The following is a 111,494-nucleotide window of genomic DNA, read 5'->3' on the forward strand; positions in this document are numbered from 1 at the left end:
GGACCCCGGTCTCCGGCTCTGTGCTGCTGCTCTAGGTGAGGACGCCCGCATCCTGGGAACTGTCCCTGAGCCCCTCCCACAGCGCCACCCCCCATCCCTCCTAGAGGTCCTACTGTCCTCTGCAATGAAACACGTGCAAAGCTGGGCTCAGTCTCCTCTGCCCCCTCCTCTCCCGCCCTGGGCGGTGTGGTCTGGGTTCAGAGGAGGGTGGGATTTGGGGCAGCCGAGCCTAGAAGGAGAAAATTAAAGGTGAGAGGAAGGGCACACACCGGGGCGGGAAGAAGAGAGACACGAGGTGTTCAGATGCTTGTGACTCAGGAAGCTTGGCTGCGGCAGCATCGCATCGTGAGGAGAAGGAAGGGGGAGCAGCTTTTGGGGGGGATGGGGGCGAGGGAGCGGTGGGGAGAGGAGGGAGGGAGGGGGAGGGGAGGGGGTGAATGGGGAGGGGGAGGGGAGAGAGGGGAGTGGTGGGAGGGAGGGGAGGGAAGGGCTGAAGTGGGGAGAGGAGGGGTGGCCGGCCTGGTAGCTGGGCCAGGTTGGAGGAGGTCTGAGGCTCAGCTGAGGCGCTGGGGGGGTGACCACGTGTGTCCCCGCCTCCCGTCCCTTCCTTGCGTCCTGGCCGCCTGAGGACTAGATGAAGATTTCAGGATGGGGGAGGGTAGCGGGGGAGGGGGGAGGGGAGAGGGGGGAGGGGAGGAGGGGAGGGGAGGAGGAGGGGGGAGAGGTGAGGAGGAGGGGGGAGAGGGGAGGAGGAGGGGGGGGAGGGGAGGAGGAGGGAGTGCGGACTCCCAGCCCCGCCCGCGAGGAAGCGCTGGTTCTAAGACGGGCATAAAGTACTTTCTCGAAGAACGCGCTGTGCGAGTGGAAAGGAGCAAACCGGCGCTCCCACGCGGCCGCCCGCGCCCCGGGGCTGCAGGCAGCGAAGGGGGCTGAGGCCGCGCCGAGGCCGAGCCGGGCTGGGGAAGCCGGTCCCGCAGGGCCCTGCTTGCTCTTCATCAATGTGGCTGCTTATTACGTTGTGCTGGTTCCAAGGAGTCTCTGTAAACATTAGCGTCAGGATTGCTTTGTGTGCCCCGCTCCCCCGGCCGCCTTAACGCACACAAACATGCCAAGCGGCTCCTTTAAACACAGGCGGAGAAAATCCGCTCTGGAGGAGCCCGCGGCTGACAGCTTAGGGGGATCGTATAAAAGCAGATTCTGGTGACATAGGTTGAACCCAGGCTAACTCGGCACGGGGAGAGTTGAGGGGGATGGTGCCCAGAGTGGAGGCGCTTGTGGGCAGGGCCTCCTCCTGGACCGCCGTGCTGGCTGCCCGAGACCCTTCCAACTTCTCTAGATGATTCTGAAACCTTCCTGGTTTCAGCTGCAAATTAGGCCAGGCTGTTTCCAGGTCTCTGGATGACGTGCAAGCCCAGCTGCTGGGCAGCCCCCGGCCCTGTCTTGGGGAACTTGCCCACCTCCCAAGCCCTGCTGGCCGCCTTCTGGGCCTCAGCTGAGTTGGCCAAGGGTGAGTGGGCTTCTGACCCAAGAGGAATCCCTACGGCGGCCTGCAAAAGGCCCGGCACGGAGAGCCTTGACAGTGAGGAGAGCCCTGGGCCCATCAGCTTCCTGGTTTCTGGAATCCACCGGGCAGGAGCTAAAGGTCAAGCTAAAGGCATCATGGGCTGGTGGAGCAGGGGCCACGGTGGTCCCAGGCCCATCAGAGTGCTGTGAGTGGGGTGATGGGATGACCAGAGAAGGATGGGGGGTGCAGGGTAAGGAAGCCAGCACTGCGGACAGCGATGGGGGGACGGGACAGAGGTGACCTGACCTGTGGCAGACACCCCCCAAGTCCAGTTCCGGTGAAGCCAAGGCCCAGCCCAGCACAGGTCCTGGCCTTGGGCTTCAGAAGAGCCTATTGACATAGAACCTCTATGACAATAAACTCCACCCCCTGACTTGAGGGCCCTGAGAGAGCCTCCACCCCTTGGGGAAAGAAAATAAGTAAAGCCCACGTACCTAAATCAGCTTCTTCCAAGTAGGTTGTTTAAATGCAGAATGGAACGGGGTCAGTCAAGATCAGAGCCCCGGCACCTGACACTCCTGTGCGTGCGTATTCACCGGCCAAGCCGATCTCAGCTCCTGCAGCTCTTACCCTCACACGCCTACCAGCACCCCCTGAGTGGTTTTTCTTAACTCTCAGGTGAAACCCAATTCTACTCCAAGCCTTGAAAGGTTCATCAAGCGCCTACTGTGTGCAGGGCACTGGGCGGGGCCTGTGAGGGCTGCATGGGTGATGGAGCTATGGTGCTAACCTTCCCTCGGGAGAAGCGCAGGAAGGAGGTTGCAGGGGACACAGGCAGCCGGGGGTCCCTGAAGGCTGTGTTCGCGATCACGGCACATTATCACTGACAGTTCTCTGATCTCTGGAAACAGACTGTATAAGAACCCTGTGGTGCAGAGTGGAAAGGGGAACAGGGGAAGAGTAACATTACAGTAGAAAAACTTGACAGATGCTTCCTTGGCCAAACAACCAAGGTCCACATCAACAGGGATAAATCATGTTGAGAGTGTGGACCTTTGGATGTAATGAAAATGGAATTTACCTCTACAGCCTTCTTCCCCAAACCCATCCTCCCTCTCTAATCATGAGGAAAACATCAGGCCAATTCTGATAGGAGAGCATCCTACAGTATGCCTGATGAATTCCTCAAAACTGTCAAGGTCATCAACAGCAAGGAAAGTCTGAGAAACTGTCAGAGCCAAGAGGAGCCTGAGGAGATGTGACAACTCAACGCAATGTGGAATCCTGGATGGGATTTTTCATTTTTTTTTTTAAGGTAGTTTTTATTTTAAAATTTTATTTATTTTTTGGCTGCATTGGGTCTTCCTTGCTGTGCGCAGGCTTCCTCTAGTTGCAGCAAGCCGGAGCTACTCTTTGTTGTGGTGGGCGGGCTTCTCATCGTGGTGGCTTCTCTTGTTGCAGAGCACGGGCTCTAGGTGCATGGGCTTCAGCAGTTGCAGCACGTGGGCTCAGTAGTTGTGGCTCGCGGGCTCTAGAGCGCAGGCTCAGTAGTTGTGGTGCATGGGCTTAGTTGCTCCACGGCATGTGGGATCTTCCTGGACCAGGGATCGAACCCATGTCCCCTACATTGGCAGGCGGATTCTTAATCACTGTGCCAACAGAAAGTGAATATTAGGTAAAAACTTCAGAAATCTGAATAATCTACAGTCATCAGTTAATAATAAGGTATCAATATCGGTTCATTATTTGTAAGAAATGTACCACATTAATGTTAGATTTTATTAATAGGGAAATGGTGCAGGGCTTATAGGAACTCTATACTTTCTGCTCAGCATTTCTATAGATCTAAAACTGTTCTAAAAAATAAAGTCTATTAAAAAGAACCCTGCAGGAATGAGGTTTGGGATGGCCAGTCTGTGAACCAGGATCTCTGCTGTCCAGGCATTTTGGTGAGCTATTCAGTGTCTTTTAATAAAGCCCTTTTCTGCTTAAAGTAGCTGCAGTGGGAGTTTGGTTGTTTGCAACCAACAACCTAGAATAATACACACGTTTACCTACTTACGGCATTTAAGAAAAGAGCTGCAGGAGATTTGGTGTCATTTTCCATTTTGAGTTTGACAGTCATTTTACAAAGGCAGGTTAATGTGCATAAGGTGTCTGGGGATAGAATTGGGACTAATGAGCTCATATTTGCAAGATGCTTTGAGCTCCCTGGAGCTACTGAAAGGCAAGGTACAGGTATTATCATCATGAGAAAAAAACAAGCTTTGAGAACTTTGGCAGGGAGGTGGCTATAAGTGGAAATCAGTTCAATTACTCTCTCCTTTTAAAATAGACAAGTTCTATAAAAGTTAAAGATAAGTGATTTTTTTTTTTTTTGGTAAATCAAATTCCTCCTGACTTCTTCAGTCAAACATTGCTGCCTGTTCTATGATCTTTCAATTATTTTTGGTTTTGGGCTCCCTCTGACAATATATGCAAGCAGCTTGAGTTTCTCTGCTTCTAGATTCTCCAGGAGAATATTCTCAAACTTCAAAACCTAGCTCCGTTTTGAGGGGAAAAAAATCATATGCTTTCCTTTAATGTTATTGGAAATTTCAAGACAAATAACATGATAAAAAAAAAACCAACCAATATCAATGGTAATAGTAGAAGAAAATTATATATTTTTTTAAAATTTATTTTTATTTATTTATTTTTGGCTGCGTTGGGTCTTTGTTGCTGTGCATAGGCTTTCTCTAGTTGTGGCGAGCGGTGGCTTCTCTTGTTGCAGAGCACGGGCTGTAGGCGCGTGGGCTTCAGTAATTGTGGCATGCAGGCTCGTTAGTTGTGGCTCATGGGCTCTAGAGTGCAGGCTCAGTAGTTGTGGCTCACGGGCTTAGTTGCTCCGCGGCATGTGGGATCTTCCCAGACCAGGGCTCAAACCCGTGTCCCCTGCATTGGCAGGCGGATTCTTAACCACTGCGTACCTAGGGAAGCCGAAGATGATATTTTTGTCTCTAAAGATACATTTAAAAAATTGTCGGCTCTTATAAACATTGCAGTTTTTGTGCCTCCTACAGAAGAGGAGCCCGGAGCTCAGCATGGCCCTTTCGACATCAGGTCTGTTGTGTTGTTTTGTTTTTAAAGTCCATAGTAAGGAAAAAAATCAGATACATGTGGGTAAAAAATGAGATCTCAATAGGAATGTTTTCTCCCTTTTTTTTAAGGAGAGGTATTTTACCTCCAAATGTTCAAAGTCGTCATGTCAGTGAAGACTGTCATGATTAACAGGGATCATTGGCTCTCATTCCTCCTCGGCCACCTTCAACCCAAGTTGTGATTCTTGTTTTTGTTTTTCCTTTTAAAACCTTACAAGAGGCTACGAAAATTGGCCAACACATTCCAGAACATTCCCTACCAAGTTCCCTGATACTATCTTGGTGGACACATGGCCTGTTTCCCAAGATGTAAATGAAGACAGTTTAACCATTTTGCAAACATGTAGCAAGAGCTGCCAGTTTCAAAACTGGGCAAAAGACGGCTGCACCCTTCTCCAGGCAGTTTTGGTGTCTTAGGGTTTCTTGATTTGCCGCATCTGCCTCCTGGCACGAGATTCAGATTTAGCAAAGATTCCTTATGTGACAAGTCATTAGAAATCCAACTCAAGCGACAAAGGGGATGCTGTGGCTCCCATAATGGAAGTCCGGAGGTAGGCAGATTTCCCCGAAGGTTGATGTGGTGACTCAGGTACGTGATGTGGGAACCCCAGCTGTCTTCCTCTCCTAGAGACAGTTTTATCCTGAGGCCTGTCCCCCTTGCGGACCTGTAGAAGTCCAAGCCAGCTACTTTCTCCTTCATGTCCAGTAGGAGACAGAGTGGGTCTGTCTGCAAACCCCCAAGAAGTCAGAGGGTCACGTGATTGGACAGTTTCCATTGTATGATCATTGATGGACCCATGATGTGACCAGGATCCTGTGCTGTGCTGATGGGCAGAAGTCTACCACAGCCCAACCCCTGGAACTAGAAATGGTACCCACGCCCCACTCCCCAACACTGGGCTTCCCCAGGGCAGAGGGCGTGCACCCGAATGAAATCTGTTGCCCTTAGAAAGGAGGAAAGGTCAACGGCTGCTCTCAGCAGGCCCCCTGAAAGGACCTCTGTTGTGATTTTCTGGAAATTACCTTTGGCAAAAGCCGGAACTTCAAAATTTCTTCTTGGAGATGTTTTCCAGCACAGATGGTATATTAGGGGAAAAGGGAGTTTCTTGATAAGCTCTGAAATGAGATTTTTCAGCCGTGACATCCAGAAAGTAGATCCTGAATTCAGCATATATATGTAGTAGATACACATTTATTTTTTTCATGGAATACTTTTCAATAACCTTGTCTTTGAAAGTTTTAGGTTGAAAAAGTATAAAAAGATAGTTTTAGCAATGATTCTCAGCATCCATGACTTGGTTTGGGTGCTAAGTGTTTTCATAAGGGGAAGTTTATATTCAAACTTTCAAGTATAATTGTCAAATAGGACAAGATTTGCTGAAAGATAATCATTTTAAGAAGTTTACAGCTGTATGTTTTTACCCTAGTATTCCACAAATACGACACCTCCCCCTCCAGCATGTAAAAATGTTTATTTCCCTTTGCCAATCATCAAACCCCAGTGGAGAACTTTCTGACTGACATTCAGATCTCTTCATACAGAGCAAAGCGAATCATATGAGGCAACCCTCAGATGCATAGCTTTTCATGTAGTTGATTACCGTTGGTTGAGGTTTTCTTATCAATCCCCGGGCAGAATTTTGAAAGGTAACACTGATGATGCATGATACAGCACATTCCAGAAATGAGTGTTTTCCTTTGATTTTTGCTCGGTATCTGCAAATCCCAGCATTTCAGGAGCATCACCAGGGCAGAACACCATTAATGTTTTTTTTCTATTTGACTAATTTACTTTGAAGAATTTTCACATGGCTTCAAAACTGTCATCAGCTTTCATGACGATCTGTAAGACCTGAGAAAACCACATTTCTCTTCCAAGTATCTTGAGCCATTGTGCCTAATGAAATTATTAAGCTCAATTTCCTCTATTGGCTTATTCAGCACACATAGGGAAAAGAGGGGCATTAAATCAGTCTTTTGCAAAACTTGAAGTTTGATGTCTTAAGCTAATTCAGTTAATGATTATTTGATTGAAAAATTGGACGGGCTTGAACAGCAATCTGAATTTTTTTCTTAGATTCTTCTCCAAAGGAAACTTGAGCAGCTGTCAGAATGCAAATTTTCACATGAGTTTCTCCACTATGAAAGGTTGGCTTTTGTTGTTATTGTTGTTTTAATCTTAGTAATGGAAAAAGCTGAATCATACAAAACCTTCCGCACTTTGTTGATTCCTGATATTATGTTCTAGTTCTGTCCAATCTTATGTGCAGCCGAAAATTCTCCTTTGCAGGAAAAGCAAATTTATAAACATAAATGTCCTCTTAAAATATTTTGGCTGAAATATCATTTAAATCAATAATTTCTGTCAGGGACTTTCCTGGTGGCACAGTGGTTAAGAATCCGCCTGCCAATGCAGGGGACATGGGTTCGAGCCCTGGTCTGGGAAGATCCCACATGCTGCGGAGCAACTAAGCCCATGAGCCACAACTACTGAGCCTGTGCTCTAGAGCCCGCGAGCCACAACTACTGAGCCCGCGTGCCACAACTACTGAGCCCACGTGCCACAACTACTGAAGCCCACGCGCCTAGAGCCCGTGCTCCGCAACAGGAGAAGCCACAGCAATGAGAAGCCCGCACACCGCAACGAAGAGTAGCCCCCACTCGCCACAACTAGAGAAAGCCCGCACGCAGCAACGAAGACCCAACGCAGCCAAAAATAAATAAATTAAATAGATTTAAAAAATATTAAATGTGTTGGCATCTCTTAAAAAAAAAAAAAGAATTTCTGTCATAGTTACACAACAATTCTGGAACTCCAACATACTGGAAAAAAAGTACTCCATCCTGCGTGAATCCATATATGACAATAAACATTGCCACAAATTGTTGATACCATCTTCAGCCACCCAAAGAAAAAAGAAGAGTAAGCAAAAATGAAAGGTTTTGATGGAAATACCTGGTCCCATACTTGTAGAGTGATGAGGGGTGTCCAGTGGTGGCGGGTCCAGACACCCAGGCATGTCTGAAGTTTGGAATGCCTTCTCTCTCTCCCGGCACCTGGAACAACATTTAAATATTCCTGATCTGTAAGTGGGTCTGCCCTTTGGAGTCTCTTTTAAACAGATTGGCATGTGTGCCTGGTTCCTTCATTTGTTGAATAAAATCTTTAACAAGCATTTATTTTTATATGTATGTGAGAGTCATGATTTTACCTTTTTTAAAAAACTACTTTTTAACAGTGAAAAGAGGAGGAAAAGGAAAGCACAAGGGAATTCCCTTCCCCTTCCGTGGACCCTACTCTAGCCCTGAGCCAAATGCTGAAGTAGGTCAAGGCTGCCTTGAACCCCCTCTGTCTTCCACTCAGCACCTGCTCCAGCCTCCCGGAGACGTCTCCTCAGGTCCTCTGTCCTGCATCCTGCATCCCAAGTGGGTGGAGCCCTCACCTGGAGCCCGAGCACCTGATGCCAATGCTTCCTCCTGAATCCAACCCACCGAGCCCCATCCAAAGGCCCTGTCCTCAGCGGTTCCCTTGTGAATTGCAACTGGGAGAAGCTGACCCCCTTTCCCCACTGAACTCCCACCTTTTAAAAAGACAGTGCTTGTTGACCCATTTTCACCAATATTCAGCCTGATTTCAAAGAATGTAATTGAGATTCTGATCCTACTTTCCCCAGTTTCTTCTTCTTTTGCCTCCGAATTCACAAAACGTCTAAATCTTCTTCTTTTTAAAATTTACAATTGCGTCCTATGGCATAGCAATGTGTAGATAGCTAGCAAATCAGCTGTTATAAATTGAGGAAGTCTTCAGATACGTTTATTTTTATTTTTAAATTGTTATTTTGGGGGAAATGGGCAGTTTGTTTAGAATTGTTCTTATTTATACATTTTTCTGTTTACCTCTTTGGGAGGTGATTTGGTCTAAATATATTTATGGTTGGAGCCAGAGAGGTGGATTTGGGGTCTGGAAGGTTTCAAAGATGTAAATACTCACTAGAGACTGGGGACTATCTGTGGTTGTACCTTGGGTGGCTTTTCCATCTTCAGGGTTGGGAAGCAGCCCCTCCGGTGGGAAAGATGAGGTCTGACCCAGGAAGGGATTGGCGGGGGCTGGAAGAATGTTCTAGGAGACCAACGTGCCCCACTAAAAGCCAAGAGTAGGAATTCAGTGGGACTTCTGGGTTTCACGGTTGAAGGGAGCTGGTAACTCCAGATCAGGCCTGTGGTTGCAGAAGTCTGTAAGGTTCTGGAAGCTTTTCCATGTTATTTCTGTACTCCTGTCCTGGGCCACAAGGAGAGAAGGCAGGCAGACTGGAGGTGACTGTGTCCCACTGCACAGCTGTGGAAGGGCAACTAGGGTCGTGTTAAAGAGGGAACTGCTTAAAGAAGGTGACACTGCTGCCACAGATGCTGGGATGCTGGGTGGTGGCCATGGGCTCCCTGGAGATGTAATAGGGAAGAACCTTTGGATTTGGGGGGTTTTTTGGGCTGCTCCACGCAGCTTGTGGGATCTTCGTTCCCCAACCAAGGATTGAACCCATGCCTTCGGCAGTGAAAGCACAGAGTCCTAACCACTGGACCACCAGGGAATTCCTGGGAAGAACCTTTGTATTCTATTACAAGTTAATCACTAAAGGGATATTACCTGTAAGCTTAAGTTATACATAATGGACTATCTCTGGGAACCCTGCCTCCCAGGTAATGAGTGTTAAGCTAAAATACCTTTGTTTAGCTCACAGGAAACAACATGACCAGGCCCACCTGTGAATGACTGCAGGAAGGAAGAAATGAACACATCCCCTCTGGAGGCTGACCAGAACCAGGAAATGTTTGACTTTGTTCCCTCCCCTTTTAGTATAAAAGAAGCCTGAATTCTAACTCAGGGAAGATGGTTCTTTGGGACATAAGTCCACCATCTTCTTGGTTTCCTAGCTTTCTGAATAAAGTCACTATTCCTTGCCCCAGTGACTTGTCTCCCGGTTTACTGGCCTGTTGTGCAGCAAGCAGTACGAGCTTGGACTCAGTAACAGAGATGGCCCAAGATGGGTCCACCTTGATTTTGTGGCACCTGATGGCACTGGAGGTTTGGAGAGTATGACAATGACATCCCTGCCTATTCTCTTTACTATATTTCACTGCTTCCATTTTCAATCTTCCCTAATTATACCTGGGTCTCGGGTGGCTGGTACCCTCGGCAAGCTCCACTCTGCTTCTCCAATTCCTTCTTCTGGAATCTGGTATAACTGGAGGTATTTGGAGCAGAGGAAGACCACAGCTCTCCCTTCAGGACAGTTAAACTGGAGGAACCATGTGCTTGTGTTCTAAAGAACAACAACAGTAATCCCAGTACTAACATATGTAAAGCTTATTATGTGCCAGGTACTGTTTTAAGCATTTTACATAAATTAGCTCATTTAATCCTCATTAACAAAACTATGAAGAAGCTGCTATTACTATTCCCATCTTTACAGACAGAGAAACTGAAGCATAAAGAGGTTAAACAGTAGCTGAAAGACTATCCTACTTGCCAAGGGAAGCTCATTGCTTCCTTAGGTGGGGTGTTAATATCCCCCTAACAAGCCTGATCTTGAAGAACAGTGTTTATTTCTAGTGGGCTTGTTGGGGATTGGCAGCTACTGGGCACATTCTTCATCCTCAGTGTTATTTTGGGGTTAAAATGAGCAGCAGTAGGTCCAAGGGACACACAGAGTGAGCGTCCCCCCATCGCTGATCTGGCCGCGGGGAGTTTGGGGTAAACAATGATATGAGTAATGGTTAAGCTTCCAAGCCAAAGAGAAATGCCTGAACCATGAGTAGTCCTAGAAACAGTCCTGAATTCCAGATCCCCAGAAGACCTGGAGCTGGGAGAGCCCCTCCTCACACCAGGGAGTGGGGTGGAAGCAGGAATTCCATTCTCAGCAGGGGGCTAGAGGCAGGTGGGCTCTACCCCAGAGGGTTCCTAGGAGGCCTTCTGTAGAGGCACAGCCTCCAGCTACAGGGATAAAAGGAATTTCTGGGGTGGGGAGAGAGCTGGGGCTCTGGGTTTATCCTTCCTTTCACAAACCTTTACTGAGTGCTAATAATAATATTAGCTAACATTAATGCAGTGCTCATTCAGTTGCACTTTGCATGTTAAACCTTTCCCATGTATTGGTTTTCTCAATTTTCTCTTACAACCTTGTAAGGGAGGTGTTACTACCTGTAGAGAGGGATATTTAGCCCTACAGCGTTTAAATAACTTGCCCAAGCCAAAAAGAGCTGAGCTTTTAGAAAATTTACTGAGGTATAGCGTACATTTGGGAAAACCCTAAGTGTATAGATTGCTCAGTTATCTCAAAGTGAACCCATCTGTGCAACCACCTCTCAGGATCACAAACAGGACATGACATTCCAAGGGCCCCAAACACCTCTCTGTACCCTTCCCAGCCACTACCCCACCTCCTCCCCAAAGGTAAACACTATCCACATTTCATACAACAGAGATTAGTTTTGCCTGATTTTAAGCTTTCTATAAATGGAATCATATGGCATGTGCTCTTTTTTGTGTTTGCCTTCTTTTGGCCAACATCATGTCGGTGATATTCACCCATGTTGTTGAGAGCAGCAGAGTTCATCCATGTTCACCGCAGTATAGTGTTCCATTGTATGAATACACCACAACAAGTTTATCCAGTCTCCTGTTGGTGAACATTTGTTTTCTTCTAGTTCTTGTTGTTTTGTTTCTCGCCTCCTTCTCCTCCTTCCTCCTCTTTCCCACGATGAAGGAAGCTACTGTGAAGAACACAGTCCTTGTCTTATTGGAAATATGTACACATTTGTGCTGGGTACGTAACCAGGAGAGGAATTACTGAGTCACAGGGTTGATGCTAAGTAGGATTTTGAACACTGACGTGCCAACTCTCAACTTAACAACCATGCCATATGCCCCCATGTGCAATGGACAGTACCAGGCTGGGAATATGGACCTAAAACCCCAGACAGGTGTCCTGAGGAGACATCTGATGTGGCAGGGGACACAGAGGGAGGGGTGGGGAGCACAAGCAATGCTAGGGGAGGTCTGGAAGTCAGGAGGAGGACTGAGTCTCTGGCTTGGGTTTCTGGGCAGGCGGTGGTGTCATTAAACGTAAGAAGAGCAGAAGGAGAGCCAATTTGTGGGAGAAGAGTATGAGTTCAGTCTGGCCCAGGAAGAGTCCTAAGACGCCTAAGGGACCTCCAGGAGGTGCTACCCAGAGTACATCAGGCTCTGTGTGTTCGTAAAGCTTACCTCAGGAGCCCTGTGTATGGGGGAAAGCCAGGGAGAAGGTGAGATTGCCCGGGGAAGATGGGCACGGAGTGAAGAGCTTTGTGGACCACTGACGCTGGAGAGTCAGGGTGCCTGCTAAGGCCAAGCGGGGGAGAAAGTGGTGAGTATCTAGAGCGGCAAGAACCAAGAATGCACACAGAGTTGTTGAGGGGCTCGAAGACTGGCCCCCACTCAGTGTGCAGACCACACCCACATTGTCAGGACCTCTGATGGGTGCGGTACTCAACAGCCTCGGTGATGTTCCAGCAGGGGGGTGGTAGGCATGACCCCAGGGAAGGGGTTCTCTTGTTGTGGGTGGTGGAAGGTCAAGGGTAAGTCCTGGAGGCAGAGTCTGATATGAGAAGAATTTAGGTGAGACCTCGTAGAATTAACCTGCTAGAATTAACCTGCGACAGGGAAAGAAGAAAGAGCAGGAATGAGGGTGTGGTGCTGAGTGATCGAAGAAGGGGTTGGAGGGTTCTGGGATGTGGCAAGGCCTAGCAACAAGGTCCTTGCAGAGCAGGACCGTGCTGAGATGTTTTCTGTCCCACCCATTCTAGCAATGCTTACTTAAGAAATGCTGTCAAGGAGAATGTTTGTGAGGGGTGGGAGGGGAAGAGAGAGGTCTGTGCTAACAGAGAAGAAACCAGAAACCAGGTCTCAAAGGGGAGCTGGCTCCTAAAGCATCCTTGCAGTCTGGCAAGGGGGACTCAGAAGCCAGCTGCCGCCGCGGGGAGTGTGGGCGTGAGTCAGCAGCAGGGAGGATCCCGTGGAGGCATCCGTGGCACAGCGTGCAAACTGAGATGCTGATAATGCATCTGCTTCCTCCAGGACACCAGGTGACTGAATAACTGCAGGTTAGGAGAGGGAAGAACAGGATTTGGGGATTTTTATCATTGTAAACTGGGGATATCTCTGGTCCAAGAATAAAATGCCAAAATGTTCTGGTGAATTCTTGAGACAATCTATGCCATGGGGCCAGAGGCAATCGTAGTCAAGTATAAAAATGTGCCAAAAAAAAAAAGTTATAACTGTCGGCTCCGCCACAGTTAATGTTGTAAGGGGTGCGTGTAGATCCCACAATCTTTGTACCCGGGTTGTTTGTCTTTGGAATTGATGAGCTACTCTTCCGGGTTGGGTAGGACACTCCAGGTTGGGCAGGGTGAGTGGGCCGCTGTAGGTTTAGGATCTCGAGAAAGCTGGGATTGCTCAGCCATCTCTTTTATGTCTTCAATCAGGAATGTTTCCTGAGCATTGTCTGGGCCACGTGCTGCTTTAGGATACAGCTGGACTGGTCTCTTGTTCTTGAAATTCACAATCTGGTTCACACCCCTTCAGCCTTGCCCCTCTGCAGTCCCACGTGGGCAAAACTCCCACCTCCTTCCCATTCCTGGAGCCTCAGGGAGGACAGGGGTTTTGGAATATGGTGCGGGGGAGGCTTCTCACTTCCCAGCTTTGGCCTGGAGAGCTGGGTGACTACCGTGAGAGCAGTCAGAGTGAGTCCAAGCGACGGCGTCTGTGTCTGCTGTAGATGGTCACCGTTCCGGCAGAGTATGGGGCTCGTGCTGATGTCAGGCTTGGGTCAGGCTGGGAATGTCCATTGAATTTAAGAGAAAAGAAGCCCCTGCAGGACCCTTGGAAAAGGAGAGGAGGGGCAGAAGCCCATGACAGTGATTCAAATAGTAACAGGGAGAACAGGGACGGGAGACATTGTCTTCACTGTATACGCTCCGAGTGTTGGGGGTGGCGACGTGGAGTGTTTCCAAAAAGCACATACTACTTTTGCAATTTGCAAAGAAACATATATATATATTTTAATGAGTAAATAAAAGCTGAAAAGTGGAGCTTGTTGAAGGAGATCTCTCTTGCAGAAGGTTTGGCTGGGACGGTGAGGCAGGCGGGGCTGAGGGGGGTGGAGAAGGGTTGGGGGAGGAAGCAGAGTCTGGTTTAAGATGCAGAGCTGAGCGGGGTTGTGGATTGCAGAGGACAGTTGCCACAGGATGACATGAGGATCGTCGGGGGTGGGGGGTGGTAGTATCCAGAATCCCCAGGGAGGAAGGCTCCAGGTTTAGCTGTAGGGGAGAAGTCTTTTCCACCGGAAACTGAAAAGTGACAAAGGTCAGGGATGCAGATAAATCTCAGCTGGGAGAGGGGGGTCTGGGGTGCTCTGTCTGGAAGAGATTACTCCCGTTTCTCTGTAGAGCAGGAGGTGAGAGCTTTGGAGGAGGGTCGTGGCTTAGGCTTTGGGGAAGTCGGGGAAGATCTGAGGCCACCGTGGGGACTGAAGGAAGGATAGGGTGGTGGGTCCAGCACCCTGGGGAGCCCGAATGGCTGGAGCCGGGATTGGGGTGGGGACAGGACAAGGCTCGAAGCTCCTGGAGCGGGTAGGACAGGGATTACAGGGCCCTCCCCGAGGGGAGGGACATGCAGACAGGAGGCAGGGATGCATGGGGACCCCACCATCTGCATGGCTCACTCCCCCACTTCCTTTAAGTCTTAGTTCCAAAGCCCCTTCCTCAGCGGGACCTTCTCTAGCCCTCTCAACTAAAGCTCTAAATCCAGGATCCTTCCCATTCTCTTTCCCTGCTTTATCTTTGTTTCTTGGCACGTAATACTATTTCACATGCAGTGCGTTTCATGTATTTATGTTGTTTATCCTATGTATCCCCAATAGAATGGAAGCCCTCCAAGGGCAGGGGTTATGGATTGAAATGTGTACCCCTAAAATTCATATGTTGAAGTCCTAATCCCCCAGAACCTCAGAATGTGACCTTACTTAAAAATATTGTTGTGGCAGATATAATTAGTTAAGATGAGGTCATTTGGGTGGGCCTTAATCCAGTATGACTGGTGTCCGAAAAAAAAGGGGAGATTTGGATACAGAGACACACACAGATGGAGGTAGAGATGGGGTGATGCTTCCACAAGCCAAAGAAAGCCAAAGACGTCCAGCAAATCAACAGAAGACAGGGGAAAGAGAGCATGGACCAGATTCTTTCTCACAGCCTCAAAAGAAACTAACCCTGCTGACACCTTGATCTCAGACCTCTAGCCTCCTGAATTGTGAGAGAACACATTCCTAGTGTTTAAGCCACCCACTCTGTGATGTTTTGTTACAACAGTACTAGTAAACTAATATGGCAGGGAATTAATTTTTACTTCATTTTTAAAATATTTGCCCAGCGATTCTCTCATCATGCATGGCATGTTCAGCCCAAATTCTCTCTGCCCTTAGCTTTGACCCCCTGAGCACATTTTGGCATGAAATCCAGCCAAGAGAATTTGGCCAAGAATAGGTGTAAGCCAAACTGAATGATTCATCATAGTAATTTTAAAATTCTGATTTAGTCTTTGCTTTGATTACTGAATTTATGCTGAGTTAGGGAGAGTGATGGGGCCTAAAGGCCCTGCCCTAAGGACACGTGGGTCCAGGCTGAGAGCAGTGTGTGTCGCCCCATCCGTCCTGTTTCACAAGATGCCCCTCTAGAAGCAGGACCACCAGCACTGGGTGAGACCCGAGTCTCCTTAGTGTGTGCCCCCAGCAGTCTGATTGGTGGTTACACATGGCAAGGTATTAATCCGGCTTTATAGGGAACCATTGATGGTCAGAAGCTGGTACAGAATGCAGACATCCCCAGGGTCCTATGTCTTCCTACCTTTGATAATGTGTTTTCTTTTTTCTTTTCTTTTGTTTGTTTTTAATTCCTGAAGGTCCAAAGACTTAGACGTGCGAGTGGCTAAAGAAAGTTCAGTTTCCTGATCTGTGCTTGATCTTGTCTAAACTCAGAAGGTCCTGAGAGACAGCTGGGGCCTGGTTTAGGATGCCATATCTTTTCTTTCATTTAATAGGGATCTACTGAGCATCAGTCAAGAAGGTGAGACACCCTCTTAGATGCTGGAGATTAAATAAATTAATAATAAACAACAAGGTCCTACTGTATAGCACAGGGAGCTATATTCAATATCCTGTGATAAACCATAATGGAAAAGAATATGAAAAATAATGTGTGTGTATATATATATATATATATATATATATATATATATATATATATCTGAATCACTTTGTAGTACAGTAGAAATTAACACAACACTGCAAATCAACTATACCTCAATTAAAAAAAAAAATCCCAAAAACCAATAAGACCTGGTCCTTGAATTTGGTGAATTCTCAGTTTATGAGAAGGAAAATCGTTTGGCAAAAATTTGTTGGAAAACAGGGTAATAGGAACCATTATAGGTGCATGAACAAAGGGGCGGTAATGGGGAAAAAGAGTGTTTGCCCTGTACCAGGGTGGGAGGCCAGGGTGGGTCGTGGAGAAGCCTTCTGTTCAGTAGGTCCTTTAATAGCTTTTCACATCACCTATGACTTCCTAAATTGGCCTTAAAAATCCAACCACTTTTATTCAGATGAGGATCCAAGACCTTTTGTCCTTGGAGTAAACATGGCTTCCCTAGTGATACCCTTTTATCGCTAATTCCCGTCAAGAGCAGGAAAAAGGCAGAAGAACTGGCAGTTAGGTGCACACATGCATATACTTATTCCAAATATTTAACCACGAAGGCAGAAATCCTCCCTAAAAGAATATGAAGTTCTTAAATGTTTACGCCAATCCAGATCACAATGGGAGGGATCTCATAGCTGTCCACTGAATGGAGTTAGCACCAAAGGGCAGCTAATCTCTTTAACAGGGAGACCCAGAAATACACAGGAGACTTTTCCTTGTATTTCTAAGTAGGTCAGAAGGGTAATCTGGCCCAGCCATTCTGTAGATGGACTTCAGGACGCTCTTAATTTACTTCTATTTACTACAAAAAACTCAAGGAAATTTGCAAAAATTCCCAACCAAATAATTTTGGTTTGCTTAAATTGTTTTTTTAAAAAAGAGTGACTAAGAAAAGTCCCATCCGCAGTGCACTTCTTCTTCTCACGTGGGCAGGGGGAAAGCTGGAGGGGCCTGCTGCCAACTTCAGGAGGTAATGAGCTTCTCTGAAGTCCATCCTTGAAGATGATTTATGAGAGGAAGGTGAGAGCAAGAAAGTAGAGCGTCTCAGCCTTCAAGCTTAGGGTCTCCCCAAACCCCCATTTTCTTCGTTGACACCAACCCCAGGCACTGAGCTAGTTTTCTTTGCTTTTAACTGCAGCCGTCTCTCAGTCCAGACCCCAAGCCTGCCTGGGGTGCCCTCGTCCACAGCCACTGAAACCGAACAGGACCCTGTGGGGTTCCTGCGTACGGAAGTCTTTCTGTCCCCCGTTTTCTCATTTATAGGGAACGGACCCCAACCTCCGTGACCTTCTGTGAGTTCCAAAGGGCAGATCCAACAGTTGCTAATCAAGGGAGGAGCAGCAAAGAAACCAACTGAGGCTACATTAAAAGAACCAGAGAAGCTCATCAAGAAGATTACCTGAGGCCAGGTAATTAGAGGAGTGCAGGCCCTGCACACACCCTAATCTTATCAGCAACCCCACCCTTGAACCTTTGCTATAAAACTCTTCATCAAATCCTTCTGGGTTGGGACACATAGTTTTTTCGGGGCAGGAGCCCTCTGTGTCCTCCTTTGCCTGGCAAAGCAATAAAGCTATTCTTTTCTACTTCACCCAAAATTCTGTCTCTGAGATTTGATTCGGCACCAGTGCACAGAGGCCCAGCCTTCAGCATCACCACCCAAAGCAAGAAACAGCCGTTTTCATTTTGGCAAGCTATATTGCCACTCACCAGAGGACAACAGGGTTAACAAAATGGATAGATAGGCCCAGTGCTTTCTTCTTGATTTGCAGGCAATCTCCCTATATTCCAGCCATCAACCACTTGTAACAGGTGGCACAATGAATGTTTTTCCTACAGTTAATTTTTTCCCCCATTTGGCGTTTTTTGTTGTTTTGTTTATTTTTATTTTTTTAATTGAAGTACAGTTGATTTACAGTATTGTGTTAGTTTCAGGTGTACAGCAAAGTGATTCAGTTATACATACATATACATCTATTCTTTTTCAGATTCTTTTCCCTCATAGGTTATTACAAAATACTGAGCAGAGTTCCCTGTGCTATATAGTAGGTCCTTGTTGGTTATCTATTTTATATATAGTAGTGTGTATATGTCAGTCCCAAACTCCTAGTTTATCCCTCACCCCTGTTGTTGTTTCTAAATATGCTTTATTTATTTATTTTTGCAGAATTAAAGTGCTTTTAGTTGCTGTTATGGAAACCAGCTCTGGAAGCTTAAAGAACAGCAAAGGAAATTATTAGATGTGTATTATCTCATGAGATCTGCTTTAATTTTGTGTCTGCACCACCCCCAGCCCATGAATTTCCACTGGAATTTGGTCGTTTCTAGAACAGTAGGAGACAAGCAGGTTCTGAAACCAAGCGGGACCCTGTGCGGCTCCCAGGCACAAATCCTTTCTGTGTCCCCCATTTCTTGTTTGTAGGAAATAGGCTTCATTCAGCCTCCTTGACCTTCCCTGAGTCCCAAAGGGCGGGTTCGGACAGTTGCTAATTAGGGAAGGGAGGGGATGCAGAAACAAAGGAGGAGTGGTCAAGAAACAACAGTGCAGCTTTGGAGCAGGGTCCTAGGAACTCCTCAAGGAATATATGTAACAACACTTCTGAGTTCCTCTGCAGAACAAGGCCGTCTCCCAGGCGCAGAATGGCAACTTCATGCTGAGCGCAAGATTCCTGGATAACTGCTTTGTTACCTCACCACCAGCTGATCAGAGAAAGCCACACACCCTTCAGCCCTCACCCCAAATTTTGCCTATGAAAACTTTTCCCCCAAAACCATCAGGCAGTTCAGGTTTTTTGAGCACGCACCACCCGTTCTCCTTGCTTGGCCCTGCCGTAAACCTCTCTCTGCTCCAAACTCTGACATTTCGGTTTACTTGGCCTCACTTTGTCCTGGGCACACGAACTTTGTTCAGTAACAATTTTCTTTTCATTCGAGATTTCCCATCTAAGATCATGGTATGGCTCTCCATTGAGTCATGTCTCTTTCCTTGAGAAGAGTTTTTATACATTTCTTGAATTTTTTTCCCAGTAGTCTAGATTTTGGGTTACCATTTTGAACACAGCAGTTAAGAAAATATTGAAGTTTAAGATGCTCAAGCCACCTGACGTGGGAGGTTCTCTCAAGGAAATACCAAGTAAGGATGCATTTGGATGTGTTGACTGAAATAAAAACACACAACATAAAAGTTGCATGTGAAGTTTTATTCGGGGATCTTACTGAGGACTACAGTCTGGGAAACAGCCTCTCAGATAGCTCCAAGGTACTGCTTTGAAAGAGGTAAGGGGGGAGCCAGAATATATACGAATTTTTTGCTGGAAAAAAAAATGGAGTCGAACATCAAAAGATCACCGCTAATCACAAAGGACAGCCTCTTCAAATTAATGATTTTAGTGCTTTTCTCTGTATGGGAAGGTGCAAGAATCTGGGATCACTGAAATTTTTCCTTAGATGTGTATTTTAACTATCTAGGGGCAGGTATCCAAAGCACAGAATGCTTCCTCTTTTTTTTTTTTTTTTTTTCCCCCATCCTGAATTTCCCTGTCAGTGGGTGACTACAGTGGCTCATGACTTGACTTCTGTAGAACTGGAATGGCAGGCAACATTTTTTTTTCTTTACAGATACAGTAAGAAAATGCTGGGAATGTCCTAAATATCAAGACTAGGAGATTGGTCAAATACACACTGGTATACCCAGTAATAGTCAAAATTTAGAACTATTATGGTTGCAACTCAGCAGTGGAGGAGACGGAATTGGAAGGCAGTTCTGTCTGATATCACAATCTGCTCTTTATCCCCAGCTACACTGCCTTCCAAAAGAAAAAATAAAAAGCATTTCTCATTCACCTCACGTGAGCTAGTTCTCTGGCAAATAGGGCAACACATTTGGAGAAGCAGCTCTTGCAGAGCAGTTTGTATGATAAGTCGAATGGATACTTTAAATTTAATAATAATGAAAGTTAACAGTCATTTGTATGCTAAATTGCAGACAACGTGAAGTGTTTAAAATCATTCTGCCGTTGGATCCGGAGGTGGGGTGTTATTTGGTGAGCAGTGGGGAGGGTTTGAGTTTGCTCCACCGTTAGGTCCCCCATCCTGCCCCCCCAGCACTTTGCCTTCTAAACATAGTTGCGGGAGGAGGCCATTACAGGTGCATTTGGTTTTCAAGCTTTAAATACACTGCTTGTAATTTTGAAAGATCTTCCTGGTGTTACAGGTGTTACAGTTAGGTGGCCTCTTTGAGAACTATAACTAAAGTAGTGAATCTTTTTTTTAATGGCTCAAGGACAAATTATTCAACTAAATCAACAAGTTGCTTAATTGCCATATATACACAACACTTAAAAAATCATAAATTAGAATAGTTCATTGAAATTGAACAGTTCTGGATAAAATACAGGTTTTTTTTGTTGTTGTTGTTTTAAAATTTATTTATTTTTATTTATTTATTTTTGGCTATGTTGGGTCTTCGTTGCTGTGTGTAGGCTTTCTCTAGTTGTGGCGAGCGGGGGCTACTCTTCATTGCGGTGTGCAGGCTTCTCACTGCGGTGGCTTTTTTTATTGCGGAGTACAGGCTCTAGGTGCAGGGGCTTCAGCAGCTGTGGCTCACGGGCTCTTAAGAGTGCAACCTCAGCAGTTGTGGCGCACGGGCTTAGTTGCTCCATGGCATGTGGGATCTTCCCAGACCAGGGCTCGAACCCGTGTCCCCTGCATTGGCAGGCGGATTCTTAACCACTGCGCCACCAGGGAAGCCCTAAAATACAGTTTTGCACAATGTTACTCATTTAAGAGTTATTCTAAAAAAAAAAGTTATCCTGAGTGTGTTGGCAGTTTTGATAAGCTACTTTCACCTTCTTATGTAGATTTTGTACATATAATATGCAACGTTGACTTTACAAAAAATCTAAATGCCTAATTTTATGTTCTTTTACAACACTGAGAATCTCTTGTCTTTGTGGTAAAAGGGGTGCATTTTTAAAAAATTTATTTATTTAATTTATTTATTTTTGGCTGCATTGGGTCTTCGTTGCTGCGCACGGGCTTTCTCTGATTGCGGCGAGCGGGGGCTTCTCTTTGTTGTGGTGCGCGGGCTTCTCATTGCAGTGGCTTCTTGTTGTGGAGCACACGTGGGCTTCAGTAGTTGTGGCACGCGGGCTCAGTAGTTGTGGCTCACAGGTTCTAGAGCGCAGGCTCAGTAGCTGTGGCACAAGGGCTTAGTTGCTCCGCGGCATGTGGGATCTTCCCGGACCAGGGATGAACCCGTGTCCTCTGCATTGGTAGGCGGATTCTCAACCACTGCGCCACCAGGGAAGCCCCAAGGGGTGCATTTTTGAAGGAGAAAATAATCAGTTTAGATTTGGAGTCCGATCACTCACAAATGACGAGTCCTTATTCAGAGCGGGCTGTTTCAGAAGTTTACCTTTAAAGGTTAAACCATTTAGTGCTATTTGCACCCAAATTTCTGAGGAAGGAAAGGAGGAAGTGGTGAACTCTAAAGATAGAGCTTGAATTTTGTTGCTAAGTGACCAGGGATGAGGACCTAGGGGCTGCCCACTCCAGAAGAGGGTGCCCGGTGCTCCACTCCAGGACTGCAGCCAGGAAGGCCACTGCCCCAACTCCACCAGGACCCTGTCACAGGCCACTGGGGTACCCTGTGCCGGCTGGGGGGAGAGGAGGGCCAGCAAACCCAACCCGCCTTGGGGGTGAGGGGGTGTTGGTCACTTCAACTTGTAAATCCCCTGACTTCATTTAACAGGCCTCTGGAAACACCAAAACAGCCATCAACTTTGAAAGGGGGAAATTCCGAGTGGGAATGTACGTAAATACGGCTAGTTACAGAAAACGGTAAAAAGCAAACAACGATCTGGGGTATTTTGGGCTTCGGAGAGAAAGCCCCGGACTACAGAAGGAGGCCAGTGCACGCAAGTTCACTTCTGGCTCAGGGCTCGCTCACGCGTCCAACTGTCTTCACCAGAAGTCGCTGTCCTCCGGCCGCGGCCCTCCCTGCCTCAGGAAGCCACGTTCCGAGCCCGCCCCGAGGACACTGGAGGCCGGCGTGATCACCACCGCGGTTCCAGCCCAGCGCAGGGTAACGCCAGGGGCTCAAGATCAAGCGGCCTTCGGCAGGCAGTTCAAACCTCACTCTGGCCTCCACCCCGCCCACCCCGGGTATTTCTGACCGCGTTGCCCACTGTAGCCCTCAGCTTGCCCTCCCGGGGCCTAGGGTCTTCTGGTTTGTCCCCAGTGCCTGCGGCGGCCCGGTCTGGTTCACCTTTGCACCCCGAGGGCCTCTCACGCGCTGGCACCTGGCAGGCACGCTGTCAAGAGCGGTGGAAAGAAAAGAAGGAAAGGAGGGAGAGGGGACAGAGAGAAAGAGGTGGTGTTTGCCTTGTGGTCTCCGCATCCGCCCCTGGATCTGCGATGCTTTCTGTCAAAGATGCCAACACCGCCACCCCAGGCTCGGCGCGCCCTCACACCGCGCCTCCACGCAAAGCCTTTTCCACGAGGATCTGGCCCACGGTGCACCCTCCTCCAGGAGGTCAGGGACTCCCCGCAGCTAATCCTCACCCCCTGCACCGGGACGGACGGGGAGAGGCCGAGCGCCGGCCAGGGAGAGTCCGGGGATGGGCCCACGGCCGTCGCCCGCGGGGCTGCTCTCTGGGTTTGGTGGCCAGCCGCGGAGTCAGCGCCCCGTCTCGGCTTGACGGGGTTAATCCGTCTCGACTCCGCAGATCCAGGGCACGGTGACATTGGCCAGGGGTGAAGGAGGAGGGAACCCTACTGGCCTGGAGGCGTCCTGTCCCACCCAAATGTTACCCCCAGAGGCTCCTGGACACCTGCCCAGGGACGCTCTTTTAGGAGTAACCTGAAAGCCACAGCTGGTCCGGGTTCTGAGTGACCTGGGGACTCCGCGAATCCTCCCCCCGCGCCCCACGCCCCGCCCCGGGTTGGGACTAGCCGGTGGCAGCACGGAGCTCCCAGTTCAGAGGGGCACCGGGGTGGACACCACCTCCCACGCATCCACTTATCCTCCGTGCCCAGTGCGCCCCGGGGATGCCCGGGTCTGAAGCCGGGAGTGAAGCTGGCCCCGGAGCCCAGACTCCTGGGAAGATGCAAAAACGAGCTCGGTGCCTCGGACGCTGAGAAACTTCCCCCACCCCAGCCCGGAGGCCTGACGCCCTGGGCGGCTCCGGGCCTCGGGGATCTGGGTGTTCCCGACGCCAGAGCAGGCTCAGCTCGCGGCGTCCTCCGACCCCTACCTTCGCCCTCATCCCCGGGGCCGCCGGAGGGGAGGGGCGGGGCCGCCCGCCACAAGGGCGTTCGGGTTCTGTAGTTATTGCGTCTGGTTCTCCCGCGCGTGCATTTCTCCGCTCCCCGGCAAAGCAGCCGGGTGCGCTGTCCCCGCGGCGCCGAGGAGCCCCTGCTTCGCTCTTAACTTTTGCCAGGATCGGGCCTGCGGGCGCGGGACCCGGGGCGCGCGCCTCCTCCGGCGCGGCCGCCCCGCCCGCCCGCCCACCAGCCGGCCGCGCTCGGAAAGCCCCCGCGGCTCCGCCCACCCCCTAAGGGCTTTCTCCAGCCTCCAGCGACTGGAGTCCTGGAGCGCAGCCGCCGGGCGCGCGTTTCCGCCGAGCTGGGGCGCGCAGAGCATTGCTTTTCTGGGGCCGCAAGAGACAAGAGGCGGTGACCTCGGTGCGCGCCCCGCGTCCCCGGCTCCCGGCCAGCTCCCCGGCCCCCGGCCCGCGCCCCGGCCGCCAGCATGGTGCTGCTGGCCGGGCCCGGGCCGGAGGGCGGCGGGGCACGCCGCGTGTCCCCGCAGTCGCCGTCCCCACCCCGGGACGCGCAGGCCGGGGAGGACCCAGCTGACTTCGAGGAGTACGAGGACTTCTCGAGTCTGCCCGACACCCGCAGCATCGCCTCGGACGACTCCTTCTACCCTTTTGGAGGCGAGGAGGAGTACAGCTCCGTGAGCGCGGAGAGCGTCCCGGAGGCCGTCCCGGAGGCGGCGACCCTCCTGCGCGCCGCCTGCGCCAACGATGTGGGGCTGCTGAGGGCGCTGGTGCGGCGGGGGCCCAGCGCCGAGGAGGTGCAGGAGACCGACCGCAACGGCCGGGTAAGCGGGCGTCTCCGCAGGTTTCGGGTCCCCTCCGCGTTCCTCCTATTGCCCGCGCCACCCGGGCCCTGACTCTGTCCAGCGCCCGCGGTGAACCCTTTGCCTCGCTCTCTGGGCGTGGGGCACGTGTGGAGCCCTGGGTGGCCTGCCCATCCCGGCTGGGGTGGGGCGGCACGACTGATCTGCCGAGGTCACAGCGCCGCGGGGGCCGCCGCTAGTCCCGCGTGCTCACCGCAGCCCCCTCTCGTTTCCCGCCCCCGGAGTCCTCTTACTCCCGCCTGAGGCCCGCGCCGGGATCTGGGTTGGAAGCCTCTCGCCGGTCCCCTTCACCCTGGGTCCCCTCTGACCGTCACCCTTGCTCGCCTGCCGGGGAGAGCCCTTCTGCGCAGAGCCCCACTTGCCCCCAGTCCTCGGCCCTCGCGCTGCCCCTGCACTTTCCCTTCCACGCCCGAGCGCGGATCGGCTTGTTCCAGCCCCCCGCGTTCGGAGTTTCCTCTGGGACCCCCTGCTTACCCGTACCCCTCCCCCCTCCCACGCCCGGCCGCTCCTGGTGACCCACGCGGTGACCTGCCAGCGTGATGTCCGACTTGGCTGTCTGCACGGTCACCGCGGAGAGCCAGGCCCCGGGGAGGGCCGCAGAGGGGCGCGTGCCCAGCAGGTAAGGCAGGCGGGCGTGGAGGCGGGGAGAGGCACGGGGTACGCATCAGTCAGGGCGAGACTCAGAGACGATGAGACACACTTAGAAAGAAAAAGTTGGCTTGAGAGGAACTGGCTCTCAGAACACAACCCACCAAAGCAGCTGGAGGGAAAAACCGCAGGGTGACCATGGCGGCCAAGTGCCCGTGGTCTGTGCTGTGTGCATAGTGGCAGAGATCTCACCTGATTGTCACATTTCCCGGTCCCCGGGGGATCCGCAGCCTCAGCCTGGCACAAATCGGGAGGGAAAGTGCTTTTGCTCGGGAGCCCACGCCTGATAAGAAAGATGTGCATTTCCCTGGGAACTGGTGGGACCCTGTGCCTTTGGTTTATCTCAGGGGGCCAGCTGGTTCGCCCCTGACTCTGGTCTGGGCCCGACTTAGGCAGACAGGAGCCCTTAGGCAGACAGGAGCCCGGGGGAGGGTCATTTTCTGCTGCTACACGTATGGTCTAACTTGACACAGCATTTGAACTTGGGGAAGGTTCTACACTCGGTGTAATGTGTCAGGTGGTGCGGGCCCAGGGGCCCCTAGAGCTGGGGGAGCTAATCCGGGGTCCTCGTGGGCAGATCACGCTGGTGGCGCTGGGACACCCGGCAATGACTGCACCTCAGCCCTCCCTCTGGTGTCCAGGCAATGGGTGCTGTTTCTGCAGGCTCTGCTTTCACTTTTACTAAGGTGACTTTTCACGAACAGATGCTTATGTGAGACCTCACTTTCCTGAAGCAGGTAACCAGGGCTGCTTTAAAGGAAGCCCGATAAGCATCAGGAAGAACATGGATGGGGTAGGTCTCTCCTGGGTTTCGGGCAGCCTGGGGTCTCCAGTGGGCAGGGGTGGGCCTGGCTCACCCAGCCCCCACTCTGAGGCTCCACTGGGCTGGGCTTTGTTGTTTCCTTTGGGGCCAAAAAATAAGAGTTGGAAAACAGCTGCACTGGAGACCACTGAGAACAACGTAAACCATCCCCAAGGGGCTTGGGTCTGACGGATTGAGTTTCTGGGCCACTTTGAAAGCCCCTCCCTCAGTGCAGAGTCAGAGGAGGCTAGCTCCATCCTCTGAGTGCCCCTCTGCCTCAGTTTACCCGTTGTGATGTAGGGCTGACAGCAGCTCCAACCTCCTGGGGTTGTGAGCACGAGATGCCCTAACACACAGCACTCTGACATGGCCGTGTTTACTGTCTTGTCCTGTTTTTCACTCACCTACCTTCTCCTTGCTCGGAAGAGCCGTCCTCCAGCGTTTTATCTTTTTTCCTTCGACCAGGCAAAGCTCTTTTTCTCTCTGCTTTTGCCTTTGATTAAAGAGCCTCCCTTTGTTTTTCTGCTTTGAGTCTCCTCCTCTCTGCTCCCCACCAAATCAGGATGGAGAAACGGCGCTCGGCCCACCAACAGCAAGACCCCTGGTTCTTTTATCTTCTGATCAGAAGGAGGGCGTCCTGGGTTCTGGGCTTTGAAGGGGTGAGGCGAGAGCTTCTGTTCTTCCCAGTGGCTTCTTGATGCTATTATCAAACAGCCTCTGTCTATTCTGAAACACTCCGAAAGAATAAAGTGTCTCAAGGTCCAAAACATGACCCTGTAGCGAATGGGATAATGAGTCACCGTTGAGTGGTTATTGCAGACCTACTGTGTACAAAGCACGGTTTGGCGCTGCAGGAGACTCCAAGGTGAATCAAACAGTCTCTGCCTTTTAGTTGAGGAAGAACTCAGAGAAATAGTACCCAGTGCTTAGAGAGTAATAGTACTCAGTGCTTAGAGCCAGAGGCAGGATGTGAGAGGGGCCCTATAAAAATGCAGAGCAAATGTCTTGGAAGCAGGGAGCTGAGGACAATTCTGGAAGCCCAGCAAGGGGAGCCTTTTGGAGATGGTGGTGGGAAGACATTCGAGCCAGACAGATGGAACGAAGGGGGTGGTGGCAAGTGCCGTGTGGTTGGTCGCAGTGCGGGACGATGTGGGTGCTAAAGCCAGAGAGGCCTCCCGGGGGGCTAGCTGATGAGAGGCTGGCCTGGAGCAGCCCGCTAAGAAACAGGAAATCTGGAAACAATGTGGTTTCAGCGTCCCAGGGTCCGGCCTTGGGGCTGTGGTGTGCCTCCCCAGATGGCCATTCACTCACTGCCTTCAGGTTCTGGTCTTAAGGGCATCTCCTCAGGGAGACCTTTCCTCCCATGCCTAGCTAAGCCAGTGGCACTGGGAGCTGGGGACGACAATCCAGGTGTTCAGAGACTAAGGGCTGAAATTGTATATACGTAGGGTGGTCATCTGAGAGGACAGGTGACATTCAAGTAAAGATGTAGAGAAGATAACTCGGGCAGAGCACTCCAGACAGAGGGCACAGCATGTGCAAAGGCCCTGAGGCAGGAGCCCTTTGCGACGGGTCTATGATTAGTAGCAGTAAAAAAGCTTACAGAGCTTTTGCCGGAGGAGCGAGGTAATTGCATTAACTATAGAATTACAGGTGCTGCCGGCAGCAGCTTCGCAGAAGAAAAATATCTCTCAAGGTGTTTTTGGGGGGGGGTGTTTTTGTTGAGCTGTTGATCTCTGGTCAGTTAAGAAGAGAGTTTGCCTGAGCTGACAGAGGTTTCATTTGGTTGGAGTAACTAAGGATCACGTTTGTTTTTAGGTGTGTTCTTTCCTGGCTCCTGAGGTTCGTAGAATTTTGGGTGTGGCTCAGCATGTGGCTCTTCTAAAATAGTTATTGCCCTAAAAGGATGGTGTAATTGAATATGCAACCTATAAATATCTGTCAAGCAATTCTTCAGCAATATTCAAAGTGTGCTCTGCTGTCTCGTACATTTAGGCGTGTTTTGTTCCCACTGACGCTGGGACAGTGGAAGCTACCGCACTTCTCCTTAATTCTTCACTTCTCTCTCAAGGTTCAGCCTTACAGCCCTGACAGCTCTGCAGACAGTACTGAAGCCAAAGGAAGTGTTTGTGCTGTGTTCACTGTTACAGAACGGCAGTTTGAATGTCAGACAGCTCTTGAACCAAATTAGGCCCAATTATGCTAAATTTAAAATATTGTACTCCTTTCTTTTCTTTTTAATTTTTTATTTATTTTTACTTATTTATTTTTGGCCATGCCCTGCAGCTTGCAGGATTTTAGTTTCCCGACCGGGGATTGAACCCTGGCCCCCGGCAGTGGAAGTGCGGAGTCCTAACCACTGGACCGCCAGGGAATTCCCACTCCTTTCTTGCTATAATTCTTCTCATGCATGTTTAAATTCCAGGGCCTCTTGCTGAAGTTTTTCAAAGGCCTCTCCAGCCATTTGCTCTATGGCTCAGGAAGGCCCACACTGCAGACCCAGTATGGGGGTGTCTCCCTTTGCTCCTGGGGGGCTTAAATGTTTCATAGATTTGTAGCAGTGATTGGGACCTTAATCTTGACATATACGTGAGAAATGTTTTGTTTCTGTTTTTGTTGTTTTTTTGAATGCCATAGTAAGATTTATAAACTTTGGAATCACCTTTCCCTAAAATGAGAATCAAGTTTGAACTCACACCCCCTTCTGCATTTACCAGGCCTCAGTATTCATGGGCCTGCATGCGCTTAGAACTGGCTAGTTGGTACAGAAAGCGAATTCTGGCCTCAGGCCTCCATACGTCTGTCAAGGGTCATCCGGCAGAGAAGGAGCCTGGCTTTGCTGTTTGGGGATGTATCAGTATGTTAGTGTGTTAGCTGCACATTCTGAAGTGTGGGAAAGGGGGTGAGAAGGGAGAATGAGCAGATTAGACTGGGAGCCCAAGGGGCCAAACCAGAGAAGCTGAACTGAGCCTGGGAAAGCCTGGGCTTGGGACGGGCAGGCTGACAGGTGTTGGCCTTTTCCTTCTCCACTGACTAAGGTAGGGGCCGCTCTGGGCCCAGAAGCAGTTGAAAGCCTCATTTGTTTTGTTTTTTTCATTTAAAAAAAAAAAAGGACACAATTTTTTAAAGAGCAGTTTTAGGTTCACAGCAAAATTGAGGGGAGGGTACAGAGATATACCCCCTACCCAGCCCCCCAGACACATTCTGCCCTGCACCCCCCATTGTCAACATCCCCCATCCGAGTGGTACATTTGTTATAACTGATGAACCTACACTGACACATCCTAATCAGCCAAAGTCCACAGTTTACATTAGGGTTCACCCTTGGTGTTGGACATCCTATGGGTTTGGACAAATGTGTAATGACGCTTATCCATCACTGTAGTATCATAAATTGTCCCATGTGTTCTTCACGTAAGTGTATCAGTTATCTGTGGGCACAGCAATGCTGCATAACAAATAACTGAAACCTCATGGGTGTATACACCAGTCACAGTGTGCTAAGGGTGGCCCAGCTCAGCCAGTCTCAGCTGGATTTGCTTTTAGCTGGGGTTGGCTGCAGATGGCGGGACTGGGAAGGTCTTGGCTGGGGTGGCTGGTCTCTGCTCCATGTGGTTTCTTGTCCTCCAGCAGGCTGGCTCAGGCTTGCTCTCCATGGCAGGGGCAGGGCTCCCAGGAAGCAAGCAGAGAGAATAAGGTTCAGCGTCACTTCTCCTGAAGGAAGTTACAAAGCCGAGCCCAGATTTACCCTCTAAGTGTGAATTTGCTTTTGTTTGTAATGAATGCTATTCCCTAACCCTAAGCATTTCTGCTTATCTAAAATTTATTTTTATTGAAAAACATTTCAGATAGGTGCCCAAGAAGAGGGTATCAAGACCCTCCCATGTCCTAATCATTCAGCATCAACAAGCGTCAGCCCCTGAAGGCCGGTTTTAATTTTAATGGAAAGGATTATAGGATTTAATGCCACTTTTGGGGGATGTGTGTTTATGAAGGTTTCAGAAACCTAGGAGGACCATTGTCAGGGGATTTTGAAGCTGGAATGGATTTTAGAGGCTAGTGGTCCCCATCATTTTGTAGTAGAAGAAAGTGGGGCTCAGAGAAGAGGGCAGCTAGATGTATCAGGAGAGCTGGGTTCTAGAATGATCCGGAAGCTGTTCGTGATCCTCCTTTTGACCCCTCCACGGGCCTCTCCAAGGGGCTTCTGAGCCTCCCCCCTTTGCCTCCTGGCTGCCCATGAGGAATTGGCTACCTAGAAATTCTGTGGGGTGGTTTGGGTGATTTTGAACGTTTGATTTCTTTTCCATCCTATGCTTGTAAAGGAAGACTAAGGCAGGTGTTATAAAAATCTAAAACAATAAGAGAGCTTAGGGACTCTTTTGGAATCTCATTTATTCATCTAACATTCATATCAATATAATATGTGAGCTATTATTCAAAACTACTTTGAATGACAACTTCTAGTAGATATGGCTACAGTATAGGAAAAGCTTTAAATGTTATTTAGCTAATTGTAAGTTACTAAAATTCAATTCCTCCTATCAGACCTTTAGGTCAGTAACTAATGGTTATAGGATTATTCAGATTTTCTCTTTCTTCCTGAACCCATTATGGTAACCTCTATTTTTCTAGGAAACGGTTCCATTTTTTTATTCCCCTAAGTTTTGTTTTGTTTTTTTTTAAATTATTATTTATTTATTTATTTGGCTGTGTTGGGTCTTCGTTTCTGTGCGAGGGCTTTCTCTAGTTGCGGGAAGCGGGGGCCACTCTTCATCGCGGTGCGGGGGCCTCTCACTATCGCGGCCTCTCTTGTTGCGGAGCACAGGCTCCAGACGCGCAGGCTCAGTAGTTGTGGCTCACGGGCCTAGTTGCTCCGCGGCATGTGTGATCTTCCCAGACCAGGGCTCGAACCTGTGTCCCCTGCATTAGCAGGCAGATTCTCAACCACTGCGCCACCAGAGAAGCCCTCCCCTAAGTTTTAAAAGTTAACAGTATGAAGTTTTTACAGAGTTCTCTTTTTAATCTCTGCTATAACATTATTATATTCTTTTTTTCTACATTTTTGAATTTATGCTGTCTCTCATTTGTGACATATTGTCAAAAATATTTTATTAGTCTCTTCAGAGAATCAGCTTTTGTTCTGGATCTGTTTCCTTCCTCACTATTTCATGAATTTCTGCTTTTCTTTTTATTATTTCCTTCCTTCAGGTTTGTTCTACATATAACTTTCAAAGTATCACTTTTGGTTTTTTTCCCACAAATTTTGATATGTAATATTTTATTATTTTTGTGTTCTCATTTACGTTATGATTTCCTCTTTTTTTGACCTAGAAGTTATTTAGAATGGTGTTTAAATTTTTTAAATACATATTGTTAAGCTTTATTAAAATATTTATTTATTTATTTATTTTGGCTGCATTGGGTCTTCGTTGCTGCACGCAGGCTTTCTCTAGTTGTGGCGAGCAGGGGCTACTCTTTGTTGTGGTGCGCGGGCTTCTCATCATGGTGGCATCTCTTGTTGTGGAGCACGGGCTCTAGGCGCGCTGGCTTCAGTAGTTGTGGCACGCGGGCTCAGTAGTTGTGGCTCGTGGGCTCTAGAGCGCAGGCTCAGTAGCTGTGGGGCACGGGCTTAGTTGCTCCATGGCATGTGGGATCTTCCCGGACCAGGGATCTAACCCGTGTCCCCCTGCAATGGCAGGTGGATTCTTAACCACTGCGCCACCAGGGAAGTCCCTAAAATAATTTTTAAAACCTGATTCAGAGACTATGGTCTGCATGATATTTTGAAATTTCTTGAGACTGGCTTTACAGCCTATTGGGCCAGTAATTCTAAATCATAACCATATGACATTTTATGATTTCTCCAGATTAACTCAAAACAGTTCCATATGTAACACAATATATAATTCCCTTTAATTAAAGGAAATAAGAAGGATGTAGAGAAGTTGTTAAAATATGTGAACAAAGGAAATATGCTTCATTCCAGACGGTTGGGAAGTAATTCTTTTAGACAGCTGGTCGAATGAAGGTGTTTATATGGCTCTGTGTGTGTGTGTGTGTGTGTGTGTGTGTGTTCTTAAGAGGTCAGATTTTATGATGAAGTAGGATGTTAAGAATCCTTGATGTCACTCAGTGTGTGTGTACAAAAAGAATAGAGACTGTTTTTAATGGTGCTCCTGAATTTGAAAGACAATTGAAGGTGGCATTTACTTATTTATTTCTTCTAAGTCAGAGACACAGAAATTCAGGTAGACGTGAAATCCCAAGTGACAGTTGGCTTGGTGGCAAAATTGGATTGGAGTGGTGGGATTTGAGAGCAATTTCAAAGTAACAGAAAAGCAATGTACGCTTACAAAGGCACATCTACGTCAGCTCCGAGGAAGTTCACATCCAAAGTCGGCATGTGATGCGGCGGAGGACCAAGCATTTCCCTCTGGCTTCTGTTTCTGGAATTTAACTGACTCTCGGGTTAGAGGCCAGCCCTGGTGAGGGGCATCCAGCAGAGGGGGGTGTGGAGGTGAGGCTTCCGAAGAGGCACGAGCCCTGCTCAGGGGCAGTGCCTGCCCAGTAAAGGGTGTGAAATTCACAGTAGCACATTTTCTGGAATAAGGGAAGACACGTGAAGTCAGTTTAAAAATAAAGGAAGATGGAGAAATTGGGCTGAGTGAAAAAAATTCCATCTCTAAGGATTATATGCTGTATGGTTCCGTTTATGTAACCTTCGCAAAGTAATGCAGTTGGAGGGAGGGATGGAGAACAGATTAGAGGTTGCTGAGGTTAGAGCTTTGGGGAGAGGAGTGGGTGGTACTCTCACTGGGACAGGCCTGCTTCTAGATGGTGTTGGTGGTGGTTATGGGGAGCTGCACGAGGGTTAAAATGGCAGAGAGCCACACACACACGTGACTGGGGACACCTGAACACGCTCTGTGGATTGCAGCAATGGCCATTTCATGTTGTTCTTGTACTGCAGTTATGCAAGATGTTGGTATTGGGGAAGAACGCCCAAGGGGGGAACTTCCTACCAGTAGGCAGACAGAAAGGAAAGGTGAGGCTCTGTGAACCGCTAAGATGGAGACAGATTAAGGAGTGGCTAGTTACCCAAGAGTTTGAGCCAAGCTTCAGACACACACTATTTCAAAATCAAAAGTTTAGTAAAAATGAAGGAAGGCATGCATTACCTTTAATCTGCAGCCCTATCGCATGAATAGACTGGGTTTTGGAAACTAAAGCAGGATCAGCGCTGGTTACGGGGGAAATGGGACCGACTGGGAATACTGGGTGTTTGAACCACTGCTACTCGAGTGTGGTAAAATGACTTAGTAGCGTGGCTTCCTCTGGGAGTTTTTCCCAAATGCAGGATCCCAGGCCCTCCCTAGGCATACAGAACCAGAATCGACACTCACTTTAAGCTGGTCTTGGTGATTGGTATGTACGCTTGTTGGAAGAGCTCTAGAACTTTATTATGAGAGTAGAAAACAAGTGTGGCGGCCAAAGATAGCAGGCTTAGGTTGGTCACATGATCCTGGACAAGTCACATGATCTTTCCATCCTCAATTTCCTCTAGATCCCCATCTAGAAAGTGGGGATGCTTTTTATGAGGCTAACGACACCTCACAGAGGCCCTAGGGCCTAAAAAAGTGACTTACACATACAGTGGGTACCACATCATAGGCGCCTGGTGAGTGCGGCTGTTGTTTGTATGGGTGAGTTAACCTCAAGATGGGTTTCCAGTCCTGCTGGTTCAATTTCAGCCAAGGGGAGAGATGGGAGCAAATTAAACGTCTAACCAAAGAGGAGTGGTCAAGAAAATGGTGTGTCCGCTTGGTAAGGACCCTTTTGTAAATGTAAACATTAGTTAAGAGGGTCGATCTCCTGTTACGTGTTCATCCCGCAAGGAAAGTGGCAGTTGGAGCCATGGGTGCAGGTGAAGCAGGGCGGGAGGGGGAGGAGAGGCAGGGCAGGGGCTGGGGCCACATCTGGGCACATCTGGGGAGCACCTTTGATTATGAGTGGGTGGAGGTAGAGGCTTGGAGGAGAATGAGCGGGGTCCAGACTGATGACCAATGAGGAAGGAGAGCACCCCGAGGAGGGCAGAGATAACCATCGTGCCAGGGACGGTCACGAGCCCTTTTCCTTTCTTCAGCATTTCCCGTGAGTTCAAGTTAGGGCAGAGCCCCTGCTGGGAGCCCTCGTGCATCCCGCGACTTTCAGGGCCTGATTCTGTCGTGATGTCCTGCCATGAACAAGCAGCTGCTATGGGTGCCCAAAGTTTCCTTCCATTTCTGCTTCTCCTCCACTTTGTCCAGCCAGGCATCCCCAAGGGCCTGGCCCTGCCCACTCCGATCAGGAGGGTCAGGCTGCATCGATTCCTTCTAGACCTTCCAGCTCTTGTATTTGGAAACACAGTAGTCGTGCGCTAAATACAGCAGTGGTGACACAGCTGCCGGGAAGGCTTTGCAGAGCTGTGAGTCAGGCCTTCTTTCCTTGGTCATAGGAAATGGGTGGGTTTCTAGGAAATGAATTCCATGTACAGCGGCGCCGGGATGGCCCGATGGCCCGATGGGGGTGAGGAGACCTGTGTCACCTGGCGACGCTTCTCCCTGCTGACCGTCATGCTTCAGAGGATCCAGTTGCTGGGGGAGCCAGTTCATCCGCAGTGAAAAGGGGCACAGGAGGCACTGTGGAGCAGGGGAAGGAGTGACTCTGGTGTGTCTTGTCACCTACACATCCTCCTCTCTTGAGGTCCCCAGGCTTACCCTCCACGTGCTATGGCTGGTGGGAAGCATCCGCTGGCCCTGCAGAAGGATCAACTTGCTCTGGTCTGCCCAGGATTTTCTCATGTTGGCACAGAAAGTCCCACATCCTGGGAAACCCCTGTGCCCCCGGCCAACTGGGGTGGTTGGTCACCCTACCTAGGAAAGCCACTCCCGTGTTGGGGCCACACACAGTGTCACCTCAGAGAAGCTGAAAGGCCCACTGACTGCAGAATTCCTCCTTTAGCGGAATCTGGAAACCCTACTTTGGAGGAAAGCTGCTGCATTAAGTTATGGTATCCGGGGCACACCCACTGGGAGGGAAGCTTTTGCCTAAACGCAGTCGCTTAGACTGGGTTCTTTGATCACAGGACAGAGCTATCTCCCAAGGGGGATAATATCTTGGGAGGCTTTTGGGAGACAGCAGAGCCCTTGATCAGGGGGGGCCCATGGCGGGAGGGCCTGGAGCGGGGTTAAGTCTCCACCGCCATACATGAAAAGTAGAATAAATACATTTTTCTAAGAAATTCAGCTACTTAAAATGCACCAGGGAATCTCTGTTGAATTTGTTTTTAATAGAAATAATTATTTTAAAATGTTGTTTGGTGTACACAAATCTAAATCCTTTGGGTTTGTTTAGAATGAGGTACAAGTGTATGGAGTTAACTCATTTCATTTGTGAAAGGCAGTGACTTACAGTGGTTCTGCTAATAATACTATTGGGTCCAAGAATACTTAAGATACTGTTACATTGTTTTTTTTTAAATAACCTAAGGTTAATTTGGTTGAGTGGCCTTTGAAAATAACTGAAAACTCATTAACATTCTGTTTGCATCTGGCAAGTTCCATCTATCAATCTGCACACAGCTTGATTTCAGCGTAAGTGTTTTAGCAAATACGCGGAGTCTGTCTTTCCTTATCAGTAGCATGCGTACTTTAGAAAGAAGTCAACGTAAGAAGAAAAAAGGCTTGTTTTTCAAAGAAGTGCATATTCCTGAATGTTGAGTATTAAAACAGGTCTTAGTCCATTTGGGCTGCTGTGACAGAATACCACAGACCAGGGGGCTTATGAAAATCAGACATTTATTTCCCACAGTTCTGGAGGCCGAAGTCAAAGATCAGGGCCCTGCAGATTCGGTGTCTGGTGAGGGCCCGATTCCTGGTTCGTAGACGGCCGTCTTCTGTCTGTGTCCTCACCGGACAGAGCGGGGGAAGGAGCTCTGGGGGGTCCTTGTAGGGACAGTCACCCTCCCACCCACCCTCATGACCTAATCACCTCCCAAAGGCCCCATCTCCTAGGACCATCACACCTGGGGGTTAGGATTTCAGCATATGAATTTTGGGGGGACATAAACATTCAGTCCATAGCAAAACACATCAAATACTGAAGGAATCAGTAAAAAAAAAAAAAAAAAAAGCATTTAAAGTGTCTTTCCACTTGCAGAAGAGGTACATAATTTTTCAAAATTTGATATGTGTATGACTTTCATTCAGAAAATTCCAGAGTCTCTATGTGGAATATTGGATGGGTTTACATATAGAGAATCTCCATATCTAAAAATAGGGAATCTTGCTATTCTGTGATTTAAAACAAAAGTTCAGATGAATAAAATGAAATCGTTGAAAATTAAGTAGTCACAAGATGCTTAGAAATAGAAAAAAAAAATTCTCAAAGAAAACAGAGCCTTTGAAGTTCTAAGTGATGGGAAATCCCCAAAACGCAAAATAAAAGGAAGTAATCTAAAAAGGAAAGTGAAGAAAATGGATTGTTTTTAAAAAAGCAGTATTGATATATAATTCACATACTATACAATTCACCCATTTAAAACCGTACAATTCAGTGATTTTTTTTAGTATATTCACAGATACCGGCAGGCATCACTGCAGTCCATTTTAGGACATTTTCATCACCTCAAAAAGAAACCTTGTACCCTTCGGCTGTCACTCCTCTATTCCCGATTCCCTCCAGCCCTAAGCAACCACTAGCTCCTTTCTTTGTTTACATTACTTATAAAAGGGTTTTTATGAAAGATGAACTATATGCCAACATATCTTGACAGTTTTCTCAGCAAAGGAATACAACGCACTTCACCACAAGAGGTGCCTGCCAGACAGAGTGACGTGTGTGGGTTCTGCCTTCGGGGTCTTAGCTGTAAGTTTCCTATAAATTACGGTGTATGATAAAAAATTACGTTTTCTACAAAGTATGCAAAGACCCAAACTTGAACCATTTCACGGTGAGCCTTGGGCCGAGCTATCCTTTTGTTCACCTCTACTTGGGCTTGCTGACCTGTCGCTGAGGTCCTCAAAGTGTGGCCTCCGTTCAGCAGTGTCGGTGGCACCGGGGGCCTCGTGACTCGGGAACTCGGGTGGGAGCAGCACGCTGTTCAACAGCCTCCCAGGGGATTCTGATGCGCACTTTGGGTACCACTGGTCGATTGCACTTCCATCTTCTCTTTAATGTTTCTGCCAGCTCCGCCTAGGAGGCTCTCTCTCCACCTGGGCGCGGCCAGGCTGTCTATCTAGTTTGAAGAGAGGATGGACGGCCAGCCTGGCTTTGCCCTTGACCGGGCTTCCGGGGCAGGAGACTTGGGAAGTGCCCAGTGAGGGCCGTGGATGGACTGTCTCCGCCATCCCTGCCCCTCTGAGCGCAAACCCCTCCCCCAGTGGGCTTGGTCCCCACTTGCCGCTGACCCGGCCACTGTCCATCGCCGCCTCTCACGGCCTCTTCCATCTCTCCCTCTCTGCTAGCTCTTGCCCTTCTTCTTACAACACCTTTGGATCTCTTCTGTCATAAAAAAGAACACACACGCACAAACTCCAAATCAAACAAGCCCAAGACTCACTTGCCTGCAGGCTCCTGAAGTCCTCTGCTTCCCAAGGCCAAGGGTGTGCGGGGCTGCCCAGCCTTGACCCGGGGGCTGGGGGGCTCTTCTGCCCCTGCTCGCTCTGTTCTGGCACCTTCTTTGGCTGCCCCTGCAGCTCGGTCTTCAGCTTCATTGTTGGGTGTTGTGAAAGCGTCCCTTCCTGGGTCCCGGCCTCACCCTCTTGAGCTCTGATTTCTTTCCTCCCAACCCACCCCTGGAACTGCTCATGGCCGTGGCAGGGCTGCCTGCCTCCCCTCCCCCCCAGCATTTTGGGCACTGTTGTCTGCATGATCTTGACCGTGGCCTGACCGGGGGTGGAAGCATCCATTACCTGCAGCTGGGATCACGCCCCCAGAAGCCACTTCCTGGGACTCCATAGGTCTCCCACACATTGCCCACTTCCGGTTTCCCCTGGGCCTTCTGGTTGCCACTTCTTTGCCCTGAGGCTCTCTTAACCCGCTTCTCTCTTTACTCCCTGTGGTGGTTTGTTTTTTTTTTTTTTTTTTTTTTTTTTTTTGCTGTGTTGGGTCTTCGTTTCTGTGCGAGGGCTTTGTCTAGTTGCGGCGAGCGGGGGCCACTCTTCATCGCGGTGCACGGGCCTCTCACTATCGCGGCCTCTCTGGTTGCGGAGCACAGGCTCCAGACGCGCAGGCTCAGTAGCTGTGGCTCACGGGCCCAGTTGCTCCGCGGCATGTGGGATCTTCCCAGACCAGGGCCCGAACCCGTGTCCCCTGCATTGGCAGGCAGACTCTCAACCACTGCGCCACCAGGGAAGCCCATGTGGTGGTTATTTTTAAGTGTCAGCTGGGTTAGGCTATAACGCCTAGTTATTCAACCACACTAGTGCCATGAAAGTGTTCTGTGCTTGTGGTTAACAGCCACAATCAGTTGACTTGAACTCAGGATGACCACGGACAGTCTGGGTGGGCCTCATGCAATCAGTTGAAGGCCTCAAGAGCAAAAGCAGGTTTCTTGGGAAGAAGGAATTCTGCCTCCAGACAGCGGCATCAGCTCCTGCCTGAGTTTCCAGCCTGCCAACCCCACCATCGTGTGAGCCAGTTCCTTAAGTGTCTGTATCCCCTGTTGGTTCTGTCTCTGCAGAACCTTGACTAGTGCATTCCTTGGGAATCGCACCTGCTTGGCAGAGCCCCCCAGGCTTGTACAGCTGATGCCAGCTCTCAGCCCTCAACTGCTCTCCCAGGAGTCACACTTGCATTCAAGATCAACTGCAGGGTTTCTCCCGCCAACCTCCCAGCATCTTGTACTTTTCTGTGAACTCATCCCAACGCCCCAGCCCCAACTTTTGGGCACCATTTCTGTTGCCAAGACTTTGTGGGCGTATAACCTGTGCAGCTCCAGCGCTCTGTGTTTGAGAGGGCCTGTGTTTGGTGTGCTGCTCTGCTGTTGCTGTCTTGACATTCTTAATGATTTTGAACCTGGGGTCCCTTGTTTTCCCTTGGCACTGGGGCTACAAATTACGTAGCTGACTCTGATTGCCCCATGCTGCTGGCTGCTCATATTTGCAACCCTGGAGGTGACCCAGCCTCGCTCAGCTCCCATTTCCAGTCGTGTTCTAAGCACTGCACAGTCTCCAGTGATGGTCCCCACTTTTCACTGGAGTCTCACCACCTCTCTAACTGAGGCTTTGAGACATCTCACTTTAACAAATGTGGTACTTCCTCTCCAGTCTCCCCACTGCATCTCACCACTTTCCGGTCTGTTCTGCGACTACTGGATTTATTTTCATTTGTGTGGCTCGTGTTACAACAGCATCATCTTCAGAAGCCCTTCCTTGAAGGCGCCTGACAATAGTGTTTCAAATGCCTGCCTGGTTTTCCACGGTTTCCTTTTGTGTCACAGAAGCGGGTGACTTTCTGTCCCCACAGCCATGGTAGATCCTTATTCTCCCTGGGACACACATCGTTCCCTTCTCTCTACTGCAAGGCAGTGTCACCTTCCCCGTGAACTCCCGTGCCCCTTGCTGGATGGTTTCTCTCTGACTTTGGAATCTCATCACAATTTGCAATTTGTTTATGAAACTCCTTTCTTTCTGCTTTGTTTTATAACTATTTGTTGATGATTGCTGTCTCTGAGCTTGATGAGCTCCATGAGGGAAAGTCCTCAGCATCATTCATTCAGCTTGTGTTCTCTTCAGTCAAACAGAGTTTGTTGCACATAGTAGGTGATTTGTATCTGCTTATCGGATAAAATTGGGCTACTGTGTCTTGCTGCCAGTTATAGAACCTTGATTTGAAAATACTTAAAAAGATAGTTTCAGGTCTTACATTTAAGCCATTAATCATTTTGAGTTGATTTTTGTGGTTGGTGTAAGATAAGGGTCCAATTTCATTCTTTTGCAAATGGATAGTTTTTCCAATACCATTTACTGAAGAGATTATCCTTTTTCCATTGTGTATTCTTGGTGTCTTTGTCTAAAATTAGTTGACCATACATGGTTGGGTTTATTTCTGGGCTCTCTCTTCTGTTCCATTGATTTATGTGTCTGTTTTTGTGCCAGTACTATACTGTTTTGATTATTATAGCTTTGTAATATAATTTGAAATAAGGAAGTGTGATGCTTTCAACCTTGTTCTTCTTTCTCAAGATTGCTTTGGCTAGTTGGGGTCTTTTGTGATTCCATATGGATTTTAGGATTCTTTTTCCTATTTCTGTGAAAAATGCCATTAGAATTTTGATAGGGACTGTGTTGACTCTGTATACCTCTTTGGATAGCATGGACATTTTAACGATATTAATTTTCTATATCTTTCCATTTATTTGTGTCTTCTTCAATTTCTTTCACCAGTGTTTTATAGTTTTCAGTGTAAAGATCTTCACCCCCTTGGTTAAATTTTTTCCTAGGTATTTTATTCTTTTTGATGCCATTGTAAATGGGATTGTTTTCTTGATGTCCTTTTTTTGGATAGATCTTGGTTGGTGTAAAGAAATGCAATTGATTTTTGCATGTAGATTTTGTATCCTGCAACTTTACTGGACTTGTTTATTCTAACAGTTTCTTTTTTGGTGGAGTCTTTAGGGTTTTCTCTATATAGGACCATACCATTTGCAAACAGATAATTTTACTTCTTCCTTTCTTATTTGGATGCCTTTTATTTCTTTTTCTTGTCTGATAGCTCTGGCTAGTACTTCCAGTACTGTGTTGAATAGATATGGTGAGAGTGGTCATCCTTGCCTTGTATCAGAAGTTAGAGGAAAGACTTTCAGTTTTACCCCATTGATTATGATGTTAGCTGTGGGCTTGCTATAAATGGCCTTTATTGTGTTGAGACTTCTCAACCTTGGCACTACTGACATTTGGGGCTGAATAATTCTTTGTTGTGGGAGCTGTCCCGTGCATTGTAGGATGTTGAGCAGCTGCCCTGGCCTCCACCCACTAGATGCCAGTAGCACACCCGCCCTGCCCCAGTGTGACAACCAAAAATGTCCCCAGACATTGCCAAATGTCCCTGGGTGGGTGGGGGGAGAAAAACCACTCCCTGCTTGAAAATTACTGAAATAGAGAATAAAGGCAGCAAAATTGTTTGAGTTGTGGACAAGAGTGCCTTTTTACATGGAGAAATTCCCGAGGTTGTAGAAGGATCTAGAGTATTTGTCAAGCCTGGTTGCTCTCTCCTCCCTCTTCTCAGTGAAAGTTGGGTCAGGTGTTTTTTAAAGTTAAAGAATTTACATGGCTTAGCAGAAAAATTATATCCACCAGCTCCTCCGAGTCCACAAAACGAGAGAAACCTATGATTAGAATTCCCAGCACTTGTAAACACTCCTCAGTTTCTTATTTGGAGTATTTCTGGTTAGAATCGTAACATTTGACCGTACTTTCCTTTTGAAAAATACTCATAATTGGACAAGTTGTGCTTTTAAAAATGTAATACGAGGAGATTAGCCCCAGGAGGCATGACACATCCACTCCAAATTTCATTGAGTCTGCCTTTCACGATGATCACTCCATCTTTCTCCAGACCCAGGAGGACCTTGGAGGCGGCCACCACGTGCTCAGTGGACATTTAATTGATAATGAAGCTTATGAGGAACCAGAGATGACCACTTCATGCCTAGCAAGATGGCGTGCGGTGCATTCTACCAGGAAAACTTATCAAACGCTGTGCAGCAGTTCCTCCTTTAAAAAGAAATATCACAAAAAAGTGTGTACCCTGCACCAGGCACTGTTCTAGGGAACAGAGCGCTGAGCAAAGGGGGAAATTCCCATTCAGATGGGGCTCACATGCTTTTGGGGAGGAGGAGAGGTAGACCCGGCAGGGCACGGGTTATGCAGTGTTGGGTGGATGCTGAAATTCTCCCTGAGGAGAGAACCTTCGAGTAAAGACACTGTGGAGGGGAGAGTCTCCCTGCATGGTTGTAGAGGAAGATTGGTCCAGGCAGATGGAGCAGCAAGAACAAAGGCCATGAGGTGGAGGACCCGGAATGTTCTGGAACAGCCAGGAGGCCAGAGGGGCTAGTGCAGAATGAAGTGGGGGAGCTGACAGGAGCAGTGGTCTAGTGATACTACCCAGAGACAAACTTGGGCAACCAGTTAGAGCAGAAGAAAAAAGACCCACTTCCACTCAGATGTGAACGTTTTAGTAATGTCTCACTGAGATTTGGTGCTCTTTCAGGAGGACAGAGTGTTCCAGGCCAGAGGTTTTTTAGGACTGGTGTGGTGAGCTTGTCTCTTGCATCATACCTAACTGGACTGCTGCCTTTTCAATATTCATGTAATTAGATCATCAGCTATTTCACGGACGCACATGGCATTTGAAACTGGGCTCCCCAAACACTGTCCTTAGATTGACAGATCCGTTTCTGGGCTTGTCATCCGGTGTCCTTAACCTTTGGCTTTTTATTATTTGTTTGTTTGTTTATTTATTTATATTTTATGGCCGTGCCGCGCAGCATGCGGTATCTTAGTACCCGGACCAGGGATCGAACCTGCGCTCCTTACAATGGAAGTGCAGTGGCTTAACCACTGGACCGCCAGCGAAGTCCCAAGCTTTGGCTTTTTAGTTCTGACTTCAAGTCTGGGGGATCATTTCTTGAACAGGAAATTTAAGAATGTGATTATGTGAGTCTGTGGAACACGAGGCTTCCCTCTTATGAAAGGAAACCCCGAGAAAAACCCCTCAAGCTAGAAAGCACTTCCTGGGGGCTTGCGGCTTCCCCCATTGGTCCGTGGGCTGGCTGCCCCGAGCGAGGCCTGTCTGTCTGAGAGGTGTGCTGGGTGCCCGGTCGGAAGAGGAGGTGCTGGGCCATGGGGTTTGACGGGTTTCCACCCGGGTTTGAGAACACCACATGGGGCATGCGTCAAACAGAGAGATGCGAGGTTCTGGGGTCAGAGATTCAGGACGGCACCTCTGAGCCCTGCTAGGCCCCTCCCACCTCCTTCCTCACCTGCATGGAGGCACCCATCCGTCCTCCACCCTTTCCAGATCTTCCCTGATGCCTTCTCAGTGCCCAGGGATGATGCCTTCTGCATGCCAGGCCCTGGGCGGGAGCCTGGAGGCCCAGAGAGCTACAAGTCCTGGGGCCCCATCCTCAAGGAACCGACAAACAGCAACATGGTCTTGAGAGTTTCTCCATGAGCTCAGTGCCACGCTGAGTAGTACAGTGGACCGTTGAACAATGGGGGGTTAGCGGCTCCACCCTCCTGTGCAGTGGAAAACCCACATAACTGCCACCTCTGCCTGAAAAACAAAGGAATTGATAAGTGACTCACCCAAGGGCAGGAAGCAGAAACAGTTTGGACAGTCTGGACTCAAAGCCTAGTTGTTTTGCTTTCATATGTTGTGATCTCTAATCGGACAGGAACTTTCCCTCACACTTAGTTGATTTCAAGATCTGTAAAATGAAAATACATACTATATTTATTGAAAAAAGTACATGTGTAAGTGGGCCTGTACAGTTCAGACCCATGGTGTTAGAGGGTCGGCTGTATTTCTTTTTTCCATTATGTGATAGTAGGAAATCATGCAGCTCTACAGGAAGGAGAAAGAGCCAGGGGGTCTTTACCTGGTTGGGAGCCATTGTTTGAATCTGATACACTGTGAACACACCATGTGTATGGGTTTCTGTAATTCACTGTGTGTGTTTACATATGTGTATAATGTTTTCTTATCTCTATTTTCCATCTAGTCCATTACAACATTAGACCAACAGAATGGTTCTTGTCTGGTCTTTTCATGCTTAATTTTTTGGTGTGCTCTCTTTTGTGTGTGTGTGTGTGTGTGTGTCTGTGCTCTCTTAATGAGTAATTGAGGCAATTGCTATTGGTCTTCTGTAGTCAGAGCTGATTCAAACGGGAAAAGATTTTTCCAGTGCAAATGTGAGCCTTTTCCAATACATTTACATTTCTCTGGTCATTATCATGTGTTTTCTGGCTCTCAACAGCAGTATGTGCTTGGCTAAGAGGTTGGGAGACTCTTTTGCTTGCTGAATTTCAAGGGGCAATGAAGTTGGGGTACATGAAGGTTTCATTGGGCAGACGTTTCTGATGTTAATGATTTGTGAAACTCCTTCTGGATAGAGCTTGATTTTTTGCTGTGAATGAATGATCACACCATGCTCTGATCCTTGCTCCTTTACTCTGACATTTAACAGTAATATTTATTAGATATTTCTTTCTGCTTCCGATAGAAATATTTAGGTGTGGAAAATGGGAAAAAAAAAAGTACAAAGGAGAAAATAAAAACAAGTGACCAGTACCTGGAGATAATGAAGTTAACATTTGATATGATCTGTTCATTTGTTTATCTATCTCTAAAGTTTATCTTATAAATAAAATTTTGGATCCTGCTTTTTTCACTTATAAGCATACTCTGAGCTCATTTCTATATTAAAAGTACTTTAGAATCTTGATTTTTTCAAAACCCATTTCTGTACACATCATAGTTTAGTTAATCATTTTTGGGCATTTTGGTTGTTTCTGAGATTTTGCCCTGTGAATAATGCTCTGATGAATGGATGTCTTAGTATATCTTTTATTGGTACTTGGAGCATTCCTTTTTAGATCAATTCTGAGAAGGTATATTATTAACTTTACGAGTATGAGCCTTTTAAAGGCCATCTTACTTTCTAGGAAGATTGTACTAATTTCTCCTTCCACCAGCAGGCAATAAAACTGCCTGTTTTGCTGTATCCTCATCATGCAGCACATTAATTATTAAAAATGTTGAAATGGCTTATTGGTCTTTGCAACATTAAAAATCATACATGCTTATTGTAAATATTCAGATAACATAGATAGGTAAAATGCCAAATATGAAAATCGCTGATCTAGAGATAATTAAATTTTTTCGATATAAGTTGAGTCATTTCTTATGCTACATGTAATCTACTTTTTTCCTTAGCAACTTATTGAGGCAATGTTTCCATTTCTGCACATACACATCATTATTTTTAATTACTGCAATATATTCTGTATTTTGGATATTTTCACTTTTTAAACTTTTGACTTCCTGATGTGCACTGAGGTTATTTCGAGTTTGTCATTTACGAGCACTACAGCGATTTGCATATGTCTTTGCACATTGATCTAATTATTTTTAAGGAATTGTTGGGTCTTGAGTGTGGATCCACGTGGTGGGTCCTATTATTTTCACAAAGACTTCTGCCTCTCCCTGGAGCAGTAGACTTCTCTCTCTGTAGCCTCATGTTTGGCTGGGCCTCTTGCTCTGGCAAATTCAGTGTGAGAAGTGACTTGAGTAACCTTGCTCATGATTTTTAAGACCCAGCATATGATCTGCCATACCCTCTTTTCCCTCAGTGATGAAACTTGTGATATTCCAGGTAGAGGGAAAACAACATGGGAAGGAGCTGCAGCCCACTTACAGTGGACATGTCATGTGGGAAAGTAGACTTTTGTCATAAGCCATTGAAATTTGGGGGTTGCTTGTTACTGCCACATGACCTACTTATCCTGACTGACTATAATACATGGTAACAAATTGCCCTTTTTAGGAAGAGTGAACCTGCTTGTGCTCACCAGCAAGATAAGAGCGTGCCTTTCCTTCCACTTTGCCAAAGCTAGTTATTTTAACTCTTTTTTTTTAATCTTTTCTAACTCATGGTCAAAAAATGATAACTCACTTTAACATGTGTGTCTTTGATGACTAGTGAGGTTAAAACATGTTTCCTATAACATGTTTACTAGCCGTTTAGCTTTCTTCTTTCTTTGATTTACTTCTTCATATCCCTTGCTCTTCTTTTGGGGGGGGGTTAATCTGTCTTTTCTTCCTGAGTTCTAAGAACTTAAAAAATATGCTTAAGATATTATTCTTTGTCTAGCACATGTTCCACATTGTTTTTCCAGTTGGCATGTATTTTTTAAGTCTTATTTGGGGTTTATAGAATTTCTTGAATTTTTGGCTTGATATCTTTTGTCAGTTTGGGAAGATTCTTTGCCACAATCTTGTCAAATATTGTTTTGTCTCATTTTTCCCCCCCGCCCCAACCACCATTCTATGACACCACATTCTCATATATTAGACCTTTCTACCATGCTCCAGTATCTCTTACGGTTTTTTTTTTCCCCCTATCTTTTCCATCCTTTTTTTCCCTGTCTGAGCATTTTTGGTTAACTCATCTTCCAGTTTACTAATTCTCTCTTTAGTTTAATCTGCTTCTTAATTCCTTTTAAAATTCTTAGTTTTAGTTATTATATACTTTATTTCTAAAACTTTTGTTTGATTCTTCTTTAGATTTCAGTTCTCTGCTAAAATTCTCCTTTTGTCATTACATGTGAATTATGGTCTCATACCTTCAGTATCTGTGTCTCTTGGAGATGTTTTCTATTGTCTGTCTGTTTTTCTCTTAGTCCTTTCTCCTGATATCTCTGGTAATTTGTTTTTTTTTGTTTTTTTTTTTTAATTTTATAGGTACTTTATTTATTTATTTATTATTTATTTTTGGCTGTGTTGGGTCCTCGGTCCGCGCGAGGGCTTCCTCTAGTTGCGGCAAGCGGGGGCCACTCTTCATCATGGTGCGGGGACCGCTCTTCATCGCGGTGCGCGGGCCCCTCACCATCACGGCCCCTCCCGTTGCAGGGCACAGGCTCCAGACGCGCAGGCTCAGTAGTTGTGGCTCACGGGCCCAGCCGCTCCGTGGCATGTGGGATCCTCCCAGACCAGGGCTCGAACCCGCGTCCCCTGCATTAGCAGGCAGATTCTCAACCACTGCGCCACCAGGGAAGCCCTGTTTTTTTTTTTAATGTTAGACACTGTATATGAAAAATTGAAGTAGTTCTAGATAGTGTTATCTTTCACCAGAGAAGATTTAATTTGCTTCTGGCAGCCAGAGTGGGGCAGATGATAGTAGGCTACATAGGTCTTTGTAAGGTCTGTCCTGTCTCTGGCTTGCCTTACTTGTGGGCCTAGCCTTTTGGGCTTCCCACAGAAAACGTGGGGTGTTCAACAGGCCTGTCACCCTTGGCAAGGCATGAACTCCCATGCTGTCTCCTTAACCCTTGAGACTGTGATCGACTCTGCCTGAGGCCTCTGATCATTGCTGCTCCTCTCTGCTTGGTTTCTCAGTCTCTTAGCCTTTATGAATCAGCAAATACCATGATGGGAAAAGGGATGAGAGTGGAAGCTTATCTCAGGGCGTTCACCTTCTTTCTTGGACATTGGGCCTGCAAGTCCTGGTTGTCTGGGAAGTCTGACGCCTCCAAATAGATTTAAAAACAAATTGTTCAGTCTTACTCATTGTTCTCAGTGGGAGAATGGATCAAAGCTGGTTTTTCATGGCTGAATGTGGAAGTTTCTATCATTCGCCTTTTTACTTTCTTTATACTATTTTGCTGAGAAGGAATAGATTTTTGTTTAGTCAGATTTATCTGTCTTTTTCCTTATGGTTTCTGGCTTTGCTGTCATGCTTCAAAATGCTATTTTAAAGCAAATTTAATAGTTATCTAAATTTTCTTGCAGCATTTTTATGGTTGTATGTTATTTAATGATTCATTCTGGCATAAGACGTGAGGTAAAGATCCAACCTTATTGTTTCCCAAATGACTAGGGCATTTGTCCAACACCATTAATTGAGTAATCCATCTTCTGTGAATATCTGAAATACAATCTTTTTTGTTAAGTATGTGGTGTCTCATTACTATTTTAATTTGCTTACTAGTTATTTTTCTGTTATTTATCCATTTAAAATATTGTACTCTTAGTATATTTACACTGATATTTAATATATTTCTGTGATTACTTAAATAATCCTATATGTCATTAATTTTGGTTGCTGCTTTTAAATTTCCTTTTAATTTTGCTTATGATTTTTTATATAAATGTAAATTATGTTTTCATGTACAGTAAAATTTTTATTTGTTATTTTATTCATTGTTATAATGCTATTGAAACCCTTCCTTGTCTCATGATCAGTTAACTATTTTAGGATGTAAATATGTATATATATATTTATTTTTGCTCTTAATTTTCTTTGATCTGTATTTTGATATATGTATGGAATGTGTGTGTGTGTGTGTGTGTATTTTTCCTGCATAATTGTCAACTTTTCAACAATGTTGGTTAAATAACCCATCCGTTTCCCAGATTCTTCCTTAAACACACCTTGACCTTTAATGACAAGGGTCTTATTCTGGGCCATTTGCTTAATTTTTTCCCATTTAATATACTTTTTTATCCTTCTTAGTATTTTGCTCTCCTCTTCCCATTTTTAAAAAACTGAGGTATAATTGACATATAACATTATATTAGTTTCAGGTGTACAAGATAATGATTAAATATTTGTATATACAGTTGCCCTTCTGTATCCACGGGTTCAGCACCTGCAGATCTGCATCCATAGATCAAAAATATTTGGAAAAAAAAATTCCGGAAAGTTCCCCAAAGCAAAACTTGAACTTGAACCAGCTGGCAACTATTTACATAGCATTTACATTGTATTTATAGCTATTAACATAGCATTTACATTGTGTTAGGTATTATAAGGAATCTAGAGATGATTTAAAGTATATAGGACAATGTGTGTGGGTTATGTGCAAATACCATGCCATTTTATATAAGGGACTTGAGAGTCTGCTGATTTTAGTATCCGTGGGTGTCTTGGAACCGATTCCCTGGGGATACCAAGGGCCGACTGTCTTGTGAAATGACCACCACAAGTCCAGTTAACGTCCATCACTACACATTAGCACATTTTTTTTGCCTTCTGATGATAATGTTTAAGATCTTCTCTCTTAGCAACTTTCAAATATAAAATCCAGTATTGTTAACTATAGTCACCGTGCTGTACATTACATCCTCACAGCTCATTTATTTCATAACCGGATGTTTGTACCTTTTGACCCTCTTCCTCCTCTTCAGTTAAAGTCACGCACATACATGGTAGAAAAGAGGCTCTTACAGATGGGCTCCTATGAGCAGCCGCAGCTACTCACCCCAGACCGTCCCCTCTCCTGTCTGCTTCCCAGGACTGATAACCATCCCCACTTCCATTTCTTCTGGCAGCCACTCCCTGCTGATGTACAGCTTGCTCATAATGGGCACCTTGATTTATCCATTTGGGAGAATACCATTGACTTCCTGCAGTGACAGATGGAGTTTTTGCTGAACTGCACTCCTTTCTCCCCCTCTCCCTAATCAGACACACCCACCCAGAATTCTTCATATTTATGGTTCTAATGCCTTGTTGTTTTGTGTGTTCTCAGCCTGTTGACAGTGATGCTGTAGGCTAGGCCCGCCTGGGGCACTCACCTGGGCCCACTCTACCTGTGGCAGCCTCCACAGACGTTTCCCCACCAGAGCCAGGGTCACGCCTGGACCAGCCCTTGCGGTTCTTCATAGCAGTGCAAGACACACGTCAGCCACAAGCAGCAGCAGACTTTGAAAGAACGAGTTTTATTACTTTCAGGACCTGTAGGGCACACGGCATGCTTGGGGCCACACAGCAGAGGGGGTGAGGGTCGTCGGGGTGGGGAGAGAGAGAGAGAGAGAGAAAACGAACACCTGGGGTTCTGCCTTATATTGGCAGGGTGAGGGCCTAGGGTTCACTCTTTATGGGTGAATTTAAAACAAAAGAGTGGGAGTTAAAGTGCAGGAAGGGAAGCTGTCCGTCCACAGCTATCTAGATCACCTGGAGGTTTCTAAAAAGAGGAACATTATGTGCGGGGGGCCGCCTGCCTCTTTTTGTAGTCGAAGAGCTGGCGATGTGTTTATTCGAGATGGGTGTCTTTGAAGTGGATGCCTCAGCAATCAAAAGCTTAATGTCAGGCACTTACATTACAAATCACAAAAGCTAATCGTCAGGCACCTACACATGTATTTTATTTCAGCCTTGATTCCCTTTCCATCAGCTCTAGTCAGTATTTCTGGATTTCTCCTTCAGGGAAGGACATTCCTGGCCTTTCCCTACCTCCTCTGCCCCCATCACCTCTTGTTGTGTCCTCCTTATCTTTCTACTGACAAGATTAATAACAGTTTTTTCCTTTAATCTGTAATTAAGCTTATGTACACCTCGATTTTATCTGTTGATTGATTCTAACAGTTGGAAACAAGTAACATTTATATTACTATTATAACAATGAAACTCTTGTTAATTGAAGAATTGAGTGTGCTCAGACCACCTTTCCTTTTCTATGCAATCACCCATTTTAAACTACGGCATATACTTACTCTATATTTCTTTTTCATTTCTTTTTTGTAAAGCTTTAGCGTTAACCTGTTACGCTCTTAAAAAAAAAAATAATAAAATAAATAAAAGGCCAGTCTTAGCTTGTATAGCTGCACTGTTGAAATTTGAATGTAGCATAGGACTTCCTTTGCTCTGAACCTCATTTCAGGTCTCAAAACTTTACAGCCAGGGAGGGCTTCCCTGGTGGCGCAGTGGTGGAGAGTCTGCCTGCCAGTGCAGGGGACACGGGTTCGAGCCCTGGTCCGGGAGCATCCCACATGCCTCGGAGCAGCTGGGCCCACGAGCCACAACTACTGAGCCCGCGCACCTAGAGCCCGTGCTCTGCAGCAGGAGAACCTACCGCACGCAATGAGAGGCCCGTGCACCACAGTGAAGAGTAGCCCCCGCTCGCCGCAACTGGAGGTAGCCCGCGTGCAGCAGCGAAGACCCAACGCAGTTAAAAATGAATAAATAAAACAAATAAATTTATTAAAAAAACCAAACAAACAAAAAACAAACATTATAGACAGGGAAATCTTTGCACCTTCCATTCGGTTTTGCTGTGAACCTAAAACTGCTCTATTTTTATTTTTTTGGCCATGTGGCACGGCCTGTGGGACTTTAGTTCCCTGACCAGAGATGGAACCCAGGCCCTTGGCAGTGAGAGCACGGAGTCCTAACCATTGGACCGCCAGGGAATTCCCTAAAACTGCTCTAAAAAATAAGGTCTGCTGCAACAACAGCGACAAAATCTTGAGGGTGTGTGTTTGGAGCGTTTGATCAACTTACATGCTGATTTTGGAAGGACCCAAGGCACATGTCACTCTAAGTAAGAGACCGGAAAGCAGAATGAATTAGAGGCGGCAGGAGAGCGTCAGTGTTAGCTGTTCATTAGTCTGTGACTTACAGGTGTGTTCCGTGCCAGGGTACCATCTTCCCGTGGGTAAATCTTGTGAATGTAAAATTCTCCTTAGTTGGGAATTAGGAACTTGGCGTAGTGCGTGGGCTGAAAGCTGACGGGCTCTGCTCGGAACTCGTGTTCCAGAGAACCGTAAGCTCAGGCGAGGCCTGGGGTCTCCCTGCTGTCGATGTGGGATGATGCGCTTTGATGGTGCCAGTGGCCCAGGTGGTTTGTTTTCTTTGCATTCAGCCACTTGGAAGGAACAGCATTCATATCACAGGGCTCTATTTACAGAGCATTCTTTCTGTTCATTTCCCTAATCAGCCATATTTTTCCGTTTATTAAAAGTTGAGGTTACCAGTGTCTGGAGGAATAAAAACACTAAGCAAATTACCAGGCATCTTGAGTATTTTACTGCACAGCATGGTTGGATCTTATTTTTTGCAAATGCACCAAACAATACTTGCCTCTACCACGGAGGTGTCTCCGACATTCATGGTGCCCTTTCAGGCTGGGGACGGGGACAGGGGCCAACCTGGGCTTTTCTTCCTGAGGGTAACCAGGGATTTGCAGGAATTGACTTTTTTGAGCTGGGAGAACACAGGAGTGTAGAGGGTGGAGGGGAGTGAGGCAGGTGATCTGACGGGGGCTTCTTGCTGCCATTGCAGGTGGGTGAGGCTGGACCCACGGCTGTCATCCTGAGCGGGAGAGGAGGGGGAAGATCAGGTGGAAGGGTTGCTCCGAGGATGCAGGGTGATTGTGGTGCCGGAGCATCGATGTATCAGTTTCCTAGGGCTGTCGTAACAACTTACCACAAACTGGGTGCTTTAAACAACAGAAATTCATCCTCTCCCAGATCCGAAGGCTAGAAATCCAGAATCAAGGTGACAGCAGGTCCGTGCTCCCTCCGAAGACTCTAGGGGAGTGTCCTTCCTCGCCTCTTCCAGCCTCTGATGGCCCCAGGCATTCTTGGCCTGTAGCTGCATCACTCCTATCTCTGGCCATCTTCACATGGCCTCTCTCTTCTGTGTCTCAAATCTCCAGAATGATCTCATCTCAAGATTCTTAATCTAATTCCATCTGCAAAGACTCTATTTCCAAATGAGATCACATTCGCAGGTCCCAGGGGATATACTTGGGACCTGTGATATACTTGGTATATCTTGGGTATACTTGGGTATACCTTTTCGGGGGGATGCAATTCAACCCACGGCAGGCGGTTAGTGAGTAGGTGAGGGAGAGAGGTCATGGCTCAGACGCCTGAGGGGAGGGAGGCGTCTCAGAAGAGGCCTCTGGGAGGCAGCAGGCACCAAGGGCGGGGGCGTCCTGACGGCCCCTCCGCAGGTGAAAGGGATCCTCAGAGGGTCATCATGGCCTGCGGTGCCGCCTTTCTGGGCTGATCCCTGTACCCCTAGTGGATATTTTGTCCCGTTTTTTCTAGCTGCCACCATCCAGATGATGATGACGCTGGAAATCTGCCCATTGTTCATTTTTTCCCCTTCTTACTGGACGGGCAGGTATGAGGTATGAAGCGAGGACGGAGGCGGTGGAGGATGCCAGGGCAGGGGAGGAGGGTCCCGAGATCTGGTCCTTGGTACAAAAGAAACTGTGTTCACTGACTCACGGGAGAGTTTGCGGTGATCCTATTTCGCACGTACCTGGGGGAACACATTGTTTTTGGCATAAGTCAGGCCATTTGTTCCTGGGCAGAAAAAAGCAAATTGAAACATGCCAACAAAACGACTTCATATGCCCCAGTACCCTTGGAAATTATACTTTCTACTATGAACCTCTGATTCAATCAAGTTGAATGTACCCTGTGTGTCCCTGTGATGCTTCTTTTAGTTGGCTGCAGATTTCTGGGCCTTCATTTGTTTACCAAGAGTCCTGGATTTTCTTGCTGTGTTTCTTTTCTTGGCAGATGACTGATATTTTCTTAGGGCCCCAAGTCAGAAGCCATTCCCCTGGCCTTTCGTCCCCTCCCACATCCATGCGTCTATCCTGCCTCACGAGTTCGGGGTTGGCTTCCCTCTCAGCCTCCCGAGGCCCTCACCTTACTCAGTGGAGTCACGTCTACCTGGGGGACTGAGGAGGCTTGTCATTGGTTTCCCACCTCTGGCCCTGCTTTTCCTTCGCCACACCCTTACCAGCGCTATCAATGCCTTATTGCTTTTTAACCATATTTTGTGGTTAAAATATGCTGTTTATTGAGGTACAATTTGCATACAGTAAAGCGCATAATAGATTCTAAATGGACACCTGGATGATTTTTGACAAATTCATGCACTTGTGCAATCATCCCCCAGCTCAAGATAAAAAGCATTTGTATCACCATGGTTAAGTTTCCTTAGTCCTTTCTCCCCAGGCCCCGCCCTTCAGATTTCTATCACCATGAACTAATTTAATGTGTAAAATATACAACGTAAAATCCCTGTTTTAACCATGGTAACCCGCTTACAATTCAGTGGCATGAATTACATTCATGATCTTGTGCAATCGTCACTGCTATCTATTTCCAAAACTTGGTCACCACCCCGAGCAGAAACTCTATAACCATTAAGCAGGAACTCCCCATGCCCTCCTCCCCCTAGTTTTGGTAACCTCTAATCTACTTTCTGTCTTTATGAATTTGCCTAATCTAGATATTTCACACAAATGGACTCATACAATATTCGTCCTTTCATGTCTGGCTTCTTTGGCTTAGCATAATGTCTTCAAGGTTCATCCGTGTTGTAGCATGTTTCAGAATTTCATTACTTAATTTAAAGGAATAATAGTCCATTATATGGATGTGCCACGTGTTGTTTATCCATTCATCTGTTAGTGGACACTTGGGTTGTTTCTGACTTTTGGCTATTGTGAATAATGTTGCCACGAACACAGGTGTACAAATATCTGTTTGAGCCCCTGCTTTAAATTCCTTTGGGTGTACACCTAGGAATGGAATTGCTGGATCATATGATAATTCTATGTTTAGTTCCCTGAGTAATGACCAAACTGTTTTCCACAGTGGCTGCACTATTTTACATTCCTATCAGCAGTGCCCAAGGGTTCCAATTTCTTCACGGCTTTCCCTGTGGAGAAATAACACTTGTTATTTTCTGTTTGTTGTTGTTTTATTTTTTTAATTTATTTATTATTTAATTTTGGCTGTGTTGGGTCTTCGTTTCTGTGCGAGGGCTTTCTCTAGTTGCGGCGAATGGGGGCCACTCTTCATCGCGATGCGCGGGCCTCTCACCATCGCGGCCTCTCTTGTTGCGGAGCACAGGCTCCAGACACGCAGGCTCAGCAATTGTGGCTCACGGGCCTAGTTGCTCCGCGGCATGTGGGATCCTCCCAGACCAGGGCTAGAACCCGTGTCCCCTGCATTGGCAGGCAGACTCTCAACCACTGCGCCACCAGGGAAGCCCTGTTGTTTTATTTTAAATTGTAGCCATCCTAGTAGGCTTCTAGGATGTAAAGTGGTATCTCATGGTGGTTTTGGCCATTTGTATATCTTTGGCTAAGTTGTGTTTTATGAGATACAGTTTACACACGGAGAAATGCATAACTCTTAAGGGTACGGCTCAATGAATTTTGACAAGTGAATATAAACAAATAAATATCACCCAGATGTTTCCATTACCCTAGAAATTTCTCACCTATAGTAATCCCCTTCACTGTTTTTTTTTTTTTTATCGCCATAGATCAATTTTGTCCATCATTGGAATTCATTAAATGGAATCAAATAGCATGTACTTTTTTGTGTCTGGCTTATTTTGTTCCATGTAATGAGTTTGAGATCTGTTTGTATTGTTGCCTGTATCAGGATTTTGTTCTTTTTGGTTGCTGAGTGGTATTTCTAAGTTTGAATATAGCACAGTTTGCTTATCCGGTCTCTTGATGACGAATATTTGGGTTGTTTGCAATTTAAAGCTTCCCTAAACATTCTTGTACACACCTTTATGTGGATATAGACTTTATCTGTCTTGGGAATATACCTGTGAGTGGAATTGCTGGATCGTAAGGTAGACGTGTGGTACGTTTTATTAGAAACTGCCAGTTTTCCAATATGGTTGTTCCGTTTTACACTCCCACCTGCGGGGAGCCCCGAACCATCACCAGCATTGGGTATTGTCAGTCTTTTTAATTTTAGTCATTTTGGTGGGTGTATCTCAGTGTGGGTTTAACTTGCATCTCCCTGATGACTAATGATATCAAGAACCTTCACATTAGGAAAGGTTATAATTTAAATTTTTACATTAAAAAGAAAATCAAGTTGCAAGACATTAAGGAACACCTGGAGCACAGACATCCCTAAGCCCAGAACAGAATGTTCTGTTGAAGCTGTCTGCCCTGACAGCCATGAGTCAGACAGATAGATGTCAGTTTCAATTACATCTTAAATCACAAAGGAGTTGCCAAATCAGTTTAAAAAGGCGAGTGGGGAGGGCACATATTTAATGACTATTTTGGAAATAGAAAGAAGAAAATGGGGAGGCTCCCCCCTTCCACCTCTCCTCTCACCTGAGAAGCAGGATTTTAGAAGGAAAATCTGCTCATGACACATCTTGCTTAAGACCTTGAGTGGTTCTCCATTAGCTTCAGGTGCAATTCAGACTCCTTAGCCCATGTCAACCCTTAGGACTTCATGAGCTATCTTCCCCTCCTGTGTGGGCAGCCAGGTAAATCTACTTGTAAGTTCCCCCATCCCCCACGAGCTGTCAGCTCCCAGCCTTTGCTTGTCTGACACTTGGACCACCATCCCCGTCCTTCCTGGCACCCTGGGATTCCTGCCTTTGTTTGGCTAACCAGGCCCAGCTGGGTGGGTGCCTTCCCCGAGCCTGGACCTGTTTCCAGTCCTCTGTCCTCTGTCCCCTGGGGCAAGGCTTGTCATCACTGTTGACTTTCCTGTCTCCTTCCTCAGGCTGAATTTCCTAAGGGGTAGGACTGTCTGATTCCAAAGTTCATCTTTGTCTTCTCAACAGCCAGCCCAGGTACCTGTGGACCATCGCACCAGCTTGTTGGATGGGGACCGAATGCTCCTGGTTGGGGGAGAGGGAGTTCTGGAAGCAGTGCCACCCCCGTCCCCTGGGAACCTGCTTTCCATTGCGTTTGTTCTATTACATACATTGTAGGGCTAAAAGTCAATCTATAAGGCAAATTACAAACCACAAAATCTTGCTATCTCACATTCTCTCTGTGACTTCTCCATCCCAGCCCAGACAAGAGGATGCGACTCGTCCTGGTGAGACCAGGGATGACTCAGGGTGAGGGATCAGGGAGCAGGTGGCAGACAAGACCAATCAGGGGGCATTTGAGAGGGTACTGTTGGCACCTGGGCTGGGACCGGGTGAGAATTTGATACATGTATGACAGGGACTGGGCATGACAAGAAAGTGGACACGCCTCCCCACAAAAAGAAAAACCAATCAAAAGTAAAATTAACAGGAAAAGCAAGCTGAGCTCTGTTTCTGAGATCCCGGAAGATGTGACCGAGAAGTCTGTACCCTAGGCTCCCAGGTGTAGCGATAGCAACCATCACTGCCCATCTGAGAGCCCCAGCCTGTGCCCCGGGGGCCCTCACACTTTATGTCCTGTGGACCAGCAGTGGGCTTGTGAAAATGTAGGCTCTGATTCACTAGGTCTGGGCTGGGGCCCAAGGGTCTGCATTCCTAACAAGCTCCCAGGCGATGTTACTGCTGGTCCAGAGACCCCCACTTTGAGTGGCCAGGGTCGACCCCGAACCAATCAGAACACAGTAGATAGATTGTTTGGGGGAATAATTACCCAGGTTGTTTATCCTCCATCGATTGGACTGGATTGTACTAAGTGATGCCACCTTCTATTGTGACCCAACCCAGTATCTGTGCATTACAGACCTAATATTTGAGGAAGAAATGGCCTTGCAAAACAGTTGTAGAGTTTTATTATCATGAGTAGAACGTACCTACAGCAGAGAGCCTACAGCAGAGCAGCTGGATGGGAGCTTTGGAGCGAGAAGCACTTGGAGTAAGTTAAACGTCAACGAGGGTTTCAATTCTTTGAGGCCAACGTAGTAGACAACTTGGATTTCTTTCTTGAAACTCTATGGAGGGTTTTTGTAAGAAATTCATAAAGCTGCTCATAATCTACAGATCCGGAAAGGTCCAGTTTGTTTTTCATTTACTGATTGCTTGCTGGACGGTCAATTGATTTAAACCCTCCCCAGTTCTTTCCGGAAGAGGGTAAGCAGCAGCTTTCTCTTGTTTGTACTGTTTGCTCCCAGCCTACAAACTTGCCATTTACTGCAAGCAGGAGATCGGGAAGCTTTATCAGAACTTTTCTTCCTTAAAAATTTAAAATTTTCTGATTACTAAATAGAAGTAAGTTCATGATAGGAAAAATGGGACTTTTTACTACAGAAAAGTATAAAGAAAAAGATGTCACCTATATGTCATCAGCCAGAATCAATCACTACTGAAATCTTGGTGCATTTCTTACTAGTTTTTTTTTTTTTTCATGCATTGTTGATGCAGAATTTTGCAGGCTAGTTTATTTAAGTGTATATATTTTTCATTTTTAAGTTAAGCCTTTCCTCATGACAAATTCTTTATATACCTCATTTTTACTAATGTTTGATAACATATAAGATTATATAATAAAAACATGTTCTTTAACTTTTTTAAATTTCAAAAAGAGAACATTTTTGAAAGAAGGAAAAAATAGCATTGTTCTCATATTTTCTGAGAATGTAATGAGTCTTGATTTAAGCCCAAAAGGAAAATTTTCTTAGCTGGTTTGTAGCATTAATTATATCTCTCTTGTAACTAGCATAATATCTAGTAGTAGCTCTTCAATGGCTGATTATTAATGAAATACTAGTACATTTTATTTAATTATGTATTTCTTTATATAAGCATATATTCAACCTGAATCCAAGGATCCAGTTCTCAGGATGAATTTATTAACATAAATTGTCGCAGACCTACTAGAGAATGGACTTGAGGATATGGGGAGGGGGAAGGGTAAGCTGGGACAAAGTGAGACAGTGGCATGGACATACATACACTACAAAACGTAAAATAGCTAGCTAGTGGGAAGCAGCCGCATAGCACAGGGAGATCAGCTCGGTGCTTTGTGACCACCTGGAGGGGTGGGATAGGGAGGGTGGGAGGGAGACGAAAGAGGGAAGAGATATGGGGACATATGTATATGTATAGCTGATTCACTTTGTTATAAAGCAGAAACTAACACACCATTGTAAAGCAATTATACTCCAGTAAAGATGTTAAAAAATAAATAAATAAATAAATTGTCTTAGTACCTGTGGGCTTCAGAAGACTGTGATTGGATTTTGGATAGTCTATCTTTAGGACTTGCTGGTGTTTGTATTACTTATCTAATGCGGCATGGCATCACCCCCAAATATAGTGGCTTAAAAGAACAATTAACATTTATTTCACTCACAGTTCCCGAGGCTCAGGAATTCAGGGGCAGCTTGGCTGGGCAGTTTTGACCCAAGGTCTCTACGTGAGGTTGCTGTCAGAGGTTGGCTGGGGCTGTATGAGCTGAAGGCTTGACTGGGGTTGGAAGACCAGGCCCCCGGTGTGCAGATAGGTGCTAGGGCAGCGCGCCCCGTGGGAGCTCGTTCTCACTGGGGAGGGTGGCTTCTGCTCCAATTGGTTTTCTGTATTTTGCTCTTCCAACTGTTCTCTCTCTTGAAAGGTGTCTGCTGAGCTTTGTGTATCCATTGTAAAACTTCCAAGGCTAACTTCAAAAAGATTAAGTAAATAAATGGTGAGAGGAACATGTTATTATTGATGACAATTGACCTGCCTTCAGGTCAGCTGTTAGTTAACAGGTGTGGTTTTCCAACATTGAATACTTGTAAGAGGACTATCTGAAACTCACAGTCATTATTGGGAAAATGAGACAATCTTCTGAGATATATATCCTTTGCATTAGGAGTATATAAATGAATTAGAATTAGAAGTATTTGGAGATATGTGTGTGTGTGTGTGTGTGTGTGTGTGTGTATAAAAAACTGGATTTGAAAAGAGACTATAGTTGAACAAAGTAGTTTCCTAAAATCACTAACAATCTAAGATTATAAATCCAGTGATAGTAAAATTCACATTGTATGCAAAATTTAATCCATAGGGAAATTATTTTGAATTATGACAAACCTTGAATTTATCCACTTCTAATCTAAAGATAAGCCCTGCTGCTGAAAGAATTCTGCTGATATAATTTTATATGTTTTATCTTTAGTAATGTTTGTTATTTCTTTATTTAAAACAGCTTATTAGGCATCTCTTTATTTAAAGCAGGAAAACATGAATAAAAATTAAATATCCCCTGTAACCTCACTGCCAATATTACTTTATTTGTATAATGAAAAAAAGTGAGTGCCTCGAAAGGACATTGAAACAGATCCCAAATACGTAATACAACTTTGAAGGCTCCTCTCTCACAGTGTGTGGATTGAAGGTGGCCAGTTAAATTTCTTACATCCTCTTTCAGAAAAATAAAAGATCTTTTATGAACAGTGCCATTGCAGGAGCCATGCACACATTTCAGAAGTTCACACAAAAAGAGGTCATATCGTACACCGTTGTCCCTTGGTATCCGAGGGGTATTGGTTCCAGGACCGCCCCCCCATACCAAAATCCACGGATGCTCAAGTCCCTTATATGAAATCATGTAGTATTTGCATAGAACCTACACAATCCTCCTATATACTTTATTATTTTTTTAAATTAATTAATTAATTTACTTATGGCTGCATTGGGTCTTCGTTGCTGAGCGCGGGCTTTCTCTAGTTGCAGCGAGCGGGGGCTACTCTTCGTTGTGGTGCGCAGGCTTCTCATTGCAGTGGCTTCTCTTGTTGTGGAGCACGGGCTCTAGGCGCGCGGGCTTCAGTAGTTGTGGCACATGCGCTCAGTAGTTGTGGCTCGCGGGCTCTAGAGCGCAGGCTCAGTAGTTGTGGCGCACGGGCTTAGCTGCTCCGCGGCATGTGGGATCTTCCTGGACCAGGGCTCAAACCCGTGTCCCCTGCATTGGCAGGCAGATTCTTAACCACTGCCCCACCAGGGAAGTCCCCCTCCTATATACTTTAAAACATCTCTAGATTATGCATAATATGTAATTCAGCGTAAATGCTATGTAAATAGTTGCCAGAACACAGCAATTCAAGTTTTGCTTTTGGAACTTTCTGGAATTTTTTTCCCAAATATTTTCCATCTGCAGTTGGTTGAATCCAAGGATGTGGAACCCGTGGATACGAAGGGCTGAATGTACGCTGTTCTGACCTGTGGTTATTATTATTTTTACTTAATGCTACCCTGTGAAGATCTTTCCACATCAGCTCATGCATTTTAGCCTCATTCCTATTGGGGGTGACATAGTGCCACATAGAGTGTGTGTTTCATTAGCCTGTCATCTCCATGTATAATCTATTTGGGTTGTTTTCAGGCTTTTGCAGGTACAGATCCCTTGACGTACTTCTGATGTCCCTAAAATGAATCCTTCCGACCGCTTTCGTTTTCTTTGAATGTGGCTGTTGTTTTCATGCCTATATTATTCAGTCCCGAATCAAAAGCACCAGCTTAGAGCGATACTTACCACACTAAAGGCGACTGTCTTCTTTGAGGTTTTCTTGGGACCCCAGGTCATTTCCTTACTTGAAGGTGGAAGTAAGATAAAAAGCCCAGAGCTCATGTCATCGTGTGTCAGCACCTCGGTTCAGAGTAAGTTGAGTACTTGCTCGAGGTGGGAGGTTCTGACACATCTCAGGGGCATTTCATTCATTTAGTAAATGCTTATTGAGTGTCTTGCAGACATGGGGCACTGGGGAAAAGTTAAAAAGATGTGGTCTTTCTCCGCTTGGAGCTTCCCTCCCAGTGAGGAGTGGAGTGTGCAGGGCAGCCCAATGAGAGCATCAGAAGATGAGTAGAAAAGGGCTGAACTAAGATGTGGAGGAGAATCGGACGTGCAACAGGCAGGCTGGGTGATGGGGGCTGGAGGGTGGGAGGAAGGGCACCCCAGGCAGAGGTGCCTGCACGACCTGCAGAGGCTCGGAGGCAAGGAAACTGAGGCAGGGGTAGGGACAAGGGATGGCTCTGGGGAGAACCCAACCATGGGAACTTGATAGTTCAGAAGCCCTGGGTGGCACCACGCTCAGGCACTAAATGGTACCCATGGAACAGTGGTTCCCTGGTTGGTGGACTGGCCTCGTGTAAAATGTTTTTGGAATATGTGGCATGACATGGTTACCAAATTTTTATTTTTCAAGCTAAGAAAGAAATTAAAAAGATAACCCTGAACTTCCTATCCCTGTCATTTTTATAAAGGAAAGTGCGTTTTATGCCCAATCAAGTGGCAAAGACATAATCTTAAAGGACAGTTCTTTCCAAGGAAAAAATAAAGAGTAACTATTGACACATTTATAAATATACACTACTATGCATATTATATAATAAGTTATGTTTGGATGGGGTATTTTAACTGTGATAACATACAGCCCCAAATCTCTGGGGTTTAAAATAACCAAGTCCTGCTTCCTGTTCATTCACGCTCTTGCGGGTTGGCTGGAGGTGATGGCGGGGCTCTGGGCTCCGTGCCTGCACACACCCAGGCTCAGAGAGAGACATTCCGGCTCTCAGCTTCAGGGAGAGTCAAGGCAGAAAAAGAAAAGGGAATGTGGCAGGTCCTGCACTGTCCCTTAAAACTTCTGCCCGGAACTGACACATGCCATTTTGCTTGCATTTCACCAGCCAATCAGAGGGTCCAGTCGGAGGTCGAAAAGGAGTGATAAACGCAATTCTACCACGTGGCGGGTGGAGTAGATGATGTGGGAACAGCTAGCGACGACCACAACCAGTTGTCCTTGTGTTTTTGTTGTGTATCTAGTTTCTGTTGTGTGCCTTCACCAGCTCCTTCCTGGCCCATCACATACTTGGGTGAGTCTGCACCCTCTACATGCCAATGATAGCATAAGTGAAAGAGAATGGAGAATGCCCATAAGGACGTTTTGGAAGAATCCTAAGCCTTACTCAGGACAGCAAAACACACTAGGTGGTGAGCTTCCAACTATTTATTTTTCTGCTAGACTCTGAGTTCATTTATTATTTATAGCTTGACATTATTGAGGCGACAACTCTCCACAGCAGTTCCCTTTGCCCCGTTCTAGGTGACAAAAGCCTATTCCTGGCAATCTAAGCACGTCTTAGGGCATCTTCTTAGGACCTATTGTCTCATTAATGTCTCATGAAAAATTTTAATGTCGATTACATGTTAAAATCATAATATTTTGGCCATGTTGGGTTAAATAAAATATTACATTATTAAAATAAATTTCACCCATTTCTTTTTGCTTTTCTTAACATGGCCACCAGAAAATTTTAAATATGTGGCTTACATTTATGGCTCCCGTTATATTTCTGTTGGATAGTGCTGACTGCAAATATATAAAGAACTCAGGCTGATCAATAAGGAAAAGAAGCCAATAGGAAATGGGCAGAGGACATAAATTATTCACTGAAGAGGAAGTGAGGATGGCCAATACACATATTGATTAGATCTGCAATCTGACTGCCAGTCAGGAGAATGCAAGTTAAAAACACAATAGCAATGTATACGCATGCAGTTGGTGAAGGTTGAAAGTCGGTGTTGACTCACAGTATTGGGTATTGATGAGAATGAAGAGAATTGTAACTTTCACACACTGAAGGGGGCGTTTAAGTAGTTGCAGCCACTTTGGAGAGCATTTTGGTACATGTTCTACCCACAGCTCGTCCACTTAATCACGAGGGTTCTCACCAGAGAGGTGATTTTGCTCCCCAGGGGACATTTGGCAATGTCTGGAGACATTTTTGGTTGTCATGAATGAGAGTGAGGGATACTACTGGCCTTTAGTGAGTAGAGGCCAAGGATGCAGCTAAACATCTCACAATACAGGGGACTGCCACTCAAGCTCAAGAGCTATCAAAGGGCCCCCAAAGGAAAATAGTTCTGTGGTCCAGAAACCCTGACCTAGGCGCGGATTCCAAGGTTGCCCTAGCCTAGGTGCATCAGGAGATACAGATCAAAGTTTTCATTCCAGGGCTCCGTATTTACAATTGGGGGGAATTTGGAAACAACTTAAATGTCCGTAAGTTTAAGGGATAAATGACTAGTGAGGGACCCCCCCTGCAGAGGTACTTTACTAGTCACGATGTGGAAAGATCTCCCATCCAGCACTGAATGAATCAAGTTGCAGGCTCACATGTACGTGGAAATACTATTTTCCATAAATACTTAAAATACAAAATAGTACTTTATGTTTTATGTATTGTGTATAGATGCATGCATGCAGAGTAAAAATTCAAAAGCAAAATCAGGAAGGTTAACCCATCAGCACCAAATAGTGGTTGCTTCTGGGGAGAAAGGTACACGAGGGAATTACTTCTGGAATGTTGACTTCGGACAGAAGAAATTATGACAAAATATTAGCTTTTGTTATTGTAGCCGATGAGACATGGGTATTTGTTATATTACTTTCTGTTTTAGTTTTCTCAATATTGGATTTTTTTTTTCCACGATAAACACGCCTGCGCACTTGCCGAAATGCGCCGCGGGGTCGGTAGTACCCGATGCAAGCCAGTGATTAGGCGTTGTGCCTCATTCTGTTTGGTTCCCCAGTGTCGACATGGGCCCTGGCACAGCTCAGCCCATGTAAGTGTTTGCTGCACAAGGTGTACATGGGATGCTCCGTGGGGTTCCATACTGTGTGCTGGCTGCTGAGAGGTGCTCGGCCACACCCTGCAGTGCGATGACCCCTCGGGACCTGCCTGCTGGCCAAGTGGTCACCCCCAGGCCCAACCCCTCCGCAGCAGACCTGGACATGACCTTCACCCTCTGAACTTCTAATGGCATATTGCAGAGAGTAATCCAGCTGAACATACTAAAAATCACACCTCCAGTGTCTTGTGTGTGTTCAAAGGGAAATAGATGTCATAGCATGTAAATTGCATGCAAATCTGAATGCCTGGGGAGACACTGCAGAGGGGAAGTCTGCTGTTTGGGCTTTGCTGTTGGGTTCATTTGACAACCCTGACTCAGCCGGGAAGGGTTTCACAACACCATTTCATAGTTCAGTGAAGTGTTGAAGACCAGCAATGGTGGGCTGCCTCACAAGCCACGTGTTTTAGGATTCTCCACCTTACAGGGGGCGCCCTCTCTCACAATCATTCCAGGTTAGGCCCATGGAAAGGATTTCCGCCTGTGGAGCTGGGCTTGTAGCCTCATTACCCACCATTTTTTCTGTAATACGTTGAAATAATGAACTGATGTCATGGGAAAATAGAATTATTAAGGCTTTTATAAGATACCCCTTCCCTTTAGAATCTCGGTAGGAGAATAGCTTAATTAGACGGTCGGAAGGTGTTTTCAAAAGACTGTCAGAATGGAAAATCCAAGTCAGTCTTGCGCTGGTCTGTGTGTCTGCATCACTGAGTAAGGCTGAACCGGGAATCCAGTCCCTCATGGGGACCTCATCCCTCTTACTGTGACCAAATGGTATAATTGTACCATTGTATTTGCTGTGATCAAATGGTATAATTTATTTTCATGCTGGATTCCCATCCTCATCCCCCAGTGGAATATCCTTTTCTTAAGTCCCGGTATTAATTTGCATCGTCTTTCAAGTAAACAGAGGGAAACTTTGCTGCAGTCTTAGTGCTAGAAGGCCAGCCTAGTAGCTGTTTTATTATGTCTGTCTGACAGATTTTCAGGCTCACCAACAGTCCTCCTGAGATTATGGGCTTTGCTGACTACCTCCCATCAGCCCCTTGACCTCATCAGCTATCCCAATTGTAAACATGTCTCAAGGAACCCGGAAACAATCCTCAGAGTAAAACGTCCTGTCACACACATCTGCAAAAGTGTTTTTGTTTGTTCGTTTGTTTTGTTTTTTGGGGTTTTTTTGGCCTCACCGTGCGGCACTGTGGGATCTTAGTTCCCTGACCAGGGATGGAACCCGGGCCCCCTGCAGTGGAAGCATGGAGTCCTAACCACTGGACCACCAGGGAACTCCCTGCAAATGTTTTATGAGATACATAACACCAAAGCCACATTTACAGAGTGATAGTTTCGATGAGAATTATTTAAGTCTGCAAGTTCTGGCATTGTTACTGTGATAGTTGCTGGGCTCTTTTGCCTTCCACCTAATGTGCAGGACTGATGCCCGTAAGTGTACGTGTCAGGCCGGGGTTGGTCAGTGCCTGCTGCCCAGAGGGTCCCGGCCATGCCCTCGCCATTGAATGCGATGGTGCAAAGTTCAGATCCACTTACCATCTAGAAAGAAACTTTACCGAAGCCCTAGTCCTCGTTCATTTATTCAACAAGTATATATCAGCTCAGCTATGTTCTCAGAGCTGGGGACCTGGCAGTAACCAACATAGATCAAATTTTCATCCTGGAATTTACTTTCTTGTCATGGTGGTTAATCATAAATGAGATTATTGAAACAATGGCTAACACATTTTACCGAACAAATTATACCCACAATAGCAGTGACGCATGGTCACCTTTTAGAAACATAGTGTAGCTTAAGAAGACCAGAATTCTCAAGTTCTTTCATAAGGTCACATAAACTTTTCCCTGCCCCCGTCGGTGGTATTATTATGGAGAAAGGCATAGAAATCAATTTTCAAGTAGCTGAGTTTACTCTCGGTTCTGAACCTAAAAGTTATACAATGAATGGTGGAGTTTTTCCTTACAGTCGGAAATGGGCAATGTCCTGTTTCTTCTGTATGATCAGGGGAATTACTCTATTATTGTGCCATATGGCTGTGGGGTTTGTACGTGCATCTTGGTGCCTCAGTCTCCCCCTTGTTTGTCACATCCTGTTTCTTTTGCCCACTGCCCCCCTCCCCTCTTCACAGATGGTTCTTCTTTTTAGTTGTTCACAGTTGTTGTTATAAAACTGTATTTCCTCATGAGACTGTTGTTAAACACCGTGTTTGCTTTCTTGTTTTTCATTGTGAAGTAAAATAGTGTAAGTTCCTCACGAATATGGCTTTGTTTTAAAGAATTCTAATGGTACCGAAATGGAGTGAAAAGTGACATTAGTTCTCTGAAGTGTTCCTTCCCCAACTACCCTGTATTAATCAGGGGTCTCCAGAGAGCTAGAACCAGTAGATAGTGTGTGTGTGGTGTGTGTGTATCTATAGATATATAGAGAGATACATGGTTTTATATATATATATATATATATTTTTTTTTTTTTTTAGAGAGATACAGCTATATAGTTAGTGAGATTTATCCATAGCTGTCCATTTATATCTGTATCTCTGTATATGGCGGGGATAGAGACATTTATTTTAAGGAATTGGTTCACACAATTGTGGAAGCCTGGGTGAGTCCAAAATTGGCAGGGTGGCCGGCAGGCTGGAGACCCAGGGGAGAGGTGTAGTTTGAGTCCAAAGGCAGTCTGCCAGGAGAATTCCTTCCTGCTTGTGGAGGGCGGGTCATTCTTTTTCAGTTCAGGCCTTCAACTAAGTGGATGAGGCCCACCCACGTCATGGAGGGTAATCTGCTTTCGTCAGCATCTACGGATTTAAATGTTAATATCATCCAAAAAATACTGTCACAGAAACACCTAGAGTAACGTTTGACCAAATATCTGGGTACACATAAAACTAACAGACCTCTATTCCCCTTTCTTCTACAGAGGATGCTAATTCAGTATTTTGGTGCAATCCTTCCAGATGTTTTCTGTGCATTTTCCAGCGTGTGTGTGTGTGTGTGTGTGTGTATTGAGAGGTTTAACACACTTAGAGGATGATCCTTTTTCTTCTCCCTCCCCTTTAATCTGTTAATGTAATAAATGATGTTGCTAGAATCCTAGTGTTACATCATCCTTTCTTCCTACAAGGAATGGGGTTTTGGCTTGTTTATCTTTGGTTTTTCATGTACAAATGCTTACAATTTTTAAGCAGAAACATCTCAACTTTATTTTGTTATCATTGCTCTGACTTTTCCACTGTATGTAGGCTTTGAAAATTAGGGTTGTATTTCGAGGGCCTAGAGTTTCGAGCTGACCTCTAAATGGGGGCTTCCACTTGTAGGCAGCTTACTTTTTTTCCCCTTAATAATAATATTTTATTCTCATGAATGCTTTGTTTGTAATTTAAAAAATAAGCTGTCTGTGGCTTCAGGGAACCACGTGCCAGTGGGCTTCTGACGATTCGGCGGGTGGACAGTACTTTCCTTTGTGACAAGTCCTTTGTTGAATGGTCTTGGGAGGCCATGGTCAGGGGTTGCTAAAGATTGTAGCTCCCCTCCCAGCTTCTTGTTGGGGGCACCAAGATGACCCAGCCAAAACAGAGTTTAAGTTATAGCTAAACACTAGTTTTAAAAATGGAAATGTCAGCCGTTTGGAACAGATTCCCAGAAAATAGGTGATAAGGGTAATGATTTTTAGTAGTAATGGAAGTCTCTGTGGAGACTAGAGCTACTGCTTCTGTGTTCAATACCATTTTATCCTGAGCCCTTAAATTGCATTATCTATTTTTTTTTCCTGATAATCTTCATTTCTGACCTAAGGTTATGCCAAGATTTCCAAGGCCACCATCAGAAGGGGCTTACTCACATTTAGGGAGGGCTTACCTTAGGGGCTGGAAGGGGCTGTGGTTCTAGAACAGACCCCCTTTTGATTGGGATAGGAAGAGGTGGAGGTGAGGCTGATTCCAAAAGAACCAGGAACTTCAGGAGCCCTGGAGAGCATCCCTTTATTTATTACCTGCCAAAGGGAAGTCTTCCTTTTAACCCGGAATCCTTTTTTTTTTTTTTGCCACACCACGTGGCTTGTAGGATCTTAGTTCCCTGACCAGGCATTGAACCTGGGCCCTCAGCAGTCAAAGTGCAGAGTCCTAACCACTGGACCGCCAGGGAATTCCCTGGAATCCATAATTAATGGTTGGGTGGCAGGATTGGTGAAAGTAGATGTCCTTTGAGATGTTTCTGAAGGGCGGGTTTGAAATATGTGTTAAAAAACTTTCAAAATAACTCTTGCCTTTAATCCAGAAATATAGCTTCTAAGAATGTCCTCTGAGAGAATAAGAAATGATATGCACACAGCCTCAGCTCTAGGAATTTTCATTGTGGGTTTGACTCATAATAGAGAAAAACAGGGAAAAAAATCTCAGAGTCCAAGAGTAGGGATCCATTAAATAACTAAGATTCTGCAATATGTATGATACCCAACTGCCGCTGGAAATGTTGACACAGAATTACTTTTATTGGTAGATGTTGCTGTATATTCCTGACAAACATATAGGAAATAATCCTGTGTTTTGGTTTAAAATTTTTTTTAAAAGTGTGAGAGTGTGTGTGTGTATGTGTGTGTGTGTTTGTGTGTGTGAGATTGTGTGTCTGGACTGAAAATTTTTTTTCTAATCTATGTTTCTGGATTTTTTTTCTGTAGTAAATATGAGCTCCTTGTGGAATTATATAAAAAGGAAGTGGCTATATTTTGTACAACATGCCTCATTTATAAGTCAGGAGATGATTGTAGAATATTTGAGAAATACTGTCATCCAAAGAAACTCAAAGTGAGATTGCAGCATTTACGATGTGGGGAATCCCAAGTTTTCTGGACCATTTATGCAGCAGCGAGCTGACAAGTTAGCTGGGAGGATGCAGGTGTTGGTGGCAGTGACCTCTGGTTATCAGAGACACTGAAAGCTTAGAAGTAGAGCCTGCCTGGGCTGACTCCATGCTTGTTTCTCCTTAAAACTAAATTATTGTGAAACATTTCATTCTCTAGATAGAATGACCTATTTCAAAGAATGCACAAGCAGGAAGGTATTAGATAGCCTTTACTATAGTCACAGAATTATACAGTTCACTTTGCTGCAGTATGCGTGTCAGTGTTAAAAAATGAATGGTATTCTCTAAAACTTTAAAAATTCTAATATTTGACATTTAATATATTGCGAGGGCAACTAGGAGCCTTATTGAGATAAGCGTGAGGGGTTGCCCATGCCCTCTCCTCATTCCATGAACAATTACATTCTTATTAAAAATCTGGTAAAAATAGAGCTGGGCCACTGTGGGATTGCCCTAAACTTAAGGTTTGCATCCCCGAGCGCTGGTGGGTGCAGCTGGCAGGGCTCAGAGTCACTTGATCATTAACTCTGGATCTTGAATTCTTACTCTGTGTTGAATTTTAGTATCTCACTGAATCCCTTGTTACAAGGTGACTTAATCAGCTTGGGATGCTATAACAAAATACCATAAAATGGGTAGCTTAACAACAGAAATTTATTTCTCACAGTTCTGGAGGCTAGAAATCTGTGGTCAGGGTGCCAGCATGTCGGGTTCTTGTCCTGCTTCCTGGTGCATGGTGACCACTGTCATCACCTGTCCAGCATCTGCAGAAAAAAACACCCTGTGGTGTTTTTTTTTCCTGATGTCAAGCGTTTGGGTTTTCTCTGACACCAAATCCATGTCGTTTTTCCACACCAGTTCTCCAATTCTCCGACACCAGCGGGGTGTCTAACAATTCAATTCAATTCTCACACTATCTAGAGTCAGCAAGGACCCCATGGGTTAAGGGCTCAGTCCCCCAAGACTGCCCCCAGCTCAGATGCCAGTCACAGGACCCACGGGCACCTTCTGCCTGACCGGCTATACATTTGGGGTTTCCCGCAGCCCCTCCTCGGGTTCAGTAATTTGCTAGAACGACTCACAGAACTTGGGAAAGTGCTTTACATCCTGCCGCTGCTTTATTATAAAGGCTGTAACTCAGAAACAGCCAGATGGAAGAGAAGCATGGGACCAGGCATGGGGGAGGGGTGCGGGGCTTCCACGCCCTCTCCCGGCACCTCCGTGTGTTCTCCAACCCAGCAGCTCTCTGAACCCCGTTGTTTAGGATGTTACGGGGGTTTCATTAAATAGGCATGATTTGCTCAGCTATTAAGTCATTGGCCATTAGTCCTTGGACTCAGTTTTCCACCCTCTCCTCCCCACCCCCGAGGTAAGAGTAGGCGTGGGAGGGGCCGTGGAGCTTAAAGATCGAACCTTCTAATAAGCTCTCCTAGAGACCAGCTCCCATCCTGAAACCACCTAGCACCCGCCCTCACCAAGAGTCATACCGTTAGCATGCAAAGAACCGAACTCTGCGGGTTTTAGGTGCTGTGTGCCAGGAAAGAGGGTCACCACAGCCCCACCCGGTCTCCCTGCTTCCACTCTTAGTCTGTTTTCCACACAGCAGCCAGAATTGATGCAGATTATTGACAGCGGACTGCCCCAAATGTTCCCCATCTCGCTCAGAGCAAACTCCAGTCCTGCCCTGGCCACTGAGGCCACCTGTGGTCACCAGCCTCCAGACTGGTCCCTGGGCAGCCAGGTGTGGCCTTCTGCCTGCCCCTCCCCCTCCAGGTCCCCTTGGCGTCTTCCCCCACCTCCTCGGTCTGTGCCCAGCGCCCCATCTCAGTGACCCCGCCCCAGCACCTGTTCCAGACCGAGCCGTGTGGCCCCGGGGGCTCACAACTGCCCTGACCCAGTCTACTTTATCACACATTTACATCTTAGGTCTGTAGTTGATGCCTCTTCCTCCCGTTAGAATGGAATGCGAACACCCCGAGGGCGGGGTCTTTGTCCCCGAAGCTGCCAAGCACAGCACCTCGCTCTCCTCCGCGCTCGGCACACACCTGCGAATGGACCGTGGCCAGCTGCTCTGACCTGGTGCTGAGAACCGGGACCAGGTCCTCACCTCTCTCCTGCCCGTCCTGCCCAGCAGGGCAGGGGAGGCACGCTGGCGTTGGGTGGCGATGCTTGCTCTTCCCCTCTGACCTGCTTCCCTCTTCATTTCTAGACCGGCCTCATTGTCGCCTGCTACCACGGCTTTGTGGATACTGTGGTGGTCTTAGCAGACTGCCCCCACGTTGACGTCAACTGGCAGGACAGCGAGGGCAACACGGCCCTGATCACGGCTGCACAGGCAGGTAAGACCCAGCTTCCCTTCCCTCCCAGGCAGTGGTGCTGGGGGCTGCACTTGACCTCGCTCCTGAGACTGACCGCAGAAGGATGTAGTTGATCGGAGGTCGTGCTTTACTGCTAAGAGGGGCAAGGAAAGGGCTGAAGGTGGGTGACATTCTTTTTGTGTGTTTGGGACAGTGTGTTGCTGAGTCCAAGCTCATACCGCTCTCTGCATGACAGGCCGGTCAACCCAGAGGTGAGGTGTTAGGGCGAGGAACAGTGACTTTATTCAGAAAACCAGCAAACCAAGAAGATGGTGGAGGTTGACTAGTGTCCCAAAGAACCATCTTCTGCGAGTTAGAATTCAGCTTCTTTTATACTAAAAGGGGAGGGAGTGTGGCTGGTTGTTGGAAACTTCTTCCTGCCAGAATCCTTTGTTCTTGCAGCTGTCTGAGCAGGTCTGGTCACAACGTTCCTATAAACCTCCAACAGGACAGTTGTTGTTTTCTGTTTTGCAACTTTTTTTTTTTTTTTTTTTTTATTTATTTATGGCTGTGTTGGGTCTTCGTTTCTGTGTGTGGGCTTCCTCTAGTTGTGGCAAGTGGGGGCCACTCTTCATCGCGGTGCGCGGGCCTCTCACTGTCATGGCCTCTCTTGTTGCGGAGCACAAGCTCCAGACGCGCAGGCTCAGTAGTTGTGGCTCACGGGCCTAGTTGCTCCGCGGCATGTGGGATCTTCCCAGGCCAGGGCTCGAACCCGTGTCCCCTGCAATGGCAGGCAGATTCTCAACCACTGCGCCACCAGGGAAGCCCCTGTTTTGCAACTTTTTATCTCTATGTGAATGGAAAAGTGTTACACCTTTAAAGGTCAGGGCCTCCAGAATGAGCTATCCTGTATATTTCAGGCTATAGGCAACATTCTTTTACAAAAGGTGCAGAGCCAGCAGGACTAAGAACTGGGGACAGAGCACAAAGGTGAGAGCGAAAGGAATAGACCTAGTAGGGAGTCAGGTCTGCTGTCTGTTACGAGTGCAGTTTACACACTAGTGCAGGACTCAGTGTGGGGTAGAACTAGCTCAGAAACTGCACGAAGTCTTTGAACACGAAGCTGCACCAGAAAGCCAGCTGCACATCCCCTCCCCCACAGCACTGCACCCAACCCTGTGCTCCTGGGATCCAGGAGATGCTGGTGAACTCATGAGTGGAAGAGGCACTAGTGACAGTTAATGTATGAAAGTGGACATGTTTATGACGTAACCTTGCACTTGGCCTGGGGATGTAAAGGAAACCAGGGGCTTCTTGCGGAGAGAGGGTATCAGTGTAACAAGGTGAGGCTGGTAGTGAGAGCGCCTTGTAAAGGGTAAGTGAACTTCGTCCTGGGATGTTCATCTCCAGAGGTGGTCCTTACGCCAGCATTGCCAAGTGCCCTGTGCACAGCTTTCCTCTTCTGCAATTGTACTCGGACATTTTGGGGACAAACATGAAACTGTGCTTGTCCCTTCAGAATTGCACTTCCTTTGTAACCGTGGTACTAACCGGGTTTGTAATTGCCCACTTTCAAAATTCTTGGCCTTCAAGATTACGTCTATTGCATCACTCAGGTTCTCAGTTTCCAGCAGAGAAGCTACTTCCGGCTGAGTGAGGAAGAAAAGGCGTTTGTTTATTAAAGAATGTGGGTCACCGTTGCTGAGAGTTGTTGAGAACCAGACTCAGGGCCGGGACGCTGCAGAAAATGCCCCAAACCACACAGCATGTTGATTCTGGAAAGGGAATTTCTGCCGCTGCCACCCAAGGGGGACTTCCCTGTCCTGTGTTGCATCACAGGCCCCTGTGTCTAATCCAGCGTGGGTGACTGCGGAGCCCAGGGGAAGCAGAGACTCAGCATCTTGCAGTCTCGTCCCCGTAACGGGAAGTAGTCTGTGCTCACCTGCTTTTCAATCGAGATGCCTAAGGCAGAAAACCCCCCAGACTTAGCCAGGTGTCAGGGCTGTGCTCACACACGTCTACCTCGTCAGGTGTCAGGGCGTGAAGCTTTCGCTCCACGGAGGCACTCCAGACTTTGAAAGCCCAGGTGCACAACGTCCTGAACAGCAAAAGAGTGAAAGGATATTGTGAGAGGCGGTCAGTGACCGTGACCTTATCACTCATTACCCGCCACTGGCCAAGAACCTGGGCAGGGAGCAGGGGTGGTGAAGTGAAGGGCACTTCTGCCCTGGAGTAATTGTCCAGATAAATAGCCATCTGATGGGGCTCTGATGAACGGCTGCGCTGGGAGCCTTGGCGTGAGAACACCCCGTCTAGCCTGGTGGTTTGGGACAGGGGTCGTGGAGGCGGGGTGGGCATTGAGCTGGGCATTGCAGAGGTCAGAGGGAGGCCATGCCAGCTGATGCACCGCAGAGCCTCAGGACCAATAGGGAGCCCGGCATGTCTTAGGAATAGCCAAGGACCATGTGCATCTAGGATGGGGGAGGGGTGGCCCCATGAGGAGGCAGGGGACCAGGTCATCAAGGGTCTAGATGCAATGCGAGGGAATGCATTTGAGTGGCATGAGGCTGGGTGTGTGGTGACAGGGGCGAGATGATCCTGGTGGGCACAGAGGCTGTTTCAGAGAGCAGAGAAGGAGCACAGGCCGAGTGGCAGAAGGCTCAGGTCCTGGTGGTTGTGATGGTGGGCCATAGGGCAGAGGTGGGTCTGGGCTGGTTTTCAGCCTTCGGAACACCAACTCAGAGGGGTGTACATGAAAGGAGAGGTGGTCGGAGAAACGTTGCCTCCACTCGGTCCCCAGGCCTTTGAAATGCTGAGCCATCTAAGTAAGAGGTCTTCACTGCAGGAGGAAAGTGTGGAGCGCCAGACTCCAGTCCCTGCCGGAATACAGACGGGTTGCCAGGCGTTCCTGGGCAGCAGGGCCAAGGCATGGACGAGAGCACGAGTCTCATCCCGGAGTATGAGAAAGTACAGGAAGGCAAGGTTACTTATTGATTCGCGAGAGCTCTTTATGTGTGTAGGGATATTAGTGGTGGTTTAATACCCATGAGGCGCTTTCTGAATTCTTGCCTATTTGAAAATATTTTTATTTTGTTTTCACTCAGAAAATAACAACTTGTCTTTTGCTTTTTTAAAAAAAAAAAAATTTCGTGTTGCAGAGGAATAGTCTGAGTCCAGCCTGATTTTTGTCTTTGTTGATACCCTGTTTCTCAGCCTATAAAGATCTCCTGCCCCCCATCCTTGAGAAGAACCCAACCAACCACCACCAACAAAAAACACCCCCAACTGTCACTATCGTATATTTCCATTCCTGCTCTCTGTGTTTGACTTATATTAGGCATATTTTTACTTCAGGGAACACTTTTCTGTTATCTCTTTGAACACTGCATCTGCCTTGCTTTGTTTTTGCTTTCTGGGGTTCCCTCTTAGGTGTAGGTTAGGTCCTCAAGTCACAGCTTTCTCTCATTGTTTTTTCCTTTTCTGTCTTTTACTCCAGGATCTGTGGAAATGCTTCATATTTCTTCATTAGTTTGTTTTTATGCTGTTCATTGGGTTAAATTTACTTTCTTCTTCATGAGCATACTAACGTCTTAACCCGTTTGGGCTCCTATTACCAAAATACCATAAATTGGGAGCTTAAACAACAGAAATTTATTTCTTACAGTTTTGGAGGCTGGAAGTCCAAGGTCAAACTGCTGGGCCATTTGGTTCCTGGCATGCATGTGGCATCTTCCTGCTGTGTCCTTGCACGGTGGAGAGAGCAAGATCCAGGTCTCTGGTGTCTCCTTTTATAAGGACACCAGTCCTATTGGATCAGGCACCACTCTTCTGACCTCATTTAACCTTAAGTTACCCGCACAAAGGCTCCATCTCCAAGTAGAGTCACTTTGGGGGCTCGGGGCTTCAACATAGGATTTTGGAGGAATACAACGTTTAGTCCATAACGCTCATCTTTAAGCAGAGCCTGTGCTTCCCTGAACTGGTTTATGTAAGTCAAAGATGACACAGGTCCTTTCAAGGTTAGAGAGAGGCCCCGCAAAGGGAGAAGGAAAGGGCTCCATGTGCTTTCCGGGCTCCGGGTCTGAGGCCTGGGGTGCAGAGGGAGAAATCCAGGCGGGGCTGAGGGCAGTCACAGCAGCGGCTCCCGTCCCTGGGCCGCAGGCGTGCGGTGGGGCAGCGGTCTGTGCCGGCCAAGGTTGAGCACCACACACCCCTACCTGGTGTCGTTTCTGCTGCCGCAGGAGCTGGGAGTGGGAGCCCCTCGGGTCTCCTGCTTGGCTCGTGTGCCTGGGGCATTGGAAATGGCATCAGTGGGTCTCCGTGCATCCCTGCAGCCCCCCTTTCTCCCTGGGGCACTGCTGGAGTTGCCCCAGGTCTACTCAGACACATGTAATGCACAGACTCATAGACTTAGAGAGCGAACTTATAGCCACCAGGGGGGCGGGGGGGGAGAAGGGATAGTTAGGGAGTTTGGGATTGACACGTACACACTGCTGTATTTAAGATGGATAACCAACAAGGACCTACTGTATAGCACAGGGAACTCTGCTCAATGTTATGTGGTAGCTTGGATGGGAGGGGAGTTTGGGGGAGAATGGATACATGTATATGTATGGCTGAGTCCCCTGAAACTATCACAACACTGTTAATCTGCTATACCCTAATATAAAATTAAAAGTTAAAAACAAAAACAAAAACAAAACCCTGTAATGCCCCATCCTTTCCTACAGCTGGCTCCTGTCTCCACTGCCTCCGACAGAAATTCCTTTCTGGAATTCTGGCCAGTGGATGGTGTCCTTCTGTGGTTTCTAGTACCGATAAAGCTTCTCCCTATTGCTTTGGTCACGGGCGGGAAACTGGGACAGGGGACAAGACTCCTGTGTTCATGGCCCTCCTGCTGTGACCTCAAGAGCACTGGTGGTCCCCGGTGGAGCCTCCCCTCCAGACAGAGTTAGACTGGAGGGCAGTTGGCAGGACTCACATGGCTGGGGTGTGTTTAAGTATATGGGTACCAGAGGTGAGGGTGTGGCAGGGGGGCGGGGATGTGACCCAGACCGGGTCGTGCAGGAGGCTGGCAACGTGGTGGGTGTCCTGGGTGCTTTCTCCACTCAGCCTTGCTGATGTTCTTATAAGCTGATTGTAAAAAACGATACACAATGTTTGGGAAAAAACAACACATAAGTAATTAAACACATAAAGCAATTAAACTTAAGGGTGAATATCTCTTAGCTCCTCACTCTTAGTTCTTTCCCATTTTACTTTCTAGAGGTAATAACCATTGTTAACGACTGGATGCGTAGATAAGTTCTTTTCCATCTTCTTTTATAGAAACAAAATATTGTAACGTATTTTCTCTTTTTCCTGGCTTCCATGATCCTCAGCCTATTGACTGATTCGTCCAAGTTCTGTCTGTAGTGTCTGTTTCTTAAACCACCCTCTGCGTGGTACACGCTCCCTCCATGGGGGCTCTGAGCCCTGGGACACCCACCCAGGCCTTCGGGGGTGGGGGAGGCTTCCTGGCTCTGCCCACCAAAGCTTTAGGATTGAATTGTTTAGGGGGAGGGGAAGGAGGGGAGTACGGTTCTTGTGCTACTTTAAAAGAAGTCCAGTTAAAAAGCGTTCCCTTCTTTCTCTTAATTGCCTCCATGTAAGGAAGCGATTTCTCCCTAACTTATTGCCGCAGGTGGAGGTCATGACCTCACGGGGCTGCTTCCCTCCCTGAGAGCACAGCCTGCTGCTCAGCCTTGAGCTTGTTACTGAACCAAACTTGGGTCCACTCGCCCGCAGGCAGTAAAGCCAGTGTCCTGACACCAGGTGTGGTGGAGGAGAGGTCAGCGTTTATTGTAGGCACCAAGCAAGGAGTCCAGGCAGCTAGTGTTTAAAAGGCCTGAACTCCCCAGAGGCCTTCAGGGAGAGGTTTTTAAAGACAGGGTGAGGGAGGGGGGCTGTGGGGTGTGTGATCAGCTCGTGGACATTCTTCTGATTGGCTGGTGGGAAGTAACTGGGAGTCAACATCATCAACCTTCTGGTTCCGACCCATCTGGGGGTCTACATGCCTGTGGGCAGCATACAGTTAACTTCTCCCACCTGGTGGGCACTTCAGTATCTGCAAAACAGCTCAAACGACATGGCTCAGATTCTATCATCTGTAGCCCTTGAGGAGGAACTCAAGGGCCTTGACTTTGTTTAATGGCTAAACCATTATTAATTTGTCTTGCTTGCCTGTTTTCCTTTGTTTCTGCATTTTCTCACTTCTCTGGTTAAATTTGTTCTTTGGAACTCGGGGGAGGCCTACGAGGCTAAAGTTTTTCTACCAACAAGAGTCAGGCAGAGGACATGGGGGATGGTGGTCTGTCCCGTGAAGGCCTCATAGGGTCCTGCTCGGTTCCAAGTGGGATCGCTGTCACCCACAGGTGGGTAATCTATGTTTTAACCCAGATCTGGTTAAAACACAGATTTCTGGGCCCCGGCCCTGGAGTTCTGGATTGTGTAGGTCTGGGGTGGGGCTCGAGACTGTGCCTTTCAGTGAGTTCCCCGGTGACGCTGATGCCGCTGGTCTGGGGACCTCACTCTGAGAACTGGGGCTTCACATGTTCCTATACAGAATGGTGACCCAGGGCGCCTGTCAGTGGGTATAAGAGCCGGGGGTGGGGTGGGGTGGTTCATGGACCCGGGTGAGATGTCAGTGGGACACAGAGCTGTCACTAAATCAAAGGGAGAATAAAGGAAAGCAACTGAGCATCTGCTCATGACTTCCATGTACTGTTTTACCAAAGAGAGGCTGTTTGGGCTTTCAGCTGATAGAATCAAATGCTGTCCTGTTTTAATCCAATTCCATAACCAGCTTTATTTATTTGATGATGTCTTAATTCCAAAAGATGTCTAGTAATACATGCTTACAGTGAAAAATCATCACAGAAGTATTATTATATAAAAAAAGAAGTCCCTTTTCACCCTCCCCAATTCTCTCACTGACTGACCACGTTCCAGCTGGTTACGTTTCCAGAACTCACTCTCTCTCCTTTTAAACACAAAGGGTATGCACGCACCTTTTATTTACGTGAATGGGGTAATTCTGTAGAGACTGTGATTTTAATTTTTTTCACTCAGTCTATCTAGGAGATCTTTCCGTGTAGACTTGTGCATACGAGATTTCCCTGCCTCTTACAGCGGCACACCTGAGTGATGGTGTGTTCAGGGCCACGTCCCCCGAGTCCAGTAACTGAGACGGTTCAGTAAGCCATGGGTCATCCATTCTATACAAGATCCTCTTTTAAAACAAATATTTATTCAGCAGTCACTTCACATCCAAGGGCTGTGCTAAGTGCTGGGTCTACAGAGCGGGCAAGGGCACACGTAAACCCCATCTCCCAAATTTAAAGTCTAGTGTGCACGGGTTTCTGAATGAGGCTGTTTCAGACCACGCTGGAGTGGAGCCCTTTGTGTTGACGGGGCGGGGAGGAGGGGCGCATCTCTGAGGAGGGCGTACCTGTCAGCATCCCGGCCGGAAACAGGTGGTGCAGCAGGTGCGCTCAGAGTCTAGACTGAGGAATGGGCAAGGGGACTGCGCGTAGAGGTGGCGGCAGAGCTCAGGGGCAGGCCCTGGAGAGAGAGAGAGCCTGGGAGGGCTGCCCCCAGGAGCTGGGACCTGGGACACCTGAGCCCCTCGAGGAGGGAGGCGGGCAGGGGACAGGGACTCATACCCGCCCTCCTTCCACCGGGCCCCTGCTCAGTCACACCTGAGACTTCAGGGCTGAGGAGCCTGGCAGGTGTGGTCTGTGGCGGTCAGAGCCGGGCAGAGAAGGAAAGAGAAGAAACGCACGGATAGATTCTTAGAACTCAACCGCTTCATCAAAGGACGCGCACCTTTTAAATGTGCACATTTACGTAGCCCCTGCCAAGTGGCCTTTAGGAAAAGCTGTACCAATTTACATTTCCCACCACGTTCCCAAGGGTTGAGAGTTTGTCAACTCAAAATGGACTTCGCTTGCTGTTTGTGTTTCCCTGATTCTTATTGGAGCCTAGGATCTGCTACGGTGCTTTTGGGTGCAATCTACTGAATACCCAACAAAACAAGCTTCAACGATGAGGAAACAGTCTTCTCTTGCAACATGATGTGTCTGAAGGCAACAGTTGCGGGGTTGCTTCGTTGCATGGCTTCCTGATGTCAGGACCTGGGGCCGGCTTCTCAGAAATGCTCTTGACCTGTTGCCTCATGGTCCCAAGATGGCCTGGCAGTTCCAAGCAGCGTGGCTTCACGTTACAACACAGGAGGCTTCAGGAAGGAGGAACAAATCCCTGCCCATGTTCTGTTCTCTAAGACGGGAAAACATCTCCAGAAGCCTCCAGCCCAGCTTCAGTTACGTCTGCCAGCGTTGCATCACACACCCTGCCCCAGGCAAAACAAATTGCTGGCCAGGGCGGTGGAGTGACCTCAGTCAACTTTGTCCCCCGTAGAATCTGTGTGGTTAAGGAAAACTGTAAAGAGACCACATGTTTATATTATTTGATATCGCAGCTGTGTAGCTCGTCTGAGAGTCGGGAGTGTAAATTAGGATGCAAATGCCTGGGTCTGCCTGTCCGGTGTTCTCTCCAAAGTCTCACCTCCTCAGGTCCTTATGCAGAATAAAGATACAGCTGAATCTGAATTAGGCCTTTACCATGGAGAGGCTATATGAAAATAAAACCTCAAATAATCCCTAAATCTCATTCAACCAGTAATTTCAACCTCTACCTTACTTCCCCTAACAAAAGTATAAAGTAGGATAACCAGAGAAATGAATTACATGCCCCGGGGGTGGCGTTAGGTGTTTACTTTCTCCGTTTCTTCTTCCCTTTGAACAGAAGAGCAGGAGTAAGGTGAAGTGAGAAAACTGCAGGGGTCTTTCTGAACCGGTGATAATACCAAGCTGGCGCAGTACAAGTCACCTCTGGTGCATCCTGAAAACTTGTTATTCCTTGAACTTATCTTTAAGATTTTGGAGGAAATGCACTGAGAGCCAGCCTGGCATTATTCATGTCACTTGTTTGCTGGGGACAGGGTAGCAGTGAGGCTCCCGGGAGTGGCTGGCAGGTTCAGGCTGCCTGTGTGTGTTCTGACTTGTGAACTGGATTTGGGGAGGGTCCTGCTTCAGAGGAGAATGTGTGACTTGGCCTGAGGCAGGCCAACGCCTCTTCATCGTATTTATCTTATTATCACTACAGCCGATCACGATTTCTAGTCTGACTTCATTGTGATTTGTATGGATTTTTGAAGTGTTTTCCTTTTACTCGGTTTCCACTGTTTTGAGTACATTGGAACTTGGCACGTCTCTGAGGTTTCCCAGCATCGCCTCGCCTTTTCCCATAAACTCCGGTTTTTGGAGCCTTTCTGGTTGGGCACAGCAATGCCGCCTCCTTGGCAGCAGCTGGCCCTGCTCCTCAGTCAGACAAGAGGAGAGCCTGTCTGTGCTGCCCGCACCTGCTGCCCTTGTGCGCTTTCCCCTCCTCCGGATGGGGACCAAGAATCTGTTCTCTTCATCCGTGCTGCTGGGACCTGATATTTCCAATCAACAGTTCCCTCTACTGGCCTGGTTTGGAAAAGTATATTTTGAGTACCTGGTGTCAGACCAATCAAGTGTTTAGACAATCCTAATTCCATTTTTAGGTCTGCACAGGTTTATGGTCTGTTTCCTTTCCTTGAATAAAGGAATAAACAAGACGTTTAGCCCATCATTGGTACCCAATTACATGTTGAATTAATAATTGTGATGGCATGTAATCTTAGTTAATGTGGGTTATGGCTTGAAAATTAGCAACCTTTTTGATAAGTGAATTTTTTCAAGGGAGAAGTAGGAATCCTTCTGCCTTTTTACTTACTAAATATTTATTGAGCTTGCAGTCAGTTGGAAGTTTTGGAATTATGAGCAAGAGTGGTGGCTGTGGGAATCCACCGCCGCATGGAAATGTGGACCATGAAGGCATCATGGTTCAGGTGCCTAATCCAGGCTTGGGGGACCAGGGCAGAGCTTCCAGTGGAAGGGAAGGCTCATCAGGTAATTGGGTAGAAAGCAAAGAAAGAGTATACCAGGCGGGGGACTAGCCTGGTGCAAAGGCCGCCAGATTAGAGAAAGCGTGGTACACGGCTGAATTAAAAAGAGAGTTATGATTAAAGAGTGAGGAGAAGGGCATTGGTGCAAGAGCTGAGGATGAAGAGGGGATATAGGGGAGGAAAAATAACCTCTCTACACTTCTGGGTTCCCAACGGAGACCCCTGTAATAAAAGACTAACAAGAGAGGACCAGACATCTATAAACACACGTGTATAAATGGGGGACACCCAGGGAAAAATGAATAACTCAAGGAGGTGGCTTAGAACTCTGGCTTATATGTCATCTTCCATAAAGAGCAATACATTTGTGGAGAAATGACAGGACAAGGGAAAGCAGTTTTTGAAGAGTTCTCATCACAAAGAAGAAAAACCATCCCCCCCTGCCCTTTTTGGTACCTATATGAGATGATGGATGTTAACTAAACTTACTGTGGTAATGTTTCACAATATATGTACGTCAAATCATTATACTGTACACCTTAATTTTACACAGTGATATATGTTAATTATATGTCAGTAAAACTGGGGAAACAAAAAGGAATAAAATAAGAAAATTTATGTCCTGCTTTTAGGCAAATGGGGGAGGGCAGGGAACTTTTCTTGTAATTGCTTCTTCTCAGTTGCCTTCAGCTCAAAATAATTATGTCAAAGTTGCATGTTTTGAGGTGGCATATTCTGCTACCCTTCAGAGAGCTGGGTCAGATAAAAAAGGAGCTAGCTGATTAAAGAGTTGAGACTTCATCTAAAGAGTAGAAACCATGAAGGGTTTTAAGTAGTAGTTGTGTTGGTCAGAAGAGTTTCTTGCTGATAGTGTAGAGAACGGGGCAGAAATCGGACCAGGAAGTCCAGGTAGGAGAGGGGTGGACCCCAGGAAGGATGTGGTGGCCCTCATCCAGGTTAGAAGTGGGGATGGAGAAACACGGACAGGTTTGGAAGATGTTTAAGAGGTGGCATTGGCAGAATTCCATGATACTTGGATGGGGAAGGGGTAGGGGAGGGCTGAAGAGAAAGCCCAGATTTCTGTCTTGGGCACCTCTGTCAGTTATTGGTGGTATTGAATTGAATAAGGAATGAATAAGGAATGAATAAGGAATGTGGGTGGGAGGAGCAGGTTTGGAAGAAACATGTTTTGGCTTTGATGTGTTGAGTTTGATTTGTTGGTGGGATGCCCAAGATGAAATATCCAGTAGACAGATATTTAGGTAAGAAACTCAGAAAGAGAGATCAGCTAGCAATAAGTGATCCGGAAGTTTTAGGATGATAACTTGATCCATGAGAGGGGATAGGATCACCAAGGGAGAGTGTAGGGGATGAGAAGAGGGCTTAGTCATACATCTGAGGAACAGTGGCATTTCAGAAAGCAGAGAACAGAATTCACAAAGAAAATTGAGTGGCCGGAGAGATAGGAAGAAAAGCAGAAAGGTGAGCTATCAGAACATTTGCAGAAAGTGTTTCAAAAAGGATGGAACAAGCAAGTGGTAAATGCTACGGAGATGTCTAGTAAGATGGGAACTGACTAGTAACCATTGGATATTGCTATAAGACAGTCATTGGGGAATGATGGAAGACGGTTTCAGGAGAATTGGTGGGGGGTGTAAGTAGCAAGAGTGAGAGTATAAGACTCTGGAAGTTAGACTGAAGAGGAGTCAGATGATTGGTGGTGGGTGGCAGGAATACAAAGACAGGTTCATGGGGATTACTGTTGGTCACTGCAATGAACTGGATGTTTATGTCTTGCCTCCAAATTAGTATGTTGAATCCTAATCCCCAAGTGATGGTAATAGGAGGTGGGGCTTTGGGGAGGTAATTAGGTCATGAGGATGGAGCCCTCATGAATAGAGTTAGTGCTTTAATACAAGAGACTCCAGAGAGCTCCCTCACCCCTTATTCCATGTGAGGACACAGCAAGAAGACACCCTATGAACCAGGAAGCGGGCTCTCACCAGACACTGAATCTGCTGGCATCTTGACCTTGAACTTCCCAGCCTCCAGAACTGTGAGAAATAAATGTTTGTTGTTTAAGCCACTCAGTCAATGGCAGTTTCTTACAGCAGCTTGAATGGACTAAGGCAGTCATATATATTTTAAGATGGGAGACCCTTGAGCATATATACCAGCTTACTGCTGCATGACAACCCCCAAACTCTAGTTTAAAATATGTTTATAGTTGATGCATCTGCGGATGGGCTGGGGATCAGCTGATCTAGACTGCCTTTGCTCGTGTGTCTGTGGGTGAGCCGGACCATTCAGCCAGGGCTGCTCTGCTCCGTGCATCTCTCGTCCTCTACCTGGGACCATTGTATCAGCCTAGCACGTTCTTCTTAGGGAGATAGCTGAGGCACAAGTGTAGAACGAGTCCCATCAGTGAGTGTGTTTCAAGCTTCTGTTGGCATCATGCCTGTAGATGTCCTGTGAGCCAACGTTCTTCTTGACAGAAGAACTTTGAAGCCACGTGGCAGAAGGCAAGGTGAGGAATTTAGGCCGTTAATACAATCTGGTGGGAATGAATTTGCAAGGCAGGAGAGGTTGAAGAGAAAGAGGAAGTAGTTTGTAGCACAAATATATTCCCCAGAAGTAGATGGGGAGTGGCTTTAAAGCACTGCAAGGGGAGGAGAGATTGCCATCTTTAAATAGGAGAAGAAACACCCTCCTTTTCACTAGGAGGGATGTGGGGAAGTTTTGGGGTTGATGGGGGAAAGTTGAGGGGGTTCCCTTGTGGTTTCAGTTCCCTCTATGAAGTAGGAGGTGTGTCATCTCCTGGGAGGAGTTTGCTGTGAGGTAGGTGACTTAAGAGTGGGAAAGTTTAAAATTCCCCCCTTGGGGTTTGGGGGATTGTTGCTCAGTGGAAATCAAGAGTGGATATGATGCTTCTAAGAACATACAGATATTAACCTTTTTTCTTTAAAACCATGACAATGAACCGAAGGGAGCTTTCCTTTTCTTTGGTAACATAGATAGCTTGAAAGATAGTCCAGCTTGGCTACCATGGACTTCTATCCCCCGTACACTTTCAGAGAAAATGCCATTGGCCATCCAAAGTGAAGCCAAAACCCTGGGGCTGGGGTGGTACCAGGAGTCATCTTTGACTTTTCTCTTTCTGTTACTTGGCTCAGCCCAGTAATCACCAAGACCTGTCCATTCACTTCGCTGTGAGTCAACAACTCCTCTCTACCCTCCGGCCCTCCCCGGGGGCTGGCCACTATCTCCTCTGTCCATTGCACACCCACTCGGTGAGCTCCCCACCTCCCCCACCACTGGTGAGGCTTGTGGATGGTGTGGACAGGATCCACACCTAGCAGCCAGTCAAGAACCATCGTCCCTACCCTGCAGTCTTATCGAGTGGCCCTAGCCTAGATCTCCCTTTCATAAGATGAACTTTTGATTTTAGAACAGTTCAGACTTACAGAAAAACTGTAAAGATTGTGCAGAGAATTCCTGTATACCCCACACCTGGTTTCCCCTGTCGTTAGGCTCTTACACTAGGATGATACCTTGGACAAAACAAATAAGCCCATATCGATGCATTTTTTTTGAATTTTATTTTATTTTTTTTATACAGCAGGTTCTAATTAGTTATCTATTTCATACATATTAGCTTATACATGTCAATCCCAATCTCCCAATTCATCACACCACCACCCCCACCCCCGCTTCCCCCCTTGGTGTCCATACATTTGTTCTCTACATCTGTGTCTGTATTTCTGCCTTGCAAACTGGTTCATCTGTACCTTTTTTCTAGATTCCATATATATATGCTAATATACGATATTTGTTTTTCTCTTTCTGACTGACTTCATTCTGTATGACAGTCTCTAGGTCCATCCACATCTCTACAAATGACCCAATTTCGTTCCTTTTTATGGCTGAGTGATATTCCATTGTATATATGTACCACATCTTCTTTACCCATTCGTCTGTCGATGGGCATTTAGGTGGCTTCCATGACCTGGCTATTGTAAATAGTGCTGCAACAAACATTGGGGTGCATGTGTCGTTTGGAATTATGGTTTTCTCTGGGTATATGCCTAGTAGTGGGATTGCTGGGTCATATGGTAGTTCTGTTTTTAGTTTTTTAAGGAACCTCTGTACTCTTCTCCATAGTGGCTGTATCAATTTACATTCCCACCAACAGTGCAAGAGGGTTCCCTTTTCTCCACACGCTCTCCAGCATCTGTTGTTTGTAGATTTTCTGATGATGCCCATTCTCACCGGTATGAGGTGATACCTCATTGTAGTTTTGATTTGCATTTTTCTAATAATTAGTGATGTTGAGCAGCTTTTCATGTGCCTCTTGGCCATCTGTAGGTCTTCTTTGGAGAAATGTCTATTTAGGTCTTCTGCCCATTTTTGGATTGGGTTGTTTGTTTTTTTAATATTGAGCTGCATGAGATGTTTATATTTTTTGGAGATTAATCCTTTGTCCATTGATTGGTTTGCAAATATTTTCTCCCATTCTGAGGGTTGTCTTTTCGTCTTGTTTATAGTTTCCTTTGCTGTGCAAAAGCTTTTAAGTTTCATTAGGTCCCATTTGTTTATTTTTGTTTTTATTTCCATTATTCTAGGAGGTGGGTCACAAAGGATCTTGCTGTGATTTATGTCATAGAGTGTTCTTCCTGTGTTTTCCTCTAAGAGTTTTATAGTGTCCGGTCTTAAATTTAGGTCTTTAACCCATTTTGAGTTTTTTTTTTGTGTATGGTGTTAGGGAGTGTTCTAATTTCATTCTTTTACATGTAGCTGTCCAGTTTTCCCAGCACCACTTATTGAAGAGGCTGTCTTTTCTCCATTGTATATTCTTACCTCCTTTGTCAGGTTAGTTGACCATAGGTGCGTAGGTTTATCTCTGGGCTTTCTATCCTGTTCCATTGATCTATATTTCTGTTTTTGTGCCAGTACCATACTGTCTTGATTACTGTAGCTTTGTAGTATAGTCTGAAGTCCAGGAGCCTGATTCCCCCAGCTCCGTTTTTCTTTCTCAAGATTGCTTTGACTATTCGGGGTCTTTTGTGTTTCTACACAAATTGTAAAATTTTTGGTTCTAGTTCTGTGAAAAATGCCATTGGTAATTTGATAGGGATTGCATTGAATCTGTAGATTGCTTTGGGTAGTATAGACATTTCCACAATATTGATTCTTCCAATCCAAGAATGTGGTATATCTCTCCATCTGTTTGTGTCATCTTTGATTTCTTTCATCAGTTTCTTATAGTTTTCTGAGAATAGGTCTTTTACCTCCTTAGGTAGGTTTATTCCTAGGTATTTTATTCTTTTTGTTGCAATGGTGAATGGGTTCCTTCCCTAATTTCTCTTTCTGATCTTTCATTGTTAGTGTATAGGAATGCAAGAGATTTCTGTGCATTAATTTTGTATCCTGCAACTTTACCAAATTCATTGATTAGCTCTAGTAGTTTTCTGGTGGCATCTTTAGGATTCTCTATGTATAGTACCATGTCAAACAGTGACAGCTTTAATTCTTCTTTTCCAATTTGTATTCCTTTTATTTCTTTTTCTTCTCTGATTGCCATGGCTAGGACTTCCAAAACTGTGTTGAATAATAGTGGTGATAGTGGACATCCTTGTCTTGTTCCTGATCTTAGAGGAAATGCTTTCAGTTTTTCACCCTTGAGAATGATGTTTGCTGTGGGTTTGTCATATATAGCCTTTATTATGCTGAGTTAGGTTCCCTCTATGCCCACTTTCTGGAGAGTTTTTATCATAAATGGGTGTTGAATTTTGTCAAAAGCTTTTTCTCCATCTACTGAGATGATCATATGGTTTTTCTTCTTCGATTTGTTAATATGGTGTATCACATTGATTGATTTGCATATATTGAAGAATCCTTGCATCCCTGGGATAAATCCCACTTGATCATGGTGTATGATCCTTTTAATGTGTTGTTGGATTCTGCTTGCTAGTATTTTGTTGAGGATTTTTGCGTCTATATTCATCAGTGATATTGGTCTGGAATTTTCTTTTTTTGTAGTATCTTTGTCTGGTTTAGGTATCAGGGTGATGGTGGCCTTGTAGAATGAGTTTGGGAGTGTTCCTTCCTCTGCAATTTTTTGGAAGAGTTTGAGAAGGATGGGTGTTAGCTCTTCTCTAAATGTTTGATAGAATTCACCTGTGAAGCCATCTGGTCCTGGACTTTTGTTTCTTGGAAGGTTTTTAACCACAGGTTCAATTTCATTACTTGTGATTGGTCTGTTCATGTTTTCTATTTCTTCCTGGTTCAGTTTTGGAAGGTTATACCTTTCTAAGAATTTGTCCATTTCTTCCAGGTTGTCCATTTTATTGGCATAGAGTTGCTTGTGGTAGTCTCTTAGGATGCTTTGTATTTCTGCGGTGTCTGTTGTAACTTCTCCTGTTTCATTTCTAATTTTATTGATTTGAGTCCTCTCCCTCTTTTTCTTGATGAGTCTGGCTAATGGTTTATCAATTTTGTTTATCTTCTCAAGGAACCAGGTTTTAGTTTTATTGATCTTTGCTATTTTCTTTGTTTCTATTTCATTTATTTCTGCTCTGATCTTTATGATTTCTTTCCTTCTACTAACTTTAGGTTTTGTTTGTTCTACCTTCTCTAGTTCCTTTAGGTGTTAGGTTAGATTGTTTATTTGAAATTTTTCTTGTTTCTTGAGATAGGATTGTATTGCTATAAACTTCCTTCTTAGAACGGCTTTTGCTGCATCCCATAGGTTTTGGATTGTCATGTTTTCATCGTCGTTTGTCTCCAGGTATTTTTTGATTTCCTCTTTGATTTCTTCAGTGATCTCTTGGTTATTTAGTAACGTATTGTTTAGCCTCCATGTGTTCGTGTTTTTTTACTTTTTCCCCCTGCAATTGATTTCTAATCTCATAGCGTTGTGGTTGGAAAAGATGCTTGGTATGATTTCAATTTTCTTAAATTTACTGAGGCTTGATTTGTGACCCAAATGTGATCTATTCTGGAGAATGTTCCATGTGCACTTGAGAAGAAAATGTAATCTGCTGTTTTCGGATGGAATGTCCTATAAATATCAGTTAAATCTACAAGTAGATTTTACAAGGAAGGGCACAGATGGGGTTGGGGAGAAGGTTCAGGAGCCTGACTGAAGTTTGATCAGGCAAAGAATCTTTGTCGGCACAGGCTCTGGACATGACCGTTGACCCTGATCACCAGGCTGAGGTCATGTTGGCCATACTTCTCTCTTGTGAGATTACCGCTCCACCACCATCCCCAACATAGTCTACTCTTTGGAGGGGAGTCTCTGTGCACAGCCCACAAGAGAAGGAGTGGGTGCTTATGTGTCACCTCCTTGGGAGTGGAGCAAGTGCATAAGTTATTTGGAGTTTTTCTGCCCAGAAATTTGTCTGTTAGGCCCTTTTTATACAACACCTTTATCTCCTGTCATTTTCACAATTGTGAGGTTGATATTATCTCCCATTTTCCAGATGTGGAAACAGAGACTCAGTGAAGTTGACCTACCTCCCCAGGCTCACCCAGATTTTAAGTGGCAGGCTGGGAGCTTGAATTTGGGTGTTCTCAGAGCCAACTCTCTTAAGTACTCAGTTCTCTGTCTGCATGGCCATTTAGTTACTCCCCTGAAGCTATGTCATCAAGAATTAACTTATTCCTTGGGCTGCTTAAGCCCTTCTCTTAGGCAGGGTAAGACTCATGGGGTCGGTCGAGGATGTCCTTTAGCTCTGTGTGGTCAGCCCACTCGTTAAGTCCACTCTGAGGACTTCAGGAACCAAATCCTATTCCATACGGTCAAAGTTGGACTAGACTCAAACTAGATTTCCATATGGGGCACATTCTGTTATGCAAGGAAGGCTGTATTCTTCCTATCATCCATCTATCTATCTATCCATCCATCTATCTATCTATCATCTATCTATCTATCTATCATCTATCTATCTATCTATCTATCTATCTATCTATCTATCTATCTATCATCTATCATCTATCTGTCTATCTTACTGAAGAAAAAGAAAAAAGCTCCTTTTGGTTAATTGTCATGATTTTAAAGAAGAAAGGTTAATATCTATTCAGATTAATATCTATTCATTCTTAGCAGCACTGGGTCCATCCTTGATTTCAGTTGAGTGAGGTTGTCTCGTGCTAACAGGTGTTGTTCTGTCATCCTGGGAAAGCCAGTGGGGAGCTGAGAGTGATTTCATGGGTCACTGAGAGCTCGAGCCTGTAGTCAGTAGTCAGAACGAGTGGACTGCACGTTGGTTTTTCTGATCTCTACATAACATGCAGAACAGATCTGTATAATGGGCCGTTGGTTTTGTGGATTGTCAGTTTTTTCTCTCCCCGCCTGTTCAGAGTGTTTAGGATATGTCGGTGCAAAGGACATCGTGCTGAAAATGCAGTGGCCACGCTCTTTCACGTTTTTAAAGAAACGGCTCCAAACGAATTGCAATTCGTTTCCCTATGACCCTGGCTAAATCTAACTGACAGGTGCTGCAAAGTGTTTAGCTGGACGACAAACCCAACGGAGATCAAAGGACTCCCCTCCCCCGCCCCTGCTCCAACGGTTTAGAGCAGTTAAGCTGCTTTGGGCACCTGACAGCCAGCATCGTCCCCTGGCGGGGGTGTGCTCTGTAAAGGAGAGCAGAAAGCAAAGTGGTGTGAATGACTCAAAAAGCGTCAGCTGCTGGTTGGAACCTGTGAGTCACAGAGCGGTAAGGTCCCACCCGTTTGCTTCTGGCTTGCTAACCCCCTGACACAATCATATTAGTCAGTGCTTATCTCAGAAAGTGAGAAAGCTGCATGATTTTTGCGATGAGTTCAGGAGGTTGGCTGAGGTCCATGGTGAGGGGACAACACTGCTTCTGGAGGAGCCCACACTCTAGTTTCTGTTGCTTGTTTCGTTTTTAACTTGGAAGTTGAGGAGAAGGATGCACTGTTGCTTGGCCAGCAGCCTGCAGTGCCTGGGTGCCACTCAAGGAGGGTAACTGGGTCCCCGCCTGCACTCTGTCTGTCTCGGTTGGCGTGCGATGGGGGGACGGAGCTCCCACCGTGGGAGGAGTTACTGGTGGGCGTGCACAGCACTGGCAGGACCCGGATGGAGGCCCAGGAGACGTCACTGCAGCAGGGGAGGGGTGGGGTCTCCACGCTGCTGTGCTGGGGGCCTCCGCGCCCTCGGCCTCCCAGTCTGCAGGGCAAGGGGGGCTGCATCTCGGGAGCACCTTGTGTCCCATGGCTGCCCGCCCTCCGGAGGAGGCCTCACGTCCTCTGCCACGTGTCCAGTCTCACCCAGTGCGCTTCCTGATAGCAGCCGGGGACGGAGCCTCAGGGGTCTGGGCTCCTCCGTGGTGCACAGGCCTCCCTGCGAGCAGCTGGTGGTGCCCAGCAGCAGAAGTCGCAGTGCAGTGTCCACCAGGCGTCACACCTGCAGCCCTGACAGTGGGGCTTCCGGGGGACATGCATGGGGTGGGGATGATGGTGGCATTTCCGAGCCAGTCCTCAGCGTGTAAGGATGGAGGCTGGGTCCCCAGGCCCTCCATCCAGGCTCAGGTGAGAGCTTCGGCAGACTGCCCACCCTCCCGAGGTGTGTTAGCCGTCACCGTTAGGGCCAGGATGGAAATGGCAACCAAGAGGCAGGCTGGCGGGTCAGGGGTCAGGGAGAAGGTGCGCAGGAGAGGAAGCCGTCCTTCCACCTTGGTCCTGAAACAGTGAAATCTGAGCCTCTAGGACAGTGGCTCTCAACAGGGGTGATTCTGCCACCACAGGGGATATTTGGCAACGTCTGGACACATTTTTGGTTGTCATACCTGGGAGGGAGGAGGGGTATGGTAGCTACTGGCATCTAGTGGGTAGAGCCCAGGGATGCGGCTAACCGTCCCACACTGCACAGAACAGCCCTACAGCAAAGAATAATCCAGCCCCAGGTGTCAAGAGTGCCAAGGTTGGGACCCTGTTCTGAGGGACTAAAGAGTCTCGGGGGGGAGGGTGGCGTGTCATTTCACTCGAGGACTTAATAAATGTGGCCAGTGGGCTTCGGGCAGCATGGGCATTTGACCCCAGAGCCTCTCGATGTGGCACAAGCGTCGTTGGAGGACCTTTCTCCGGGTGAACCAGGAGCATCCTGGGAACACTGCTTCTCACGGGAGGGTCTCCTTATTCACCGCTATCCAAGAGTGCGTGGGCTTTTCGAAAACCCTCTGGGAGTGAGCAGAAAATCAGGCCCTTTTTTGGAAGTGTGAGGCGATAAAGGGGAGAAATCTGTATTCTGAAATGAATATTCTTACCTGCTTTGGGTTTATGGATAAGGGTCTGGGTAGCAATACTCCCTGGGTTCCCTGCCTCTGTGTGTGTGTGTGTGTGTGTGTGTGTGTGTGTGAGTGTGTGTGAGAGAGAGAGAGAGCCTTCTGAGCGGTGATAGGGTGGCAGTGTGCACTGGCATATCCTGTTGTTATGATGATGGGATGAAGACTTTCTCCTCCCTGAGGCTCTGGACCTCTGGGAAATGGCTCCCAGGTTCATCTTCGGTTTTGCATTGGCGTCTCCTGCTGGGCGCCGACGCATCCAGGGCCTCTCCGCTGACCAGCCAGCGTCTGCGTCGGGCCAGCTCGGGTTTGCCCACGCCACCCCCGCAGTGTCCCTGCTCCCCACATTCATTCCCTCTTCAACAGGTTGATGGGACAACTGGGCTTCCAAGTGGCTTGGCAGGAGGGAATAATGAACCAGAGGCAGCAACGCCGTGGCCGGGGCAGGACCCTCTGTCTTCTCGTTTCCTGGACTCCTGAGAATTATTTTTTGTGGCCTGAGAGGCAGACACACACACACACACACACCCCCCAGAGCGGCGGACCATGTCACGTTTCCCTCTGTCTGTGTAGGAAGGCCGCTGGAATGCCCGCTCTTTGTGAAGTGTGGTCCATACATGTGTGCATTTCTCTTTGCAGGGCACGTCACCATCACCAACTACTTGTTGAACTATTTCCCCGGTCTTGACCTTGAAAGGAGGAACGTGTTTGGGTTCACGGCCCTGATGAAAGCCGCCATGCAGGGCCGGACGGAGTGCATCCGAGCCCTGATGCTAGCAGGTACGTCCCCACCTGTCCCATGCAGTCCCAGGGTCCCGGGAAATGCTGAGTTGGCTCCTTTAAAGAATATGTGTTGAAGGGATGAATCCCCCCCATAGAAACCAAGCCTAGTGGATGCAGCAAAGAAACGTTTCTTTTTTGAGACGTATGGCTGTCATCATCCGAGTTGAAACAAAAACAAAAGCTCCTGCTTTCAGGGTGGGTGGGAGGCCACAGCACTGGTCACCCCGTAGGCCAGCCCTCCTGTTTCCTCGCCTCCTAGCCTCCTCCTGCCTGCATTTGTTCTTCACAAACGTGTGCTCTGGCCGGCAAGATGGTCCTATTGAAGGTGGGCAAAGGGATGGCAGGGTCTGCCCAGGAGCCCTCCCGGGTGTCCGCTTGCTGGTGGGTGGAGTCACGTGGTCATGTGATGTTGTAACTGAGCAAGGGCTCGTGTGCCCGCAGTGCAGAAAGCCATACTCGAATGACGGCTGGTATTTGCAGCAAAGTAAGGGTTTATTTGCAGGGCACCAAGCAAGGAGTATCAGCAGCTTATGTTCAGAAGACCTGAACCTCCTGATGGCTTTTAGGCAACGGTTTTTAAAGACAGTGTTAGGGGAGAGGGTCATAGGCTGCCTGACCAGCTTGTTGACCTTCTGATCGGCTGGTGGGTGAGGTAACAGGGTGATGCTTCAGGAATCTCAATCTCAACCTTCGGGTTCCAGCCGGTCTGGGATCGAGTGCTTGTGGTCAGCGTACAGTGACCCTCCTCCACTGGGAGGGGGTCTTAGTTTCTGCAGAACAACTCAAAGATATGCACCAGACTGTCACCTATATCCCTTCAGGAGGAACTAGGAGTCCTGTGACTCTGTTGTCCTGGTCATTAACTGCTTAAGTCTGCTCTTTGGAACTCGAGGAAGGCCTAGGAGACTAAAGCCTTTTTTCTACAAACAAGAAACAGGGGACACGGATGGGCTTTTGCACCCGGGAAGGCCTCACAGGGTCCTGCTCGGTTTCAATCCCCCCTTTTCTTTGATGTGCATCAATCCTGAGGAGAACAGGAGTGGGACAAGAAAGGGATTGAAGTTTTGGGTAGAGAGGTTCATCATAAATTGTGGGCGTGGGACTCGGTTTTAGGGGTCTTGGTCTCCGTGTGGGGCAGTTTCTTTCTGGCCGGCATCACAGCGGAATGTTCTCAGGCTGGGCCAGCATGGCAGGCCCCCCTTTGCGCATTTGGCCTCATCATCTTGAGGGAAGTCCCTCCTGTGAGCCTCTCTGTCCTCATCTGTGAAATGGGAGTAATGACTTCTTCCCCACCTCCCTGAGGATGAAATACATCACTTTGTAAACTCTCTGGGGCTACACATATTTAAGGAATTACCGAACTGAATTCCTTGCGACTAATATCTAGTTGTTTTCCCCCTCACTCTAAAATGGAATCAATGATCATTGTTAGGGCGCACACGCCTCATTGGGTTATTGTGACAATAAAATGAGAAAATGTATGTGAAGCACGCACCCAGGGCCAGGCGCAGAGGGAGCATCTCGAACAGTGGGAGATGCTGTTGTCGCCGTTATTTAATTTCATTATCTTAGTTTATTTTGTTTTTGTTCTTGGCACTGGGTTCAGCCGGTCTTGCTCGGCCCTACGAGCTCCCAGAGAAGCGGCATCCCCTCCCGTCTCAGTATCTTGAGGACCACATTAAAATCCTTCCAGGCACTAGCCTGGGCTAGTAGCTCTGTGTAGACAACTTGCTTCTTTTTGTAAATAAACCTTCATTTGGGGATAAGTTTAGGTGTATGGAAAAGCGACAGAGATAGTAGAGACAGCACCCACAGAGCCCCGACTCAGCACCGCCCCCCACCCCCCAACCATGTTAGCATCTTACCGAGAGGCAGAAACTGCACAATACAAGTCACTAAAGTCCAGACTTTATCCAGATGTCACCAGTTCTTCCACAGATGGCCCCTTTCTGTTCCAGCATCCCAGCCAGGCTCCCACACTGAGTTGTCACATGTCCCCAGTCTACTCTGGTCCCCAGTCTACTCTGGTCCCCAGAAGTTGCTCAGTCTTCATGCCTTGTTCATGACTTGGTCTTGACACTGGCCAATGAACACTGGTCCCCCAACCTGAGCCCATCTGTCTTTTTTCCTTGTGATTAGATTGGGGTTACAGGATTTGTTACAAACCTACTTTGGATTGTTTTTTTCTCCTGCTTTAACTGAAGTGTTTTAGGGGATGCTGCAAGAAAAATAAATTCAGTAAGCGAAGACAGAGGCTTCGAAGATGAAAACCTTCTTGGAATTAAAAAAGATCCTAATTAAAATTAATCTCATTGGTTGTGCTTTTGACTCAGTGACAGTTTCATTTTTTAAAAGTGAGATAGCCATTTCCACAGGGTTTATCAATGACATCAGGGAGGGATGGTTCCTCCTAATTTAATGGTGAATAGGATGCTTTTGTGTTTTAGGGGGAGCTTCATCTGCTTTTACTGCTTCTGGATCTAGTTATAATTGAGTGTAAATTAGCAATTCACTTTTACAACCAAAAACTTTTCGATGTCAATCCAGGCATTTTCCCCAATGAGTTAATTTGAATTACAAACTCTCTTGTTTTCAGATTAATTACCTTCTAATCAGTCTGGACCGTGCATGGGCTTTGCTGTCATTTTTTCCCCTGAGTCTGGTAGAGGTTTCAGGCATTTACAGATCACAGAACCTTTCAGATCTCGCGAGAGATGGGCCTGCTTAAGGGCAGTGTGTTCAATGCTGATGTGTTTTTCTTTCTTTTCCCTTAGTTATTTGGATAACAAATTTGGCATTAGGTTTTTGTTTTGTTTTGTTTTTTGTTTTTTATACTGACACATATTCTTTTTTTTTTTAATAGCTACTTTATTTATTTATTTATTTATTTATTTATTTATTTATTTATTGTTGGCTGTGTTGGGTCTCTTAGTTTTCGTGTGAGGGCTTTCTCTAGTTGCGGCAAGCGGGGGCCACTCTTCATCGCGGTGCGCGGGCCTCTCACTATCACGGCCTCTCTTGTTGCGGAGCACAGGCTCCAGACGCGCAGGCTCAGCAGTTGTGGCTCACGGGCCCAGTTGCTCCGCGGCATGTGGGATCTTCCCAGACCAGGGCTCGAACCCGTGTCCCCTGCATTGGCAGGCAGATTCTCAACCACTGCGCCACCAGGGAAGCCCTGGCATTAGGTTTTATATACCCTACCTTTCCTGTTCCCGTCAACGTGAGCACAACCCCATCAAAGTCTAGAATAATCCACATGAGTGCAGACCTCTAGTGCCTCCATTCCTGAACTGTACCTGGTCAGAGCAGAATGGCCAATAGAACCAACTAGGAAATCAGGACCCCTGGTTTCAAATTCCAGCCCCACCATTCAGCCTCTCTATACCCAGGGCCAGTCACCTCCTGCTATGGGCCTGTTTCTTCTGTAAAATTCGGTGAATGTCAGTAGTTACTGCAGGAGGTCATGATGTGGATTGAGTGAGTTCACACTTGACAGCTCTCGGGGGCTCGCCTGGCATGGAGGAAGCCATCAGTCATTGCTGGTTGTCATTGTTATTGGTGACTTTATGTGTTCACTATTATTTGTTAAATGAATGAAAAACTGTGGTATATTTTTCCTTTTGAAAATATCCTTGTGATCAGGTACTTAAACTTTCTTATGGAGGGTGACTCAGGTTTCGTAATCTTGGCGCTGTCGATGTTTGGGGCCAGATAGTTCTTCGTGGTCGGGCTGGCCTGTGGTTTGTAGGATGTTCAGCAGCCTCCCTGGCCTCTGCCCACTAGGTGACTGTAGCACCCCACAGTTTTGATGACCAAAAATATCTCCAGACATTGCCAAACGTCCCATAGTGGGAAAGTGGCCTCTTGTTGAAAACCACTGATATAACTAATGTAAATGGGAAATGAAGAGAAAAGTGAAAAGAAAATCTGACACCTTTTTCAGGGAGCTTTTGAGCGGCCCTCTAAGGCTTTTATTGTTTAACTTATAGAATATTTTCATTTTTTACTATTGCCACTAAGTTACGTTATACTTTTTCCCAGGAAAGTGGGTCACATTTTCTTCTTACAGATGAGTCTGCATGTTTTAAAAGAAAAAACAATATGTGATTGAATGCCTTTCCTGGGTTTGGTACATAGCAATAGGATACTTGCTGAAATGTTTAAACAATTTGCAACAATCTTTTAAAGTCTTCTTACTTCTGTTTGGATTTATCAATATTAAGAAAAACTAAGCCTGTAAAGATCCTAAAATCTGGGTAATTCTTTTGGATTGATGTTTACAGAATCAGGTCATCCTGTGATCATTTTAAAAGCAAAAGGCACAAGCATTACTACATATTAATAGTTAGGATAAAACTGTGTATCTCATTCTCATTTTTTCCAGTGCCGTGTTCTTCTGAACCTGAGTGTCTTTCTGCACCTGGGTTGAATTTCCGAGTTGCAATTTCATAATATTCAATAAGAACTATTTCCTTTTGGAAATAATGAATCATTGAATTGAATGCCCCCCAAACTGTTTAGATTTTCCAATAGTTCATAACCTGTAGGTGCATATCAGCTCTTATCTTACCTTGTTGGGCAGAACGAAATAGTGTCAGAATTACCAGAACTCAGGCTTTTAATAAAATTATAACCAAGTTCTCGGGCTTCCCTGGTGGCTCAGTGGTTAAGAATCCACCTGCCAATGCAGGGGACACGGGTTCGAGCCCTGGTCCGGGAGGATCCCACATGCCGCGGAGCAACTAAGCCCATGTGCCACAGCTACTGAGCCTGTGCTCTAGAGCCCGTGAGCCACAACTGCTGAGCCCACGCTCCACAACTACTGAAGCCCGCGCGCCTAGAGCCCATGCTCTGCAACAAGAGAAGCCATCACAACGAGAAGCCCGCACAACGCAATGAAGAGTAGCCCCCGCTCGCCGCAACTAGAGAATGTCCGCGCACAGCAATGAAGACCCAACGCAGCCAAAAATAAATAAATAAATTTTAAAAATATATATATATAACCAAGTTCTGAACAGCTGATTTATTGGCTGTTTGGTTTTTGGCTTTCCGAGGAGTAACGTCAGCTCTGCTGATGAGATCCCAGGGGTTGGGCATAGGGCTGCAGAGCCTTGTTAATTCAGTGGAATATTAATGCCCCCAAGTGACAGGTGTATTTAATAAATGGCTCTGAGAAGCCGTATGAGGGAAGCCGTGACTATCTCTGAAGAGAAGCAGAACGCGGTGGAGGTTGGCAGGTTCCAGACTGGCTTAAGAGAGCTGGCTCTCATACCTGAGGTGGTGGTGTCATTGCTGCGGCACTTGGGGAGCAAAAACAAGCAAACGGAAGCCTTGAACCTCCCTGGGATTCCGGGCAACAAAGCAGACAGAAAGGAAGGTGTAGGAGGCTCGTTTCATGAACAGAGAGTAGAGGCACTCCCGCTGTACATTGTGTGTTCATCCTTGCCTTAGGCAAGCCCTGACTATGTGTTTCTGGAAAGCCGAAGGATGTGATACCACCAGAGAGGTTTCTTTCTGTTTACAGAGGAAAACATGAATTTTCTGTGACTAAGATGGAATAGTGTCAAGTTACTAGGCAGAGAAATGGCTAAAAATCAGGCATTTCATATTACCAAGGGCACCGTCTTAGCTTGGGCACCCACGAGAGCCAACCGTGAGACAAGGGGGCAAGTGGTTGTTCTGGAAAGTCACCCCTGCAAGCCGGTCAGGGATAAGGAAGCCAGATTGGGAAGACTGGAAGACGAACCCGTGTGAGCTCATTAGCTGGTTACCCTGCAGGCTGTGGGCTTGAGCCCTGCTGAGACCCTCTGAAAGACTGAAACGCCTGAGGGTAGGGTGGGATCACCCGCCCCACCCCCTTCAAGGGCTCTTCCCTGTGACCCTGCATCCTGATTATACCCGAAGTGCCCAAGATACAGGCCACAGATAGCACAGGAGGAGGCCTGTAAGGACCGGTCCACAGTGGTCTTGTGTGACTATCACCAGAGGAAAATGGTGATTCCCTCGGTTCTCGTCCTCCCGAAGAGAAAGAATTCAGTCCAGAGACATAGAGCAGTTTTAAGTAGCAAGAGTTTTTTATTAAGCAAAGCAAAAGTACACTCCGGAGAGAGAGAAGGGGCGCGGGGTTGTTTGGAAACTGGAAGCAGCCCCGCGGTAGGGCTGGGGTTGGTTTTTCAGAGTGGTGGAAAGCCCCTCAGGTCCTGCATCATTTGACTGCCAAGCTGATTGACAGCTTTAGGTTACATAACTTCTTCCTTCTGCGCAGGCGCTTACCCACAGGCACCCGAGCAAAACCCACAGAAGGGTGATGGGTGCAGAAACCGCAACGCTAATTTATTACAAACACAGCGTAATGAACCCCGGGTTACTCTGAGTCACCTTTTAGGCCTTGCTATGCCCTCACCAACCTGTGCTGGCGGTTTTATCTTGTTTGGTGTTGATAAGGCTGGAGACTTAACGGTCCTTGACCACAAAAGGGAGGCTCTCTGGGCATGTTCTAATCACCAGTGTCCAGGTGGGGGAGGGAAAGATGACCCCCGTCCAGGATGCGGCAGGGACCTGCTCATGTCTAACTATCTAACGTGACCAGAAGGGTCTCTCGGCAGGAGGGGGACCAGATTGGGGCTCTGAAGGGTAGATAACATGGGGATGGGGGCTTATAGGTAAATAGGAAAGGAAGTGACGCACCCTGGGCTCTGCCTGACTCCTGCTGGTCCCACAGACCTGGCCTTGACTGTTGGGGGAAAGCGTCCTAAGAATGAGCAATGGAAGGTAGATTGTTTTCCTTTAGTGCCTTTTAGGGTGCTTTCTGCTTCCAGTAACAGAAATCCTGACTTGACAGTGGCTTAAAGAAAGCAGGTGTCTGTCTCACCTCACTGGAAGTCACCATGCAGAGCTTGGCCCTGGACTCCGTGAGGACGTCACAGACCCAGGTTTCTTCCTCTCGTCCACTCAGCTCCACACGGCCCCCCAACCACCTGCCAGTGTGTTGACTGGTCACCTCATGATTGCACGATGGTCACCAAAGCTCCAGGCCTCAGGTTCATCGGTCCCTTCGATCAGGGTGCAACAGCCTTCTCTTTGGGGCTCACTAAGGGAGGCTGGGGGAATGGGGAACAAGATGGCAGGTCATCAAGGTTAGAACTATAATCCTCGATGGGGTGGGGATGTGTGTGATCCCCCCAGGGGACATTTTTGGTTGTCACAACTGGTGGAGTGCTACTGGCATCTAGTGCCCAGAGAACAGGGATGCTGTTAAAAGCCCTACAATCCCCAAAACAAATAGTCATCTGGCCCCAAATGTCAGTATTGCCAAGTTTTGAAACTCAGGGTTAGACCAGTCATGATGCATTGCCTAGAACTGAGTAGCTGCTGCCTTGAATAAAATAGAGGATTCTGTATAGACAGCTCACAGCACTCAACGTGGCAGCAAATGGACTCATTGGCAGGAGCCCAGCCTTTGCACGGCTGGAGCCCTGGGCAAAACAACATGGGGTGGGGGATGAGGATGCCGATCATCTCTTGGGCAGGCGATGGGTACTTTGGCCTTTCAGAGGTACTCTGTATTCTCTGAAAGATATAAGTATAATGTGCTAATCATCAGTACTTGCCTTTCATGATTTAATGACTATGCCCAGGCCTTTAATATTACCCTTAATAGTACTTTCTTAAGGAAGTGAATCCCTCATTTATAGCATGACTCAGATTCTTGAGCTGCATTACAGTCAGAACGGCCTCTGTTCTTTACAGTGTTTGTATTTTCCAAGATGATTTTGAAAAGGAAGTGGCGCACTCAACTTTTGACAGCTGTTCCTTTAGTTTTCCATTAGCATTTGAAAAATGTCTCTTTCAAGCAGCGTTCATTAAGATTTTAATTTTTCAGTTTGCTCCTTTTTTAAGTGACGTGCAACGAATTAAGGTTTAATGTGTCATCTATTTTTTGCAATGACATTTTTACTGCCCCCTTTTCATTTCAGTCCGTTTATAAATTGTACTGTAGCTAATGAGTTCCATCCTGATTTCCAGTTCCCAATAATTACCACTCTTCTAATATGTTAACGTGTCACAGAATTAAGAGCATTACCGGACGAGCTCAGGTGAGCTGGGTCTGCCTCGGCCATGGGGCCACTGAGGGCTATGGGGCAGGGAAGTCGCTGAGACCCCCTGCTGCTCTTATTCGTATTCACCAGCCATCGCATGTCGGACACCCGGGTCTGTGTGGGATGTAAATGCAGAAGCTTCTGCCGGGCCTGGTCCCTGGGTAGACTAGATAATTGCCCTACTTCCCACATTGCTTTGCCAGTGGAAATATGACTAATGGGACTTGAAATCCTGAACGATTTTTAACTGTATATTCGGCTGAGATTGGACCAAGATTAATTGAATAGCAATCCCTGATTAATTTCTATTTTACCACCAAGCTGAAACTTATGAACATTTCATCAAGTTGAGCTGAAGTTTAACTTTGCAATATTAAGAGGAGGCAGTGGCTGGTATGGAGGAGATTTATTAAGGAAGTGACCAGTGTAAGGGAGACCGTGAGGATGTAGGAGATGCAGCCTCTGTCCTCCAGAAAGACAGAACCGATGGGAGATATATATTAAGAGATTTATTTTAGGGAATTGGCTCACGTGATTTGGGGGGTTGGTAAGCCCGGAATCTGTAGGACAGGCCAGCGGGCTGGAGACTTGGGCAGGAGTGGATGCTGCAGTCTTCAGGCTGAATTCTTTCTTCTCCAGGAAACTTCAACTTTTGCTCCTAAGACCCTGGACAAGGCTCACCCACATTTTGGGTGGTAATCTGGACTTAAAGTCAACCAGTTGTGGATGCTACCGCACCTACAAAACACCTTCACGGCGCACCTGGATTAGTGCTGGGTTAAGTCCCTGAGTACTAGACCCTGGCCCTGTTGACATAGAAAAGTGTCACAGAGGAAGAGCCCCCCTGCAGGATGGTGGGAAGTGCAGGCAGCTGAGGGTCAGGACCCAGGTCTGAGCACTTCTCACTTACCAGCTTCGAGGTCTCCAGCAGTGCCCTCAGCCACTGGGACCACCATCCATTCTGTAACAAACGTTTATTAAATGCATGCCTCCTACCAGCCAGAACTGTATGTATTAAGGAAGCAAAAATGACTTAAGTTTTTGCTTAAACTGCCTCTGTCCTGGAGAAGCCCACGACCCACGACCAACTAACCACCAGCACGAAAAGTGAGGGACCACACGTTTCCTGTAAGATAAGATCCATAATCGTCCCCACAAGAGATCTTGGAGGAAAAAGGGAGATGATAAATAAATAGGACACTGAATGCTTTGCCCGTGAGTTACTGTTAGTATTTTTAGAACATTCTAGTAGCATCTGCCAAGTGTTACAAAGCACCTTTGTGGTCTGATCGTGTCTCCATTGCTGGAAAGCCATGAAATCTTATTTCTATAAAAAGATTCCACGATTTAGGTGCTGAGTTTAGGGGGTTTTATTTAGGAAAGATAAACCATTAAGTGGAGCACTTAAAGGTTGGTTGTGTTACAATAGTAAACGCAACAGGTGTCGGTCAGGTGTGGGTTCATCCAGGTGGCCCAGCTCCAGGGTAGAGTCTTGTTAGAAGGCTTTGGAAGTTTCGCTTTTGATCCATTTCACTGTCTTTTCGTTTTCTGCCTGTGGAAGGGAGGTCTTAGTGCATCCACCCATTCCTGTTTCTACTTTGCGGTTTTCAGGGGCAGATGTCCACGCCAGGGACCCTCACCGCAGGATGTCGTGCCAGGAGTGGGCTACTTACACGGGACGGTTTGAAGCGGTCCACGTCATCCAGAGGCTGCTGGAGCGACCCTGCCCAGAGCAGTTTGGGGAACAGTACAAGCCAGAGCTGCCGCTGGCCCCCGAGGCGGGTCCGAAGCCTGCGGGCTCCAAGAACTGCTTGCAGAGGCTCACCGAGTTTGTGCGGTCCATACTGACCTCCCGCTTGCGCCAAGGCCTGGAGGATGGGGGCGTCCTGGACCACATGGTCAGGATGACCACGAGCCTCTACAGCCCCGCCGTGGCCGTCGTCTGCCAGACCATGTGCCCCGAGAACCCCCCCTGTGTGGGGAAAAGGCGGCTGGCGGTGCAGGAGATCCTGGCGGCACGGGGGGACCTGGCCACGCAAGCCCAAGAGAGGGACAAAGCGGAGGGCACCGAGCAGCGATTCCGGACCTCCCAGGCCGCGGGGGTCTCCAGAGAGGGGGCCCCCAGAGCCAGCTCCACGTCTTCCCAGCTGCCAGCTGCCCCGCGGAAGGCCAGCCTCCTGTCCCTGCAGCTGCTGCGGCGGAGCAGCGTGCGGCCGGGCGTGGTCATCCCCAAGGTGCGCGTCAGCAAGGCGCCGGCGCCCACCTTCCAGCCCGAGCGGGCGCCGAAGGGCAGCACCAAGGACAGCGCCCACCTGCAGCTCCCCAAGTGGCGGTACAAGGAGGCCAAGGAGGAAAGAAGGAAGGCGGAAGAGGCAGAGAAGCAGCGACTGGCCACGGCGCAGAAGGAGAAGCGGGCACCGTCCTGGAGGAAAAGGACGTGAGGTGGGGGGGGGGGGGGGTGGCTGGCGCGGGGAGGAAGGACGCAGAGCGCGGCCGGGGATGAGATGCTGCCCGGAGCCCCAGAGGCGGTGGCGGGGAGGCCGGGTGGGCTCCTCCCTGGGAAGGAAGCGCCTCCGCCTGGCCCTTGCCTTTTACGCACCACACGTCCCTGTGCCCGCAGGCTCCTTCGGGCCCGAGAAAACGTTTGTGTTTGTTCAGGCTGCACCCAAGAGTGAATTGGGCATAGCGCTAATCGATTTGCCTAAAACCAGGTTCCCCTAGCAGTCAGTACACTTAGTGGGCGTTTTACCTAAAAGTTTATCTTTAGAACCTCAGTTAAGAAATTTCAGAAGGGCATTTTCTGTATAATTTTGTATTTTTAATCACAGTCAGATGTGCAGCACTTTACCAGCCCCATACAGAGATGGGGCTCTTTGTACTTAGGATGGTTTTAATGCATTTGTCTGAAGACCCTTTGTTTAAAGTACCGTTTCTAGCAATAATTACTTGTGATATCCCTATGATTTCACACAGAATTTGTGGCATTCTCCCCCCTTTTGCTGTTTGTTTGGGTCTTTGCCTTTCCATCTCACGTGGGTGCCCATGAGCACCGCATGTTCTTAGTTGGGTTAAGTGATGCAGAATATTTCTTTCCATCTGATGGAGGTATTTACTTTACAGCAAAATGATCAAGTAAGATAGAGGAATCAGATTTCCCTGTACATCCAGTGCTAAAAAATGATGAAAACCCGGTTGTCAAAGTAGGAGACTGCGTAGAGAAGCACGTGTTTATTGCTAGAACTAAACTCATTTTAAGCAAGGGATGTTAGATAAACTGTATACAAAGTCTTGAACATATTCAAAAATAGATATTGACATAAAAAAAGTATTTAAGAAAATAGGGGCAAATTTAATAATTATTACTGGAAATACAAAAGTAAGTTATGTGCTCTTAGGTAAATTGAATTCAGATATCCTTAAAATGTAAAAAAGATGCAAAAAGCATAAGGAACCCACAGTTCTGCAGACTGCTGAAATGGGGGCAGGCGTAAATTTTTAGAGAAATAGGGATTAGAACTGAATATTAAGCAAACGTGTTTTAGGCAAATTTGCCTGGAGTGAGCTGGGTTGCTTCCTCCTCCTGACTCAATTCCAAGGAATCCCTGGTGTGGAATTAACTTTCTTTTTTCCTTTGATGACTGCCCCTGATGTTCAGTTCACCCTCATGGTGACTTTGTTGACTTTCCAAGATGTCGGGACTTTGGCAGAGCATGTATGTGATTTGCCCCGGGCCCTGAGCTCTCCGAGGGAGTTATCTCCAAAGCACTGAGAAATTCTAATGAATCTCTGGCCATCCGGGTTGCAGAGTCTCTCTCACGTATGCACTACCAACAGCACTTTATTTAAATATTATCCTGTTCAGAAGCCATAGATTTAAAATATTACAGACCAGTTTGGAAGCTCTTTATTATAAACCTAGATTCGCAGGGGAAATCGCACTCCCTGGCTATGCGGTAAAGAACACCTGTCTGTCTCATTATGTGGGCGGGGTAGCGCCGGCTCCCCCTCTTCCCCCCCATCCTTCAGAATTGAGCATCTCACACTCACCTTCCCCAGAATCTCAATAAACAGACCGTCAGGCTGCACCCAGACTGGTGGGAGACGGGCGTGACGATAACACAGCTCTTAAAGTCAGATTTTAGTGAGTTCCTCCCTCATCCCAGAAGGGCGCAAGAAGAATGGCACAGAGGTCTGGACCCACTTTGAGCATCACTGATATAGTTGGCTGTTGGGTCACTTTCGTGCCTAAGAGTTGAGGTTGGCCAAGTCCCCTTGGATGAGATGAAGGCTGGTCCCCGAGGTGGAGAGAAACACCCGTTTCCCTGACAGTCCAATCCATATCCTTTGAGATCATTTTTGTGTTTATGTATTTTCGTTGCTTTGAATGGTTGGCTGCATTTTTCTCACCAAGGGTTCAGCCCTCCTCCCTCCCCTCCAGTGTCGGTCAGGGATGGGGCACTGATGAGCAATGTCCCCCCCCCAGCTCTGTCACCATATACATTCCCTGCTGACCCCTTTGCCTCCTTTTTTCCTTATTTGCTTTTTCTTTGTTTTGCCTGTTTCCTGCTCCAGATTTAGCTAAATGCCTTGATCATCCCTGGCCCCACTACTCTGAGATCTAAAAAGGGCGGAAGAGCAAGGCAATGCTGAGAGATCAACAGTGTCCCTGTGGAATTATCATGTCGTGCCCTCCAAACACCCAAGAGTGAATGAACAGCAGATTCCGCCAGCTGCTTCCGTGCAGAATGTTGGCACAACTCCCCCACCTCCACCCCGCACTTTCCCCCTTTTTTCTCTTTCGGGAGGGAGACTTGGTTTGCTCTCCTAACAGGCGATAGCACCGCCCTGCCGTACAGAGCAGGCGGGATCCGGTGTCTGCTTGCGCTCCTGATGTCTATTAACTGTAAATAGTGAATCTCAACTTGACAGGTACCCTCTCAGGGATTTATATATAAATACAGTTAGGGGAAAAGCTGAAGTCTATTTTAATACTTTTTAGCATCTGAGTGCGTTATGATTAAACTAGATAGAAGAAATATTTCTAAGACAATGTCAGTGCTGCTGTTTTCTGGGGAGAGGCCTGGGAATCACCCCTCGTGTTGAGATTTCTTGATTAGTAGAAACTCGGGACTCTGGCAGCTGAAATGGCTTTGGAGTGGATGTGAAGTCACTTCAGTGCCTCTCAGTTGCCTCTTGTGGATGTGAACCCTTGTATCAAAAAAAAAAAAAAATTCAGCCTTTATGTACGTAGAGACGGCTGTGACAGCACAGATGGACCATTCATCGCTTTCACCTCTACAGCTGCTTCCTCCCTATCTGATCCAGGGGTGTGTGGTGTGACGGTGACAGTGTTTTCTATCTGCTTATGTGAATCGTGTTCTACAGTCAGCCGAGCGCCAAGCTCACCGCTGGGAGGGGGGAGGGAAAAGCTGGAATGACCGCGGTGTTCAGAGACTTCGCGTGTCCTTGGCTACCTTTGAGAAATGCAACACACGACATTGTGGACCTTCGTGACTTTTTCTGCAGCACCTCCCCACGAGCTCCTGGTGGCACTAGAGGCCTCAGAAATAGGGTCGGAAATTGCAGTAGTTCGTCATCTCAACTTCGGGCACTCCTGCTACTCGCTCATTCTGCAGTGGGGGACAGAGTTCGTGATGTCAGTTGGAAAGTGGGATTTGTGGATGCAGGGTGACCAGTCCAGGCCGCCTCTGCCCACTTCCTTCCGTGCTGCGGGCGGCCAGGTCTCTGGAAGTCCACTGGGTGGAGATGAGGCTGTGAAACAATCCCGTGAGGTGGGCCACACCCCAGTCCTGAAGTGGATGCAAAGCCTGCTGTCTCCAGGGAAGAATCATGGGTACCGAGTTACTATGAAGAAAAGCACCCCTGAGGGGTCGTTAAACGAGCTAAGACTAAGAAGTAGGGACGATCTGACTCTTGCAGCCTCTGGCAGGATCACTGTATTCCCCGCTCGTCCACGCTGCGTTAAGGCGGAGACTGTCTTCTCATCATTCACTGGAGCTTGCTCCGCGAAAGGAGTCCTAGCCCTGACGGATGTCAGGTGCAGTGCTTACCCCCAGGTTCACTTGGAGACCTGTGCTCGCTCATTTCCCATCCTGATACAATGCAGGTACTCGCTGCAGTGCTAAGATTATCAGGAACTGTTTTAAGCTGCTAGTTGAAATCCGTCTTTTGTAGGATGAGGTGCTGACACTTTTTCTTTTTCACAGTATTTGGGGAAATCCTAACGCGCTACCCAAGTATTCCCTCGCGAGCCTTTCCGTCCCACGTGGGTAACTGTTTGGATTCTGCATTCGGCTGTGGGTGCCCGGCTCACAGGATCCCTCAGGGCTCTGGTCTGTGTGTCTGGTTTCCTTGGCGGCAGGCTCACGCTGGGCCCCTTTCAGCCGGGCCTGGCGGACCATGGTCTTCTGGGGAAGGAATGGCAGAAGACCCATCACGCCTGATGCTCATAAAACAACAAAGTCCCATTTGCGACAACAGCTGGCATTGGGCACATAATCACGGCAGCGGGAGGGAGGGCTGTTGCCACGAAGAACTTAACAGCAAACCAGCTCTTCCTGCAAACGCTGGTTGCCGCCCTCTCCATGCGTTTAGACTTTGTTTCAGACGTCCGTGTGACGCTTGAATCAGCTACTTGTGGCTGTGCCCTTGAATCCACATGTTTCTTCATTAACATTTAAAATAAGTGGCTAAAAAAATTCCTCTGGAGGTTTTTTATTTTAAAGAAATAGAAAAAAACAAAAAACCACCACTGCCTGGTTTGATGTAGCTCATTTCTGAGGGACTCAGTTGAATGCCAGGGCTGCGTGCAAAGTCTCTCCTTCCCCTGACCCAGCCTGAACTAAGGCTCATGTGAAAGGCACAGCCCTGCGGTGCTCTGATGGTCCTCAGCTGCAAGTGGAGGTGTGTGATGTGATGTGATGAGTGCACACACACACACACACACACACACACAGGAAGGAGTCCGGGCTTTGTGCTCACAGACGGGACTGCCATTGTGGGTCCCAGTAATGTCTGGTGTGACCTGATTGGATGGCATGTAGTGGAGGGTGGGACAGCCCAAGACCCCCACTGGGAGGACTCCAGTGTGTCCACTGCGGCACAGGACACAGCCAGTGTGTCATAACGCAGGTCTTGTCGAAAGGTGGTGTTGGCCAGGGCGGCTCATGTAGGAGCTCCTGGGCGAGGTTGTGTAGCCGGGCCTGGGCCGTCGCTCTGCTGTTGGCTGCCTCCTTGGCATGGAGGGGCAGAATCCAGAGGGGATGCTTGGGGACCTCCACCAGGCATTCACCCCATGGCACCAGGCTAACCACAGAATCAGCGTCTTACCCTGCGGAGGCACTGAGATCTTCCCAAGTCTGCCCAAGTATCAGTACTCTAATTAATCAACGCTAACACAGTTTGGTTTTTGAGAGAATCATTTCATCATAATGGGACACCTTTATATTGTTTTTGAAGAACATGAAGACAAGAAACAAAATGAAGCCAGCGGTTGCAGGCACGGCAGTGGCCTGTGTTGATTCGATGCTTTATGAAATTTTGGGAGGTCGCATTGAAGCACTTTAACACCAGTTTTTGAGCAGAAGTTCTAGAAGCTGGTTTGGAACCTCACAGCTCTGTCAAACAGGATGAAAACCAGGAAAGGATGCTATAAACCTGGCCATGTTACCAGCAACCCTGTGAGCCTCTCGGCCATCCTAAGGAATTTGAATACTAGACCCCATTCAAACAAACAGGCAAAGCTAATCTCATTGAAATTCTCTTCATTCAAATCCTTGTTCTGCCTCACATGTATTGGGTGTCTGAGAATGTGTATTTTTAACAAGGGTGACTAAGAAAATTGTATGGACTCTGCACAGGTGCCAGGTTTCAGGTTATGTCATGTTGGTATAAGCTTTGTTTTCTGAATGTAAAACTATTTTCATTGTCATTTCTAAAAATCCCGTAGATTTCCGGATATTGTAAAAATGTTGAATAAGGATATAGGTGTGTAAATTTCATAGTGTTTTATTTTGAGGTGAGAGTTTTGTTACAGTTTATAAAAGATATTTTTCTATTTAGACCTCAGGGCTATTTGGGGACCTACAAATAAATGTGACCCCAGCAGTTTCAATTCTTGATATCCAAACGGTTAATAATCATCTTTAAGTTAAATAGGATATATTATTCAGCAGAAAGAATGTGTCTTTCCCTTTTAGCTTCTCTTTTAACAAACTCTGTATCTAAAGTTTAAAACGTGTAGCAAAAAGGATGTGGGTCATGTAAAAATGTGGGGAAATTGTGGCTACGGAATTTAAAATCACTTGTGAAATAAAGTCTTATGGTACAACGGTGTGATACTTGGATAAACCTAAGTGTGTGTACATTAGAAAATGATACAACGATACCAGTGTTTTAAATGTTACTTATTTTGATCGAAATAGGCGTGCACTTCCTTCATCTGACATGCTTTTATTTTTCACGTTTCAAAAGTAAGACTTTTAAATTCATGAGCTATCTGTGAATACCTCTGCACGTGTTAAAATAATCTTTTTACATTCTGCCTCTTCTCAGAAGTACCCACTGGTAGGGAGGCATCCTTCAGCTGTGTTTCTGTGGATTTATTTACCTGTGTATATAGAAACAAATTTAGTTTTGTTATTTATTTATTATTATTATATAATACGTTATATATTATATAATATAATATACATTATATAATTTTTTTTGCCTTGTTAATCTCTGTCATTTTTTTTTAAACACCTTTATTGGAGTATAATTGCTTTACAATGGTGTGTTAGTTTCTGCTTTATAACAAAGTGAATCAGTTATACATATACATATGTTCCCATATCTCTTCCCTCTTGCATCTCCCTCCCTCCCACCCTCCCTATCCCACCCCTCTAGGGGGTCACAAAGCACAGAGCTGATCTCCCTGTGCTATGCGGTTGCTTCCCACTAGCTAGCTATTTTACTATAATTTATTTTTGTTCGTTTAGTTTATTTTTTATTAGTTGATTTACAATGTTGCATTAGTTTTAGGTGTACAGCAAAGTGATTCAGATATAGATACACTTTTTCAGTATAAAGTATATATATATATACTTTTTCAGATTCTTTTCCATTATAGGTTATTACAAGATACTGAGTATAGTTCCCTGTGCTATACAGTAGGTCCTTGTTGTTCATCTGTTTTAAATGTAGTAGTGTGTATCCGTTAATCCCAAGCTTCTAATTTCTCTCTCTGCCCCTTTCCCTTTAGTAATCATAAGTTTGTCTTTCATGTCTGTGGGTCTATTTCTGTTCTGTAAATAAGTTCATTTGTATCATTTTTTTTTTAGGTTCCACATATAAGTGATATCATGATATTTGTCATTTCTCTGTTTGCAATAGAAATATATTTTTAATGTTTTCTCCCCTTCGCATGATGTACAGGTAAGATAGTGTGGTATATACAGTTTCACCCAGTGTTCTTGTTGATTGCTGTGTAGTATTCCTCAGGAGAGCTGCACTGTGGTACATTTAACCATGACCTCATGATGGACTATTACAGTATTTTCAGTTCTTACCACTTGTAAGTAATGAAGAGCCTTCATCTGACTTACCTATTTGTATACACAAGTGAATGTTTCTCTAAGACAAGCGTGTAGAAGTGGGACTTGCCAGGTAGAAGGGAAGATGAATTTTATTTCAGTAGTCACTGCTGTGTTGCCCTTTTCAAAGCCTGATGAATATTCACCTGTCAGCAATGGACAAAAGAGGCCCCTTTCCCCCTGCAGCAGCACTTGCTGTTTGCCAGTCTGATGGTTAAGAAATTGTATCTCATTTTAATTGCCCCAGTTACTGGTGAAGTAGAGCATCTTTTCATGTGTGTTTTGACCATTTTTATTTCCTGTTTTAAAATTTTCTTATATATATATCTGTTTCTCATTTTAAAAAAATTACCCTTTGGTGTCATTTTTGCTGATTTATAGGAGTTTGCTATAAATTTTGAGTCAGTTCTTTGACACATACGGCATTTTTTTTCTCCCATTTTATCACTTACCTTTAAGGTATCTTGTGTAAAAGTCTTAAATTTTGATTTAGTCAAACTTGCCAAACTTTTTAGTTTATATTTGCATTTCTTATTTAAGAAGGCCTTTCCTACCCCAAATCAACATTTTTCTTCTATAGTTTTATCTAATGATTTGTAGCTACTTTTTAAAAAGACATTCATACACAATTCATCTTTTCAGTAAGTTTAGATGGGACTGAAGTCAAACAGCTCCTATTTATTTGGGAAGTTCTATTCAGCAATTGAAAAATCTGAAGTCTGACACGTTAAAAACCATAATTTTAGTCATTAAATTCTACTCATCCAGAATCATAATTATTAAGGGAGGACCTACATAGGAAGTCAAATTTTAAATAAAGTTTTGTTCTAGGCCAAGATTGTTATTGGAGATTATTTGTATTTATTTTTGTGAAAGACAAATTACGTGAAGGTAATATACAAGGAACTGTCCTTATTAGAAAATCTGAGAACTAGGGACGTCCCTGTCGGTCCAGTGGTTAGGACTCTGCACTTCCACAGCAGGGGCCCAGGTTCGATCCCTGGTCGGGGAACTAAGATCCTGCAATCCAAGAGGCGCGGCCAAAAAAGGAAAGAAAATCTGAGAACTGACATGAAAAGTGAGGGAGGTGGTCTTTATTCCCCCGACTGAACCTGCGTCGAGCGCCCTGAGGCTCTAAGGAGCACAGATGGACGGACGCGCTTCCCGTCCGGCGGCCCGGCCCCAAGAGCAGTGCATCTGCGCTGGGCAGTCGTGCGGTCAAGAACGTTGCCCCTTGAGGACCTTGAGCGCTTCTGCAAGCAGCCCTTCACGTGGTCACCGGCTCCCAGCAGGTCACTCCGGCTGTCTCCCTTGATGATGACCTGGCTGGTTTCCAGCCAGGGACGTGAAAGGTGGTCCGAAAACCCCCAGTCTGCCGACAAAACCAACTTTGATGTGCAGATTGCTCAGGTAAATTGTTAGCTCAACCGCAGCTCCCAGTGCCAGGGGGCCACGCCCCCTGCAGCAGGGGCAGCCGATCACAAGCATGGGCCAGCCACCCTGCCCACTCGACATCCTCTGCCTGCTCATCCCGCCCAAGCTCATTACTGCTCTCACTTAAAAACCCCCAAACCTAACAAGATGTTAATACATTTTCCTGGATAAAAGAAATTGTAAGTATATAAATGAAACTCAAATCCACCTTGCTATTTCAAAAGCATGACACAAAATCAAGAAGTCAGGTAGCTGCAAGGATATGACATCAATTTTTCATGAGCTCTTAGAAGCGCTATTAGGGCCAAGAGCTGAGTTGAGAAGCTGGACCAGGAGGGCCCCTCTCTGGACCATCAGAGACAAGAGGGTTTGGGAACATGGGTTGTGATGGGGAAGTTGTCATCCTACAGTGAGAAAGCTTGCAGAATGTCCCCGCTCCCCGGCAAAGGAGTCCCTTAACCATCCCATGGCCCCTTCACGCCCTGCCCCTGGGGGTTGGGGGACCAGCTTTTACCTTCTAACCTGAGTGATTGTTGAAAGGTGCAGACTCGATGTCCTTCCTGACCAAACTCCATTGCAATGGGCCTCCCTTGGTTGAAGTGCCTGATGCCCTCTGTAGGGTGAAAGGTCATAGGTTGGGGGTCGAAAAAGC

The 111,494-nt window shown here is 46.8% G+C and overlaps 1 protein-coding gene and 1 non-coding gene across 6 annotated transcripts; one reads left to right on the plus strand and one right to left on the minus strand.

Moving 5' to 3' along the window:
- Window positions 1-23,483: 23,483 nt before the first annotated feature.
- On the plus strand, window positions 23,484-108,165 carry ANKRD33B (ankyrin repeat domain 33B). 5 transcript variants are annotated; one of them, XR_005019397.1, is made up of 6 exons: window positions 23,684-24,037; window positions 70,506-70,635; window positions 91,573-91,713; window positions 101,427-102,257; window positions 103,471-103,632; window positions 104,388-108,165. XR_005019397.1 is itself a non-coding variant. In XM_036848158.1 (5 exons), the coding sequence occupies exons 1-4, from the start codon at window positions 23,684-23,686 to the stop codon at window positions 102,254-102,256; spliced, it is 1,455 nt and encodes a 484-aa protein (XP_036704053.1). In that variant the 5' UTR covers window positions 23,484-23,683; the 3' UTR covers window position 102,257; window positions 103,471-108,165. The 5 variants fall into 5 exon arrangements, 3 of the variants coding, with proteins under 3 accessions (XP_036704053.1, XP_036704055.1, XP_036704054.1); XR_005019398.1 differs by having other exon boundaries at window positions 103,471-103,527; XM_036848158.1 differs by having other exon boundaries at window positions 23,484-24,037; window positions 103,471-108,165.
- On the minus strand, window positions 67,507-67,579 carry TRNAQ-UUG. Its single transcript has one exon. It is a non-coding gene; the product is annotated as a tRNA-Gln (tRNA).
- Window positions 108,166-111,494: the final 3,329 nt, after the last annotated feature.

This window comes from Balaenoptera musculus, chromosome 3 (assembly GCF_009873245.2).
Source record: "Balaenoptera musculus isolate JJ_BM4_2016_0621 chromosome 3, mBalMus1.pri.v3, whole genome shotgun sequence".
NCBI lineage: Eukaryota > Metazoa > Chordata > Mammalia > Artiodactyla > Balaenopteridae > Balaenoptera > Balaenoptera musculus.

Excerpts from the sequence above, each read along its gene's own strand:
- ANKRD33B (XM_036848158.1), top strand. The coding sequence starts at position 23,684 with ATGGTGCTGCTGGCCGGGCCCGGGCCGGAGGGCGGCGGGGCACGCCGC. Across the intron at positions 24,038-70,505 it reads AGACCGACCGCAACGGCCGG|ACCGGCCTCATTGTCGCCTG; the intron begins GTAAGCGGGCGT and ends CTTCATTTCTAG. Across the intron at positions 91,714-101,426 it reads CCGAGCCCTGATGCTAGCAG|GGGCAGATGTCCACGCCAGG; the intron begins GTACGTCCCCAC and ends TGCGGTTTTCAG.